Genomic DNA, 127,356 nt, shown 5'->3' on the forward strand with positions numbered 1-127,356 from the left:
GTCAGAAGGTACATTTCCTGGCTGCAGTCACGCAAGGAGACATGAGGCTAGTATCAGACCATCACCACTGATGTGACTCCGCACGCACATAAGGCCAGAGAGCTGATATCCTTACCATCCAGTGTGTTTTGCGTGGCTCAGATATGCTCAGATCCCACCTACACTGCTTCATCACTCACTCCAGTGAGGGTCTCCATCACCACCTTCAACAGCAGCAGGAAGTCTTTGCAAGAACCCAGCATCAGATTACATTAATGTAATTAAATACATTAATGCACATGCTGATCAAGCAAAGAGAATGGCATCTTACTCTGAAACAAAGCAAAATTCAGGCATTCAGCTGCTGCGCTGGTGTAAATGGATGGAGTACAGCAGGCACCAAAGACAACAACTTAGTTTGTACCACTTGAGGAGCTGGCATGACCATGGTGACACAAAGCCACAGCCTTGCTGCAAGTCACAACTTTTCACTGAGCTGGTGGAGCCCCCCTCTAAGAACACATCTTATCTATTAATTAGACCTGGAACAGCTCAATAGGTGCTTCCCACTCTTGTGGATGCAGCCAGGTGGTGGGGCAGTGATGTCTTCAGCCTTCATCACTCACTATACCCCAGCCATCCAGCAGTGCTCCAGGCCATGGCTCCAAAGCCATCTTAATCTTCCTTCATCCTCACCCAGCACATCCCAAAGTCCCACAGACGGCTCCATCAGCACAACTGCAGGACAGCAAGTAGTCCAGAAATAGCAGAGGGCAGCAGAAGGAAGGACGTGGCCATCAAGACGAACGTCCCTTGCAAGTGTGGGCAAGGAGTAGCCCTGCCCTTGCATATCGTTCTCTGGCACTGAGACAAGCTCTCCAGGCACACACCCTCTGCTTTGGCTCCACTGATCTCACAGCTGCGATAGCGCTATAATCCAACACTCCACCTTGAGAAGGAGGACACCCCACTTCTCAGCTCAGCATCCAGGGCTCACACTAGGAGTGACCACCAGCTACCAACTGCAGACTAAACAAGGGTATTTTTTGGTGGTGGTTTTACACCGCCCCCAGTCCGGACACCTAATTGAAGACTCCCCCAGCATGAAATCTCCTACTCCCCTTTCCTTCATACTCTGCTCTGCCTCCATCAGTGCTGATGCTGGGTAGATATTGCACCTTGATGGTAGGAAGGAATAAAATGCAATGTTTCGTTAGCAGCATTCTAAATAGAAAAAGAAATAAACAAGGTTTTAAAGCCCCCTTGCCTCTTGCTGGCCTTCCAACTTCCCCCACCTCCTGTAACCACACACAACGTGCTGGGAGGCGTGCCCAAGAAATGAACTGCCAAATGCATGAGCAGGAAGCAAGGCAAACTGCGATTGCAGCAAACCACTTCAGAAAGGCTTTGGTTTTGCTCAGAATCGCTTGAAAGGAAACTTGCCACTCACGGATATTCATCTTTCATCTCTTACCCATTTTAGAAGAAATACTAGTCTGATTGCCTCCATTTTTCTTGGACAAAAAGGTTTTCTGGAAGACAGGGTCTAAAACCAAAACACAAATAGGAAATATAAATGCTTCCTTAGAACCATATTTGGTTTCTTTGTGAAAACACCCAGCAGCTTTCACAGCCTCCCAACAGCAATTGATAGATTCTAGAGGAAAATTAAGACATTAGTAGCACCAAAACTATTTTGCAGAAGAACATGGAAGGGGAAATCCAAAATAACTAAATGTGCAATGCTGAAGACCTAGAGAGAGGTTTGCTTGAGGCAAACATCTCCTAACTGCTGTAATTACCATGAAAGGTCATCAAGGACACCTCCCTGTGCAAGCTAGAAAAATTCATGTAAGCATTTCACATGGTTAGTGCAGCTTTTTTAGGAAATGTAGCAAAGCTCTGACATCGCGCCATACAAGATGATATCAGTAAACAGGCATTTTCTTCAGAAATCGCATGCGTAAGAAAGCTGAAGACACTAAGCCCATTCCAACTCCTTGCTATCTTGCTTTAAAACACGGCTGTTAAAAAGAAAGTTCAAACCAACTAAAACACTGGGTAAAAAGGAAAGGCTGCACACGCAGGACTTTGCAGTGACACAGCCACATCCTGAAGGGACCATAAAAGAGTTCAGTCCGCAGATATAATTGGATTTAAGAGACAAATTCATCCCGGGTGCTGGCTGTTGAGAGGTTATCGTGTCCCATCTCCAGCCTAGGAGGGTCCCTGTGCATCCTGTGCTCCTGCAAAGGCCAGCTCACGCCAGCTCCCTTGCCCATGGTGCCTATGGGTTGGCACCCTACCACAGCTAGATAACGACATGCACGCTACACGCTGCCTGCTCCACAGTCCAGAGACAGCATGTGTTCCTCTCGCATGCAGACATCAACACACGCCAACACGCCGCTCTGCATTTTTTTGCGTGTGGCTTAATTAAAGGCAGATGGAAAGGGCGGTTTGCACAAATGTTTATCCGTAGGTACTTCCCTCCCTAGGACCCCACTTGCAGGCTGGGGGCTGAGGAGTGACAGCAGGACGGGACCCCTCCTCAACAGCCTATGGGTCCCTCCACAGCTTCACCCCACAAGTAGAGCAGTGTCCTCTCTCCTAGGACATCCCTAACAGCCCAGGGAGTGCAGGAGGACATGTGGGATGCCCTGAGCACAGAGTCCTTCGAACTCTGCACAACATCGGGTGCTGCCAAAGGGCTGACCACATCTGTTCCAGCAGGATGAAGCCATGGCACATGCAGGTCTGGCCACCTGATTTCACCTGTCTCCAGCAAAATTATTATTTTGGGGCTGGACTGCTTCCTTTACAGTCCCAGATCTCATTTTCAGAGGAGGGAGGAGAAAGCCTTTGACCCAGTACGCGCCTTTGTAAGGGACTCACTGTTATCCTCTAACTGTCTCGGAAAGATAAATAGACAGCATTTTAGGCTGGAAGGGACCTTTGGAGGCCATCTGGTCCAATCCCATGCTCAGAACAGCAGTACCTAAAATCACAGCACATCTCCTCTGCTTGTGCAGCCAAAGGCATAGGTAGGGGAGGCATGAGGAGCAGGGAAGCATGCAAGAGACCTCAACACAAGAAAAAAGTCTCTCCTGCTCTGAAGACCACCATGGAAAACAAGGATCCTACCTGAGAAGAGGCTGCTAAACCACACATTGCCCTGACTGACCAGCTCATCTCTCTGACCTCTCACTCCAGAGCCTGGGAGGGTCTCCTCTCCTCAAAGAGACCTTCCCAAAAAGCACATTTTAGCCCTCAAGTACCAACCAAAGAAACATTCGGGTGCCTAGAAGGTGCATAACTGACCTGTACCTGCAGAAACAGGTGTACTTGGTGCCTTTGGTCTAACTTTTACCCCCTGTCTTCCAAGGGATGGTGTTATTACCGTGCACCTTGTAAAGCTGTCCTGTCCCAGCTAGGGTCTACCTGACTTCATTTACCCTACGTGGCCAGCCTGGGAAGAGCTGTAACTACACTCTCAAAGGTGTTACACCACCCTATGCTAGTGTCAGACAAAGAAAAAGCTGCAAAGCCTCTATTTAACTGAGCAAATTCACCTGCTTTGTGCTTTGATCTTGATGCAGAAAACAGAAAAACCCCATGCTACCCTTCTCCAACTCAGACAAAACCTTACCCTGCGCTCACTCCCAACAATAGTTGCAAGCTGTTTCTATGACTCTTTTTATTTCGTCTCACCATACCAAAAGCAGAGACAGGCCTGGAAACTGAATTGCAGCCACAAGTTTCATTCATAAATTTGGCTGCATCCTTGTAAAGTGAGCTATTGTTGTTATTTCTCACCATTTACCACCTTGAAGCCAGAAAGTATTGTTTTTATTGCTATTGTGAGAACAAGAGCGGGGGGGGGAGGGGGGGAAATAATCTTGAGCTTCCCTTCCCCTCCCAATCAAATATAATGGAGGAAAAAAAAAACCAAAACAAAACAAACCAGGACGGATGTCAGATCCCCAAGGTTTTTTTTATTTTTTTTTAGCTATCTACAGGAGCTCAGCCTGGTGATGCAGGTTTCTGAGTCTGAATTTTATCAATGGGCTGCGCTGGGTCCATTTGAAAGGACAGCAGGTGTTCGAACAATGAACCCAGGCTGCCTCTCTACATCTGGGCTACAAAAGCAATCACCGTGTTTACAAGAAACAGGATAATCAAGAAAACATCCTGCCACAGGCACCTAAAAAACTACAGCCCCTTGTTATTCATTTTTCTCCCACACTGTGCCGTTTATTTATAGCGCAAGAAGTAGAACTGGGAGAAGGAAAAATAAGAAGTTTCACACTCATTTCCATGCAGAAGTGACGCACGTGCAACGTAGAAGGGAGTGACGGCAAGGCACTTGGCTTGTATTGTCCTTTCAGCTCTAGGTGAAACATCATTAACCCCTGAGCTCTCACTGTAACTCATGAATTAACCAGGCATAAGTTGTTGGTTCTGCTTCATTCATGCAATCACATCAGTTGAACCTAACTCATCCTGGGACACTCCAGATGGAAACTAGAGTCCCCACATACTGCATATAATGGCCTTAGAGCCTAAACACAAAGAGATGCACAATTATGGGTGAGGGATCGTGGACACTGCAAATGCACCTTAGCCATCAGCACTTCAGCTTAGATCCTGATGGCCAGCGGAGTGAGAGAGGCTCTTCCAGAGCTCAGAGAAGACATAAAGGGTCCTCTCCTCAGATACCCTCTGGAGGAACCTCTTTCCCTCCATAGGCAGTACTGGCTGCCCAGCCTTTGGGGTCAGAAAAGTGACCACACAATGCATCAAGCACATTTGCAGAACCGAAGGTTGCCACCAAATTTAAGCTGCTGATGGCTTGTGGCTCCCCACAAAATCACTGTATTTTGGGGTTACTTTCTGCTGACATTTTGTTCTGCTGACTTTCACTTTTCAGCACAAACAAAGCAGGGTAGATCCAATTTAGTAAGAAGCTTTTTTTTTTTAAATCAAATTAGTTTCATTGAATATGCACCAAAATGGAACCTCTAGAACATTTCTCACCATCCTCAAGAACAGCTTGGGAAGCTCCAAGGTAACTCCCCCTTCCAGACTAACGTTTCATGACTCAGGTCATCATTATGTCCAGCAAAATTAAGTGTTGCCTCCCCTCATATCCTCCCTTCCCTGCTTTAATAGTTTTGCTTCTAGAAGCCTTCAAAACACACCAGCTAGAGCCCCAGCACAGCAACCTGGGGAAATGAGAGCAGAGCTGCACAGCCTCTCAAGGAGTTTGACTTCCTTGCTTTTGAGTTGAATCAAAGAGGATTAAGTCAACAAGTGCTTTACTGGAGAGCGGGAGGGAAAACAAAACACACAATGAAACAACAGCACGAATAACAGATGAACTTTTCTTCTGGGCAATAAACTGCTAAAGCAGATGGCTAGCATCCCTTCTCCTTTAGACCCGAGTCACTCTCAGCTGCTACCTTTAAAGACATCAAGTCCTGGAGCTAAAACGTTTCCCTTCAATCAGACAGTCGGTCTGGAAGGGGATCTTCCTGATCCAGGCTTGACCCCTGAAGGGTTGAGTTGCCTGCCTCCCTTACCCCTTACTCATGGTCTTCTCTACCCTGATCATCCTCAGAAACACCAGCTCCCCAGCTTTAGAGCAAAGGACTTTCCAACAGCCTCTCCATCTCATGCATTGAGTATGATGGCTGAAGCCACAACTGCTGCCCCATAAGTTCATGAGAACAGCTATTTTTTCCATTAACAGAAAGACCAGCAAACAGCCCACATCAGAGACCAGCATCTTCATCCCCCTCCTGCCATGGCAAGCAAGTGGCACTTTGCTGTTCTGAGTTCTTACCATACCAGGGCTCCCCAGGAGGCTGGTCCCACCAAACCTGCTGCCCATTTACCACAGCATGAGACAGCAGGGCTTAGGTCAGCTATAATCCCACTCTAATCCAAAGGAGCAGATAGTGGCTTATGCTGTGTAGCACTTTATCCTCATTTGCTTAAAAACATGAGAATTTTTAAAGTTTTCAATAATTAACGTCCACATATACCCAATATTAGCAGTCAAACTTTTTGTCATTTTACCATGAAAATCATAAGGGAGAAACATACACAACATTTTAAATTGCTGACTAGTGAGCTATAAAGTGAGTAAATAGCTAGAGGACCTATATAACTTAACTGAAATGGGTCTGTCAAGTAGTGCCATTTCACATGTGATATTGAATACATCTTCACATTATGCAAACAAAAGAAATGCTACTTATTTTCAATATTTGTTTTGCAGAATAATAGGAGGGCAAAGGTCGCTTCTAGAAGTGACTAAAGCTTGACACGGTGTTTGTGTTAATTTATTAAAAATTTTCTTGCTGAAACCAAATGTTCAAGCCAACCAGTTTTCTACAGCCTCTGCTAACAAATTACTTGGATAATTGCCAGAATCCAGAGTCCAATCCCTTTTCCTATTTCCTTCTCACAAAATAAAAAGAAAAACCCAAAGCAAACACCCAAACATCTGGTGCATGTTAATTGTCAATCTGTATCAAATGCAAGATTTATGCTGTTAGGCATCTTTAAGAACAACTTCCTAGATAATTAAATAGCCGAACGCTGGTGAACAACTGTCAATACAGAATAAAATCAATGCATTCCCTGATGTTTCCTAATGATAGAGAGCTGATGCTATTCAGAACCAGGTTCTTCTGAAAGCTTTAATATTATTGAACAACATTATTTCAGGAGAGATGATTTGGGGTTTTACTTTTTAACAAAGAGAGAAGTGAAGTGTGGCATGGCATTTAATATCTAGCTGAGATTTAAAACACACGCTCCTTATGAAGTATGACATTTTATACCTGAAACCACAGGAACATTTCCCACATATAAGTGATAGAGGGAAAATTCTTCAATTTAGATTTGAACTTTATACCTTCTAATTCTGCTCCAATCCTCCTCCTCCATGTACCACGCTCAGGCCTGACGAACACGCTGGTGCTATATCAAAGTCTAACAGCCCGACTGCCAACAAATCCCCTTCACTTAGCCTTGAAGTAAGCAGCAAACCTCCTATAGACCTAATAGTTAACGTTAACTGGCAAAATAGCTCAGAAACTGATCGTAAGGCTTAATGAACTGGTCAGTGCAGCCCAGCTGGCAGAGGCAGCCCTCCTGGGTGTCAGTGTGAGCTGGAAGCCAGCACTAAAGCCACAAGGCAGACCTAAGTCCCCAGGCTTGCAGCAATGAGCCATCCAGCATCCCTTTACACACTTTAATCCAAGCCTAAAGGAAAACCAAACACCCATCTGCAAGGAAGCCCTGAGCAACATCTCCCCAGACTTGCCCAACACAGGTCCTACTTCCCACTTTCCTGAACTCGCATATCTGCTGTGCAACTCAGTTGCAACCAGGTCCCCATTTGGGAACAGTTGCCCTGGTGTAAGTGCTGTCACAGCCACTGTCCCTTGCAGGAGAGCTCCTCTGTCAAGCCCTCCAAGATGAGAGGGACACCGGCACTCTGGGGTAGGGCTATGGAGCAAAGTGGTTTTTCAGTGAAAGACATCCAGCAAAATCCACCCTCCTGGCACTGCTTCACAACCCCAGCTTCATCCAGCTCATTAATAGCATGCAAACCACCGCCTTCAATGATCCCTCATGTCAGCAAGAGACACCTCATAGAGCACATCACGTCCTACACCCCAGACAGGCACAGCACAGATATCTCATGCCTGTCCCCATGGCCAAACAAGCAACAGGATCCTGGACTCCCAAGCAGTGGCCCAAAGCCTCAACTCATCCGTCCTGCCTGAGGGAGAAAGCCCTGACCCACAGCCTCTTCCTTTGCGTGCTCTTTGGGCAAGCAACACGCAAAAATAATAAAAAAAAACCAACCCACTCCGCCTTCTGTCCTATGCCTTGGGGGACAACCCAGACTTTTGTAAGTGCTTTGAAATACGAGTTACAAAGGCAGAACGTTTTTCCTATTATGTTCCTTACTTTACTTAAGCCCCTACTCAATAAGAGACAGGTGCATTAAGCTCTTTACCAGGACCTGTATCTAGAGGAACAAGGCCCTCCAGTTTTATATGTTACCCCCTTGTAAGCTCACTAGTCGCCTCTTAAGCTCATAATAAAAGACTTCTTTGAAAAATGATGACACCTAGTTTCCAAGGCAGCAGAACTTTTAAGCTCGTGTTTGCAAGAGCCTAAGGAATTATGGATGCCAAAAAGAACATGCTGTATAAAACCCCATCACCTATTCCTACTGGATAGATTAAATAACGCTGTTTTATTTTTTTAAGGCAACGTGATCTGGATGAGGAAGTTGCTATCAATGCTATACAAAAAACATACAATAATTAGAATAAGAGGTACAAATCCCTTTAATCTCTAGTAGCACCTAGAGATGTCGGATGGTTGGGTACCCGTAAGGATTATCAGACACATGTGATCCTGGACTGGAAAGACCGAGATACTTCATGGTGTTTACTGTCAACGGTCTGCTGGACCTCAGCTGCAATTCAGGCTGTGGTGCTCCAGGGGAAGAGACGAGAAGGGAGATAAAGGAAAGAAAAGAAGAAAGCTGGAGGTGGGGATGGAGAACAGCTGTGATGAACCCAAAGCGTAGATGCAGCCACAGCAGAAAATATATCACAGGGCAGTCCTTTGATTTAGCACTATCTGTTCAACAGCTCAGGCAAACCCGCATTCTCTCACTTCGAATTACTTGAAAGCTCAAGGATTCGACTGGAAACCTACAGCAAACAGGAACATCTCACACTCCCCAGTTTCTGTTTATAAATGTCTATTTTCTTAGGCTAAACCAGTTACCTATTCTCAGTCAGATGCTACTCCCATTTCAGCTACAAAACAAGCTCCTTTCCTATTAAAAAAATTAATGCTGCTTATTTCATAATTAATTTTACTGCATGACTTTCCCCAGTAACGTGATTATTTTTTTCAAGTTCCCTACAAACTGATGAAAATAAAAAGCCCCTCAGCTCGTGCACAGGCTCCCTGCACACTCTCATGCACATCACTCTTTTGAGGCTTAATTTCTCATTTTAAAAAGGAAGATGTTTGCTTTCTTCCAACTTTTTTTTCAGGGGTATGGAGAAGGAGGGGGCAAAGTGAGCAACGGGCATTACTTCATCTTTAATAAGCTTCTAGCACAATAAGGACCATCCTTTGCACTGTAGCACTAAGGTGCTATCAGAAGCCAATAGATTCAGGTTAATAATTAACATCCACATCACATCAAACAATTGTGTTGCCCTTATTTCAATTGCTTTCAAAATCTTCCAACTTTTCTGTCTCAAACACGTGCAATGGGTTGCTTAGCTATTAATTTTAGAAGCTGTTTTTGAATGATACATTACAGAATAAAAAAAACAAAAGTAATTTTCCACTCTGACTCCAATTCCTGAATTTACTTATTGAATTGCAAATGTTACTCCCTTTCTCTTGGAGCAGGGGAACAGTATCTTGGGGTCTATGGGAAAAAGTATATTGCTTAGGGATTACGGCCAAATTGGTCCTTAAAACCACAAGCGCTGATGAAGACAGTACTTCTGGGACTCTGCGGGTAAAACTCTTGGCTGAAAAGAAATAGTTCAGCAAAAAAAGCAATCCACAGATACCCCCATTAATAGAAATAAAAATGTGAGGTTCCCATCTAGGCCACAAAGACTCAGTAAAGGTATTATGTAAGAACAAAACACAAGTTACTGCTTTTGAGACCCTCCCCACTCCCACCCTGCAGATGGAGGAGAATCAGGGACTGAAAAGAAGCAGACAAACTTCTGATGTAAGCCAAACAAGGACGAAGAACCACTTCCATATTAACACAGCTAATTACAAGCTGATATTATGCCATATTCCAACGCACCCACCACCCCCAAAGAAAAAGCAACAGGTACTCAAGCTCGCTTACTCCTAAAAAAACCTCACCAAACCAATGCACCAAAACAAAACATGTAATAGGCATAGCTATTGTACAGCTCAAAAAAATAATATGCCTTTGATGCTTTTTATTATATCCTTGATCCTTCAAGGTTCACATTTTTAAGCTTTTCTTCTAAAACCACTGAGGCTAGGAACTTTATTTCAAAAAATCAATAGCCAAGACTGTCACCTAATTATACGAGCTAGGGCTTCAAGTCGGTGGGGAAGCAAAGGAACACAGACACCCAGAGATTTATGGCAAAAAACGCAATTGTTGGCAAAACACTCATTGTCCTGAACTTCTTGTTTTATCCCTTCCCTTCCCACTCTGCGAAGGAGTGCATTTTTTCCCCCAAAAAAAAGTGATGCGCTATAATCCTGTCTCACTGGCTTTGATTTTTCCCCTTCTAAAAAAATTAGTCTTTTAATGTTCTGCAGTGGATGTTTCCCACTTTGTACACAGGCAATAAATTAAAACAACGATTTTTAAAAACTCTACATTCGCTGCCAGCTAGACATCATTTACAAGGAGGCACAACAGCTGCATCGCCCTCAAAGCCAGACTCCTGCCAAACCAGGGCTCAGAAAGCACAGGTATGATTTTGCAGGCTATGTCACAACATGCTTGTGTTTCCCGTTACTGTTGTTTTGGTTTGTTTTTTGGGTTTGGTTTTGTTTAAAAAAAAAAAAAAGAGAAGCAAAAGACCAAATTATCAAACTCTGCTAGGAATGATGAAGCTCCAGTGGGTGGGAGGGAAACAGGTGTTCCCAGCACCCTCAGTGTACACATGTGCTCAGTTTGGGGATGCAATTGATGGGGGAAATACAATGTGTGAGGCAGGTATCCAGCTGTTGTGAGGGGAAAAAATAATAATAAAGTCGTTTTTAAGTGGTGAGGGAATGGAAGACCGTTAGAAACTTGCCTCAATAGGTACTTGGGGCAAGCAAAAAGGAAAAAATAAGTAGAGGAAAAACACGAATGCAACTGGGACAGCCCCTTAGGAGCAGCCCTGAAGGAGCACCAGGGAGGAGATTCCACACCCCTCCCCGAGACCCCGTTTCTGCGGTAACGGCGGGGCAGGCGCAGGGCGCCCGGTTGCCGGGGCCGCGGACAGGCCGCCGCCAGCCGGGGCAGGGCCGGGCCGGCTCCGTGAAGGCCTGGGGTCGGTGTAGGTGCGCCGAGCCGGGCTGGGCGAGCCCCCCGGTGGAGGAAGGAGCAGCCCCACCGCGCCTCGCCATGTCTCAGGCGTGAGTAACGCGGGAGCCAGGCGGGGCGAGGGGCCGCGGGCGCCCGGGAGAAAACCCTCTTTAAAGGGGTGAAAAAAGCCACACACACCCTCCACGTACCTCCGTAGGGAAACACCTGCCGATACAAACGCAGTGCGACCGGTTCCGCCGGGCCGTGTTCGCTGGCGCAAGGCCCCGGCGGCCCTTCCCGCCGCGCCGGGCCTCCCCTGAGGGGAACTTCGGGGAGGGCGGGAATCAGCCCCGCAGAGTAACCGCACCACCTCATCAGTGTTTAGGCCAATAGTAATATTATTCGTACTCTGTAATATTATTCGTACTCAGGCACTAGGCCCCTTTTCTGCTTGCAAAAAATACTTTTCCCTCTCTTACAGACCAAAATTTGCACATACTGTGGGTTGTGGTGGGGTTTTTTTTTTCTGTAATGAACTCATGCTCTCAGCACAATACAAAGCTTTAAAAGATTATTTGCAATAACCAGACACTGATGATGGCACTGTATCAAAGTGCCTGCAAGGAGCCATACTTGTTTCTCCCCAGAAATATTACTAAGATACCAAACTCCTATAATTAAGAAAGCACTACAAAACTGGAAACCTAACTGTGAGCGTCTCTCATGACATTATCCCTCAGTATGTTGCTGTTTGCTGCTTCCAGGTTCAGCAGTACAGTTGGGCACAGCCAACCCAGTTTGGGGCAGCTCTTCTTTCCAGTTCTGAGCTGGATGGGGCTTGCTCAAGTTCAATAATTAATCATACATTGAGGGGGAATGACCCTCAGGCAGTAGTTACTGCCTTCTGCAGCTCCTCCTCTGCAGAGTCAAGCTCTGACCTGGTCAAACTGACCCTACCCAAACCGCTGGCCCCAGCAGGTTGTAAGCACAAGCATCTCCTGGCTTTTTACCCATAGTCTTCTCCTCTGGCATCTGTGGTACCAGTCTCAAAGCCTCTTCTTTCTTTTGCTCAGCGTCCTCTTTCCAAACTCCAACTCTTTGCCAGGTGAAATCCCTCAGACTCTAAACCATCCCTCCAGCCTCAGAACTAGAGCAGCTCTCATTGTCAACTCTATATTGGGTCTGCACTAGCCTCCCTTCCAACCACCTGCCTCAATGCATTTGCAGTCCCAGCCAGGTACCACCACCACCGCCACTGTTTTCCAGCCAGGCAGCTTCCTTTTCCTTGCTCCTTGGCTCAGGAAAGAATGGTAAGCTGAGGAGGAAAAGAAAAACATCAAGGGCACAGCCTCCAGCAGCCTTAAGTTTGAGGAAAGCTTGGTTAGGTCCCTGGCTAATCCAGTACAGGGCTCAGCTTGTAACAGCACCAATCATGCCTTGTATCAGTATGGTGACTTAGTTAAGGGAAGTTCAGAAAGGAATGGATAGTTATCTAAATCGCATTGTTTAAAAGAAAAAAACAAAACAAAACAAAACAAAACCCAAATCCACGAAAGTAGTGTTTGACCTCCTCCTGAGAGAGTTATCTCAGAATCTGTCATTCCCAGTGAGTGCCTGCATTGGGGCTGCTCTTATTTGAGCTAGATTAACACAACAGGAATTAAGCTGAGTATAGTTAGAAAATACTTGTGCTTCAATTGTTTGCCTTAACTCAGTTTAATTTTAATAGCGACAGGGCTCTTTAGCATTTCCTGTAGCACTAAACAGCAAATACATATAAACATGAGACCCATCTCCGCACCACATGACAAAAATATATGCAGTTCTGTTTCCAAAGAAAGTAGTGGTGCTGGTAAGGGACTCCAGTCTAATATTCATGGTACTTGGCTCACTTATCTATAATCACTCTATAGCTGTGCACAGCACAGCATTTATAGCTTGGTTAATCCAGTGCTTTGTAAACACAAGTCTGAATAGACACCAGATCATCACCCACTGTATCTACTGAGCTTGAGTTAAGCAAGAGGCTGGACAGTTTTATTTACCCGATTCTACACCTCAGCCAGTGTACCAAGCTTTTCATACAGAGTGTGCTCTTCTTTATTGCCCCAGCAACCAGATTCAGGTTATCACCTGAGATTCTCAGCACTCCTTTTAAAAAATAGTTTTTTTAAAAGAGTTAATCAGAAATGCTCCCAAACCATCAGGAAAATAAGTACTAAATTATTATCTAAATGTACGTGGCCTTAAAGGTTTAATTTCATTATTTTTAAGTGGCTGGGGCTGACAGTGCTGGCAAGTCCATAAACATTATATCTTAATGTTTACTGTATGCAGCCTTGTGTGTCCTCAGCAAAGTTGCAGTCAGTGCCAGTGGTCATGATATAGCCTAAGACAAAAGGACAAAAGGAACGCATGCAAGGTACAGCTCAGTTGGTTCTCAAGCAAGGTACCGAGGCTGCTGTTACATGATTATATGTAGTGAGGTTATCCTGGCTGCGTACCATAAATCAGGCTAAATTAAAAGTATTTTAAAAGCTATGTGACAAAAACATAACAGACTGCCTTACTTGTAGGCAGTGAAGAAAAGAGCTAATAATGCATGGGGTTTATGAGAAAGAACTTTGATATTTTGGGCAAAAATATTTTAGGGGACACCACCTTATTTGGCTGGGAATGAGGATGGCTGCTTATCTTGCCAAGTCACGTGGAAGACATACTCCATCCTACAACAGGGTAGGCACATCAGTAAGTCACAGCCAAGTCTATAATACTGATTTTTCGATGCCGTACAAGTCACATCCTGTGTACTGTATAGAAATGCTACACAGCACAGGTTTTTTTGAGCTTGAGGCAAACAGCTGCTTTTTAGACATCTGGAAGAACAGCTGCTAAACACAGAGAAATTGCATGCATCTTGTGCAGCCAGTTGGACGTGCTGGCCGTACTAAGCGTGTGTACAGGGCAGCTGTCTTGCATGCACCGCAAGTCCGAGCAGTCAGACTGGCAACTTTTGCAGCACAGAGTCATACTACACACAATTTACATGGCTGGGATTTCAGTATTTCCAGTCAGTTTATGAGGCGTGTTTCACCATCCTCACTGCCCTATGATTTTAACAGTGTGTAAAGCTCACAGAAGCGTGTTATTCCACTGCTTTAGTAAGCTTTGTGTCAAGATAGAGACAGGACACTCAGGAAGTACTCAGCTCTGTTCTCTTAGGGTCAGTAAGTTCCAGCAGCCAGCCAAAAGAAAAGTCAGCACGTCCAGACATGCTTGACATTTTCTAAGGACAGGCGCAGTGCTCACAAGAGAGCATGCCCATTACATTTGCTGAAGGGTTGATTAAGAAGTGCTGGGCGTATCGCACTTCCTAAAGTACTCAAACCCCAGCATTTGCATACAGATGTACATTTTGTTCCAGGCATTGAACAGGAGATTTACATAGCTGTTTTTGCATTTATGTTTTCCTGCTGCGTTTCCTCCTTTTTTATGAATGTGTTTACCATTTACTCGACCTGTAGGATCTTGACCAGTAATTTCTTAACTTGCCCTAGCAGCCCTAGTCCAGACACATTCAAAGCTGAGTCTTGGCACTGCTACCATTTGTAACAGGTTTTAATCAGCTACAAGACATTTGCCACTGCCACCAAGGAGCTTTAAACAATCAAAAAAGCTTTAAAATTTAATTTTATGTCACAAATAGAACTTATTATAAGTCAGTGGTTAAATATTAATCTAAGACAAGATCTTTAGGATCTCCCCGTCTGCTTCCGACAGAAGCAACCAAAGGAGAGCGATGTATTTAATATTACATCCCCAAAGCTCAGTTAAAGAAAATCAAGGTTGCAAAACCGAAATGTAAGAAAATGTTAGTGCAACTTTTAATCCCCTCTTCTCTCCACCCCACCCCCACTTCGCGTGGCTGCATTACGATGCAGTTTCTTATGTTGCGATCACATCCTATTTTCTTCCCACGGGGCCCCAGCCTCATTCAGCGATTGGGCTGTTGTTGAATATTTCTTTTTATCCCCTCATTCAGTGTGTGGCCCCAGGCCATATTCTTCAAATTCCATCCAAACGCCACAATTATTAGCTTCCTCCTGGGCATTCCTAGCATGTTCCTCTAATACATCTCCTAAGCATTCACGGATTCATCTTTGCCCCTCTTTCCACCCCTGGTAAGCATTAGCATGTCATCCTGCTTATGTCAAAGCAGGAAAACAGAGACAGATTCAAAATTGTCGACATTAAGGCTCAAAACTGCAACTCCCTCCTGTGCCTCCCTTCAATCCTTAATGGGCAGGGAAAGATCTTGTGTGTTACTCATATGTTGTCTCCTTTGGGAAAAAGCATTGTCAGTGGAAATATCCCAGCAGCACTTGTGCTAGAAAGCAGTGAGAGAATAGGCTACAGTTTTTGAGAAACTGAGTAGACCGTGTTAACTTTGAGCTTAAAGACTCCTGATCTTGGCAGAGGCAGAGCAGCACCCAGACTCAGCATTTGCCCTTTATGCATGCAACTGTAGGCAGCTGGATGGGCAATTGCTCCTTCCTTTTCTAAGGGAAGAAAAAGAAAAGTATGCACATAAGGTGGTTAATGCTGAAATAAACTTCATTAACATACCCAGTAAAATGCGGTATAGGCAAATGCTGCCTGGAGCTTGAGTAGGTAATGTCCCTTCAGCTCTGATCTATTTCTGATTATCCATCTCTCAACAAAGAACTCACTACAATATCTGCTGCAGCAATGCTACATGGTAATTGGATATAAGTTACCAAAGCTCTCCTTCACCATCCTTTCATGCTTCCTTGACCAGGAGAAATACTGGATACAAAACAGAGGAAGCTGCTGTTTTCTTCCTTACCGCAAAGGAAAGGGCAGGCTCCAGCCCAGGCAGGAGCTGTAGCCTGACAGACAGAAGGGTGGCCCTTGGAGCATGCTACAGGAAAGTTCAGCCTAGGACAATGTCTCCTCCACCTCAGTCGCTTCACAATGTCCTCCTGTAAGAAAACAGCCATTTCTCCAGTCAGTCTGTGAGTTTGGCTAGAGCAGGTGCTTGACACCTGCTGGGTGCAGTGTTGCCACTGCTGCTCAGTGAAACAGGCTTCCTCACCTTCCCTGCAGTTTCCCATTACATTTATGCCAGCAAAATAATAATAATAAAAAAACCAAACAACTAAAACCCCAACAAAAGACAAACCACTTTTATCCCCTATTCACTTTCTGTAGCAGTACCAAAGAAGGCATTTAGACATGACAGAAGCATGGAGCTGTTCACATTAACGATGGCAGCAGGCTGCATGTTTTCTTCCCCAGCCACGACCCAAGCCTACTGAGGTTTATCCTTTATTTTCTCCATACGCTTCAAACTCTGTAAAACATCATCATGGCTAGAGCAAGCATACTTAAGGGGGGTCGTCTGGCAGCATTACCACCAGCTAAAAAGTTTGGCATAATTGTAAGGCTAATCTTATTTTAGGAGCAAGGCAGGCCTGACCAAGTTCAGACCCATGAGTCAGTACTGCTCCAGACTGCAGGCTAAAGGCTTTTAAAACAGGAATTTATTCAGACAGCCTTACAGTCAATTCAGTTGTGTCATAAGGCCACACTGATCTCTGTTCCTGTCTGCAAAAAGTTCTCTCTATAATAAGGCAAAACAAAAAAAGAAAAGAGAGGGCTACTCATGTAATATATTTAGCTCAGCAATCACCACACAATACCTGAGCAGGCTGTAGTGGGGGAACAGGTAACTGCTGACCTGAATAAACCAGCAGTCATTTTAAGTGTGGTGATTTGTAGAGAGAGAAGAAAATAAAAAAATTAAAACAGCAGCATTTGCACAAGCCCCTTTTCCTCTCTGGGCCTCACTTTCCCCTCCCAACCTTTGTCTCTCGTTTCTTTATTTTACAGAGGCAGCAGGGCAGGGTTTCCCTCCCCCTGTTTGCCCAGGTCTTAGCACAATGGCTGACCTGTTAAGCCCCAAGTATCTAGAGGAGACCCCGAGGACTGGCCCCTGCACGCACTTCCTTGTCACCAGACCCAAGTGTCAGCTGCCTCTGCTCTGCTCCATGATTGTTGGCTTGATCTGCATGGTTATGAATACGTGCTGGGCTCCTCATGCCCAAAAGAGCCCTGCTCCATCGCACAGGTCCCTGCTGCAGCCCAGCTCCAAACTCCCTTGCTGTTACAAGTGCTGCCGGTGCTTTCTCCGTCTCCTGTTAGATAGCCCAACACAGTGCAGTCTCGTTTTCTGAGAAAGGTGGTTTGCAGTGGCAGCATAGATGCTTCAGAAATGTTTGAAAAAACACACACGATATAGTGCTCATTTAATCAAACAGGAGTTTCCTGGGTCAAGTCAGTCAGATTTTTTCCCTCCCGTCTCTTTGCATGTGCCCATCCATCAGAAAAATCAGAAGGGCCCATGCAGTGCTACACTCTGCATTTACATGATCAGTGTGTGAAAGCATGAGATATTTCTCTTTCTCCTAGGAGAGACAGCCCAGAAAAAACAGGCAAAGAAGCCTAGGTTCAGCCCATATACAAATCTGGAGACAGACACAGCTTGGACAGCAGGCTGTGCCATGTCCTGGAATAACAGATATAGTGTTCCCTTTAGCAGCTGAGTGAAAAACACCAAGACACTTCAGAGGGGGAGAAGAAAACCACACAAAGGTAACCCCACTGATGCCAGATTCCACTACTGGCTCAAGAGTGGGCTGAGGGACAGTTTGCACAGTCAGCACAAATCTTTTGTAAGAAGGACATGCTTAAGTCTCAAAACTAATTCAACACAAGTAAGCAAGCTAACCTTAGCTGCACTCCAAACCGACATATTTTAAGTGTAAGAAGAGATGGGTCAAACAAACATTCAGAGTTAGAGGGCCCTGGAATATTAAAATGAGGTGATGCATAATTTGGCAGGATTTTAAATATCTCTTTCTAACTTGAGCAGAAAACCATATTTTTAAACTTAGCTTTAAATAAGCAGATCAAGCTTTATTTTGAACAATACAAGTGAGATGCAAACTACAAGTCGTGCTATGGCAAGAGAGTCTTCTTAAGCCCTTTTTTTAAACTCTGTTTCTGCTTTGTGGGAGTGAAGAGAAGGGACATCAGTTAGGAGGTAAAGCCTTGACGTTCCCTCCAAGCTGTAAGCTGCCAGAAAGCACTCTGAGGGCTCTGGAATTAAGTCACTTTATGTGTTTTTTCCTCATCCCATTACCTCGGTGCTTATTTTCCCTATAACACACCTATTTTGTAGTTGCTATGACAATTTGCAGCATTACTTACAGCGCTATACACATGCGGAGATCAACAGGCAGACTTCTTTCTTTGCCAGGATTTAATAATCTTATGCCTTGAATAGGAAAATTGTGTTCAGTCCTGCTGGTTACCTGCGCTAGTAGGCTAGTCAGACGCTCTAATTCAACTTAATTCTGATGCAGTATCATCCTCAGGCATGGATACAGCCCACGACCTACCTGTTACAGAATGGGAACAACCCATGAGATGAACCAGTAACACTCAATAAAAAGCCAGCGCACTGAAGGATGTGTTGTACTCCCCTTCAGTGCATAGAAGCAATTTTGAGGGGGTTTACAACTTAATGCAGAGAGAGACTGAGCAAATAGGCAAAATTCAAATGGGTGTTAAGGGGTTGCATGCTGCCTGATTAATGCGCAAGGAGAGTCTGTCTTGTCCTTTGCTCTTAATGCGTAACTTTGAGGACATAGACTACTCCTTCTAACTACCCTTGAACGGTTTGTTGCCAAAGCTGAAGGGCTCCCCAGGAATACAGCAACTCTGCCAAGTCCCCCAGAAAGGGCTATGAACACCGAGCACATCTAATCTTTCGAACTAGTCCAGAAGGGCTCCCCTTTGGACACTAGTAAAATCTGAAATAATTATTTTAATCCTGTTTTGGGGAGGGGAAACAGATAGCTATGCATGTATGTGTCCTCTAGTTTTTAGTCAGGGTGAACCAAAAAACACACTCAAATCACATTTCTGCTTGCACTGTCCAATTATCAAGCACCTGCTGCTCCCTGTCACATGCCTAACAAAGAGAAGCATTAGGGATAGCCACCCCCCCCACCCCCACACACACCCACACCCCCCCGCCAAGATGTCAGTCACCCTGACTGGAACAGGTACACAGGAGTTATCAGCTTATCACAGCTGAAAATTTAGCAGTTTCCACTGGAAAATGAAGTATTGAATGAAAAGATTGATGTGGCCTGTCCCTTCTTTTGCCTTCATTTGGACAGAGCATCACTGCTGCAAAAGCTACAAAAATACTATAATAACCATTGTCTCAATATCTGACCCACAGCAACATGCTTGCAATCATCATAATGCTTATCTGATAAACTAATGCTTTATGGAAACAATTATGTTCCATCTATATTGCCTTATGTTAACATACTCTGAAGGGCTAGAGCACTCCATTCCCCTCCTCCCTCAAGAAGTCATTCAAAATATAAAAAGAAAATGGATATTAGCTGGCTCAGCAGGAGGAACCACTTGACATTCCTCAGTCAGAAGAAGCAGAAAGGGAGATTATTGTAAATTGGAGTGGACAATCGTGGAGTCAGTTCTTGTTGCGGTAAAATCTGTTGTCTCCATGCAATAACCTGCATTTGAAACGCTCTAGCCCAAGGATACCCACTGTTCATAAATCAGCTGTATGGTTGTGGGGACAACCTCCAGGGCCAGCCTTTCTCAAAGATTTATAACCTCCCCGCTATCAAATGGTCTGTGAGTAGGCACAGCTAAGTAAGTACAATACCACGTTGTTTCCTTCTGTGCTGGAAAACCCCATGAACCTCACACCAGTGTACGTTTTTCCATGTCCTGCCTTCAGAGGAAGCATACAAAACTCCCATTGATCAACGGGCAGGGCTGTTAGGTCAAAGCTAATGCTGGTCTTGTTTGTGCCAATCTCCTCCACTCTGCTGGTTTTATTTTGTTTATCTCCTGTACCTGGGTTAATTGCTGCAATTGAGTGATTTGGATGGTGCAATGGGATGTAAATGAAGTTGGAAAAAAAGGAAGGGGAAAGACCTGGGTGGGCTGCAGAGATATTAGGAAAAGCAAGACCAGCTGCATCCTGCAGAACCCCAGGTCAGCTGAAAAATATAATATGCACTTAAAAAAGCTAATAGTGCAAATTCAATAGCAGCATTCAGATTGTTGGTGTTTTTGCTGACTGCTGCAGGGAGTCCCAGCAGCATCCTGGACGTGAAGCACACACCCCACACTTGGGGTACTTGTGGACTGGAGTTTGTCCTGTCCACCCCACCGGTCACTCTTGTGGCACAACCCTTGGGTCATTCTGTACTCCGAGGTCGGGAGTGATAAGATCAGCTGACAGAGCTCCAACCTAGACATTTATTATCAAGCACGAGCAATGTTAACAGCTGCCCAGCTTTCTTGTCAGTATTAACATACAAGCACTCCCTCAATGTTGCTCAAACCAGCAAGAAGTCTGCTTGGAAAGCTCATCTAGTGGAGACAAGGCCTTTTACTGTCTTCATCCTTCTTTGAGAGGCTCTAGAAACAGCAAGCAATAGCTAGATTAAGCAAGTGGATGGGTCTAGATTGCACCATTGAAGCTAATGACCTTTATTTCTAGGTGTAAGAACCAAGAGTCAGCTTTCCCTGTTACCTTAGCCCAGTTTTCCCCTCCTCCTGCAAACGTGGTGACATGAATCAACTGTTTTTCTCCCAGCATAACTGAGTCTCAGTACATAAGACATTTCCTACCTCTGCTAGTAAAGAAGCACTTTCAAAGACAAAATTTTTTTATGCCTGTCACTCCCAAGAGAGTCTCCACTTGGCAAAGAGAGGTTATGAAGTAAACAGGACCTAAAAGGGTCTTTAACTACCATGCATGTTAGCACCTTTCAGTGACAAACCTGGTGTTTGAGCTCTTCTCTGAATAAAACTCTCATAGCCCAGAGTACGTTTCTTGCCCCTTTAGGATGATTTCCCACAATATTCTGCACTGATCTGCTTTTAGCCACTAAAAGCCAGTCCATACTCGCATCAGAGCTCCACCTATTCCTACCAGAACTACCAAGTAAAAAGCATTTTCACTTCTGGAAGTATAGCTGGCCTTAGGTGCCATCTTCCATATCACATAATCTCTAGCCGCTGGACCAGACATTTAGCAACTGCTTGGAATGCAACACTTGCTACGATAGAAAGAAATTATTTTCCTCACTTCACATTTGAAATGGTGCCCACAGCTACACTCTACCATTAGCACCAACACAGCCCTTACCCTACAATTAGTTCCAACCAACCACTTTAGAAAGGCAGAAAAGCAACACACACTTTAGAAACATCAGTTAGTTTTCATCCCAAACATGGAAAGACCTAAGAGACCTTCCCCCGTCATAAGAGCTTTGCAGAGGAAACACCGTTTCTATTAAATCATCATCTCAGCATAATTGAATGAAACTCATGACCCTATCAGGGATGCAGCTTCAAGCATATGTTGAGGATGAAGTCAAAAAGTTTTTAACTTTTAAGCTTTCATTAATAAAACCACATTTTAAGATTCCTATTTTTAAAACAATCAAAAAAGATAAACTTTTGCAAATGTTTTTTAAAATGCATTGTAGTTAAAAATCTCTTTATAAATATAATGTCTCACATTTCCAGGCTTGCTTTTTTGAGAAATCCACACACATAGAGCCCTGACATCATTGTGCGCTAACTCTTACTTTCATGTCGTGTTAACATAGTCTCCTCTTTTTCAATTAGCACTTACAATAAAATGTGGACAGATGCCCAGAAAGACCTTGACATCCAGCTCCAGAGAGAAAGAGAAGAGTTCCTCCAGCCAGAGAAGGACCGCGTGAAAGCATTCAAGATGTTAGCCACTTCCTATATCAAATACATGCAAATCTTCCGTAACTTGGAGACAGCCCATGACCAACTCATTCACCAGCAGAAACGGACACTGATTCGGCAAGTGCTAGATGGTGTGATTGGCCGAATCCTGGAGATGAAAAAAGAGATGGTGGAGCTGGAGAACTCAGAGTTTCATTACATTGATAATATCCTAGAAGATCTAAAGCTTCTCCCGGTAGGTCTACCTCTATTATGAACATATTCACAGGAACTTTGCCTATCCTATATTTTAAGGACAGTCACATGTACTTGCAGTCTATGAAGTTCCACCAAGTCATTTAGCTTCCTGTATGTTCACTAGTGTACTGGGTGATCAGTAATTATGGCATTTTTATTAAATATCAGAGTATATTTGATCTGTGATGAGCATTACATATTGGAGCAAGATTTTAAAAGCTGATCTGCTTGATCAATATGTTGTATTTCTGCTTCTCCATAGCAGCACAAGCTCTATGGATTTTTCACTTGCAGATGTCCTAACCTAAAGTCATATTAGCTTAGACAGCTTTGCTCTTAATGTCAGCAGCTTGATGCTGCCTGATTTTAATGTGGTATTAGATAGAAGATAAGCAACCAAGGCACTTAAGTCTGCCCGTTGCATCACTGTGAATCACCCTGGCCTCAGGCCTCTCCCAGAGATTGCAGGTAATGCTACAAGTTGCACGGCCTGGTCTACTAGCTCATAGTACAACAAATTACTAAAGTGAGAAATCTGAGACAAATCTCTTATTGTAAAGGAGGCAGGCACCGGGAACATATTCAACATCCAGGGTTCAGGACTGCCTGCTGTAAAAGCAGCCCCCTAACAGACAGCCCACTAAACCAGATGAATACAAAAACAATAAGGCAAAGTCTTGAAGCTGTTCTGTAAAAGCAGTGTGAAAAGTTAGTGGCCAAAAGCTGCTTACTTCTCTCTCAGACAGCTCCACCTATTGTCAAATTCAGGTACCGCTGCTAACAGCTTTTCTAAAGCAAGAGTCGGAGCTTAAATTACTGCTTTTTTCGGGATCCTAGTTAAAACATAAGTTACCTGGTATCATTATAGCATTATTTACAAACATGTCTCTGTTGCAATTGCACGTGTATGTCACTCTGCAAATTTAGGGTAGCAATTACTATGCATTTTCACCAGCTCTTTACCTTACAACATTAGTTATAGCAGCGGACCATTTTAAACTATGAGAAAGTATACTGGAGAACATAAACACATCTCCAGAGGAACTGATCCCTCAAATCATAAGATCAATAAGCACTGCTGTTTTCATGACTTACCAGTAAATCCACTTGCAGCAAAAATTTAGCAAGTCTGAAAAGTCATGCTTGACATCTATTTTAAAAAAAAAAAGCATAAATTCAAATTCCTGCACCACATCTTAGTTTAAGAAGGCATGACATACCTACCAAGAAAAAACCAAAACAAAACAAAAACACCAAGCCCCAAACCAAACACACACAAAAAAACACACTGAAGAAATTTCAGGCTTTTCCAGAGAAAACATTATTTTCCACAGTAGATAGGATTACAGATTTGTGGGATTTGTGGGTTTTTTTTTTTATAAACTAGTCACATATTCTTGGTTCCAAAACAAAATTACTGGCTGCTACCTGACAAATAACTGCTATTTCATAAAGAATCTGCCCAAAAAGGAGATCTCTAGCCCTTTTTTTCACTGTATCATCATAGGCTAAAATCCAGCATGACTGTAGGCAGAGAGCACAGAGTAATCTCATATCTGACACAGTGATATTGCATACTTCTTACTCTGTCACTGTAAAGCCAAGCTTCATCTTCCTATAGTTCTGCGCTTCACTTTTTTGTACAGTTGGCTTCCAACACTCAGTCACTCAATATCCTGGGGTAACAGTAAAAGTATTTGGATACACAAATCCCACATGGAGCCAGGAGTGGCTAAAAGGCTGCAAATTTGACTTGAAGATAAACATCACAAACCTAACTTTTCAATGCTGGGCCACAAAAAGAGATTATGAAAAGAAGTAGTCTCCCTGCTCCCCACGCCTTCCAGCACTAGCACTAGCATTATAGCTTTGATCTCATCTTTACAGTCAGTAAAAGTCACAGTCCAGATCACTTGTAATTAAAGCCCAGATTAGACATCAGAGATACTCATCACCCCTACACTGACCAACTTGCACTACTGACAGCATAAAAGCCCTCTCATCCTATGTGAAGGTGTCCAGACAAACTGCTTGATTTCTTAACCTAAAGACAGCCAGATTTGTAATTCATCCTGGAGCAATTTACACTCTTAAAGTACAATGTATAATCATTTCCACCGCCAGTCAAGCATGTCAGAAGGTGCAAACAGGGAGCTCAACAAGACAATTATTTAGAAACTTCAGCAGACCAGACCTGCATTGATAAAACCAATAGAAATAAACACAGTCCTACTTAGATGCTTTCTTATGCTGCTGTAACAAGTATGTCCCAGTCTGCAACTGAGGCAATGTGTAATGAAATCTTTAAGTTTGCAGTTCATAGGGGCTGTTTTCATTGGCCACAGTCTTTGCTGAAAATTCTTGCTCTAGGAATTGGAAGGCCTTAGGGTTCACAAGCAGCGCATTTACCATGCACTTATGTCAAGGCAGGAGCGGTGCTTGTTCTTTACAGCCAGCATTTTCCTCCTCTTTATCTGTCCATACCAGAGGTAGCATTAATGCTGCCAAGGATCAAGTGTAAGGTCTCCCTGAGCAGGTCAAAGCCCACCAAGTTTACATATCAGACAGAACAGAGAGTACTGATAGCACAGCATCAAGTCTTGTACCTATCTTATGTAACTTGACTGTGCAACAACTCATGAGTGGCACAACAGGGTAACTGTATTGCCTGTTTCACCCTGTCCCTCTGGGAGAATCGTTTACTTGAGGAAATATTCTGCATGCTCCTGAAGCATCTAGAAGGTGCATTCTCCTCGCCCCCCCCCCCCCGCCCAACCCCACCCAAAAAAAAGATACTTGCCAGTAAATATTCTTGAAGAATTGTCTCCAGTCTTCAGCACAATACAAAGAACAGGTTATGCAACTCCAAGCATCTTAACTTTTGGGGTGCTTTTTGTCTGCCTCTCTGCCTTTTTCATTTCATAAGAGTGAAACTCTACAGGAGAAGAATTGGTAGAAATGTGTATCAGTTACATCTTTTCAATGATAGAAACAAGAAAGGACAGCCACTTCTAATCATGCCTGATTTTGAGAAGTGACTGAGATATCACAGTCACAGACAGTGACAGTTTGTCTACAGGTAGAAATACCCATAGATTAAGAGAATTGTGCTTTGGCTCCTTGTAATGGTTAAAAAAAATGCAACAGAACAGACCTATTTTTCACGTTGATTAAAAAGAAGTGGGATGATCATACAACCAGAGGTATTCAATTCAGTGGAAATCATGTTTAGGTTTCTGGCAACCCTGCCAAATATTTTAACAGTTTGATAATATAATTGAGCCATTATAAAAAGAAAGATTTCTAGGCTGCCATGGTTCAGAAACTGGGTTGATTTATTTGTTTTTGTTGAATTAGGCCTTAAGTAATTGCAAAGTAACAGCTCAGCAGCTGTTACAGAGGTCAAATTCCCCAACACTCCAAATATTCAACAATCTCAGTCCAATTTAATTGCTTTGTAAAGGTGTTCAATTAATAACTAATGAGATTTTAATGCAGTTCTAAAAAGCATCTCATGACTATTTCTTCCTCTAGGAAGACATAGAAGTACCTATCCCAAGGTATTTCATTAAAGAAAAGCTGGAAGTCCTGCAGCAGAGGGAGAAAGTCCTTGATCAGATTTTGCTTAATGCTGGATTGCAAACACAGGTAAGAATACCACCTACCTACCCAAAGCATGCTTAACTTCTTTGTTTGTAGCCACAAATGTCTGAACACATGAGCCACTAATTTTACAGATAAGGTGCAAATAAAAAATAACATCAGGAATTTTCCTAACAACATCCAGTCACATCTTGAGTCTGGTTAGCAGTGAAATGAATCAAGACTGCTTTATGCATCTGAGAGTGTGTCAGAGAAAGGGCAGCACTTTGGCCAAGTTTAGTAGGTGCTTTATTTGTCTAGCTAACTCTTATCACATAATTAGTCCTACTGAAATCAAGTTGGCTTAAGTTTTACTGAACCAGGATTCCTAACTGGAATGGGCGAAACTCAGAGTTCAGGTCAGCACAACTGTTAGTATTCAGTTGTTTATAACCTCTGAACAATGACTGTAGTCTCTTCTACAGCTATAGAGCTGCAGCTGCTAGGAGGAATAGAAAATTGAGTTTTGGCAGAGCAAAAGTCATTACAGAGAAGTACGAGTGCTCCAGTGAAGACTGTTCTGGATTTGATATACTTTTGACCTTTTCAAAATGGCGCATTGCCTACAAGCAGTCGTTGCTAACCTCCTGAAATAAAAAAACTGCCTACATATCTGGATGACTTAGATTCGTAGATGTTATAGCCATAAGAGACAGTCCTGATCAGACCACTTAGTCAAACTGCTGCACTGCCCCAGCCATTGAATTCTCCACCCGTAATTGTGCTGGTGGAGGAAGTCTGCGAGTTGATCCCAGAAAGCAACAGAGGGGAGGTTTCCCAGGGAAGGAAACGGCACTAGACAGAGGCAGTCTGCAGAGACAGAGCACAGGCTTTCTGCTAGATTACTTTAATGGGCAGCTGCAGTCGTCTTGGCCTCCACAGTAAATCTCTGGGTAAATTCTCTGCCCTTCTAGTGGTCTAATATTGGTCTGTGGAGAGCCTCTGTTTCAGTACATTACATCTCAAAGCCTTTTCATTTCCCACAGTTTTGCTCCCACCCCCTTTCAGCATGGCATCCATTTCAGATGAGACTATCTGGTGTGCAGCCAGCTCACCTGGGAGCACCAAGCTCTTGCACTTTGGACACTGGCATGGTCCAGGTCTCCCTTGCCAGGATGCCACAAGAGAGTCACAGGATTCAATAAATGTGAAATAAATAATCTCACACAGTATGAGTCCAGTGTCCTGTGCTGCACTTCCAGTTCAATCGCCACTGGGATTGCTAGAGGGTTGTCAGCACTTCTGCATGCATTGTAGCAAGTCATGTACACTCAGGAAATCCTAACTGCTGTGTAACAGACCACTGTATTCTTCAGTGTCCATGGCAGTGCTGTTATAAGCAGCCTAACATACATCAAAAACAGTGGAGCTCATCAGAGGAGTCTGCTCTGCAGATCATTTGTCCTTCTGTGTAATTCTGTTATAGAAAGCCCTGCTGAAAACATAGTATAGTGAGCTCCACACTATATATAAGCATCAAATGTGAACCGTCTCCAACAGAGGGATTAACATCAAGAAAGGACAATAATTCAGCTTTTCCATGGGGAGCATGAGGGGTTAACAAGAGTTCTCAGGAGTGAGAAGGGGGGGAGTCCCTCTCTCCAGCTGTGCTGTTCTAATATGTTTTTCCCCAAGCCTCTTCTATTTGGGCTGCTCAGGCCTGGGCTGGCTCAGAACAGCCTATCCTTCCATTCAGCAGGAGAGCTGGGGTCCCAGCAGCACATCCAGAAACCCATCCCTTCAGAAAAGTAAAAGGAAGACATTCCATAGCCTAAGAAATTATCCTTTTAATTGGACAAAGCCCTGTGTTTCTTTATGTCTTTTTTCTCAAATGGGTAAAGTTCAGAGCAATGCATAAGCCACATAGAGCTGTTCTTGCTTCCCACTATAGCATCAGGCTTTCCTTGTCACGCATCAACATGTCAGGTTCACTTTCTCTTAAAGGTCCTCAGGAAAACACATCTCTCAAGATATCAGACTTCCAAGATATCGCAAGATAGTACTGAGAAAGGAGTCTCTGCTCTTTGTGACAGGGATTTTTTTGTCTTAGAAAGTTTTCACAAGAAGTTCATTGGTTGTTTCATTTGCTGAGGTAAGCAGTTAACAAAACATCACTAATACTTTGCTTTGTCCATTCCTTTTTCATTGTGCTGTTGAAGAAACCTGTCAAGACCATGACGTTTGAAGAAGCCATTAAAATGATCCAGGTTGCAGAACGGGCTCGCCAAGGCTGTCGTCGAGCAGCGTTCATGAAGCAAATTTACCTTGAAGAGAAGAGAGAAAGACAAACTAAACTTCAGGTGCAGATGGGTCCAAATCCAGATGATGCTGCCACTTGCATTCAAAAGGTGAAATACCTGATTTAACAACAGTTCTGGCAGAACCAAATGTCAATGTTTTGTCCAGAAGAACAGCAGTAGACAGAAATACAACTCATAGGATTGGAAGTGTTCTGACATGACAGCATTCAAGGTGTCTAGCAAGGTGAAATACATCAGTTAAACCACTTGAAATGAGACAGAACCCTAGATGTGAGATCAGTGGAAACAGTCCTGCACTGGCAATGCAGGATGACTTCGACATGTCGGTTTTTTCCATTCTGATTTTTATGACCTCAGTTGCTCTTTCTGGCATCCCCTTGGAATCCAGTGCATCTCAGAGAATTGATGCCTTTTCCTGTGATCTCTGGGGAAAGAATTAATTCCATATCTTGCAAAGACAAGAAAGGGAGATCACTGTTAAATTCCAGAAAAAGTCTTTGCACATGTATAATTCAGACAATTCGGCCTGATAAGATTTAGACTGAGCTCCTGTTCTCAAGTCTAAACACTTTATGAAAACCTGATAGTGTTATGTTTAGAAGATAGCTGTACCAGTGTGAGGGGATAACCAACCTCAGAACTTGTATTTTAAAAAAATAGCAGATGACAACCTGTTAAAGAGTAATAGTTTCAATTGTATATTGTGCCTTTCCTTCCTCTATTTGTTTTTTCCTGTGTCTGCCACAGTAAAGGGAACTGTAACAAGGCCCATTTATCTCATTAGAGTTTTGTTTACAATTCAAGGTTTGGCATGGATACATCCAGCGCAAGAAAACAGAGAAAATGAGAGAAGAGGAAATGATATTCCTGGGGATGGTAAGTAGTGCTGCCTAGAGAATATAAAATGCCACACTCTGTCTGTTCTTCAGACTTTTGTAATTTAGCAGAAGATGAGAAATTAATTTCTAAGATTCTTTCTATTTCAAAAGGAGCCTCTAAGGAATACAGAGCTAAACTGAAATGATAGATGGCACAGAAGTAGCATAATTTGTCTTATGCTGCATGCTTTTGTGCTATATATACACATAGTCCAATGTATATGGCAGATGTGGAAACAGGCAGTGTAGAATTTGTCCCAGGTTCTAAGGAATTTGCCCCAGGCAGGACAGAGCAAGCAAATTTTGTTAATCCATTTTTAACTCATAATTCCAAGACACTCGAGCTGCCTTATTCCTGAAGTAGAATTAAAGCACCAACATCGTCTTCTCCCACCCCTTTGCAAGCCAGTATATATATATATATATATATATCAAGAGTAGGAAAAAAGGAACATTAAAACTGTGGTATTAGTATCTCAATATTTCCATAAGTCCCCATGGAAATAAGAAAAATATTCCTCACATCATACTGCAAAAGTACAGGGAAGTGAACAGCTGTCCATGGTCAGTTAGGCTGTGTGGGGTGAAAATAAAAAATGAAAGCACCCCTTCCAGAAGAAGGAACCTCTTCCTCCCACAGTCAGAGAAAGTACATCTCCTCCTCCCACCAACATCACCTTTCCTAGCAAGTACCTGAGAAAGAGCATAAACTTTTTACAGTTGACATTTTCTTTGGGTGTCACCAAATCCCTTGGGCACCTTCATTAGGCACTAATGGCTGTCAAGCCTCACAGCTGTATTCAACTCCAGCTACAGTAGCAGCCCTTGTACGAAGTCCTAGTAAAGCTGCTGCACAGCACCACATTACAGAAACATTAATCCCTGCTCTACGTTTGGTAGATTTATTTATACCTCCATGTTCTCCAGTTCTTGTTTTCTTACCCAGCAGTAGACTTGTCCTTAGCTACATTACAGGTTTATGAAAACGAATTGTGCCTGTACACCTGACAAACATGTATCATCAGTTAAGAACAACCATTAAAAAAAAAACCCTTATCTTTAGGAAGTAACATGTACATTTACCGAAGTTTTGCCATGTTAAATACAGATAACACCTTATGGACTATTGTCTTCAATATCTGCTGGTCATTAACGGTTCAGTGTGGCCAGCACAGCTAAACAGAACTTTGGGTGCCAATTCTTCCTCTGTTTAAGACAAAGAAAATTCCCAGAGATTTTAACTAGTGCAGACCTAAAATGGTGAATATTTGGAATGCACTGAAAATGAACCTTTTGCAAAACAAGGGATCATTTCCTATCAAATCCCATGACAGTTTCTGTCAAGTCTTAAAACTAGAGCCTTAGGAAAGAAATCTAAGTCTGGTGTCAGTTATTGGAGGGTTCACAGCCAAGCACTCTTTTCATGGTGGCCAATGGTGGGAGTAACTGATAACTAGGATGTAAATAGCCTAGTTTACAGGGAGGAAATCTATATGATCATTGGGATGAAGGGAATTAAAAACAAACACATACGGTGTATTTGTTTCCTAACCTCCATGTAGGAGCAAGAAAATTGATATTTGCCACTCTGCATTCAGATCCATTACTCTTTATCAAGTATATAATCAAAGGATGTAAGTTAAAAATGGATACCTCTAAATAAAATTTTTTTAAAAATCTGTTCACCATTCCGGTACTTTTTTTATATTCCCCATTTGTGTTTCCCTTCTACTTTTCATGCTGCATTCCCTTCCATGGTCTCCAAAGGAACTGAGTGGCAAACAGGCATTGGTTCACACTGATAGATAGGCAGTGAGTTCCAAAGGTCAAGTCCCTTTGATGTATGATCACGTCAGCCCTTTAAAAAATGACCACAGATCTTCATGTGTAAATATGTTGAATTTGCTTTTCTAATGCTGCACGACTTAGATAAATTAGAAGGCCTAGCCATCCATTACTCCCAAGTCCATCCCAAAGGAGACTTGACTATTACTGCAATAAATATAATTTCTCTTATAATTATAGCTATTTTTAAAGTGTCTATGTTATTTTCATATAAAGACTGCTTTGCAAAAAGAGCTAGTCCATTTAAAGCTCTGAATAATGATTTTTTTAAAAAAATTCAGATGTGTTGGCCAAAAAAATATGGAAATATGTGCAAAGACCAAGAATTGTCTAGTCTTTTACTTAATTCAGTATTATGTTCTTTACTGTCTACTTCAGAAAAATTTATGTACCTTTTCTGGAATTTGATTCTGTTTCATCTTTTGCTTGATGACGAATTAGAAGACTATGTTTCAGAGATTTTTCTTGGCTCAAAAGTAAAGGCTCATTATTATTATTATTACTATTATTTAAAGCTTAATTGCAGAAACAGCATGATTACCTCAGCACATGTTTTTCTAAATTTCTGATAAATCACAACTTGCAATACCAGTTTAATTTATAACAAGAAGCAAGCCTCACTAAGAGCACATCTATCTTGATAACTGTATCCTGACCTGTTTCCTGATCTTCCTCACATTGCTGCCACAATGCTGTTTACTACCAGCTCCAGTATGACCACCATAACTGATGTTCCAGGCATAGGCCTGTGTTTAAGCCACACCAACCACGCTGATGTTGGAAAAAAAAAATCAAAAACCAAAACACACAACACAACAACAAAAAAAATCCCAAACCCACGTTGTCTTGAAATCATGCATGTGCTATCTAAACATACCTGTATTTCCTTGCTCTATTTTACTGTTAAAGCCCAATTATAACATACCATTTTTCCAGTTTTTAAACTAGTGTGTAATTCCACTTGTCTGTTTCTGGCATTTTTAAGTTCCCGGTCATTAAACACCACAGTTAGAGGTTGCTGTGATCGTTTCATTTTGCTGCAGCGCAACTAGCTATCAGCCTAGTGTAACTGGATGCATGAACTGGTTTTTGTCAACTGCTTTGTCTCAGGGTGGTGCAAGACAGCCCAAGCATAATAATGGATCTACACTCAGCGCTCTCACTAAGAGACTCTCCTAACAGAGTAGACCCTGCAGGAAGTTATACTTACAATCTCAGAACACAGGCTACTGGAAAGAGGAAAAGCTGTTTTTAACATAAAATGTTAGGATAAACAGTTGTTTCCAGTCAGACTGATTTATGGAAGGGTAGGAGGAGCCTATGAACAAGGAATACAAAAAGACAAGACAAAATCCATCCCAATTTAGGGGCTTAGCCTCTGTTGCAACTTTGAGGCAGGAGTACTCCGGAGGCCTGGACATTCCCTTGCTCATGTTTTTACTTAACAAGCACAAGTAATCAATCCCATTGGAGCCAAGTGCTCTGTATGCTTAAACAATTTATAGGACTGAGCCCTGCATGCTTTGGACATGGATACACATATACACCTTCTCGTCTCACAGATAGGTCTATTGATTTACAGTTACACAGCTCTCACACTGCCCTATTCCGTAATTTCAGCCCTTACCAAAGGGTTAGTGGCACAATATGTGCTGATCTCTGATTTTCTCACAGAGTATTTCCACCATTCTTCTTTCTTCTATATCCTTTTCACATGAAAGGATCTATGCGGTCTTAAATAAAAAAAACTTTTCTTTCCTTCTTACCTCTTTTAAACATACCCTAATTTAGGCATTTTTGTCTTGGATAATGCTTTTATTTATATCTGAGAAAACAGTTTGCCAAACATTCCTTGTTCTTTGAATTCCTGGTAAATATAATTCATTTCATCCAGTCAAAAAAAAAAGCGCAAGCATTTCCCAGAATAGCCTTCTTTGTAAACATTGGACTGTGACTAAATAAATATTTTATGGGATTTAACAAACTGCAAATTCAGTAAGTAAGTGAAATGTAAAATATTTCTTCAGCTCTTGAAAGTGGGCAGTAACAGTAGTGGTACACACCAGGCCTGGTTTTAATTGAGCATAAGACGATAATAACTTTTGTTTTACTTGCAACCTAGATGACATTTAGATGCCAGCAGTGTTATATGTTAATTCACCAGTCACACATGTACACCTAAACGGTGATAACTAATCTGTCCCATTTTCAATAGCAATTTTAAACCTGCTTATTTTTGAAATAGAAAGACACTGGGAAGCAAGAAGCGTGCTAAATAATTTGGCTTTCATTGGCTGCAGTCACACTAACAATGAAATTACTGCCTTTCACAGTCCAAAACATACTTGCCATTTTTAGTAGAAGTTTGACAGCATGCCCAGGTATAATACCGGAAATAAACATAACAAAAATTATATAAACTTATATGGGCATGAATATAAATGTTTTCTCCGCTCTACATTTCCTTTCATCTTTTTAAAAAGTGTTGCATGCCAATACTTTTATATCTACATAATATAAATCTATAAAACAGCCATTTTCAATATTTTTCTAACAAGGCCTCTTACTACAAATGCTCTCTTTGAATGGATATGACAATTACTTTAATTGGCAAAGCCACTGAAGTGAATCATATAGTAGGGAAGCTTTAATGAATGCAATATATTTTGCTTAGTTGTCCCTTTTTGTGCCTAATTTAGGAATTCAGCCACATAATTGATGTGGCTATCACCATTTGTGTGCTATGGAACCTATGTGAATGCAATCTTCATGAGACAAGAGAGACATCTTTAAAATACAGTCTTCCTGCAGCCAGACAAAATCATTGAGGAAATGAGAAAGCAAGAGCATAGCTAACTCTGATATCAAACTCTTCAAAAGAATTTGGATCACCATTGAAAATTCCGTATGATAACAGTCATGAGTAAAGAACAGGACCTCACTTGCTTAGGTGGTAAATTCCTTCAGTCTACTAGTAAGGAGTTACTTGTCTATGTAGTCCAAATATTAAAAAAAAACCAAAACAAAACACCAGTCACTTTCACTACTGGTGAAAATAAATGCCCATTAAAAATACTTACTTTGCTTAGGAAATAAAGCCTGCAGAGAAGCAAACTATGCTACTTCTGAAAATGAGAAATCTACAGCAAAATACTACGCAGCTACTACATCTGTCAAAAGATTACAATTATGGACAATACTGTCCGTACAGAACTTTTACTGAAGAAGCGCCATAAAACCAGTCAGTGTGTGTTTGAGCTGTGCTGTTTCAGGTCTAAGAAAACAAGCTGTCCTAAATTAAGTACCCAGTAATAAAAGCTGCAGTAAATCTACCTTTCAGGCATAATATGAATGTTAGCCTTAAAACGTGAAGTAAAATGAAACTTATTTATTTCATTGAAATGAAGACTATCTTTCCTTGTAAATATAGTCATAATCGAACAATTGAAGAGCAGTTAGTTCCACAGCATGGGGCCTCCTATACATAGAACTGTAGCCTTAAGCATGTTCAGCCAGCCTGCACACCTCTAAGTGTTTTATAATGAACAATAAAGCAGTCAGTGTTGGAAAGAGTTGTTGAGCTGACTAAGCAGAAAGGCAGGCTTTTCGAGCTAAGAAAGAGTGATCTGTGCAATTGAGTTCCTAAGTCGCAAAAGGAAAATGTAGAGAGACTTTCATCACATAAGCTTACCTGGGAGGTGTAGGGAACTTCTTCCTTCCTTCCTTCTATTGGTGGGTCTTCCACTGTCACAAAACCTCAGTTCTCTTTGGGGAGGATAGGCGGAGGAGGAGTACAGGACAGAAGGATCAAACAGCGCTCTCATCAGCATACTCGTGACTGATGAGTTGGAATAAAATTCTCTTTTAGACAAATGTCCATTTTGCCATATTAATTTAAACAAGGATTTTAAAGACAAAGCCCATCAAACATTAGATAAGCATTTTAAGTTAATGGACCATGTAGTCCTATTTTCCCCACAAACTCAGGAATCTTCATCTTATGGCCTATTTTTACAGCAACATCAATTATTAATATGTATACTTTTGCTGACAGAAGACCACACTAAAAATGTGAGCTTTGTTATCCAGTTCTGGGTCATTAACTGTGAAAAGCTTGTAAATATAATGGTTTATTCACATGGGAAGCCTTCATTAAGATGCATTATTCTACAACTGATGTGGCAGCATTACATTATCAAGTTCACTGTCTCCATCTAATATTTGTAATTTGTTTCTAAATGAGTTGCTCTTTGTAGGGCAAGTTAACAAATTTGAATTTCACGTGGCCAAAGAAATTTCTTAAAGATGGGAAAATGCTTCTTCCCCCAAGGAAAAGCTATTTATTAGTGTCTAACTGTAGCATGCCTCCCTTTGATTCAGAAGCAGAAACATTAGAGGCACTGAGAGAAGCGATGTTAGAAATAAATTGGCTTTTGTCTTCCTTCACATGCACGTTAAGTAGAGAGGGCTATAAAAGCAGCACTCATCACATTGTCTCAGTATAACTTTTAGCGCTCCAGAATAAGCACATGGAAGGTTGATCTGCAGTACTGGAAAGGCACAGCTCAAAGAGTGGTCAGCAGGGAGGCATTCCTGCTGGAGCTGTTTGAAACCATCCCCTCTCACTGACCATCTGCCTTGGCACTCTTTCTGCCATTTCAGTACCTATTTTCTCTTGCATCCTCTGATGGCCAAAGTTTTTTCAGACATACTTTCTTCTGAATTCTGCTCCTTGACAAGAGAACATAAACTCCACCAGGGCTGTTCTATAGACTCTGTCTCATTTGAAGACCCAAGACTGCTTCTGTACTCAACTTATATCTACTAGTTAATCTTCTCACTTTCTACCTACAGTCTACCAACTGACTCCTGTTCTTGATCATTCAAACACTTAAGTACATTTAGATCAGTTTCTTATATGCCAGGAAAGCAGTTTTAAGATAGGCTAACGAGTAAATCAGAGACTACGTACACAGAAGTTCTTTTGACATTTCCTTATCCTTATTTTCCTCAAGTCCAATTCTTTTTTTGTTGACCTAACTGCATTGATTTCAAAGTAACAGAATGGAAAGTCAGGCCAGTTGTACTTTCACCTGTAATGTTTTACTTAAAGATCAAATAACCGTGGCATGATTTCCTCACTGTTGCTCAGCGCTTGCTGCCTCCTCCTCCCCCAGAACAGAAGCCAGCTGTCAGTTCCCGACATGCATCGGCCTCCTGGTTTTCACTCAAACAGGGCACACTGCGTATGTTCCACATTAGACAGTCATGAATCCTTCAGGACTCATTTATCACAGCCAGCTCTGCTCTTCATTTCATACTCTCCCTTGCACATCTGAGCTGGAGTGTGTTATTGCCAAAGCTTTTGTACCACAGGAGGAGCCCCTGGTTTGGCAACTGTCTGTCCACCGCTCGGCAAGCTTCAAAGGGTGTCATTTGTTGTTAACGGATCTCCCTACTACTCATCGCAACAGCTTGCCTGGCGGTGCTGACTCCCACTCGGATAGAGTGTCTTTTTGTACCTGCCATGTCATCCTATCTTGTTGGCTCCTCTCCAGCACCTACCCTCCTTCCCAGCTTATCTGGCTGTCTAGGTCTGAGCCAGCTCTGCTTTCCCAGCGATGGAAGCAATCAAGCAACAGCACGTTTCCCATCAGCAATAGCCTTGTCCTCCATGTAAATAAACCCATTTCCATAATGTCACACATTTACATGGTGTGAATTTCAGGGTTGTCCTATGCAGGGACAGGAGTTGGACTCGATGATCCTTGCAGGTCCCCTCCAACTTAGGACATTCTATAACTGTATGGTACCTTAATTCAGAAAAAAAATTAATAACAATAAATCAATAGGATTGGAAAGAGACAGTCAAATGAACATACAACCTTACCAGCTTTCCCTTTCTTTTTCATTCCTTTTAGTGGGTTACTGAACATGGGTGGCTGGACTCTTGTTGGTAGAAGTGGTTCCCATTTCTTTTGTTTTCTTGTAGTAAAACAATCTTTGGAAAAGAAAATGAAAATAATATGGAAGACAAAATACAACAGAGCTTTTCATAAGCTGTTCTACAAGGTTATGTCTGTACTTCAGCCTTAGGGCTTTGAGTGCAGCTCATAAACTAGTACCAGCAGATATATGGATAACTGTAAGGTGCTCAGACAGGTAGCTCCCCAAATATCTACTCGGGGCTTGGCAGAGTTTTGCAGAGCAGAGCATGTTCTGTAGCCCTGTTGCCATCAGCATCTGAGCCAGCTGGTTTAGAGCTACCTGGACCACATCTACACCAGCTTCATGACTCTGGACTCAGGTGTAGATATTGTCTGTATTAATTCACTTAGAGAATCTCCTACTTCTGGTGTTGCTCACACAGGCACGTTCTTGCCAGTTCAAACAGTTCTTACTTTGTCTGGCTTTGGTACTGGTGAAAGATATGCCGATAGTAAATTTGCATTGACAAGTAGCTGGTCATCAAAGGCTCCCTCAGGACTTGGAGTGCAGGGCAGAGAAGAAGCTAAATACAGGAAGGGTTCCGAGATGGTGAAGAGGAGTTCTCCTATCTGTGCTGCTGCACAGGCCATCCAGCTCTCTACATTTTTCTGGTCCTGCGCTCACCCACCACTTCCCTTGCTACAGCTCTGGCCCTCAGCTGCCTCCTTCATCTCATTATACCAGGAAACAATTAACCTCAGGGGGTGGGAGTGGGAGTGGGAGAAAAGATAAAAAGGGGTTATTTCCCACTTCTTGGAGAGCTGAACTGGTTCACCACAGGATCAGGTGAGTGCCAGAGCCTGTGCAGGAGAAGGGAGGACCACACATCCAGCGGTTAGGGTGGAGGGGTAACTGCCCCTTCCCAGCACCGATAAGCTGCTCATCTGCTGAGCCATCTCACAATATTTAGCCCTTAAATGTTCAGATGCACCCTATAGAGGAGCCTGTCTTTCTGCATAAGCTGCAGATCAGGCTCACTAAAGCTGGAGGTATCCTTGTGTCCCTCAGTGAGTTGCCTAGGCTTGAATATGAAATCTGTGGCTTCCCAAAGGAGATAAGAGGGGAGGCCTTCTGCCCACCCAGCAGGGCATCTTCAGCATTCACAATTGAGTCTTTCCACGAACAAAGGTATTCAGTCCCTTTTTTGTGCTCCCAAATTTCTTTCCCTATCCCTTTTCTTCTCACATATCTTCAGCTGGAAAACGTATTTCTAAATGAAACAGCCCTTCCCCAGCTTCCCCTGGTGAGCATCTAGTTAAGAAATCCAGTCAATTGTCCTCTGCGTAATGCAGCGTCTGTTTGGACTGTGCTACAGCAGCATACAAAGCCATGGAAGAGTCACATTGGCTCTAGCTGGCTCATCTCTCCAGTAGCAGCCCTGCTACCAGTACCTCTAGGCAGCAGTACTCTGATGGGAACATCTCAGAAAAGCAGTCCCCTGAGCATTGCTGCGGTGAAGCGAAAGTGGAAAACAGCCTGAGGGAACTGGATCTTGTTTCTAGGTCTCAATCTGGGAAGCAAGCCTTGTGGGTCCTTCTCTGGTTTCCAAATGAGCTCTGAGAAAGCATCATCCCATCTGGCTATTCTGAGGTTCATTTAATATTAGTAAGGCAGACAATGGTGAAATACAGATAACTAGTGTTAATATTAGCTGTGCCATACTTAGAAATAGGTGCCAGTGAAGGTGAAGATTGGAAACACCTGACTTCTACAGAAACTGAAACATGAGTGAAGGTGACATCTCAGGGTGAAAGGCAGCGTTTTGGGTCATATATTCAGGAAAAGAGCATGTGCAGCCGCCTTTCAAAAGCATGCTGCTTTTCTTGTTTCCTCCTGAACATTTTCTCACTGGTGGCCTTGACCAATTCCTTTTGCATAGTGCGAGTCACACATTGCAGATGCAGGGAAGGCAGTAAATTGCTTTCCTGAATGGGGCCTCTGCGCTTACTTTGGATAGAGTGCAATCCCGCTGTGTACTTTCTGAAACTGACTTTGCTTGGCACTTGTTAGTGATTTTTGGAATGTGGTTGAAGCATGGAGAAACACCAAATAACGCATCTCAGATATAAGCTGGCCAAACCTTTGTAGAAGCTTTCTTGTCTTTGCAGGAAACCTCTGGAATTAGGACTTGGAGCACACTAGAAAATACATCACTAGAGCAAGGAGAATATATTACTAAATTAGTCTGAGATGTGCTGATTTAAAGACAACTTCTATACATTATGAAGGTGGAAGGCCAGAGCAGAATAGCATTGGGTTTCTTCATGCAAACCAACAGTCCTAGGCTTTTTTTCACGTATGCTGCCACCTATACGTCAGAGTCACTAATTTTGAAGCGTAAAACACACCATGTTACAAAAACATATTTTATTTTCTCCTCTTTTCTATACTTAAATTTGACATACACTATCAGACAATATGATTACTACTTCCCAAGTACATGGAAGATATTTTGTTCTAGAATGGCAAAAAAAAGCAGCTAATTTAAAAGTTAAGTTTTAAAATATACTTTTTCTCTACACTTAAAAGGTAGCAGTAGCTTGTAAAAAACTGGGAACATCTTAACTTTATCAACCATTACAAACTAAAAAATGCGAAGTTTCAGACCACACACACAGATGGTATTTTTCATGCTTCTGTATTTGCATACCAGAAAGACTTTCATTTTTCTCTCTCAAAGTACACATGTAAAATCAATCACAAAGCAGAAATTACTGTACAACTTTAAACTGGCTTAGAAGTCCTTCTTGCCAACGTTATCAAATCATGGGAAACTTGGGGAGCTATGATTTTTATTACAGCATTTGGGGGTTTGTTTATTCTTTTGGTGGTTGTGTTGTTCCTCAAGGGAAGTTGATTTCCTAAAGGAACATGACCAGCTGCAACAAAATACCAGGAAACCTCTGACCAAACAGTGCATATAAAAATTTAAGTGAACAAATTAAAAACAATACTGGCTAATCAAAAAGTACCAATGGGAAGTCCAAACATTTGAAAATTCAATTAAAAAAAATCTCTGGCACCCTTCTGACATGGATAAAGTCAGCATTTGCAGAACAGCAGCTTTCTCACCTGTCTCATAGAGATTCCAGGATCCCACGGTGGAAGGGTTGTTTTTGTACATTGCAGTGTTGTTAATTAATGCTGAAACACTAACAATAGACCATTGTGTGCATCCAGACGCTTTTTATGAGCACAGGGTTTTTTTCCTGGCTCCCTGCAAATAAATTAAGGCTTAAGCTTGGATTCACTGTCAACCTGGCATTCCAGTTTATGTTGAGTTTCTTTTAATTTGTACCTTTTGTTTTCTCCTCATGTCATTTTCAGAGCCTACCTCCTCACTTGAAGGCAACTAGTATTTCACAGACGTATGCTGGGCAAATAAACGCCCTGCAAGGTGAGGTCCTGGAGAGAGAGGAGGAGGTATTCATCAAGGACAAGCTCAGAGAAACAGAGGGGCTTGACATCAAGGAAACTCTCCAGAGTCAGATTGGCCAGTGTTTCGTCGAGTGCCGGTGAGCAGAGAGAAACAATTGCCTCATAAGTAGCCCATTTGCTCCAAGGAGCCCAATTTTGCAGTTCCTACAAATTGCAAAATCCATCTCACAGTGGTGATCCCAGTGCAGTTGCAGAACTAAGTTCCTGAATGGCAGGACTCCTAATTGGGGAAACCAGAATAGTGCATCACTCCTTGCACAGTCCAGCAGGGATCAGAGGCGCACCTTGCAGGAGTGACCACAGGATCAGGTCCACAGAGATTAAAATGGGGACACGTTCAGATTGCATATTAGTTTGGGGTCTTGCTTTGTAATTATAAGGAGTGTACTTAGAGTATAGGCACACTAACTTTTTCCCCCATCTGAATAACATAAGTTTTAAAAGAGAGCGCAGTCTTCCATGAGATAGAAGTATAATTATTTGCTATAGCAAATCATATCACGTCACTAGTACTGCAGTCCAGGTGCCTGCTGCAGCCAATATGAATCTGAAGTACTTTCGTACTTGAGGCCTGACCTTCAAGACACTCCTCCAGAAGTAACTTTACTTAAGCAGTGCTGCTGATCTCAGTGAAACTTCACGTCTCAGTAGAGTTAAGCACATACTTACACATTTTTAAACTGAGTGCTGACACCTATAGTTCTCTCAGGAAGTTTACTTTAGCTGAAGAAGTTTTGAGACTGGCAATTTTAACATGGCAATACTGTAAAGCCTTCTACTAAGGAATATAGGCTGGTTTTGTAATATAGGTAATTTTTTTCCAGAATTTACCCCATCCAGTGGGTTAGTACATAAAAGCAAATTGGGAAGCAGCACCCAGAATTTCCAGGATTTGGCAGCAAGGTTTCAACTGCAAAAACACTTCCCAGTGTTTCTGTGTCTTCAGCTGCTTGGTTTACAGGGCTCGTATTTGTCTTGCAGACTAGTGTCATGTCCATTAATCATTCAGCCTTTTTTTCAGTGTACTGGACCTGCCTTCAGCGTGCAGTTTCCAGTTGGAAACATAAATGCGTTTTGAAGAAATCCTGCTCTATTTATTCCTTGACTACTTTAATCAGGTTTTGGAAGCTATATAAGAGTGTAGTGTTTGTTAAAAAAAAAAAAAAGAGGGGGGGGACAGGGGGGCCCACAGTTAAGAGTAGCACTCTCACAGGTCTACCACAATCTATTGCTGCTCTTTCACGTACTTTGCCTCTTACAGACGCTCAAGACTCTAGTATATTTTTACCCTATTTGGCTCTCCTGTAGAAAGAGCAGCTGGTTTTACAAACCTCAGTTATTACAAAGCACATCCCCATTCCCTAAGTCAACCCTGTTCCTAGGGCCCGGTCTGCACACTTGAGCTGTCATTTCCTGTTGCTCCCCACAACTCCCAGCATGTTCTGAGGTACAGAAAGATCTTATTTCCTTCACTTAATGTTACTCATCTAATAGTAATTCCCTAACATAGGTCAACTGTGTCCAATTAACTTGACACTAGAGCTTGAGGAAAACTAACTGAAATACTGTTTGAACCAATAACAATGTTTCTATAAGAGATTAGCAGAGAACAGCCAAATCTCCCAGAGAATAAGGCTGAGCCATAAACCTCTTTAAAGACAGTTATGAGACATTATTAAAAGTAAAATCCATTCCATGGAGACACTTGACAGCAGAGCCAGCCAAGAGCCTAACCAATCCAAAGGATCATTTGGAGGAAGCCAAAGACATTGTTCAATCAAGGGACATGGAGAGAAATGGCTGAATGAGCAATTAATCAAAACCCTTGCTACCTACTGTATAAGCAACCTCAATCTCATGTATCTATGAAATATTCTGAAGATATAAGGTGGAGCGTAAATGCTGCACTTTCTTATTCAGTAGCCCTTACAAGTGAAATAGGACCTCATTGCTACATTTTTATCTCGGATGTGCCCAGGGGCCCAACTTTAGGTGAGACTCCAAGGCTATAGGCAGACACAGTCAGTATCCCAGCATATAAATGTGTGATTAAACAAGTTATAAGGAGTTCTTTAGCTAACCTTTAAGTTGTCTGGTCTAGTCAGGTTCAGTAGTCTTGAATCTCATCTAGAATTGAAAATTAACAAAGATTAAAGCATATGTTTCAATATAAGCACCACATTAACTGATCTTGGATAGCTTTATGGATATGCTTTTCCCAAGGAAGTATTATATTAAATAGGAGTAAGATATACCCACACACAGAGTTAATTCATGACACCACTGCTTATAGATAAGCCTTTAGTCAGAGATGTTGCTCTGCTGAAGCAGAGACTAAGAAAACAGGTCACCTCCAACCTTGTAGAATAACCACAGAGCTGCTTCTCTACTCACCTTCTCTTATCTGAAACAATCTGATATTTAAAAAAAAAAATCATCAGCCAAAAATCAGTTTTAAGCTAAATCAGATCATTTTGATAGAGCACAGTTAAGTGCTGCATGTGCAGTTATGTGATGTCCCTGAGCACAGGGTCACCTCTGATGGCAGAGGGGCAGTGACAGACTTGGTGCAGGCAGAGCAGTATTTCTGATCATGCTCCCTGTTACTCTCTTAAATTAACTGTCCTGCATCATCTCTAAAAATCAGCAAGTCACATTTCAGCCAAGACTCAACAGATCTCATTGACAAAAGCTATTCTGGTGATTTAGCAGCATAGCAGATAAAATCCTACCCCCAGTAAAGCCAGTGGAAGAGGTGCCATCAGCTTCAGCAAAGGCTGGACATCACCCAATATTTTAGCTCATTTGCATCTGGCTGAGTGATGCAGTGATTTATGGGACTGAGAGGGGTCAGAGTGAGCTGCCTGCCATCCTGCTCTTCACAGGAGGCCTCTATTTAAGTGACCAAAATTCTCTCTGCAGACATATTCACCTGCATCCAAAATAGGTTAAAAAAAATCAGCAAATTTCTATGCATAGGAAACATGCGTGTCACACAGAGCCAGCCTTTCCGTGTGGTGCATGCCAAGGATGCTGCAGAACTAGCAGGAGTTGTGTCCTGCTTCTGCTTGGCCTGCTGACGCAGTGGCCAGATCTGAAGCGTCAAGGTTTTCCATAATTATGGCCTGCCAAGGTATATTTTGGCTCTCCACTAAGGCAGTCTACAAGATCAACAGCTAAATGTAGCTTATAAATTATTCTTTAATTAAGCTTTTTGACAGAGTTTACGATTTTCTATAGTCTATTAAATAAACAGATAGCTAAAGGGGAACAAAGATTCTTTTGAATAAATTTTGCTGTATGTACTAAAAAAATAAACCCAAACTTCCATATTTTATCCTTCAATTGGAAATAGATGTGATAGGAAATACAATTAGCAGGTATTGTCTTTCAGCACAGCTGCAAAATCACAAAAGCAATGCGCACATATTAAATTCTTCCACTTGTAAGAGCTGCTATAAATATTTACCACTTTCTTTGCACAAGGGAACAAGCATAGCATCAGTCATTTCAAGATCCAAAACAGCTTCTTACAAAGATAAGTTCTAAAAAAGCAAAACAGAGCAAAACCCAAAGGAATAGATTAAATGAAAACGTTCCAGGTGCTTATAGCTATCCCACTGCAGAGAAGACAAAATATTTTTGATATAACACTGTGCGTTTTGCAGCCTTACCATTCATTGTTCTGTTTATCTGTATTGACTTCTGTGGAGCTGTTCTTACTTGGCTTACGAATTATTCACATAAAGCTTTCTAGATTTCTATTTGGCCTTGTCCCTACGCACCATACTAGAAATGAAAAATAATTTTTTTTTAAGCTTTTTTAAAAAAAGCATCATACAGTATATCTACAGGCCTCCCTTTATTTTCAAGATAGCTATATGATTCATAGAGTAGGAGTACAAATGCTCCAAAATTAACAGTTGCTATTAATTCTCTACATTGAGTCTGGATTTTAATCACTTGACTCACACAGAATCCAGCCATTACATTAATAACAGAATTTCATATTAAAATATAGCAGTTGCATAGCTGGGGTTCTAGTTTCAATTTCCATACTATTCCAGACCAGAAACCTTTTTCTCTGATTTCAGATTTGGGGTTTTGCACTGGGTGTACAAAAACTGTCATCATTGTCTTCTCCACTCTTTACCCACTCTACATACCAACGGTTCCCAAATTGCAAGTCTTCCTTGGAAGATAAATAAAAAAGGGGTGGGGAGAAGAAGGATTCCCTTATTATACAGAGGAAGATAGTAGTATCTTTGTTTAACGAAAGTCTTCTCTGACAGAAATCAATACAAAGGATAAGAAATCAAGATGAGGCTTTTATTACCAGAGATAGCCTCAAGAATCACAGGGGAGAGCCTAACACACAGGCTTTGCTGTAATGTGTCTTATGCCCTCTAGCTGTAACAAATTACGCTGTGAATTTCTTGGAGGATTTATATGCTGCTGCTCAGTGCTCTGGGGAACATTTAATCAGTGGCATTGCTGACCTAATAACAGGGGATCTAAGTAATAGCAACTTTTATGTACGTTATGTGTTATTCCCACAGATTTGGGGATTGGTTTTCTGGAGGAAGGAGGAGGCGAGGGGTAAATGTGCTTTCATAATAGGTTTACACTGTACTGATTAGCTTTGAATGATCTTCTTGCTCTGCCTGCTGACTTGAGTACTGTCAGAAAAAGAATTGGCCAAGCTTCATGGTGAGTGAATGAGACTCCTTCTGAATCAGGGGGTTCCTGCGCTTATTTATTCATTTTGAACATTCCTGACAGCCAGCCCAGGCTTTGATGCAGAGGAAAGGAGAAAGAAATAGGAAGTGATCATGTTATATTTCTCTTTTTCACAAGACTGTTTTGTGGAGCTGAGTTTACTGCCAATATGCCTGTTCACGGGGCTCCCTAGATAGCAGGGGGTGGGGAAGGGGGAGGCAGGAGGAAGATGAATGGAGAGAGAGCTTTTGCACTGAAACTCCATAGAACAGGGAAAGTATTCATTTGTGTCAGGCACTGCCCATATCACATTTCACACTTTGTACACCCTGCTTTTTATGAAGTTAATGTTAACATGCGTGAAAGCTGCCAGGCAATCCATCAGCAACTGGAGTCTTGCCAACAGGACAGAGACAGATGACACCTCGCCAGTGCCAAGCAGTGGCATCCTCTCCTCATACCGCCTCAGCTCTGGTTTGGAGTAATTGTTGCTTTAAGTCCATCAGGACCTAAGTTGTTTTTTCAGTCCCATCTGGCTCATCACACATGCCCTCAGCCTGCCAGAAGTGCTTTCCAAGTAACCAAGGAGTATGGAGTGCAGTTTTTAGACAATGTGGCAACAGTTCACCTAACAGCTGATAGGAAGATTGCTTAATAACCAGTTTTAGTGCAATGAACCTCTATGGCAGATAGTTCTCTTAAAGAGCAAGCTCCAGTCTGGAAACCCTTGCAACACAACCAACCAGAGACATCACCAGCTCTTCAGTCACAGTTCTCTTGCCATACAATGCCCCATTACTCTAGAAAATGCATTCCCTTCTTCTCTGCCACCCCTGCAAGGGCATGTCTTCTGTAGTAACCTACTAAAAAAATGCCTTTGTGGTGTCTGGTACTTTATATTCAGCACAGATAGGAGTTACTGACCGCAGGAGCCATTTATAGATGGGTGATGAACCATTCTTTCACCTAATCTATATTATCATTACTCGTTTTCTCTATCATCATTAAAGGACTGTCACACACACAAGCCACTTGTATGCAACATTCCACTCAAGAGCAAAAACTACTGGCCAGAAGCAGCTGTGATCAAAACAGAATTCAGGATATTCTGCAAATGGGAATTGTCTGCTAATTCCACCAGATGAGGATGAGCTGAACTCAATTAGCACCACAGTTTTCTCCTGTCCTTTCTTGTTAACTGGAGTTGAATATATCTTCTTCTACTCTCTTGTACTTTGTGCACTGAAAGCCCACACAAACTGAATTCTTTAGGGAATAGCACAAAACAAGTTGAAGCTCCTTCTGAAGCACTCTGCAGCCAGTCTGGGTTGTATCTCTTCTCCAAGTCTTCTCGTTTTCCTCAGGAGAGTGAAGACAAGCTCTGAATTGTGGAATTGAAGCTCAGAAAGAGGATGGCACAGGTTTGAGTGTTCTCTGCCCAGATACTGTCTCTTCCTGCAGAACTACAGTAACATTGATAGAGACAATGGCCATTTTCTCTACCAATATCTTTACCTCTGTTTTCTGACAGAGCTAATAACTTCAGATTTTGCAAAGGCAGTAATCCCTGTATCATAACAATTAGTGCTGGTACAAAGTGCTCTCTGAATGCCTTCCTCCCATACCAAAAGGACATTCTGCAGGAACAGCTTACATTTGACATCAGTCTTCCTGAACATGGCTCAGCCTGCTTGTGCATGTTTGACGGTACCTCATGTAGACAGACAAAGCTAGCTTCAAAATCCAACAGGAACAACACATCTGTGATAGCACATAGGTCTGACAGCAAAATCTGTCCAGGGCCCTGCATAAATATTCTGGCAGCTAGACCATGCTGAGCTCGACACTGCAAGCAGCCATGCCACCGAGTTGAAGTGCATCTGTGGGAACTAAAATCCTGCCTTTGGGCTCCCGGGTGAGACAACCTCTAAGACTGATTAATTAACATAATTAGGAGCTGTAAACATTAATGGGTAATGTTCAAGCCCTTCCTAACACATTCTTAAAGCCGAGTAGTTATCTATTGACTAATTTTGGCAGACATCTTTAGGGCTGGAGGGAACAAGGGAATGGAATGCAAATGCATCACTGGCTTACTGGAGGAGTACCAGAGCAAATAGCCCACCGGGTTTCTTTGAACAGAGGGAAGATAAGTTATCATAAACAAGAGGATTGTTTGCATATGGCAGAAGAGAGTGGAGCCCATGATTCTGCAACCTGTTTTCCCATTGATTGGAATCAACTATTATCTATCTTTGACAGCCATTTAAAAAAAAAAAACAAAAAACTTCAGTTCTTTCTTTCATATGGGAACATCACATTGTCCTTTTTTTAAGGAGTATGAACCCTTCTAATTCCAAAGGAGGGACAACTGTTATTAAGTCCATCTGCAGTTAATCTACTTTATTGGGTGTCCATGGATTTACAGGAGGCAGGGGACACCTCTGGAAGCTTCTGTGCAGTGGCAGAAGTTGCCTACTTCAGTGCATGCTAAAAATTTATGAGTGTGCTGACATTAATGGAGGTGGCTTGATGGCTCTTGGGGGGGAATCAGCCGGAAGCCCCTGGATTTATATATTTCTCATACTTGGTGAAACACAGATAAATCTTGATGGCAGGTATCTGAAACAGTAAGACCAGTTGAACCCTGGTGTCATGCCTCCAGAGAGGCACTGATAACATCACTAGTTCTGCTTTCTAAATCACCACAAACTCTGAAATATGTTGCCTTTCCAGTTCTGTAAGGCTCCTTAAATTTATACTTCAGTTTATGATTGCTGCCTCTGTACACTGATTAAAGACATATGCAAAGGACTCTGCTGCTGATCCTTAATTTTGCTCAGTGAACTATCAAAAGTTTGAAATAATTGAGGAACAAAAAGAAGATTCTTAAAATCTCTCAGGGGCAAATCAAGATTCCCAAGGGGTTTTCAACATAAGTCATCCTCATGAACCATGATTTCATCAACAAGTGCACCAACGCTACATATAAGCACATATTCACCAGCTTTGCAAACGCTACTATTCCTTTCTAGATTGTGATTTAAGATACCTGAATGTCTAAGTTGTTAGTGATCTTCCCTGAACAATCTCCCTTTACCTGATAGGAAGTCAGTAAGCAAACTGTTACTGAAAATAGGGTCAGGTCCTGATACTATCTGACACAGCTAAGTCCTTATTCTAAGCAGACTCACATCAATTATTTCCAGGGGGGTTCATGGAATAAGACACTGGGGTTTTTTTTCTGAGCAGGTTTGTCAACATCAGGGCTTTTCCAATGGTGTTACAGGCAGGCAGAAGCACATACTCTTGCTCCCCAAGGACTTCCTCTCCGAACAGTTCACCACCAGTGCAAGATCAGGTAAAACTATTTCAGTGCCATGGCACTTCAGGCTTTTCTGCTGAAAAGCTCAATCACAGGCTTTCTGCCTGTGATGGGGCTTTTCCTCAGCACCTTACAGGAATGCTCAGAACTTCAAGTATCCACAAGCATATATTCATCTTTTCATCAGGCGTGATTTGCATTGCACACTTCTTGCCATGCTTGCATATAAATTTATGCACTATCAACATTAAAAGCTCATTCAGATCTGAACAGTCACACATTAGCAAAGCCATAATAAGCATGGTGGTTCTTCAGACCAGTCTCACCTTCTCCACTTTTCTCCTCAACCTGCTTACTTCTAAACCACTTTGCCCAGAAAGACTTAACCTTTTCCCCATCCCGTTCTACAGTCCCAGTTTCTGTCTGCAGTTTTCAACTGTAAAGCTCTAACTGGTCCAGTGACCATAGACCAAAGGCAAGTTGCAACTCCTTGTTCTAAGCCTTGGGAGCAAGAAGATGGGTCCAGTTAGACATTCTTATTTATTTAGCATAAGCAAAATTATGCCTTTAACTAGTCTCCATCTTGGAAAAACCTGAATCACATGGGCCAGTATTTTCAGACCTAGATAATAAGTTGAATGCTCAACATCTAAACTTTCAGTCCAAATGGTTAATAGTCTGACAATCCATGACCAACGGAGAAACAGAGCTTTGTAATGGGTAGTATCAAGCCATGGCACTGGGAAAGTGCTAAAACCAGAACTGGTAGATTAGTACAGCTGTTTTGGTGCTGTCAGTCGTCGCCCAGTGCACTGCAGATTGGGCACAGTTGTTCATGCAAGACAAGAGCTAGCATAAGGTTAATCAACAGAGGTCAGAACACAAGAGGAACAACAGCAAGCAGATACTTGAGCACACAAGAGAAACATCCCCCATGAAGACCCACATAAGGCAGCAATAGATGAACAGAAGCAGGTCTTGCACCACCCTAGTGCTGCCAATGACCAGGCTTTAAGTCCCATTTTTGGTGCATAACTTTTCCAAATATTTTATAGGAATCCATAACTTTCCCATTACAGGCCCAATTCCAGCAAGTTAGGCAGTGTGGTGTGGAGACAGCCATATGTGTAGTTGTGCACATACAAACAGGATGGCTCTATTCTCACTCTCTAAGAGCACAGCATAACATAGGAATAAAGTGGATGCAATGAGGAAGGCCAAAGCAATCATAGAATCATTTAGGTTAGAAAAGACCTTTAAGGTCATCAAGTCCAACCATAATAAGCCTCAGAATGCATATTTGGTGGTACACAGCTACTGTTCAGCAACGAAAGCTTAGGGGACCAAAAATAGTCTTAGTACAAGGGCAAGATGCTCTGTCCTATCTTGCTAGTCATTTCTAGCCCTCTCCTTACAGGCATACTTATCCTGAGCACAATTCGATAGAATTAATTTCTAGCTTCATTTGCTTTCTACTGTTTGATTTGCAGCACTACAGAAGCAACACCAACAAGTTTAGGTTAGATACCCTTTTCTACCTGCCTGAAGTGGCTGAAAGTGACCCACAGTCCATTGACCTTGAGTCTAAGCCTCCCACTTAGCATTAAAGCTCCTAGAAATATTCACTCCTTTATACGTCTAGAAGTCTGGAATCAGCTAAAGTAAATAGCATTACTCTGGTCCCATTTGCAAACAAGAAAAAAAAGTCTTGTAACTAATTAGTTCGTTTTCCTAAAGTACTCACACTCATCTATAGTAACACTTAGAAATTAAAAGTCTGAAAATGCTAAGTGTTACCGACATAATACAACCACCCCCCCACCGATATTCTCAAGAACACTTCCCAAACATTATTTGTTGTCATAGATACTCACATAGACACAAACATCAGTTACATTCAGGGCCTCACCCTTGCCAGCAGCTTATTATAATACAGTTCTACATGTTTTACAGACTGAATTGAGCTTTTTCTGGGAAATGCTGCAGTAGTGAGCCCTGTTCAATGGACATGTTAGGTTGCTGTTCTCCCACACTGTGCTTTCTTTATTCCTTTTTCAAGCACAGTCCTAACACAGCAGACAGGATTTCTGAAGGTAGAAACAGACAAATGGGATGTTTAACATTGATAACTGGGGCCTGATTTTCACCTCAGAGATGGTTTGTTCCAGTAATCCAGCTAGATACCTACTATGCTTGGCCCAGAGGGGCCTGCTCACCATCTGATCTATTCTTGGTTTGACCAACATAGCATAGTCCTAATCAATGAGAAGGGAAGAAGGGAAAGAATCCCAAGGGGAAGAGGAAGAGACCCAGCCCAGCTACTTTTTCACTCCACTGTGATAGGGAAAGGTATCTTCTCCGGCAAGTTAATACAGAGCAGGTGGAAGAACCAATTTTCCCCACTTCCCCATTACCAACAAGTAAAGTGAATGAAGATCTGCTAGGAGAGAGGAACAAGAAACAGGCAGAGAAAAAAAGAATCAAGAGTCCTACTGGTGTCTGGCAGGGGACAGAGAGGCACTGAAGAGCCAGTGGCTGGCAGAGGAGAGGTGTTTGAGGAATATTCTGGGAAGAGAAAGGCTAAGGAAAAGCTTAGAAGTAAGGAGAATAAAAATGAACATGAAGCACAGAGCAGTGGCTCCCAAGCTACACCCCTTGCTCCACAGAATGATCTCTTTGGAGAAGCAAGCAGAGGAGGTGGAAAAGACATTTTCAGCCCTAGCTCTGTAGAATGCAAAGAAAAAGAGGCAAGTGGGGGAAAAAAGAAACGTGGCCTGGACTGACACGGGCAGAGCAAAGGGGTAGCAGAAACAGTCACAAGGAGCTGGAGAGGGAGGATCAGAAGAGGAGGGATGAAAGAGACGTAACTGGAAAAAAAACCTAAACCTGTAAGTTGCCAATTTGAAAAATAGGGACAGTTAGATCTAAAGACTGATACAAAATATCAAGTGTGTCCAAGGCAAAGACAAAAAAGCAGCCCCAAACATGTATGCCAGCAAGCAAGCTCAGGTTGGTGTATATTAAAAATAAATAAACCACCACACCCAAACTTGATTGTCAGGAAGTCAGACATGACTATGGAGAGGATGAAGGCGTGCAAGTTATGGCTGGGAATGTGGCTGTGAAAGCCTGTTATTCTTTCTCACAAGAGAAGAATTATTTAATTCTGAAATACAGTTGTTTCACTCTTCACTGGCAGTAGAAGTTTATATACTGGGGACCATAGCAGCAGAGTATCTGATAGAATATAAGGCTGCTTCAGGGCATTACAGCTTCAGGATGCCAACACGTTTATTTATCAAACTGTTGACAAGTTACTTAAGTACTGAATTTCAAGTGAATTCCACACCAAGGAGACTTGCATCATCTAGCACAGAAAATCCAGGCTTACACTGGAAATTGGTGTAATATCTACCACGCCCCTGAGAGCACTTCCCCTCCACTCATTTCTTCTTGCCCTCTGTCACCTGTACCTTGGACAAAACAGCTCAACTCCTTTTGCGTCAAATGTTATACATGCAATTGGGCTCAAACTCGGCTGCTGTGAGGTACCACTAAAGTTGAGAGCACAACTTCAGTGAAAGTAGGGTCTCGGGTGGTTAATAAAAACATCCAGAAGCATTTAAATAGAATGAGCTTACACCCTTCAATGTGGGGCGTAAGTCAAATTCCAGTAGAGTTAAGCGGAAACCATGGAGGGGGGAAAAGGACACAAGCAGCAGAAGCCAGTTATCCCATCAGCCTCTAGATCTCCATAGTGGACTAGGTGGTACAGGCTCCAGGTGACAGCAGTACACTGACTGCAGTCCCAGGGTTGGCAAGCATGTCAAGGGCACGTGAGGCAAGGCATATCTTTTTCTGTTAGTCAATTATTTCCCTCAAGAGCACCAGACCACCCTTTTGTTAGGTGGGCAGTGTGCTGCATGGTTTGGTAAACATCTAAGTAAACTCTTCCCAATGCAAAGTTAGCATTAAAGTTGGTCCATCCAAATCCTATACTTGGCTTGAATCTTGACTTAACACTGAAAAGGTTTGAAGATAATATTTCTGTGGGCAGAACAAGAACTTGCCTGAAACCTGAGTCTCATCCATTCCTTCCAGAGTCAATATGTTTCAGTTTTACTGAGGAAAATTTCAGCACAAGGGAGATTAGTCAGACTCCATCAAGCAGGTTGCTTTTATTATCCAGGTCAGAGTCAGGGGCTTTTAAGCCATGCTGCATTTTAGTCATGTGCAGATACAACAGAAAATCTAATTATTTATAGTAATTTACTTGAAACACACCCAGCTATTAGCATCACAAGCTAGCTATGTTTTGTCTGCTGTCAGGCATCCTTAGGATCTATATGAGATCGCTATTAAGAGTTACCATCCTAGGCTGAATAAGAGACATTTAACAGTGCATATAAGGGGGGTTGCTGGTTCTCCTTAGGCTCTACTTGTACAAAATAACTATATCAACATAGTACCATTCAGTAAGATATCGTACCAAATATAACATCGTTTGACTTGGACAAAGAGCATAGAACCATAAAAGCTGGTTCAGTATTTACTGAGATATTTATGTAATACTGGGAAACTGCATTACCCTCCACTAAAATCTCTTCAGATCATCCTTAGGGCATCTTACTGTCTCAGTAATCCTTTGGTGATTTGGAAAGGAAGTTTGCTCTCTTGTTTTGTATTCCCCATCACACAGCAGAGACTGGGTCTTTCCTGCAGATCTTTCTGGAAAGCATCTAATCTAGCAACCAATTTTGAAGATACTGGTTTAAAGCATGGCTATAAGTTAAAGGCTGCAGTCTGTGTAGCTGCAGGAGTCCTCAAAGTATTCAAGTCAAAATACAATTGCTCTGAGGGAGCAAATTCCAGAGCCAGAGCTCTGCCATCTTTCATATTACATACATGTGCTTCCCATCATTGGCTCAGCTCTCATAGCTGCTACAGAGAGGGTAACACTATGCCCAAAATATCGTTTCACCTTCATCCTCTTCTGGGAAATCACGTATAACGCATGGTTTTATTAATTACGTATTGCAAGGTTTGCAATTGCGGGAGGCCTGGGAACTAGTGGGAGTGAAGGTGGGAGCAGCCGATTGCAGCCTCTCCCACATACATGCCTGTATTTCATTCCTGCCCAAGTCTAATCTTTACATTCTTTGCCCAGGGGTGCTCTGCTATCCTATAAGGCCATTCCAGACAACTGATCCTCTATACAGGCCTGTGAAGGAATACATTTAGATCTCCAGTACTGCAAAAAAATACAAAAGAGTCCTAAGAATTAGCAAGTGAGTAAACCTGCCCTTCAAGTCTCAACCTTCAGATTGCACTTCCCACACCGCCTTACCTGTTATGCCACTTTGGTAGAAAGAAACTACTGATGTTTAGGAACTTTGCTTCTACCAAGAGCGGGGCTGCAGGTCCAACTCCAAATTCCCAAGAGGACTTCCCCATGCCTGTCCCTGGGTCTCCAGTCAGCTGCCTGCCACGTTGTGAGTAACTCTCTGCAGCACTGGTCCTGTCAACCAAAGAGAGGCTTAAAAAGCACATTATTAAGCCATCATGTAATCAAACAATTATTTTTATTTTTTAAAAAAAAAAAGCTCCATTTTGTGCTTATAATTGATTTAATTTTGGCACATCCCACTGAGTGGCACATGCATAAGTCAGTCATTTAGAGAGGCAATGCCAGAGTCCTGCAACAGGCATTCAATTCTTTATCGGTCTCCAAGATTGTCCATGTTTTCAGCCAATTTAAGGAAACTATAGATCAAACAGCAGAGGTGCACCAAACAAGTACAGAAATACAGAACAATTTTTCTTTCACAAAACTAGAAGGTGAGGGTTAATGAACTTGGCATCTGAAGGCATTACAATGTGTTTCTTGGACTGCAGAGATGACTGGGTTTTTCAATTAATACTGTTGATAAATGGATGCTCTTAATACCAGCCTGACACTGGCTTCTAATTGAGCTCTCCTTGTCTTTTCTCACACTTTTTAAAATTACAAAAGTAGAGATTCTGAATTATTTTTTTCTTGCTACTGAGCTATTTGGTTATTAGCATTGACCAGGAGTCTGTAAACACCTCTAACTTTATACAGATTCTCTGCAACATTCTTCAGTTATCAGTCTCAGTTTTTTCCTGGTTTTACACTCTGTGTACACCTGATTGTGATTTATTTAAATAAGGCTGCACAAGCCAATTTGGATGAACATTGGAAAATCAGGCACTGTGACTGCTTTCACATGCATGAAATTGCCTCAGATTTATCATTAAATAGTTAATTTAAACACTCATGCAAACCATATGAGAAGTGGATCTCTTGAAGTGGACAAGAACGTTAGCAGCAGTGAAACAGAGAGCGGCATGTTTTGTTCCTTTTTTTCAAACTTCAGAACACACTATGTGCCATTTATCAGCTTCTCAGTCCCCACTGAAGTTTTTCTTCCTCATCACAAGTGCTTTTAAAGGAAGTGCAGTCTTAGCTACAAGTAGTGCCATTAGCACAGCACTATGGTATTAGTCTTAAATGAAGAAGCAAGCCGCTCTCCCAGGCGATACTATGATGCCTGACAGGTGCTGATTACACATTGTCCTTTTCAAATGCTTAAAGTCAAATCTCAGGCAGGCAGCGGGTCAGAGTCATAGTGATCCATGAATGGGACAGCCATGATATAGTGGTTGAAGAGGACAGTATGCACATACAGATCATTTTAATCCAGGGAGGCAAAAAACAAGGCAAGTTGAAGTTATGCCAGACTGGACTGTCTGTCTTTCTATGTTGACACTACGGACATAAGGCAGACAGAGTTCTAGCTGCTGAAATGTATCTGATGCCACTTTCAATATCACCTCAGATTTACCCATCTTCACCACACTGTGAAAGAATGCAAGGAGTTGCAAACCAGAATCACATCATTTTACAGCACTTGCATCAGGTAGGCTAGGTTGTTTTGTGTCAGTGGTTAAAAGACTCCATATTACTCTTACATGCTGTGCTGTATTTATTCCAGTATTTAAATAAGGGTAGATCAAAGCACAAAGCTTCTCTGTTCATTTTCAGGCTCTTAGTCCCCAGTTTTCTGGACAGATACAGAGGGTGCATATACTGCATAGCAGGCACAGGGAGTTTGACATGCCCCAAGTGCACTGAATTTATTAGCATGCACACAACTATCCATCCAGCATACAAGCAATATGTTCAGGGAGAGCACAGTTATTTCAGAGAGATTTTAATATAATACCCTTCAAATACTTCAAGTACCTTTCGCAATCAGGTGGTGGCAGAAGAAATACAGCATAGGCAAAACCAATTTAGAACAAGGAGGAGGGCAAAGTCCTGAGGCAGCTGACAGAGCTTGGGTGCAAGTGGCACTTTTCCAGGTGGGTGACCTGTCGAGGGCACCATGTCTCAGCTCTCTCCAAAGCATTATCTTGAGGTCTGATTTAAAAGCAGCCATGCCCAGTTTCAGCCTGCTTTTCCTTCCATAGAGGTGCATTTTGTTTCACTAACACCTTGACTTTTAGGAGCAAAAGCAATTGCTTGAATTTCTCATAAACAAATCCAGTAAGACAAAATGCTCTCTATGCTCCATTTCACTCCAAATCCCAAAGAAACTTGTGATATTGGAGGGCAAGTTATTTCTTTTGGCTGGCCTTGCTACAAAAATCACATGCTTTATTTTCCTCTTTACAAAATTCATATTGTGTTAATAAAGCACTGTTGATTCCCTCTGGCTGACTCTGCAGGAAAGCTATTCTCGCAAAGCTTCTAGTCTGGGTTAAAGTAATCTTGGTTAAAACCGGCCATAATTGTTTCAGTCTCTTAACTTTAATACTAAGCACAGGTAATATTGAGCCAATTTGAATCAGGATTCATCATTCTGTGAAGCCAGGATAAGCTGACCAAAGGTAAGGAATTCAGTAAATGCAAGGGGAATTTGACCTGGTGTTTGAGCCAGCTTCTGTATTTTTGACCTCACTCTAAAGAGAATGGAAAGATACAAGAAAATCAAAACAGATGAGTTTAATGAGAGTTGTGTGCTTCAGAGTACTCCTTAATCCATCAGCCAAGTCCCCCAGACATGGTGCTGAGCCCTAAGGGGAGTTCTTCCTCTGCAGTAAGGATTGCTCAACCCACTCTCCTTACAGCTGGGTTGACAGGATCACATTCCTCAAAAGGCTGTAGACAGTCAACAGGAAGCTGACACTGGAAATAAGCTTAGGGACGGTCTGTGTGTCATCTGATGATGAACAAGGCCAAAATACAAGGACAGGCACTAAAAGAAGTGTAGACCTAGGAAGCAAAACATGGGTGCAGTGTTGGATGTATCTGTTCCGTAGCTTTCAGAGAAGCAAGAAGGCAGGATTTCTGGTTCTCCCAAACCTGTTTCTGGTAAGAAAGATTTTACCCCAACAAAAGTACATACAGTCAGTTTGATGAATTCCTCACTAACAAGGCAGTTGCCAGTAGGCCTGGCAAGGACAGCAGCAGTAGAAAAACCGTGGACTAGAGACTGCTGTGTGACACCATGACGTGCCCTGCTCCTTGCTCAGAAACTATTCCCTCTAAGGGCAGAGACGGGGGACATCCAGGTGTCCTTGGGTCCACCAGGAGGTGCTTTCACTGTTACTGCAGAGCGCCTTACACTAGGCTTACCAGCAGCTCTGCCCAAGACTGTTCTGCACTGCAGGAGTCAAGCCAAAAAAACCTAAATAGCCTTATAGGAATCTGCTTCCCAGTCCCTTTAACCTTACTTCCATTCCCGTGCCATGGTGGGTGAATTTAGCACTCATCTTGTCTAGGTTTGCCTAAGCTTTCAGTATGGGTTGGATGTTATTAGCTCTTGCAAAGGAGTTCAGTTACATAGGTCAGAATGTAATTTCTTCCCGTCGTGAATTAATTCAGGTTTGAGCTCTGAGAAAAATTTTAGCAGTATTTTTTGAGGGTAGGGATGGATATACAAAATCAGAGCACCTGAACATTTTGTGAGTGTTGATATTGCCAAATTTTTGAATTTTTGTTCGGATTTTTCCTTTTTTTTTTTCCAAGTTAATATTGGAACTGTAAAGTAAATCTTTTTTTTTTCCCCTTGGCATTATTCGTGTGCTCATTGCCCTTTATTTTCATTCAAAAGCTTAGCAGTAATTCACAGTGCTGCCTTCCCATGTGTCTGATTCATTTTGAGAAGAAAAACACGTATTTCCATTTTAAACAAAAAATAACTTTTAGCAGAATTTTTAAGTTACCAATAGGTCAAAAAAATCTTTTTCCCTCCTTTTCACCTATGGTTTACAGCAGGAAGCTGGGTAACCAGGAGTCCTGACAGAGAAAGCTCGTGCCCAAATCTGTGTGAGGGGTAACAGAGATTCCCTTTTTTCCAGTACACTAATTACCTATTGCTATCCTTAAAAGGCCAGGAGGATCCTTTAAAAGGTAAAATAACTTTACGACAAAGCAGAACAAACTATTTAACTGGAAGGACTCAAGAAGCTTAAGAACTGTACAGGTCAGCCAAAGGTCTACCTTTCCTGGCCAATAATACTACATGTAATAAAGCTATCAGAGATAATTACCACATTCCACATTTAGGTCTGTCCCTCCAAGAACTGTTCCCAACTATTACTTGGCTTTGAAGCTCACTTCTGCCATTTCAGATCTAAGGCAGGCAATGGATACCCAAAAGAGTATCTATTGTTTCTAATTATCCCTTATTACATTAACTATCATATCACCTTTCCCCACAAACCTTTCACAGTCATTCCTCCATGGAAATGTTTCTTCTTGCACATCCTTGGTCTCACAACACTTGATCTTAAATTTTTAAAGCTGAATATTTATCCAGAACAATAAGGTTTCCAATTCTCCAAACACTTCTCCTTACAAGTCACTCCACTGAATTACTTCCGTGCATAATGTTCACACATACAAGCAAATGCTTGAAGGATCAGGACCTTAGATAAAACATAAGTTGTAATATGTCTGTGCCCAAACCCATTAAAGATGACAGGGCAGCTGTGGAAATTAGTCTTGCTCTATAAGTAATTCTGTATTTGTATAGGTTATTTTTTCCTGGAAGTGATTTTCAAAGAGCTAAAGAAAGCACACACAAAAGGGAAGAAAATGCTGCAGCAAAGACACCTAAAATAGTTTGAGAGAACCCAAATCAGGCAGGATTACGGAAACAGACAAGAACTACAAAACAACGGGGGGTTATTTCTTTAAAGTGTTTCCCCCTCTTTGTTTTTATTGCTTTTCTGCACAGAACACTCTGCTGTCCCTCCGCCTAGAGCATACAGCCATCATTCATGCCTTTTCTTCTGCACACAGCCCACATCCTTTCTTACCCTGAAAAGAGTTAAACCCTCTTTTTCCTCCAAAGAACAATTTTTTATTTTTCCTGACAAGGCCTTTTATGCAATTAGCTAGAGAAGCCATGGCCAAAAAGAAAGAATAACACATGTGAAGTCATGCCAGAGAACAGAGTAGGTAGTAACTTGTTGAGTCTGTTACCAGACAAAATGTTTAAATCAATGGTGCATTCTCATAAATCAGCAGCCATATTTAGCCTTAACTATAACCATCCCTGAGCAATGTGGAGTAGAGAGAAAACACTTAAGAAAAAAATGGTGATGCTCCTGAAATGAGGAGGGGAGGAAGGAACAGACGAGACAAGCACAGTGTAGGGTCATCACACAGACAAGGAATATATTTTATAGGTCAGAATTGAGGTGCTGCAGCATTTGGTGCTGAGCAGCAACTTCAGAGACTGCCAATCACACTGACTCGTATCAAGTCTGGTGGTGATTTGGAGATGTTCAAGAACCATTCGAACCTAGTTAAGGTCTGGACATTTATCTAAGTTGTGTGTTAAAACAAAAATTGAGCCCAGAAGAGCCAGAACTCTATGCTACATGAACGGAGACAAAAGGGTTTGCATTGCATACCATAAAAGATCATTCTTTTTCAATTACACTTGACAGATCTAAGTTATTAGAAGAGGAATAAGTTTGGAAAAGGGGAGAGCAGTAACAGTGAACCAGAGAACAGAATGTAACTCAAGAAACAGTGGAAGAATCTTATTAGATCCTTTTCTTACTTTGCTAGGAGTGGAAGAACATCTCTTTTCACTCCTCCATCTTTGTTCACTCCCTTACTCTTCCGGTTGAGCTGGTTTGATTCAGATTTAGGGCCCCCATTCATTCCACTTAGATGGCTTTTCTGTAAAGCTGTTTACCAAACCCATGCTATGTTCCCACTGACAGGATTTCACTGCTTTCCAGAAAAGTAACAGATACCACAATTTCTAAAGGCCTGTTCTTCAGCAAAGTCCTCTGCAGCATAGAAGCATTTAGTAGTTCTGTTAAAGCAGTGGCTCTCACCCAAAGAAAAAGATATTTTGCCTACTGTGAACTCTGTTTGACGCTCATCAGTTCAATTTGCAGCAGCGCAAGCAAGGCTCCTAAACACAAGTTTCTGTTCCATGGCCTGTGAATATACAACAGGGAGCAGGTCACGCACAAAAACGATCCTCAGTTCCTCACCTGCAGATTGGGAAGCAGCAGGCTTCGGGGTCTTCAGTCTATGAGGGCTTCCCTAGGATACTGCTGAAGCTTCTCACAGGTGGATATTTCTTCCTAGCCCTACCCTTCTGGATCCCCTTATTTGATTTCTGTGCAGCCACTGAGTCCAGTCCTACCAAGCAGCCACACTTTTGACACATTTCATTTGTTAAATTTAGGCAAACAGTTTACTGGAACCACATCCTCCATATGTAACCTGATGGTTACGATAGAATTTGCTTCTGCTTTTGCTTGCAGTCCTTAACACATTGTCAACACTCCCACTGAAGCAATGGTGTTGAAAGTAAGAGTTGCTTCTTCCAGTTCTGGCATTTGCACATTTTTATGAGATGCTGGAAAAGCACAATTGGATTTTTTTCTCCCCCTGCAAATGTTGAGACAATAATAAGTAACAGATTCATTGAGTTTTGACTTGCCTGAAAACCAGGTGTTTCCGACATGTACCATGTCTCTCAAATATATTACACACTCCAATACTCTTCTTACCAAGAGCCTAAGCTTTTTACAGTCTCCTCTCCCCATCAACATGCAACAAGACTTTCAGACTTTCCTGACCACCAGTTTAGTTTTTGCTTAGTGCTGCATTTTCAGTGACATGCAGAGAAAGCATCAGGGCTTTTGAACTTTGTGGGTAATCTTCCAGCTAGATATAGTGACTGATCCGCGAAGAAAGTGTCAGAATACTATGAATATCGAAAATAAATGCTGGGCAGATTAGAGGAAATGCAGACCAAGTAGGTTTATTTTCCTGCTCAACCAAGAGAGCAATCTAACAAACACCAGTCTAAAATTCACACTCAGTGATCTCTGCTGGGCTAAAGCCTTACAGTTACTGTAGTTGCAACTCAACTTTTGGAGTCAGCAAACAATGCAGGTGCAGGTACAATGCTCTTCTCCCTGGTTCAGTTTTCAGCCTAGTAGCTGACTGTGGGAACCTCTACAGCTCCACCTTCTGTAAGTCTTCGTTTACAGCATGCTTGTGCCATTAATGCCACATAGGTGGAACCAAGGATTTCCACTGTAAAGCTCTCCTCTACACTTCCAGCAAAACAAAGCAGCATGCTAGGCTGGAGTCTAGAGCAAGTTCTTACATCATGTAGATTAATTTTCTTCCAGTATTATTGCCTTAGAACTGGTTATAATAACGAATACTTCATTGTTTCTAGGAAGTTTCAAAAGGGGAGAGCAGTTAAAAATTATTTGAACCATTATTATTGTAAAGCAAGCCCAAAATCATTCTACATGTTTGGAAGATCCTCCTAATTCAAGAGCTGTTCACTGTTCAATGTGGGACATGCCTGGTGGGACCCTCTTGAGCTACAGATGACGTGTAGCTTATCTGATGGAACGAAGATATAGGAATATCCTTGGCTGTTTGTGGAGAGCATACTGGCTGCTCATTTTATCCTGGTGTTTTGTTATTATCAACCACTATAAAAACAGGCTTGTACAAAATAGTTTAGGTCCAGCTGAAACCAAATTAGCATCTTATGACAAATGCATGAGACAACCCATTGTGATGGTTCTGAGAAGAATGCTGCTAAAAAGTGAAGGGGGAGTGAAAATTGAGATTTATTGCATTTAAAATGGACTTTTGACCAGGAAGATCAATGACTGCATTTTTCTGTGCAGATTTACAGGCCAAATGAATCCCTGGTTTAACCTCTGAACTCAGAGGGTTTCATAAAGAGAGGAATTTGTCTATGCGGGTCATGCATGTGCATGCTATCCAGGCATTACAAGATTGAAGTTGTAGTCATTTAAACCTTGAAGAGAAAGACGAAAACCTGCCAGAGGTCGGATAGGGGAATAAGACTTAAGAATACTGCTCCCTGACCATCAGACAGTGATTAATATGCTTAACAACAGTACACAGGAAAGGATGAAGTCCAGAAAGAAAAAGCAGATGTCCCTGAAGAATTAGCACAACAAACGTGTGGTAGCTGCGTTCTCTCAGGTCACTGATGACCATGGGAAATCACATTCTACATTGCCCTCAACAGATGACCCAGTCCCTGGACTGCTGGCTGGTTAGTAAGTGGCTGACACTTCTTCCACTTGGGTGGAAAGCTTGGCATTACCTTCCCTTCACCTCAAGTTATTTTTCAACATAAGCACTTACTGTAGCTGCCACAAAAAGATGAGGTGAGCCACATCATCCCAAACATCTGCACCAGCTGTGAGAAGAATCACACAAAATACAAATTAAACAAACTGGAACCCACTTCCAAATCTGATCATTTGTCAGAATTTCTACAGCACTCAGAAATACACTCATCATACATATCTGAAGGGTAAATATTTCTATCTCCAAGAGCTGTAAATGATTTAGAAGTGAAAAACTAATACAAATACCAAACATAACACTAATAAATATTGAAAGCTGGCACTGATACCGCATTCAGCTGGCAGTGGACTCCAAACTGACTCTCACCTGCAGTGCATATTGCCTTTCTTTCCTCCCAGCTGACATTAGTAAAGTAGCAACATCATTAATATCAGATTGAGAAATCTGTTGCTGTAAGCCAGACCTGTAGCAGCATTTAACAAGACTGCACTTAACATAAATTCGAGCTATTTTCTGGCTATTTGTAAAAAATGAAGCGTGGTCTAACATTGAATAAGCTAGATGATGCAGGTTTTTGAGGTAAAATCCAATTCTTCATAGAGTAAAAGAAATATATCTATACATGCACACACTAACAATGACATCCCTTTGTTCATACAGACTGATTTCTGGGAACCCAGTGACCAAAGTTTTGCATCTGTTTGCGTATAGAACTAGTAATTGTTGAACATGCAAGTCAGAGCTTACAATCACAGACAAATGTTTGCTTATTCTTTTGTAATTTGTATTACATCAGTACTAGCTAGGGATGCAAACCATACACATGGTACTACAGAAACATAACTGATGCTCTGTTCTAAGGTTCTCGATTTAAAATTCAGTCTGCTGCTTAACAGTAGACTAGGAAAGTCCCTTAAGGTACCAGTTGTCTTTAAAAAAATGAAAGCCATTTTTATGAATCACATTGACCTTTCTGAGCTATTTTCTTCTCAAGGGAAATTTTATTTCATTTAGAGGAAACGTTACCATTCTATTGGAAGTAGCACAAGGATTTTTCTGAAGTGTCAGAATTTTCTTTGGAACACAAAATCTTCCTGATACTACCAGAAGGTCTTACTGATGTAATCCAAAATGCTACAAAAGTGAAAGAAGTGAAACATTCTTATCAGTATAAATGGCCTTTAGATTGTCATTATTATTTATATCTTCTAATCTCTTTCTAAAAGGTCTGGAAGTACCCTATGTAACCCATGCCATCCACAAAACCTTACCCCAAAGCCCCTCATTGCCCCCTCCCCAGCTTTCATCACCTCCTAATTGGGCAACTACATGGAAAATTTTTTAAGGGCGAGATCCTTACACTAAAATACAATCTGGAATTTGTAGAACAAAAACTGATTTAAATAAAATAAATATTTTTAAAAAGCTAGATATTGAAAGTAGAGACCAGATCTATAAATATTAAGCTAAGTTTCTCAGCTGTGAAGAGACATGCAGTCCTAAGAAATTCTCTAAGAACTTTCAGTGTTTGGTGGGCCACAGGACAAGAGACATGGGTTAGTAACTGTTTTAATGAATTTACTGGACAAGAAGCCACTGTCATAGGAGGGACTACAGCATTCTGGTTTTGAATAGGAGGTGAAGGAGGGTACGCTTGCCTACCATCTAATATCTTTGTCAACGAGATGAAAAATTACAGATTTTAATTCCTTTTCCATCTTTTGTTTCTCACACAGGCATATCATAGGCAAGTTTCCCGACTATCCCACTGAAGAGGCAGGAGGTTCAACAGCTATTCTTTCTCAAAAAACTCCAGAGCAGGTACTGTCACTCCTCTAATGCAAAAGGTTAATGGGATCATGGAATCACCACAAAACACATCTGTTTACTTAAGTAATTTTTCATAATAATGGCCTCTAGCACTCTAGAAACCTTATTGTTAAAGAGCTTTTTGCTGCAAGTGAAAGGATTGTTTTCTTCCAAGGTAAACCACAAAAATCACATACCAAAATTTATTCCCTTTCAGGATGTGCAGCCACTTAGTCATGGCGGAAGGTGCTCAGGCAGGCAAGTTACACATAGATAAATGTCTGAGGGAGCTAAGAGGAAAGAGCTCAGATACAAAAAGTTGCTTTCCTGCTGCAAAATCCATGTAGGTAGACTGGTGCTAGCTATTAGTAGAAACATATTAAACAGAGCCTTTGTTTAAAATAGGCATCTAAAGCTACCCCAGGGGCTGAAATTGGTTCCAGCATGTTTGCATTCGGTACCAGCACAGTCTAGCAATTATTAGTTTAGTTTAAGCAGAGAAGAGTTTCTTATGCAGGCAGGCCTAAGCTTTGATTTGCCGCCAAGGATCCATTAAGTGAGCTTGAACAAGGGGCACATTCAAGTGAAGGAAGTAACTTAGTTTATTCTTAGGTATTCTTGTAGTGAACTCAGATGTTTTCCCTGGTAAAATCCCTCTTCTGACTTCTGTGGCTAATAATGTCTTCCTCTGATCACCTGGTGTTACACAAAGTCATTAAGGCCAGTTGAAGCAGTGAAGGCAGTCTTTGGCACTCTGAGCCAGTTCCACCCTCCACAACGATCTTAGTAGGATGATGAGTCTGTCGAGGGAAATTACAAACAGGAAGCCCCACACACAGGGGCAGGATTTGGCCCGAGTGAACCAGGCACGGTGGCTACTAGCAGGCTAAAAAAACTAAACTGTCAAAAACTGACCTCTGTGGTCATTAAAGCTCCCCAGTTCAGACAGGCTGTTGTGTTCATTAACTGCCTTCAATTCATGCTCTAACATGGGTATGGTAAAACAATATTTTGGATTCAGTTCTTCCTGGAATTAGAGGGAAAAGCATGGGGCATGCTAGCAGCATCCATGTGGTTTGAGGGGATATGAATAGAGACTAGCCCAGCATAAAGCACAATACTCTAACCATTACTTTGTTTACAAAAATATGCAAGAGAACAGCTACAAACAGCTCTCTGTGCCTCACTAAAACTGAGCTCAGAGTATGCTCCTGGTTTTAGCCAAGTTCAGAGTACACTAAGGTCAACGCTTGTAGCCTCTCTGCCTAAGCCACTCTGTTGTTCAGTCCCAGACAGAGTGAAGGAGACCCCTCAGTTAAGTTTTCAGCTTCTAAAGTAAAAACACATGCTAGAGTCAAGAAGGCTTTGTTGGCTGCCCTGAGCAGCGAGGGAGCCACCCAGCAAGGCTTATTGCTGGAGAAGGTTTCAGGGGACCTTAGGCTAATTAGACCTGCTACCAACAAGAATAAACACAATTCCAAAAGAAAACGTTACAAGAAATTATACTGAGAAAAAACTAGATATGGTAGTAGATTCTGGAAGAAAATATATTCTTCCTGTCCTACTCCCAGTTTGAATTCACACCTTCAGCTAAATTGCTCTCTTTCCTGGACATCTGCTTTCTCTTTGCATAAAAAAAAAAGAATAAAGACAGACAAAAGTCTAGAGAGACTGTTTTATTGCCTGTTTTCCCCTGCATAAAAGAAAAATACCTGAAAGAAAAAAAAGCAACTGTTTTCCCAGAATATTTCACTAGGAATTATCTGATTTTCAAAGATTTTTGGGGCCTGTTTTTTCTCCCTTTCTAGCCAGCACAAGCAAGAGCAGAGTGTCTATCACATAACCTTAACAGATATCCAGAATACAGTTAGCAAAATAAAGTTCAATACATTTGTGATTTCAACTGAATGTCAGACAAGTGAAACATTTTTGTTCAACTGAGTCAGCCACTTATTAAAAATCCCCAAGGCAACTGGGTTTTGTTCCACACTGGTCTACTGGGCAACATAGTAAGTGAAATCCTGGCCCCATTGAAGTTAATGGGATTTTTGTCCTTGACTTCAGGGGAGACAAGATTTCACCTCTTTTATATATTAGCTTCTGTGAATGGGTTGGTTACTCCTGAGTTACACTCCGTGAAAAATCTGGACTGAACTGTATTTAAAAAGCAAGCATTTTATAAGACTTAGGTAAAGACACTTTGGGGAAAATAAAATACAAATTAATCACTTCATGAACCATTGCTGCATTATTATATATTCTATATTTCTTTATCCTTTGACAACTCTGACCTTACTTGACTTTGTAATGTAACTGGCCTTCTGCACAAACTGCTTGCATGACATTTGTCGTGGTTCAGCCTCAGTCAGCAACTAAACACCACGCAGCTGCTCGCTCACTCCCCCACCCCTGTGGGACAGGGGAGAGGATTGGAAGAGCAAAATCAACTTGTTGGTTGAGATAAGAACAATTTAATAATTAGAATAAAATAATAATGATAATAATATTGATCAAGACAATAACAACAATAACAAAAATACAACAAAAAGGAAAAAGGGAAAAAACCCAGAAACATGAACGACAACTGCCCACCACCCGCCGACCGACGCTGCCCGTCCCTGAGCCACGACCGCCCCCCTCCCTCCCCCAGCCAGCTCCTCCCAGTTAATATACTGGGCATGACGTTACAGGATATGGAATAACCCAGTTTGAATCCGCTCTCTTAGCTGTGCCCCCTCCCCTCACAGCTTCTTGTGCATCCACCAGAGCATGGGAAGCTAGAAAAGTCCTTGACTAGTAAGAGCATTACCCAGCAACAACTAAAACGTCGGTGTGTTATCAACATTGTTTTCATACTAAGTCCAAATCACAGCACTATGCCAGGTACAGTGAAGAAAATTAACTCTATCCTAGCTAAAACCATGACACATTTTACAAATACCTTTCAAAAAATATGCGCCAAAGAGATCCCCATGCAAATTACTTGGTGGTTTAGTCAGAAGAATATGTACGGTCTCTTGACTGAAAAGAAGCTTTTCTCTACTTCATATGCTCTTCAAGAGCAATTTAAGATTCTGAGACATCAGTGTAATCTTTCTGCATCTGTTCCAGATATCTATCCCTAATGGTTTTTAATGTTTTGTTCCAAAGATGATCATCAGATGTGACAATTTTCAGCTTTGCCGTCATACTGCTGCCAACAAAATTATGATCCCTTCCTGTAGTTCATTAAGTCTCATCACCATGAAAATAAGCCAAGAGAGTTGCCATTTAGCAGATGCATTCCCCCTCTCCCAACTCCCCCTCGTATCCAATATTAAATAGCCTATCAGAAAGAGACACTTATTTACCAAGATTTTGGTTGTACATTCAATTGCTGCATGGAGAACAATGTCATTTCCACATTACTGTAATCACAGTATCTGATCCAGCAGCATCTAGAGAAAAAGTATGCATTATCTGTTGTGCAAACATATGTTCCTGATCATCACTTGGCACTCTCTGCAATACTATGCTGCTAATTAGTATTTACTATTACCAACAGCTAAAGATCCCCATGAATCCCAAGTAATCAGTTTGATTGTGAATGGCAGTGCAAGAGATCCCCAGTAGTTAGTTAATATTTAATGAATATCCCTGACTATTTCCCAGGTAGGGACAGCAAAATGCAATCAAGTACTGCAATATTCACACACGCACCCTCACATGTAATATCTTATTCACTTTTACCAAAAGAATAGATTACAAATAGCTTTAAAGCATCAGAAGAGGATTCAAGAGGCTGTGTAGAGTTGTACTTTCTAGTATCCAACATTTTACTAATATGCTTTTATCTTGACAGAAAATACACCAACTCTATTTTTAAGTAATAGAAGTAGATACCTACAGTTATGCTCACCTTTATTTCCTCTGTTCCACACTATTCTGGATGCTTGCTTTAGAAATTATCAGGCTGGATTTCACAAGCGCTAAACACACAGTGCCATCAGCTGGAGCTAAGCACCTCAAAGACATAAAATATTCTGATTATTTCAAGTTAACTGTACAGGAGGACAGAAATGGTACCCTCTCTCTGCTAAGCCACACAACAGACAGATGTATTCCTCCAGCGGCTCTCCACTGCCTATAAACATGGTCTCTGTTGGCTGAAGCCAATAGTCTAGGTTGTATGCCTAAAACCAGGCAGTATCAACAACCCCTTTTCACCTCTACCACCCACCTTCCCTAAAAAAACCTGCACCAAGCAAAGCTAACAGATTTTTTATAAACACGTTCAGCAGAGACTAACGTCTTGAAGTGTTTGCCAAAAAAACAAAGAATGAGTTTAACCAGTGAGTTAACCTACACGTGGACAACATCTGCCAGATGGGAAAAGGCTAGAGCATTTATCAATCATGGACTGAAACGCATAACTATTAAAGCCAACTGCAAGATTTTGCAAGATCTCATAAAACTATGAAAACTCATGCAACGTTTAGAATTCATTCCTACAAGAAATAAGTAACTGGGTTTGTTTTTAACAGCTTAAGCTTTGCTTGCAGGTGCACACCCAAAAGTAAGCAACGCTGAGAAGTACCTTGCCAAGAGAATGTTACATTATTAAAAGCTACACAAATGGATTTGCCTGTGAGAGGGAACCAATCCAGAACACTGGCCCTCAGCTAGCTTGCTGGGACAGAGTCCCAGGCCCACCACGATGAACATCGCAACTGATTTAAAAAAAAAAAAAAAATCACCTTACAGAAATAATCAGCCTATAGAAGGAGTTGTAATTAAATGCCCTCAAGCTAGGGAGGCAGGATAGGGGCAAGCACATTTACAGCACAGTGCACATTACATATAAGCGATGCAAGTGGGCAGTCTGATGTTTGGCACGCTACTCTGGGACACAGGGATGGCATCTTTTCCCATCTCAAGCAGTCTTGTTTTCTTGAAGAAACTTTTTTTTTGTCTTAGATTTCAAAATAGCTTCTGCCTGTAGAGCTAATACTCAGAGAGCACATTTTTCTCTCCAGAAACACTAGACTATATGCATATAAAGTGTTTCTCTTAAAAAAAGGGTTTAGAGCCAGAATTGCAGGGCGCTCAGACTCTCACCTGCCACAGCTGGAGATCCAGAATTCCCACACTCACTCTATCCCTGCATTTCATTTATGCCCACAACACTAATAAAGAAAAGAAGTTCAATTAAAGTCATCTTTCAAGAGTTGAGGGAAGGGCTTATTCTTGAGGAAGAGCATTTACCTCAAGTATCAGCTTGCCTGAGCCAACACCAAGCTTTCTATGGCTGAGGAACATAGACTGCAAGTGAGTTCTACTGGCAGCTGGGGGGTTTCCTTATACTTGGCTCATAAACCAACATCAGGCATTTCGATTCATAGGCCACGCTCTGTTTTAGTGCTCCTCTCTTTCCCAAAATAAGGGGATTTGCACTGGATGAGTTTGGAAACACAAACTGATGCGTGAACAGAAAAGTCAAATTGACATTTGTGGATACCAGTTATGGGAAAAAATGTCTTTTCTTCTGAGGCTGAAAACATTACTGGAGAAGAATCAGCACTGACACAACAGGAGTCCTCCAGCAAGACTAGGAAAAAATAAAAAAGGATACTGAAATTCATCTGTTCTTACTGATGCACATTCTCTTCCCCAATATTAAGTTTTCTAAGTGCTTTCAGCATCATTTCAAAAGGAGGCAACCTAGCAAAGAGAAGGGCAGTCTAAAATAATTTAGGAAGACATCTGCTTTTATTTCCACTATGAAATTTTCTTCAGGGGAAAAAACTGTATTATAATGTGGGTGAATTGCTTAGTATCTCAAACTAACCTTTGCTTGCCCTTCTCTTTCTTTCCTCTTCTTTTGTCAGATTCTTCAGGCATCTTCTTGTAGCTGGAGGGGAAATTGTTCTGTATAGAAGAGTACAAACCATTTAAGGTTAGATACACAGCCAGCTTCACCCCAGCTCCCAGTCCTCTGCAATTATGGAGCTGCTTAGAGCAGAGGTGAAAACAGAGCTGGAAAAGCTGCACCAAAGGAGTATAGAGAAGGTACATCTGACATAGAAAAGGAAAAAAGTTACATTTGCTCTGTAATTCTCTTTTGGGAAGCAGAGAGCCACTTATGAAAAGTCAGGCTCCGCGTGCCGATGGCATTGCCAGCTGTATGGCTTTGGAGTATTTCACCAAAATTACCTTCAGACTCTCAGACTACAGATATGTTGCCAAGGTATCCAGGAGACAGCCTGTACAGGTGTTATTTGCATAACCTCTACCTGCAGTCACTATGCACGTTTCTAGGCTTGGCTTCTTGCATTTCTGTACATTTCACTCAGTGCTAACTGCAAGGACTATTTTTCTCCATTCCCTATGCAAGTGGTTAGTTCAAGGCTTAGCACCGTAGCTCATACTGCAGTTCTTAGAAGAATAAACAAATGTTTTTTTCTTGCCACCTTACAGAACTGATAAAGGCAAAACAGAAAGATAAGGATAATTCAACAATTCAGTCCCATTTTAGCAGGTTCATGAGAACAGAAACTCTGTACAACCCCTTTCAGTGTCATTCATCTGTATAAAAACATGAAAGTATCTCATTCCAATTGGAGTCTGGATATACTTAAACTATCACCAGTAGAACTGAAAAACACTGCTTAAAATTAAAAACTTTTGTCAATCGCATGTGTGCTTACAGGTATTCTGCTGGATAAATCCACCCCTGAGATTCTGGAAACTGTTATCCTTTGGTAGGCAGTCAGAGCAGAGGGTGGAGGTGGCAAGGTTGGATTTCTGGCAGGGCACTAGCGCTACAGTAAAGGATATGCTTTGAGTAGCTCTGTTGGTTTTGGATACAAGAGGCCTGCTGGGACACTAAAAACCTATTTTGAACTCTAGTCAATCTGTTAATCTATCCCAGGGAATGAAATGCTTCACTGCTTATCACCGCAAGATATGACTGAACGGTGCTTGGGGTTTAAATTACCATATTTAATTAAATGTACGATAGTGAAATGCTTGGGGAAATCCACTAATGAAATTTCACTGGCTGCAAAGTATAGCCCTTTTCATCATTCTCCTCCCACTGTCCAATCTTCAGTGCATTAAAAGGCATTCTTTAGAAAGCAAATATTTTTACTGTTACAGGAAATATCTTACAATTGAAATTTTTTTATTTTCTACTCTTCATGGTACTGCTGATATTAGTCGTCCATTATTATACGTCAATGGCCACAGATTTTCTGATTTACATTCATCAGTATATGATCTTACAAAAGAACACTATGAAAAGTGCCTGGGAACAAGAGAACACTAGAAGCAGCAAATTTCACCCTCCACCTTTTTCAGAAAATAAAGCATAAATGGTCAGGAACTAAAGTTATGGAACATTATGTAGCTGTACCCAGTTATCAGCTGATACTAGCTTGCAGGGATAAAGATGCTGGGCTATCCATGTATATCTGTCAGAGTTTGTCACAATATCTCTATCCAATCTCACTCACTAGAACAATTTCAGTCTTCAGCCACATATTGAAATTAGACATACCTCAGGGCAATCTTTCAACATCCATCTCCATAAAATCAATCTGCCGTAGAAATGCTGAGACAAATTCCTAATCCGAGTCCAAGTCCAGAGGGAACTTTAAGTTGTATGTCATGAGGATATTGTGCTACTAGATGGTTTCAGGAATTGGTTTTACTCCATAAAAGTCCTTGGAGTTTGGGACATAGAAATCCACTCTTTCCCAATAATATGCCAGGATGGTCAGCACCTATGCTAGAGTTTGTGGGTGGGAGTGCCCTCAACATAAATTAAAAGGGTTTCTCTAATGGTCAGCCACTCTGTAATTCACAGAGGGCTACCAAACAATGTGCATTGGCAATCATGTTTCCTCAATACTGGAAAGCTGAAAGCTAGGGAGGAACACACTAGTTCATAACTCTCACACCACATGTCTAACACACCTTCACATGAAAATACTCTCTTAACATTGTCTCTTTCAGGTTGCTGCAGAACTGGCTGCCAAAAAGGAGATGGCTTTGCAGAAAAAAGCCCAAAAGGGGAAAAAAGAAAAAGAAGAAAGGAAAGAAAAAGTGAAAGGAAAAAAGACCCCAATAACTGGAAAGAAAGTAAGTCTTCCTGCAGTAAAACCAGTTAGTTTTATGAAAACAGAGCCAAAGTCTAGCCTATTCAGCTGTGTGTGGGCAGAGAGTATTAATTTACATTAGACTGATCATCAAGGCTTCAGGCCTGTGTTCAGAAGCAGAGGAACAGGCCAGTCCCTCTCAGCCTTTCAATCACCTTGATGATTCTCAGCAACTGAATTTTACCTCCTATATTTTAGGAATGGCCACTTGGATGGCCATGACTCAGATCAGTGGGAAGAGCTGATGTATACACAGACTGCCAGAGACATAGATGAGGGGCAAATCCACCTTATGGCTTTGACATTGTTGCCAAGACAGGACATGTGTACTTTTCAAAGCACTGTTGCTATTTTTTCCTTGTGTGCAGATAACAAAATGGTACCCAAATATCTAAACCAGGCATTTCCACCTTTAGTGCTGGGCACAGAAAAGTTAGCTACTGCCACCCCTTCACACAAAAATTTAGTCTTGGTCAGATCAGGACTTATATGTATTTCAAACTAATTTATAAGTACAGTTCCCTATGAGCCGGCTGCATCTTTTGTCTTGCAAGCCAGTATCTTATAGCCTGTAAATAGCAGTCATACATTTTCAGTCCACATTCTTAGGGTATGAACTCTTTTTTTACTTCAAGTCACAGTGTACACCTGTTAATGTATGATATACTCCCTGAAATCTTTGATATACAAAGGTCTGGTTTCACAGAAGGTATGCTTTCAAATAATTTCAGGAAAAACTTCAGTGAGGAAAACACCTGTGAAACTGTGCAGTGACCAGAGGGCATCTTCAAAAGTGAGCTATGCAGCAAAAATTGTAGGCTTTTGCTGAAGCAGCAAATTTTGTTTCTCATTTACTTCATCATATAAACAAAGTTGAAACAATTTTTTTTTTTAATAAGGGTCATTAATCTCTCACCAAGTATGTGGAGGAGAAGGGTGAGTTTTCTGGGGCAAAGCTTACTCTTCACTGCAAGTTTTACACAAATTAATTTTACGTCCTAACCCTAGAACAACCATATAGCAAAGATGCTGCTTTTCTTGGACAACATCCATTACTCTGGACAAAGCTCTCAGAACAGCTAGCCAGGAACCTAAACCACAAGAACTTAGGAAGCATCAGCCTATCTAGTTGGGAGGTAGATACCTATGTGTTAACTTGTAATTTAGATAGCATCTTCACTGGTTGAAAAAAAACTATTTGGGTCGTGCAAAACAAAGTTTGGGGGTTTTTTTAACCCCCTTTGTAAATGAAGATGCACAGCAGGTTGAAGGCGCAGCATACATAAATGTTTTCTCCAAGGACTTTAAGCCTGATCTTGCATTGCCAACTGGGAAGGGTATTGGCTGCTCCTGTGCAAACAGGAAGTTTTTCTAAGTTCCAGTCACACGTGCCTTCAGGCAGTCATTTGCTACCAGGGTGACACTATCACAGGGTGCACTATAACAGCAATAGGGAAGACATAACGCTGCAAGCAGCAGAAGGTGATTACTGGTACCACCTCATTGTATCTTTGTGGCAGAGCAGAGCCAACCTGGGGGAGCAACACAGAACAAATTGTAGTGCCTGCAGCCCTAAGCCAAATACTAAGTTGTTTGTTGTCCATAAGACTTCTGGTGCTGAGTTCAGCTCTGTAGAACCACTTCATGGTGTAACCCCTTAAATCAGCACATGCGCTGCAGAATTCAATGGGAAAGATCAGATAAAAGTACATGTACAAAGACAATAGCTTAGAAAAGCTTTTGAAATTAGTGACTTCAAAGACCATTTTCATCACAGTTATAGAACCCTGTAGCACCCCAGACAGACAAGTTCCTTTGGGGAGCTTTTACAAGGATGCCCTCTAATGGCTTTACCCTTGTCGTTACTCCTTCCCAACTCAGCTGGCCCAGAACAAATCCCTGTGATGCCTCTGGTCTTGCACAGGCAATGAAAAAGGCTGACTTATATTGAAGTGTCTGGAACAAAGGAAGACATTAGTGTTCAGGCATGCTGAAAATGCCAAACCCAGCCCAAACTTTCGAAACTGGATAGCAACTCACTCATCTGCTTAAAAAGCTGACTTTCACAGGATAAATCTGATTCCTTGTTGGTTTTGCGCATTTCACTAGATAAGAACGAACAATACCAACAAATATTCTGATTCCCCTCACAGCCTCTGCAAGGTTGTTTTGAAATGGGGTAAAATAACAATATAGAGCTCTGGGGCTTTATAGCTTGATGTCATTCTCATCTCTTCAGCCATCACAAGTCCTGTCAAGTAAAATTCTGAGCCATTATATCAGGTTCACTATGGTTCACTGAGAAAGAACAAAGGGAACATTCTCTCCAGGGTTATAATACCGACGGGGTGGGGGGGGGGGAAATAATATCTAAGACCAGTTGAGAAGTATTTGGAAAAGTTCTAACAGAAAGACTCTTATTAAAATAAGTATAGGCTATAAGTCATAGTGATGCAGGCAGAAAAAAGCCCTGCTCCTAACTTCAGTTCTTTAAGAAAACAAGAGTTTGATCCCAGAAGGAAATTTAAATATTTTTGAAAAGCCTGATACCAATCTTTAAAAACGCATATTTGATATCAAAGTAACTTTGGGGTTTTTTTTCCCTGTAAGGTGCCGATTTGATTTCCCATTGGACACCTAACGAAAAAAATAAATACATATATATAACTTCAGCACTGTGTGTTCCCTCTTTTCAACAGCAGAACACGTTAGACCAGTCTGGACTGCTTCACCCAATAATGTGCTGCAACCTATCTCACTGAACATGAGCAAGGATGTGCATCCCCAGATACCATCCAGAAACATTTAACAGTGAAGACACATTTTGTCCTTGGTGAAACCCATTAGCAAAATCTCCATAGCAAAAGTGCACAACAGAGTCAGTTCAAAGTTTTCCCTGCTGTTGAATGAGAATCACCTAGTACAGTCTTGGCTTTGGAGAGCTTCAGGAGTATATTGAAACTGTTATTTCCATATATCTGCTTAGACTGAAATGTATACTCTTGGTTCAAGGTGCCTTAGCACACTTAACACAGCACAAGCATGGAATCAATCAGCTGAACATGGAAAAATACATCAACTGACTTCAAAGGAAGAAAGTTTTATATTACATTGAACTCTTACACTGTGAGAGGCAAGAAGGGATACAGAACAGCATTCTGCAACTCTCCTTTAGACACACAGTGGTTTTGATTAAAATCAATGAAACTGACACAACAATATTATTTACATCAGTGTATAAAATCATTGAAGATGGTAATTAAAATTATTGGCTTATTTGTAACAATAAAAGAAATAATGTGCCTCTATTAAGAGGCTAAAAATGAATAGCCCATTTTTAAGGCTGTTCTGGGGTGGGGGTTTGGGTTTTGTTTTGGGTTGGGGTTCCCCCCCCCCCCCCCCCATTTTTTTTATTCAATAGTTAGCAATTACTAGTATTTCCTCTTAGACCATCATGATTTAATAATTTTCTATAAAACGTCATGGAAGAATGTTAAAAAGAATGTATTTTGCCTACTGCAAAAGATCCAGGAAGGAATCTCAAAATGTCACACCCTGCAAAAATTGAGAGTATATTAGAGCAGCTGGGAATTTGACCTCTGGGTGTCAAAATCCTCAAGCTCTTTCTTATACAAGAACCCAAACAGTTCTCGATGTTTAGTCAAGAAACTCCTGAATCTCTTTCAAATGTATCTATAGAGCTTAGGGTAGAAGCGATCAATAGAAGCGATAAACGTATTTAGGTTTTGTATGTCCTTCTGGGCCCAAACTTTAATTGCTGTAATAACACATTAATTAAAAACAGATATTTAATAATTCAAATGTCATGGCTGCAACTGTATCTGCTGATAGCAGGTATGCAATGGCACTTAATTACAGAGGCATATTTAGGGATTTTGTTTCATTCTAGTTGTACCAGGAGCTGCACTTTTTATCTTACTCATAACCAGTGGGTTACTGCACATGGCTTAGCAAAGCCTGGCAAAATTTGTGTTTTCTTGTGTAAATCCACATTCACCTCCTCCCCAAACAGTGATCTGGTTTCCCCACTAATAACTACTACCTTATAACATTTTGAGGACTTATGACTGATACAGCATGAAGAAACTTCCATAATTTTCTGAAGAGTTTTTCTGTCAGAAATACTAGTTCAATTAAATTATTTGAAGAACATGTCAATGTCATTTACTTTAGACAAGAAAATGTCAAAACATTTTGATGAAGTTGAAACAAAATCTTTTGTTTTGTAAGGTACGCAGAGATCACGCTTTTTCTGATTGCTGATTAAAATGAGGTTTCAACAGTTTGGAATTACCCACAAGCTGGGAATTCCTATTCCTGGGAAGGGAGCAGCCCTGCAATAAGAATAACCAAAAAACCAGCAAAGTAAATTCATTTACATGTTGCAAGTCTCCTACCTATATTATGTGTTCAAACAAGCCTAAGTTTAATTCTTGTAACCTCAATAGGTCAACTGATGAACACACACTCCTCTTCACTCAAGGGAATAAAATTTCCTTATAGCCTGCTAGGAAGATTTTTTGTTGATGAGACAAGAGCATCCTAACTCTCAAATTAAAACAAATTTTTGAAGTCCAATTAAAGTTACATTTTTTCATACTCGGCAAAGTTTCTACATATTAATAATCTGCTTTTTCTTTTCACCCCACTCAATCTAGGAAGAAGAGGGCTGGAAAATGGCTCCCAGTAATTTTCTGTCAATAATGGAGGAAGGAAACAGTCAATACAAAGGTCAGTGGAAAAAGATAACAATTGCAGCTGGAACATTTTCTAATTCAGATTAATCTGAATGTCATTCCTATAAGGACAAACAGTTCAGCTGCCCAAACTATGGAACACTATAGAAATGAGGACATTAGATAATGTTTTTTAAGAAGGAAGTCTCAGTACCTCAAGTCTTCTTAGGAGTCTCTCAAAATCATCAAGATAATCATACAGAAAGGCACATTTCTATATGAGTGAAAGTAGCCAAACTAGAACCAAAGTGCTTTGATATATATGCAGGGGCTTTCTTGTTTTTTCTGAGAACAACAAATATGACATCTGAATAGTGAATAATTCAAAAGCACTACACTGTAAATCAGGCTTCAACATCAACGTTTTCATGTTCCTGTAACTCTTTATCCTGTATTCCTCTCGTTCATGGAAAATGTCCATAGATTCATTCACCTACACAGTCTACAGCTAATCAAATTATTTTTCATTACATGTTTTGATAGAAGTATCATCTTTTCAAGGAAGGGCATGAGAAATGCTGCTGTACTATGAATATACTTGCTTCATTCAAAGTGTGTGCAACGTAAACTACTCCTGTAATAGCTAGGGGACTGGCTGATTTTTCACTTTGAGAAAGCATCCAAAAATAGGGGGTTTCAAATTTTTTTCTATCCTCTCCTCTGCACTTGATGCCTTCATTTCTCTTAAACACTAGTCTTCAGTGTGCGCCCTAGATACCAAAATGAGTTAGCAATGACTTGTGCTGGGCCTGGAAGTGAACACAGACGTCATGCTCTTGTCTAAAATGGAAAGGAGCATCTGCCCCATGAACTATAAGTGAACAACAGCACGATAGGACTTCAAAAGGTCAGACGAGCCAAACTGAAGTCCTTGGTTGCAGAAGTGTGCCTGGTGAAAGCTTTCAGGGGCTATTTTTGCTATATTTCATGCAGATTCTGTTCTCAAACAACTATTAAAAATTTCTTTTCTGCAGAGCCTTACTCTGCAGAGTTAGTGGCTTGCTAAAATTCCTCGTATGAAAAAATCTCAATTATTCCCTACTGTTGACAAATTACTTAGATCAAGTTGTCTGTCTGATTTGGGTTGGCCAGAGAAAAAGATGCGTACAACTTACTTGCTAAGTATACCTCAGTACAGTTTTGCCTGACCTCTGACTTCTAACAAGTAGGGTTTTCTTACACGTTATTAATCATAAAGCAATTTATGGCTAAAGAGGAGTTTGTCCCAGACTCTACTCTTGAATGCTACAGGAGAACCCCATTGAAGTCAGAAGGAGTTTTAGATAAGGATCAAATTAATCTGTGCTTCTTTCCTTAACTAGCCAAGAACATTACTTGTGCTTTTCTATGCTCTGAGAACAAAATGACACTTTGCAACCCAAACCCAGCAATAGCCAGACCAGTGTTTCCAATCCAGCAAGTCCCAAGAGCAATGAAGGAGCAGTGTAGAGGCCCTCCCTGTTGCAAAGTAGCAAAAAGAGGGCAGGAGGGTTTGCATTGCTACACAGGCTTAGCAACGTGCTTATCCAGCACTCTACTAATGAGCAGGTGATCTAGTAGTTATGCTTTCCAGTGCTCCCACTGTGCCTCTTGGATCCCCTGCTGAGGCTTTGCAGTCAAACAGGCTTCAATACAACCCTGAACTGCAAATTCACAGACTCCTTGTATTTGTGCAAATAGCTCTCCTCCAGGCTGTAGAAAACATGTTTGGCCATAACTTCAATGCAGGGGCTTTAAACAGTGCTTCCCAACATAGCAGTGGATGCCAGTGGTAGGAATAAACACACCACAGAAGACAATAGGTTAGTTTAATAGAAAGAGACACTCCCATATTTCGTAACTACCTCAAGTAATGACAAGTCAGGGAGATTGTGAGAAAATGGGGGATACATTTGTCACCTGAATTGTATCTGAACACCAGTACTGCCGCTCCTAAGATACCTGCTTTGGGCTCTGCAAGTATAAAATATTTTGGTGTTACTCATGCTAACTTCATGAAAGTGAGTGCTGAATTAGGGGTGTTGTGAGTGCTGAATTAGGGGTGTTATGCTCCTGTATGTCTCACAAGGCCTCCCAAGGGCAACTCAGCAGCCTCTTAACTGTCTGTGGAGCTTCTGTTCCTATTCAGGCACCTGAATTGGGTGCCTAAAGCCAGTCAGTGTGAGTACCTCCATCTCCCCATTATGTACTGACAGCACTTACAGGTACACTGCAATAATATGCTGTGGTAGGTCAGGCACAGGCAGCACCCTTTTGTGGTAAAGACTCCAGCCTGGCATTCAGAGCTAAACATCGGTGCTGATCTCCAGCCCATCCCTCCAGAGCCAACAGCTACTCCCTTTGCTCTAAAGGCACATAAGAAGGGACCATTTTCTGCACAGAGCAAAACCAGAAATTCTCAGAGTGGAAAGAGTTGTCTTACAAGCTTCAAAGACCAGCTGTAGTTCTGCCTATGCACAATAAGAGTCTATAGCTGTGTTGTTAAACTTCAGGTGGAGTTTTGGTTTTGTTTTTTTTTTCCCTCCTAGTGAACCAAGTCTATTCGACACCATATTTATTTTTAGTAAACAGCTGTTAATTCCTCCATGCAGCACAATCCCCTGCCTCATTCACGGGCACTTAGTGCTTTTTATTGCAGGACACTCACTATTACAATGCTACCTGGTGGTTGTTCAGAATAATTCTACCTTTAAGCTGGCCATGGATAAGGTTCCTTTTTTCAAGGCCTCCAGAATCAAATCTAAAACAGCTTCTGAACAGAACAGTGTCAACAATTCCTTGTATTTTTAATTTCAGCCTGCTTTCATTTCAGTAGCAGAATTGTTGCAGGGGGTAGAGTTTTGAGTTTGGTCTTTCTACGCTGGGAATTTTTTTCTGTTCTTATGTAGAAATAGCTCAGTTACTATCACAATTTGCACAGAAGTTCAAATTCATTAGTGCATAAATCTTGAAAACATCGTTGAAATAAGGGAGCTTGATTAAGAAAGGTTTATATCAAATGGCTACAATAGAATCATTTAAAGACCCTTATGGGTCCATCTAAAGTTTACCTAAATGATAGCTGACCAAACAAACATTTTTGTTTTGTCTCACACACACATATATCCCCCTCAACACTTAAAATTAAGAAAGTCTTCCTGTCCCCTGAAACTAGTTGCTTTGTTCTTAGGTTACTTAAATATTTAAAAATATGTAGATCAGTTTTCAGAGAGACCTAAGCATTTCAGCTGCAGATTTTCCACCCCAATTTTCCCCCTGCTTCTCCCAAGCTAGAACTACTACCTAAACTTCACTGGAATTCATGAAGACTTCTATTCTTCTAGAACTGTATTTGGCAGTTTTGCCTGTTACTACCTACCTTTGCCAAGCCCTATCCAAAACACTTATTTTTATACTGTTGTTGGAAACACCCAGTTTTTGTGTGACATCTACTTTTACATTGCAATAGCAAGAATTTACATTGAGTGGTCTGAGTCATTACCTCTGTCTTCCGGGTTTTGTTTTTGCAGTACCTTGTGCTGTGAGGCAACAATGTCTTATTTCCCCCATTATGCAGATGGCCAGCTGATATTTGACTTGCTCGGTGTTGCAGAGGATATTTAAGTTCAACCCAAATACCCCATGGCCCAACCTTTAAGGTGTGTTAATACTGTGTATTGTTACCCAGGCATCAAAAGATTCAAATCCTTTTGCAAGGAGGTGTAAAGTAGTAATTTTAAGAAAAGCTTCAAGCTTCAGATAATTATATTTCAATTATTAGTCACAAGCTGTTCTCTGAAATTCAGAGATATTGGAATTACCTACTGGTCTGCAGAGTGAAAACTAATACTGCTGAGATGGTGATGTTAATAGTCATGTTAGTAGACTGGGCTATCTTTTGACTCCTGAGCTAGAGAGGTATGCATATAAAATAATCCAAAGATAAGCATGAGCTGTTTTAGGAGAGGTAATATAAATTGCACTGCATACACACATGCACAAAAATAGCTCCCATAGCTAGATGACCCTGTCTGTAACAAAATACCGAGCTCTTTTAACCAGCCAGTAAAAACACAACATCCTTAGCCTCCTGACCTTACTTCAAAAATAAATTTGAAACATTTTGTTGATCTATAAAAGAACAACATAGCATCTAACACCTATGAGTTATTGATCCCTTTTCTAAAATTAGGGACCTCTAACCTAGTGGCTAATATAGCACTGGGAAAACAAGTTGCCAGGTAACATCAAAGGCAGCTGCCTAAGCTGTGGGGACTGTCACTGGTTTGCCTGCAATGGGTATTAACCACTAATCAATTTATAAATTACAATAAACAATTATGAAAAAAAGCAGCACAAAAACCTATGGATCCCTCTATGAAAAATAAATATCTAAAGCCTTGTGAAAACGTAGAACTGGCAACCTGTTGACCCAATCAGGAAAGTGTCTTAAAATTCACGTAACTCCCACGTAATATCCCCTTTTCCCCAAGGCTGAAATTCCAGGCCAGCAACCCTGGAAGAGTTACCTGTTAACTAAGGCAAGTCAGCTTTTCCTCTTGAAATACTACACATCTGTCATGCCATCTGATGACTGCAAGTATTTTGACGAAATTAGTGTCTATACACCTTTGAGTTTCCTTCCTCATTACCAAAAAAATCCACTGTCTTCTCTATCTCTACCATTTTCAGTTATGAAATTAAGACTACTCACCTGCAAGAACTATACCCTATGTGTAAAGGCACAAATACTCTGCACATAATTGGACACTCAAAATTCGTGGAGGATGGAAATAGCAGCCAGTGTTATGGTAACTGGACTAAAACTTGAATCATCTCCTATGGGTACTGTGAAAACCTTCCTGAATTTATAGTGGCTTAGAAATGGCAGTGGGCACAGGAAAAGAGTACCTTGTACAAAACAGATTCATAAAGAAGCCTATGTCTTTAAGTGGAAAGCTGTCATTTTAAATCATCTGGAAATTAAATTAGCACATACTGCTGGAGATTAGCTGTCGTTTATAAAGATAGTATCAGAGCTTAAAATGCAAGGAAGTGAAAGATATTAATTAGCTCAAAAAAAAACCAAAGAACAAAGGTGTTGCTATTACAGAAGAAAAAAAGTACCTTTTGCTAATAGCAGAGAATTCAGATATGTACTAAGCTTTCCAGACTTCATTTAGTTTTCTTTTTAAAGAGCCAATTGCAGTTTGCCTCACGAAAAATGAAAAAATGAAGAGCTGTACCTCAGGACCATTAGCTACTTCATCATAAACAGGGATTTTATTTTTTTTTTTTTAATCAGTTTACATAAGCTTGCTTTCTTCCTGGAGTTCGGTCTCCTTATTACTTATCTTTCACACAACACTAAGAAATAAAGGTGCTGTATCAGGTAGGCCTTCTCTCTTGTTGGAGAAGACTTCAACTGCCTCTCAGTTACTGCATCAAGCTTAAAACTCCCCAGAATTAAAACTCTGTGTGGCTGTACATCACTTATGGATTGGATGCAGGTTACTGTTGTCAGACTCACTGTCCCCTCACACTCCCATTTCCATGTTCTCTGTGCAGGCTTTTATGCATAATTCTAGTGCTCCTGGCCCGTATTTCAGCCTCATATGAATTACTACAAAGGCTAAACTTGCAAGGTTGCAGCAGTTTTCACTTAGCATTAGATAACTGAGATAGAGGCAACAAGGAAAACTTCCTGGTTTAAATCAAACACCTTCCTTTGGTGCCCAAGCCTGCATTATGCAAGCCAAGAGACATGCATAGAGAGCATATTCCTCGGGACAAGAGTCATCTTTTTGGCTTCTTCATGGTAAAGATTTAAGCGTGACACTTAAGTGGTGAGAAAAAGAATGCCAGCATTAGGCACGATACGGTTCGGCCGATACTGTACTACCTGCACTAAAAGATGAACAGCACTCCAGGCGTTCAACTTTACAACTAGAAAATGGCAACCTCCATAGCCCATTATCCTCCTGCAATCTGATACCAATTTACAAAAAACAGTTAACCTCAAGATTTACAGATCTGAACACAACATGGCTCTGAACTTGGTAAGGGTCTCTAGAGTCTGTTACTTTCATACAGCAAAGAATTTAATAAAAGCTGCCTACAACTACCTATTTTATGCCTCTAGAAGCAGTTGGAGAAACCAGTGGCTTCTAACTTTTTTCCCCTTTTTTTCTTTCTTTTGGATAACAGCCGTTTGGCAGAACAGAGACGAGGGATGGGATTTTCTCCAGGATCATGACCCCGAGCTGATCAAAGAAGAGAAACGGGAAGAAGTAGAGGCAGAGATCAGAGTGCAGGTGTGCTTACAATAGTAAAAGGACACTAATAATGTGCATTGCCTGTGTATATCACTCTAAGATCACAGCTGTAAGAGCCAATCCTGGCATAGACCCTACCTCCTTCCAGAGTCCCTACTGTCTGTTCTTTACTTTAACACTTGTTTAGCTGAACATTTGCCTGAGGTGTGGTGGCCAAACAGAAGACTTAGAAAGATTCAGCTGTGTTTTTCTGCATAGGTTGGTGAATTGATGCAACAGAAACTCGAGAATCTCAAACTGGCCGTGGATGGAGAGAAGAGTAACAAACAGGAAAAAGGAAGTAAAAAGGTAAGAGCAGCCAGTTGTGAGCATTCAGGGTAAACAGCAGTTCTCTGCTCAGATATAGTGGTATTCAGTGCAAACCCTATTCTCACAGATACCAATATCAAAACATGTACTTTAAAAGTTTACTGAATCTTAAGTCAGAAGCCTTTAAAAATCTGTTCACCTGTGGCTTTTTTCAGGGCCTTTGCCTTTAGCTATTTTTATTATTCAACGTTTATAAATATTGCTTAGGACAAGTTGAACTATTCCAGAGATAAATCATTACAAGATAGATCAGATTTTCGAGAGGGATACACACCCTCTTGAAATCCTCTGATCCAGTCAAATAGAAAAATCCAAATAGACCCTTCTCTTCAGGGTGACAGGTTCAGATTAGTCTTCCATGGAAGGTGTGGACCTGCGTGCCAGTAAGTTTTCCAACCGCTGGCTCTTGTTCTTCTAAATGAGAACTGGTTAATGGGTTTCAAAACTGTACACCAAAAAAATTCACCCTTCGTTTATCTGTCACAACACATAGATCACATACAGCCAGGTACACATTGTTCAACAGTAAGCAGTGCTTACTGTTGAAGGGTTTGGGGACTTGCAATTAAGCCAAGTTTATTTAAGCATATAAAATAGGTTAAACATGTACATTATTTTAGTGTGTGTTACCCACTGAAACACAGCACACATCATGTTCACATCTAGTTTCACAGCATTACCATATGCAGAATTCTACAGCTCGCGGTTCCCTGAATTCCTTACCCAAGCATTTAAACTATAGATCATGTCAGTGCAAAATAACTCAAAGCTTACAGACCCTACCATTCAATCAACAGATCCACTTAAAATCCTCAGGGCAAATAGCCAACTCTAATTTCATGTTGTATTTCATTTCTATAATCCCTTTACCATGCAAATACTTGCTGTTGCAGTACTTCTACTCCAGTTGTCTTTAAAAATGCTTTTTCACCTGTCAAAGGTGCAGAGCCAATTTAATAATGCAAGACTGGAGCGACTCTGAAAACTGATATCAATTAGATTGCTAAATCTGTTTCAAAAATAGGGAGGCTTAAGGTAACAGACAAAATATTGCAACAGTCTTCCCAAAGTTGTCACGGGCAGATGCATTTAGATCAGCTGTCAAAACGGCTTCAAAATGTTACATTGGAATTACAAAGTTTTATGTTAGGGTTGGTTTTTTCCCTTCAGTGTAGTATTGGAATAGGTTTGGGCAAAGGGAGTTAACTTTTTCCCATGTTGTGCCAGTAGCCTGAGAGAATGAGGGAGGGCGGAAGAGGGGAAAGAGTACTAATTAAATAATACTAAGGATTTTCTCTAGGGAGAAAAAAAAATGTCCTATTTTAGGGATGGGGAATGGAAAGAAGTATCCAGTTTTAGTCAAAACACATCTTCCCTATGAAAAATTATTTGAAATGTCCAATCAGCATTGGCAAAGGCTTTTTCTGATTAGTATTTGCATAAATATCTCAGGCCATAAATCAACAGTGTGTGCATACCTGTGTACATAGACCAGATTTTCATAAAGGAAATCTGAAGTGTATATAACAATAATATGAGCTGGAAAGTTTTGGAAGCAGCTTATTAAATTTGTTATTCAGCAAAAATCCTCTAGTTTTTCAAGGCATGTGTTACCACATTCTGAGTCCCATACGTCTGCCCCCCCTCCAACTATGCAATGTGAAATAACAGTGGGTTTGGATTCACATTGTAGCCATGAACATGCATGGATCAGTGTAAAACATTTTTGCCTTCTCCCAAAAGAGATATTCTGCAAAGAAAAGCATTCTCAGGAAGATTCAATATTCTTCAGAGAATTCAAATCTTTTCCTGCACTCTTTCAGTGGGGAGTGGGCAGCAAGGGTAATTTCTTTAAGTAAACTCCTTAAAGTGGAGTTTTCTGTGTAGGGGTGGTTACCCCCAATCCATGGTGCCACATTTGGCCATCCCCTCTGTTGTAAGAGGAGATTTCTTCTACTTTCTTTACAGGAAGACACCACAGAAGAACTAAGACTTTTTTTTGTTGTCAGGGAACAGTTGATACCCAGTAGTGTACAGGACAGATGCCTTCTTCCTTTTCAAGCACACCTTAGGATAAATAGTTTACAACCAAAAAAAAGTCCATATTAAAAAAAAAATCTGCCTGATCCACAAGAAATAATTTGAGTTTGAAATTCTGTTTGAAAATCCCTTTTGTGGTGAATTCAGTGAGGATATTTTGGAATTGAACTCTAAAAAGGAAAGCTAATTGCTCCTTCCCACTCGGTGTTCCAGATGGCTCAGGTCTTACATAAACAATATTTAACAGCTCAGGCATATGTGTAGGCCACTCCTTTATTTCCATGCACCATGCTTTCTAGGCTGAACGTTATCACTGGTTCCCAAACCTTCAAATACCAATTAATACTAAAAGCTAACCCTTAACCCTATCAAGAATTGCTCTTACTGCCGCTGAGATAAAAAGGCCATTTACCACCTTCACAGGAGAATCATTTTGGGTGGAAGGACAAATTGCTTTTCTCATTACAAAGAAGGGTCTCCAGACCATTAGGCCAGTCTGCAAATACCTCAACTAATTAGATTGCACCTACCATGCAACAAGCCACACCACTACCATTTGAGGCACAGATCCCATATGCCTGTATCCATGTGGGAAGCATCTCACCCACAGACTGTCCCACTATTATTTGCTCATTGGGTCCAGCATTGATGGCATATAGAGAACTAGTGTCCTTGTTGAGAGTCACACTGTGCTGGACTCTTGATTGCTCCAGACGGCTCCTGATCTGATGAGTGTCACAGAAGACAGGATGAGGGTACAACAGAAACAAAGGAACGTAGTTCAGCTCTGCTGCAAATAGCTTTTTTCTTCACTGTGCACAGTGGCAGCTTGTCATCTGCCCAGCCGTCTTTCAGCAAGCTGTGATTGTAAGCACCTGTGTAAAGTCACGTTGAGGAAAGATTTGAAGGGAGACTGCCTCCTAGCGAGGGGTATGGCATTGATGTCTAGGAAGGCGGGCAAAGAAATGCCAGAAGGTCAAAGTCCTGACCCTGTATAGCTAGATGAGCCTGTTATAAAGCACCTGAAGTGATAGAGGAAAAGGCTAGCACTTTCTGAAGTAATTGATTTCTAAAAAAATTGGTGGCATCCTCATGCCAGCGCAAACTTTTCTTGGTGAACTGTTGTTCTTCCGAGTCCACCCCTTTCTGCTGGCAATCCAAGCTTCTCATATGGGTGGCTCAGCACAACCCACCAGCTTTACAAGTGTTTCTTCTAGATGGTTTCCATGTACCCAGCTGTGGTACACAGAGGGCTGAGCACCGAAAGGTGTTTTTGTTGGTAACCTGCAACTACACCACTGCAGACCTGGCTTCTATAAATGGACTTTGCACCCAAAGAGCTGACAGATGAACTCTACGGTTACTGACCTGGAAGTTACACTAGTGCTTATCAGAGTGCTTTTTATCAAGCCTATTGTACTGCTTTTCCTGCTCTGCTCTCCTAAGGATTTGCTTCTGATCCAACTGCAGGTAAAACAATCCCTTTTAAGTGAACATACCCACACATACACAAAAAGCATGGCAATTCAGAAAAAACAGAAAGAGGAGGCATGGGAACCTAAGTGTGTAAAACTTGGCCTTGCTGCCATCTCAGCCCAGCTTTGTATATCCCTTTTTCATGCAGTCAGGCAGAAGCAAACAAAACCACAAGAAGTTAACTATAGCAATGGCTACAACAAGAATATTGACATCAGTCCAAAGACTTGATAAGGGCAAAGCCATAGTGAATAAGGCCAGAAGGCAGGCTGGCTCAGAACTGAGGAAAGGCTATGTGCAAGGACAGTGATTCACAATCCCTGTTAGGTTTTCTGTAGCTGATGGAGATTAGCATCCAGAGCTCTCAGCCAGCTGTGGGGGCTGTAACATCTTTGGACACTGTAGCTAAATCCAACAGGGACCACAAATCAGAGCCCCTCATTTAGCAAGGGCTTAATCATCACGGGAACATCTTTGTCTAAGGACTTTTTCAGTACAAGTATCAGAAGCTGCCCTCTAGATCTTGGCACTGCCAGAAAAGATGTCTCAATCCAGAGCAGATACAGACACAGTACAAATCTGCAACTACTCAGCCTCCCATCCAAGCATCACACATGACCTAAGGAATCCACTCAATTCACAGGCTGCTGCTTATACACTGTTATTCCCCTTAAACCACAGGAGTACTTTCCTCTTGTTACTGCTCCACATACTTGGTGGTAGTAGCTGCAGACAGCTGATGGCAGCAGGACTTGTATAATCACAGCCAAAGGGTGACACAGGGTGAACACAAACTGTTCCAATGTGGAACAGTTCTCTCAATGCAACATTTTGACTACCCTCTCCCTTCTGGTGCCAGAGACACTCCGCTTTGGGATCTGGTCTGAAATCAGGTCTGTGTTTGCTCATAGCAACCTCTGAGCTATTCAAAACATTTTCATGAGCCCACACAGTAAGACAAGATACCACACTGAGCATAGAAGACAGCCTTCTGTCATCTGCCAGCTAATAAACTAATGCAGTTCACTACATGTGGCTTATCAAAGCAGAAAATAACCAAGTAAAATGATGGCTACACAGAACCTAGACTGACATTTCAAGGATAGAAACAAGGAGATTTCCATTGCAAATTATGGGTATGTTCACATTCATTAAACATTATCATTTTCTAAATAAAAGCAGTTCCCAATAAGACTTTTTGGGGGAAAGCCATTGTCTACAATTCTTATTTCCCCTTATCACATCTCAGTGTTTGCCAAATTTCCCATAAACGCTAATGGTAATTAGGAAAACACATTTTTCCCCTGCATAGTTCATTTTTGTTTTGCTCTTGGGTTACTTTATTGGTGAAGCTGCCTTGAGGACAACACCAGTTGGCCAATAAATTCAACATATGCTTAGTGTCTTTACATAGGTAGAAATGAGCTTTTCTTCCCAGTCAGACCCCATGATATGTAATTTCTAGCTTGTTGGAAGAAATGTTGAAGAGACAAAGCTGGAGGAACACCAGAAATAAACCGCTGACAGTCTCAATATTTCCTCAGTTGTTAAAACAGCATGGCATATGCTTTGTCCTTCCTGTTCCTTTTATTTAAGACAAAGCCTCACTGCCACTTTCTAATGAGTATTTGCTGCCAAGCTTATTTAGGTAAAGAAACCAGAAGTGTAGTTCTGCAGATAACGAGTTGCTTGCATTATTCTAATGCAAAAATTAAAAACATGACCTTTTCCCAGTTAGCGTATCCATATAGTTCTGGGTTTAATTTACATTTTCATCTAGATTATCTTTGTTGCGTTGTAAACAGTAACAGATGATTGAACCATAGATTATTTACATTGCAACTGTCCTTGAAAAGTTACAACTGATATATTTCTGAAGATTGCTGATCCATTCTAAGAAAAAAAACAAACCCGAACAACATACCAACACAAAACACAACATACAAACAACTCATGTTTTCCAGATAACTGGATAGGATTTTTTTTTTTAAACTCAACATCATCACTTGTAGAGCTCTGCTGAAGTATTCACTATTAAAAAAAAATAAGCCACTGTATTCCCAGGAAAGCGAACATGAACTTTTGGAAAGAATATGCTGTCTTGATCAACTAAGCATTTAAGCACATGCTTAAGTTTAAGCCATTGAAGAAATCCCATGGCACACAGATGTCACTGTGTAAGCAGTTCCACTGAAGTAATTCTGAAGTGCTTTGCAGAACTTAAACATGGATACCAGTGGTGGGCACTAACATGAATTAATGATGCCCTCTCCACTACTAATTATCACTAACCGTATTTATGGCTTGTGAGCTGTAATTAATGGAGGCCCTTGACATTACCGATTCACATCTCTTATTTATGTTTTCCATGCATTTTTTGCAGCATGTAAAGAAACTAGTCACACAAGTCAAAATCTTCCCATAGTGAAAGTGTGGTGAAAATATCAAGAGAAGAACGGGTCATGTTTTTCTGACCTCTTCAAGTTTCTTCCCTGAGGCATTAGGAAAGAGAAGGCAGAAGGATATCTAATGGGTAGGAAGCTTTCCAGAGACTCAAGAGGGTTGGTTTGAGGTCCCAGTCCAGCTGTAAGTACCCGGCATGACTCTCAGGGAAGCTGCTTATGTATTCTACACCAAAGTGTAAAACAAAAAAAAAAAAAACACACAAGCCAACACAGCAACAGTCTCAGCTACTTGGACCCCACACCCTTTTCCTTCCTGCTTCCCTCTGATGTAAGGGCCATACCCACTCAACCACAGTCATGCTCCAAAAAGGAAGGAGAGAAGAGTCTTCTCTTGGGGCAAATGACCCTGCGATTCTTTTGTACGCAGCCTCTACTGGAAAGGGTGGGACTGATTGCTTTGAGGTAATGATGCTCTAGGCTGTCGTTGAGGAGGTGGCAGATGCAGGGGAGGTATACAGGCTCCCCAAGCAGCTATTCTAGTAGCAAGCAACAGCTCCCAGGTTACTTCATGTAGAGTCCAGTCCCAGAGCACCTGCCACAGGGTCTGTGAGAGATTCATAGGTTGGACACAGCTCTTCAGCCTGGGGTGCTTCACCTCTCCTGTGCCTTGGTGAGGCACTTATAATGGGAGCACCTGCTGTGCTTTTATAAATGGAGGCATGACTTTCTTCCCTCAGGATATTCAAGGATAGGATTTTTCCCTTTGGGTTCCTTCAGTAACAAGGGCCACATCCAAACACTAAAACATTTGCTCTTCTAGCCCTCACTTTTCTTCAGTACATTCAAACGTATATACATATATATCTGTGTTAATGTCACTGATTCCCACCTGTTTTTGTGGTTCTCAGAAAAAAAAGATGACCATGAGAAAAAAGATATCTGAGATGGAAGAAGATCTAACTCCTGACAGGTAAAGAGAGGAGCTGTTTACCCGAGATTCAGACAATGAGAGACTACATTCTCTTTGCATTATATATGCTGTGAACCCTTTTAATTACACAAGGAGCATCTCAACATGGCTATGCTTACCAGCATCAGGAGCCCTACAATAAATAAAACCTCTTTATTAACAAGCTATAAACATCCATAAAAAGCCTGGGTGATAGAAGAAAAATCTTCCACAAACCTGAAGCACATACACTTTCGCTAAAACCTTTTTTGCATTCACAGTGAACACTACAACCTTCCAACTGCCCCTCCCAACTGATGGCTTTGCAGCACCACAAATGACAGGACAACAAAACACCGCTTTAACAGTACACAGCACAGACCTTGTTTTCCCCCCACCCCATCTTCAAAAACATACAAATTAAGATCCCCATTCTTCAGCAACACACCACTAGATCCAGCCTCCATTAACTTCAGTTAGGTTAATTCCAGTATGCAAAGCTAAGCACATGTAACATTTAGGCAGGATATTGGCTCTGGGTGCCCCTTTCCCATCCTCTCTGAAGGTGAAGAAGTACCTGGCAGTTTTGTTGACTGTCAGATTTTCCAACCCAGCTAAAGGCTGATAAGGGAGGCTGCAGACAGACCCCTGTGCACTATAAATCATCCTTCATGTCTTAGGTAAAATGTACATGTCAAATAAATCAGTCTTATTTATCAATAACAGTTCTGGCAGACCTGGCAATTTATGTATCCTTACTCTTTCAAGCAACCTTATTTTACTTCGAGGATTTGAGAGGATTTCTCCTTTTGACATTACATTTTCAGTGAGCTCGTGATGCATTCACTGATAATCTGGCTGGTTTTCACCTGTACACATAATACAGACACCTACGCAGAGATATCACCGCTGGGACCTGCTGACCCAGCAGAAGTGCTGGGCAGAAACAGACCCAGCTCCCAAGAGAGCAGAGCTGGAGAACAGCATGAAGACACACACACTCAATCACTGCAGGAAGAAGCACATGGGATTCACCCCACAAATCCATTTGTACAAGACATGGACAGCAAGACCTGGACTAGATCATTTGGGCACTAGCACTACACAATCAGTCAATGATCTCTTTACCTGATTTAAAATAAAAAACCTCTCCAAGGCAAATATTTAAAGTAAATGTGTCATGGATTATAACAGAGTATGACCTCTGTCATAAGAGCAGTGCCAAAGTTTAACATATGCATATATTCTGTGCTTTTAAAATTACTCTTGTGCATACCTGCTTCTTGTAAACAAACTTAATACAACATACTGCCATTGAGGAACACAGGCTTTTTAGCAGCTGGCTTTTAATCAGAGTTTATGAGGCATTTTGGCTCCAATGCTTTGCTCTTCCCTGCTGAATGGAGGAGGAGGAAGGATTTCAGAAATAACCAAGAAAAGCTCAGATTCATCTCATTTTTGACATGGTGGAGAGGGCACAGAGGCCTTTAGTCAACAGAGACTGATCACATCACACTAACTTGGAGAAGACTCAGGCATGCATCATTAAGCATGCACAGTAAAAATAATGAGACAGGAAAAGTAGAAGTCATGCTCCCAACAGAACTGTCAGGTTAGTCCCGTGCTACCTTCTGCTTATTTTATGATGCATACTCCCAACATAAAACCACTGAGAATGAAAGCAAGAGTCAGAGTGGCAAAATCAATGTTGTTGAAGGTGCGTTAAACTTTGTATTTCCTTATTATGACTCCTATATTAATTGTACCACTAACACTGCATAAACATAAAGCTTCCCAGCTGAAATGCAACAGGTCTGCAGACCTCAAATTGTATATATGGTTTTATTAGCCAGCTGAGAGTTACTGTTAAATATTTTTAGTGTAGCAATACCAGAATGTCCCAATTAAGATAAGCAACAAAGACAAAAAAGCTCAGATATTGAAGGGAAAGGCTGTGAAAAATACACAGTGAAGGACCTAGAGAGGTTCAAATCAATATTGTTTACACTAACAATATAAGAATTTCCAGCGGGCTTATTCACTTTATGTACCTCTTGAAGCAGTATCAAATCTGTGGAACCCAGTGCCAGAAATGTCATTGAAATTAATATTTATATAGAACCCCAAAAGAGACACTAAGGAGAACATCCACACCAGCTGAAAACTGGATACAAATGTGTGTTCAGTCCTCAGTTACTGGGAGCTATTCCCAACCACTAATGGAGATAGGAAGAAACCATTCCACTGAAGTTATGCCACAGTTTCCACTGTATGTTTTTGCTCCAACCCTCTTTTGGCCGGCATCACCCTAGCACTGCAGTAGATGCACCACTGGTTGCACCAATGGAGTCATTCCCAGTATGTTCTTGATGAGGTGAGGCTGTCTATTACAAACAGAATAAATCCCAGGAAGAATTAATGAATTACTACTAATTGGATAGCTAAGCGAATAGGCATAGTAGTGTTAGGATTGCTATTACTATGTAATTTAAAAATAATTTCCCAGTAATTGATATTAATGAATGAGTCTATTACACAAGTCATAACTGATCTTGCATCACCTGGAAATGGGTAGTGGATTTGGTAGGAGAGGAAGCCATGCAGTGTGTGAGGTAATAAAAGAGATTCCTTGCCATAATGCAGAAAACTGTACTTATTGATTTCATCTTGATGGAGCTAATCACCTTTACTTCTGGGCTACAAAATACATGTATAAAGCTGAGGAATCATAAATAACTCTGAAGCTAGCTCAGTTATTGAAGGACTAAGCTTTTATTTACAGTTCCCTAGAATTTCTGAGTCATGTCTCTTGTCCATAGGACCATCGATTCTCTGTACAGACAACTCGTAGAAGAAGGATTACTAATGAAAGCCAAGACTGTGAATCTCTCTGATTATGTTGGTAAAGTACACGCTTTACAACTAATATGGTTTTTAGCCTAACCAAACCTCCAGCTATTCAATGTTCACTGACCCCTATTTCCAGTCAAGTTCAAGAGTAACTACACTTTCAGGACTTTCCAACATTAATATCTAGAGCAATGTATGCAAATCAAGTCTGTTTCTGCAGGGTGTCTGGTGCCTTTCACTTCTGCTGCTGAAACCAGGACCTGTTTTTAGAGCTTGTGCTTAGCTCCAGGCACTAACACCCAGAAGCCTTAAGTGTTTTTGGATGTTACAAACCACTCTGAGGTGGAACCAGGACATCCTTTAAGGAGCACTGGCCAGGCATCGGCAAGACAGTGCAAGTCTGTCACACTACGGGTCATAATCCATCCAGAATACTTCCCAGAGAACAGCAAAAAAAAAATTATACCTTGAACATTTGTTCATTCAGCAGAGAAGACTCACCCCCTTACCTCCACATCCCTGACTGCCCCTGAACTTTGAGCAGGGCTTTGAGGCATATCTGGCCCTTGACTTGAGTACGATGTGTGTCTGCCTAGTTCTGCATTTTATAGTCCTCTTGCCCAATTTCTGTTACCTGCAGCTGCAGTCAGACATGCTTGCCCATGCTCTACACAGAAGGGAAAAAAAAAAATTCCACTTGCAGTCTGCACAGGGGTCTGACACCATCTCCCAAAGCATTTGATGATGGAAAGTCACAGCAATCTTTGCAGCAAAAACACCAAAATTCAGTTGTTTCAAGGGCCACCATTATATTAATTTGCAGAAATCCAGAAGCCACAGTGTCACTTACTGTTAGTATTGTACATATCCAAGCCAGAATAGCTGGCTTCTCATACATCACCTCTAAACACCACATTTATATAAACTCTTAGAAGAGCCAATTACTGACTTCAGAGTATTTGCCCACTCTGTTGAAGGCTGAATTAACAAGTAATCCATCCATTTTATGCTCATTAAAGATAAAGTATGTAATAGATGATTTTTATTATTCCTTCATTCACCAAACCAGTACCATCAAGGTCACTTTTGTCCAACAAACATTCCCTACCACAGATGTTTTGAAAGCATATCTTAGCTAGTAGATAATAATTAACAGCTGATAACATCAAACTTGGAAGCAGGCTGGGATTGCTTTGGACCATCTTCCCTTGACTCTGAGGTTTGAAGCATTGGCTCCTCTGCAGCCTAGAGCAACACGAGGGCTGTCCCAGTTTATGCTGGGAATATTCACTTCCCAGCAACAGAAAGCATTGGGCACAGAAGCACAGAGTCTAGTGGTATTCACCTGGCTGCTTACACCTGTGCCAGGTCCCCCATGTTTTTCCAGTGCAGAAGCTGGCCCATGCAGAGCAGGCAGCAAGGAGGTGGCCCAGACTGTCAAAGCCAGCTCTTCCCCACTCAGAACTCAGTCATGCTTCTTGAGCTGCCAGAACAAGATACAGAAGGCATTTAAAATTGGCCTAGGATTTGGACCTAACTTTTTTTTGTTTTTAATATCAAAAACCTTCCCCTTTAAGGTTCCAAGGACACAGGCAAACCTGCAGAAAAATAAGTCCTCATCCGCTCTGCTCTTACAGGGCAGAAGTCTAAGGAAGGTCACTCACTCCCAGTTCCTGGGGAAAGGACAAAGAGTGGAATTGCACTACACAGCAAGTAAAGGCACCAAAATGTCCCCCCCCATGACAAACTGACATCACTGAACTAATTTTCTTGGTGACCTTATCTAAATTAGTCAGAGAATATCCACTGTGATTTATGTTCAGTTGCAATTAAACCCTTTGATGCCTTCTAATTAAATCTGTGAAGATTAATTCCTATCCAGTTCTTTTGATTTCTCCTTAAATAAAAGATAAAACCTGAAATGAATTTTATTCTTCAGAGGGGATGTGGAAGTTGCATCAGGGCTTCTCTGCCTTTTTGCCCCCAAATTACAACTCCATATTCTCTCTTAACCATCACTAATTTACCTCTGCTCCAGAGCTCTAGTGCTCTCCCTTTTTATCTCCAATAAAACATAATATACTATTATTTTTAAATAATATTCACCATAATGACATATATTTTATGCTAAAAAACAATCACTGACTACATTGTCCTAACCAGTTTTCTTGCCTGTGGCCCATCTTTCTGGATCTTTGTTCTCTAACATGTCTCATGTATGAACTTTGACAGGGCAAGCAATGTGATTATGGCTCTGTAACAACAGCTGAGGCAAGATTAGATCATTTAGGCTCATGTCAGGGATTTTTAGTTTTCTTGGGCTGTTTTGTGGAGGGTTTTTTGGACAAAAGGTGAAGTGCAAAGCAAAGAGCCCCGCCAAATTAGGTGAAACACTTAAATATCTAACATAGTGAGAAGCTGAGATGTGATGCAGCCAGGGGAAACACTTATCTTTTCCCCCTTTTTTAAATCCTTTTGATAGAGCATGGTTCAATGGGATTCCAGCTCTAAAATCCCAAATCTAGAAATCCTTTGCCAGCAGTGTGATTTATGGTGCTACTAATGATTCTTTCTCCACAAAGTTTCTTTAAAAGGTTACTCAAGACAGACTGCTCTGGTGAACACCTTCCACAGTCTGGAAGGGAAAGTCTACAGTGTGTTTAACTTCATTTTCCTTTGCAGTTCACCTTTCCAATTTCTCATGGCCACATTCCACAACAATATTGCCCTGTGAGTCCCTGTCCCTTGATAGTACTGGGTTTTCTGAGAGCATGTTATATCGATATTCTATAGTAGTTTTTCATTACTCGAGTTATGCATTTTATAACAATGCAGTGTCACATTTATTAAGCCCATGCTTCCTCCCTACAGGCGAGTACAGCTATCTGGGGACCACACTTCGTCAGGTAGATGTAGAGCCAATGCCCTCTCTCGCAGATGTCAGACAGCTAATAGCACTGTATGGAATATTGCCATTAGGTAAGAGCACAGCAAAAATTACTAGAGGGCAGAATACAATGGCTTTGCTTCCTGTCAGTAACATGCATTTTTACTGGCTTTGACAGGGCTTGATTAATTGTAATCTAAAGCATTTCGCAGTATAATTGTTTTTCAATTAAGCCTTCTGAGTGAAGACCATATCATTTTAATAGTGCATAAAGGAGCTTGCACATGCTATTGTCAGGTATTGCATTTCCATACCATCTCTGTTTGCATGTTAACAGTTTGTGAATGGCAGCACATAAAAGGAAATCACTTGGGAAAGATAATAGCTAAAACAAGCTCCAGTGATCAAAATTAATCAAGTTAAGGGAAGGGCTAAGGTTGCAATTTACCTTTTACAAGCTGGCTAATGTTACTCAGTACTAAACAATGCAATCATTTAAGGAATTAGTCTGAATACATTTTGTACAGAGAGAACACTTTTTAAATGCCCTTGCAGTTTTAATGCCAGATTTAGCCAATTTTTAACAAGGCTTTGCTGGGTCAGGTTGTTTGCTTAATACAAAATCTATCCCATATTTTACTTGGGAATAGCATGAGGCCAAACTCTAGTGATTGCAAGAAGTGCCTGTCTCAAAGGCTTCTACTCATACTTTGCTTGCATCCTGTTCCGTTCCTGATTGGATTTCAGGGAGGTTTTAACTAGGCATGTCCTCACACAGGCTGTGTCTTTGTCTGTTCATCCCCTTTCTAGGGCAAAATAGCTGATGTCTCCCTACCTCCCATGCTGGCAAATGGAGCAGAGACGACACAGAGCTGCTGCTTTCCCCCCGCTTCACATACCTTCCAGAAAGGCTGGTGCTTAGGCTATTCTGTATGTGCATGCTCTGTGGCCCATCTCAGGCATTTCCTGGCTGCCCCTGTCCCCAGAGTGAGCTCAATGTGTTGTAGAAAGCTTGGTGCAATAGCGCACAAGTCCGCTTCATTCGGGTTTCAAGAAGAGAAGAGTATTCATTCTGCCCAAAAGCTCAATCTGAAGAGTCAGGTTAACAAAGAGGGTGCTAGTAGCACCCCTGCCTTCAACCTAAATGGGGCTCTTCCCATCTAAAACATGATCAGTGTGTTTTGGGTAAACCCTCAGTTGTTGGCTGCAAGTTTGACCACAATCAGCTGAGAGAGCTCAGCAGTTATCCCTGTCTGCGCTGACTGCAGTGTGGTATTTCACATACAACTCCTCCAAAGTTATGTTTTAACAGCATCTAATCTAGAGAAATCAAGCCCCAAGACACCCCCAAGGCAAGAGGAAAGAGAACCCATAAATTTTCTGCCATTTACACAAATTGGTTAAAAATCTAGGGAGAAGAGACCCTGGACTAGTTAAACAAACAATGTATTTGCAATAGCAGTTTGAAAAATGCCCGGGGAGGGGGGAAACACACCAACAAAACCACCAGATATCTTGCATGAGCCAAAAAAAGGCATAGGAATGGTTTCACTTTTTGGGTCATATGTTATGGATGACATTTTACTTAATTGGTCTCAGAACTAGTTAATCATTATATAATTGTGTATGTGTAGAAGTGAAAATTTTTCTCAAAATAGTCACCTGATGGCAAGGAAAGCTCCAGCTTAAATGGCATTGAGGAAATTATAAGCAGCTGAAAGGAGAAATAATAGTAGAAGATATACTTCATCTTTAACCACAGAGGAGTCTACAGCTCCCCTCATAATAAATCTATGTGTAATAGTAATAGATTGGAATGGAATGACCAAATATTAATAAAGCCTGGGTGGCTGACAACTTCACTACATCCTGCACAGTGCTGAAATAATGGCATTCATCTTAGCACTCAGCTCATTGTCATTTATTTAGGACAGTAAACCATTAGGACACAGATATGCAGCCTGATTGGATTTGTGTTTAAATACCATTCTTACCTAGTTGTCGCCTTTTAACCCAGAGAACTTTTCCAGGCTAAGCCATAAGCTCCCTCCACAGCACATCACTTTTGGGGCTGGTTTCCCCCACAAGTCCCACAGTCCAATAGACACCAGTCTCAAAGACCTTCAAAGTAGCGGATGCTCACACAGATTTTTCAAATCTGACTTTGTAACAACCACCTCTACTGACACAGGATGTTTTTAGGCATCAAAGCAGTGATGTTACTGGACTACCAGTGAGTATGGATAAAGCATTTGACATTTCCTGCTACTTCCATCTCTGGGGGTTCACCTGTACCTAATTTATTCTGTGAAAGAGCTGCAGGGAAGGCAAGTTCTGTTACCATCAACCACACAAATCTCTCTCTGTGGTTCTGTTTTCACAACGCAGGCATTTCTGCTAGGCTTTCCCAAGTGAGTGAGCATATTTCTTGCAGCCCAGAATGAATTTACCTGGAGCAACCAGAGAGACAGATTTAGAAATGCTGAGCAGTCATCACTGCTGGCAGAGCAAGCGAAGCATAGCAACCCTAGCATTTGCATTTGCTCACCTGAATAAAATGAAGGGAACAGAAAAGGATGCAAATATCCCAGCAGATATATCATACCTGCTCTGCAACATGCATCTGCCATGTTCCAGACTGGGGAATAACATCAGCTCCACTACAGATAAGCTAACACTGCACACAGTACACACACATAGAGGGGATAACAGCAGTCAAGGGTTTTGGAGCAGAGATAGCCTAAAGTGACCAACAGTCAGGTCTGCATGCAGAAGTTAAAGGCTGTCTCAACAGATAGTTCCATTAGTTTGTTTTCTTTAAAGGTGGAGAAGCTGGAAAGTCTCCATTCACTTATGACACAACAGCAGGAGGAAAGAATTGCTAGTCCTATGTGCAACATGAATCTATACCCTTGTTGAATTGCAGAAAGTGAGGACCTGCTCTAACAAATGCAAAGCTTAAAGCCACAGGTACATCTGTAACTCTACCTCCACCTGACAACTGAGGGAAGGCAGTTGTCCCTGTGCAGGGCACCAGGCTTGTCTGTACACATAGCCACCATCAGCAGTTCCAATTCGGTGCTCTTTTGTGTCCATCCTCAAAAATTTCCTGATTAATTACCAGTCTTTTAGCTCTTGTAGATTTAGAGCTGAAGTTTGCCCATCAGAAGGTACAAATAAGGGTGGTTGAGTTTTGCTACAAACAGGGGTGTTAACTCAAATGCGCTGCAGTCACAGCTCTGGTTATACAGAGTTGAACTCAAGAGCACTTGTGCCATATTAAGGAAACAATGAATTCACATTATAATTTATTTACAGCAAGGAAAAAAGGAAGAATCATTCCATTACCTTTATGGCAGACTTAAATGAAAGCAACAATAGTGCGGTATAACTTTTTACAGGTTCCCAAACAGTCCACGAGAAGGCTCCTTTGGTGAAAGCCTTGTTACTAGCTGGACCCACCGGTGTTGGAAAGAAAATGTTGGTCCATGCCATCTGCACAGAAACAGGAGCCAACCTCTTCAACTTATCTACTTCCAACATTGCTGGGAAATATCCAGGCAAGAATGGCCTGCAAATGATGCTTCACATGGTTCTCAAGGTACTGTGCTTTATGTGCTTGCATACAAAGTTGGTTCAGTTCATCACACCTTTTGTAGAACAAACTGGGAACTGAATTGTGGTTCCTCCATACTGAGGAACATACACACCATCCATACAAGGGCAAAGCTGCCTGAGGCCCAAAGGACTGCCAACCCAATTTGAAATTCTGCCCCTGCTTTCAAGTTTTCAAAACCACTTGTTGACAGCCAGTGTGTGCACCGCTGTAGAGGATTTAATGCCACTTGAGAAATCACTTGTAATAGTCATATTTTTCACATTAACATTTGTGCAAGCTTTGTGTTACCTTAAATACGAAAAGCATCATAGATAAAGAAAATTCTGTTCTCTGTTTATACGCACATCAGTCAGGAATGCTTGCCATGCAGCATTTAATCAGATACTAGACTGGGGGTGGTCAAAAATTTCCTCTCTGGGACTCTTGCTGTAAAATAGTTTTCCCCTATACTGTTCTCTGTTTACCTATCAGCAAGCTTTTCAAAAGAGGGAATCCTAGTTCAGGATTACATTAACAGAAATGTATGAGAAGTCTGGAAATGAAAGAAGGCATATGAACTGTGAAGAACATATCCCAAATCCTCTTCAGAAAAAAACCACAATCCTGGCAGGGTTTTGTCCACGTTTTAAGTCCTCAGCGTTTCTGCTAAGGAAGGAAGCTGGTAAACATTTCCAGACAAAATACTCTTAGAAAGAAAAAAAAAACCACACAGCACATACACTAGAATAAGGCAAATACAATATTTTTTCCAGTGCCAGAGGCCTACTAAAAGACTAAATCCAAATTGGCTTTCCCAGGTATTTATCAGATGTATTTTATTAAATCCAGTATTATAGTAGGTTTTGTGACAGGTGTCTCCATTCCCAGAAAAGACGGGTTTCGCAGTTAAAAGCAAAACAATCCCCAAGGACCCCACTTCTTACTGGTCAGAGCAGTGCCGAAGGAAAAATGACAGTGCTGCGATCGTGCACCTTTGATGCTGTAACACTGGGTCTAGCACTCCCTGACACAAGTTAGTGCCATTAGACTGAGCTAATACTCCCTCTGCTCTGCACATTTCACTCTTCTGCACTTAGTTTCTCTGCCCTCATCAATAGCAAAGCACATGTCTGGCTGCAGGTGCATCACACACACCATCCTTTCCATCGTCTAGTCCCTGCTAGAGCACAAGGCCTTTAAACACAGGAGAAAAGGAGGGCGAGCTTTTTACTCCTGTAGAAAGTTCCAGCTGAAGATGTTAAGGGGCTTTTGTATACATGCATATATAATATATACAGTAACTAGAGCATACATAAAATGCATCTGTATATGTATCCACAATAGATAAGTATATACACACATTCTTTATACATGCGCATAGATCTACATATGGATATATAAAAACCCATACATCTTTCCACATTACGTAAATGGAAACATTATCCAACACCTCCCCCAAAATGATGGGGAGCAGTCCAAACTTACTTCTATACTGTTGCTCTTACAAAAGAAGCAATGACACTTGAGTGAACCTCCACAAATTACCAGGATGGAAGTTGCTCGCAGTCAGTCACATGGAATAAGGGCCGTCCAGACACTGGCTTATCAAAAGGTGACTTGTTCCAACTACAGCAGCAGTACTGCTCCAAACTCTGCTCCTCTTATAACAGACTGAATGGCACAGCACAGCATCTCTCTTTCCAAGGGATACTTCATCTGCATGCTCATTTCCCTGCAAACTCATACTGACATAGTACCAGCCTGTCTTAGCATCGTTCAGATCAACCATGTTCAATTTCCATTCCTAATTTCTTCAGTTGTTTCACCTCTCTCCCTGACATCTTGTGTCCCCGTGGCCAAGTCACTGATTTGTCCAATCTGCTGGTGATTTCGACTCAGATTCTGTAGGTTCTCAGAGCAAGGCTGGAAGCAATCCTCCATCCACACAGCATTTCACCTCTGCAGTTACAATCTCTCTTTGGTCTTAACATTGCCAATTGTGTAATTTTCCCTGTCACTGGGAACTCTTAAGGCCCTGCGACAGCCAGCCACTCCATTTGTCCTGCCATCAGTTGCTGCTTCTTTATAACACCCAATACTCCCAATCCAGTGTCATAATCCTCCACCTGAGATGGAGTAACTCCATGCACCAGCACAAAGACGTCCAGGCTGTAGCCCACCAACTAGACAGCAGCTTTGTCAGAAAGGACTGGTTGTTCTTAAAGACAGCAAGCTGAATGTGAGTCAAGAGCATGTCTATGCAGCGAAGAGTCAGCTCCGTACTGGCCTGTATCAGCAACAATATAGCCAACCACTTAAAGCAATTAATTATTCCACTCTGTCTGGCACTTACAGACCATAGCTGGATACTGTGTCCAGTATTGGACTACCCTGTTACAAGACAGGCATTGACAAGCCTGATACAGAGGGCAGGGCCAGTCTTTTCGCAGAGGTGCACAGCGATAGGACAAGAGGCAACAGACACAAGTAGCAACAAGGGAAATTGTTTTTACATTAGAAAAACAGCTTCAGAAGGAACCAAAGGTTAAGGAATCTTTCATATCCCAATTTGCAGGAATCTACTGTTACCCAAGCTGAAACAAACACAAGGGCAACACACATTGCAAACAAATTCTTGACAGGAAGAAGCTGAACACTGATATTTGTCCAAAAAAGTTTATTTTTCCACCATTGCAAAAAAAATCTGGTGTAAACAAATGTGGATTATTCTAAGACTACAATACTGAGTGGCACATACAAGCCATGAAAGCAAATGGTGTCCTGCAGCTGGCAAGCAGTATTTAATATCCACGACTCTCAGTCTGCTATCTGACACACCGTAGTACACCTAGTTAAAGTGCCTTGTGTGCAGATGATCACCAAAAGATTCACCACTTCTCCATAATCAGGCACTTCTGATCATGTTTTTTGCAAACCACATCCATGACTGTTGTCAAGCAAGCTTTCTACTCCAACTTTCCAGAAGTGCCTTTATATAGAGTTAGTCAAGCAGAATACAGACCTTCCACTTCGAGTTGAAAGTGAATGACAGGAAACATGACAGTTCTTTTTCTGTTATCTTATGATCTGTGTAACCATTGTTAAACACAAAGATTTAGTACATAAGAATTAATGGTGCTCTCTGATAAAGGTGAAGTAACCCCACATTTTCAATTACCTATCACATCTGCAAACAACAGCGTTTCTGTAATGAAAGGAAACCCTGGAGAGCATAAAACGACCATTAAGAAACCTTCCGTCCTTAACTGAGTGTTGGCTGCTGGCAGTTCTTTCGTGGGAGACACCCTAAACAAGTGAATAGCATTGGAAGAAATGAAACTTTAATTTGTTTCAGATGCAGGAGCCAAATTCTTTTTTTCCCCTCCCTTCTTTCAGGGAGGAGACTTGCAAAAGACATACCAGCCCTGATCCAAAAGAGAGAGGCTTGTGTGTTACTCAAAGCAGGCACTTCAGATGTCATATGGAGGAAATGACTTCTCATACCAGAACAGGAAAACACCAACATTTCAATCCGCCTAGTCAAAGGAAATATAAAGATGATTAATATTGAATAGGAAAACTATTGAAAGAAGCTACAAACACCAAGCCTGAGCACTTATGTTCTCCATAAAGACACAGCAAAGCCTGCCAGGTCAGCTCTGCTTCGAGTAAAGAGGATCTGTCTCTAATATAGAAGTGCTTCCCAGCAGTCCCAAAAACAAAACTCATCCTTCAAGCGTGAACCAGAACATGCTGGAATATTTCAGTTAAGCCACATTTTCCATGTATTGAGCCAGCCTGAATCCAGTGGAGCTCTCTGCCAGCTTGCACCAACCAATGGTTTGGCTCTCCCATGTTCCCATCAAGGCACAAAACACTGCTGCAGTACAACAGCTTATACAAAAGATGCTAAGAAGGATAGTGAAGGATGCATAGAAACAAAACCAAATCTAGAAAGGATTGAGGAGAGATGATAGAATGCATGACTCCACGACACAAAGGTGTAAAATGCAGGTAGTTCATAAGGCTTAACTCCAAGGCAATAAAAGTGACAGGCACTGGCCTTCCATTAGCAACCATAAGGCAACCATCAGTTTAATCACTACCAGAGTGAGACGACCCCTCTCTGGTCCTTTACCAGGGCCACAGCAGCACACAGAAAGCACATTGTACAAAAAGTCACACATGGGAAAATGTTATTAGTGCAACACTGACCAGGCTAAAAGGTTGGGAAAGATATGGCCAGGAGGAAATACCAGCGGAGAAGTCATGTGCATGTATCAACAGCTCAGTGCGTGCTGTGCAGCCGTCTCTGCTGAACAAGGAGTTCTACAGAGCAGCAAGCTGCAGAAGTATTTCAACACCATCACTGTTATGGGACTCTTATTGGGCTGCTATAGTTGATTATACTATTTAGCAAGTCAGAGGTGACTATAAAAGTGTTATACCAAAAAGGAATACGACAGCATTTAGGGTTAAATTATATAATCCCAGCATTAGAGGCAAAATAATTTTGAAGTCTGCAATCAATCTCCCCCCCCCCCCCCCCCCACTGAATCAAGTTCATTTATTTGTAACTACTGCTCTATTGTCCATTCGAATGGGCCATTTTTCTGGCAGTCTGAAGAACCAGGTACAGTTTACCCCAGTACACTGACAGAAGTCTCTCTGTATTTAGCATTTCCATGCCACACAAGACCTCTTCATTACAGCTGAAATTTGGGATCAGTACAATGAGCCTTTCTTCCAGGCATCCCAGAGCAATTCTTTTAACTTGGTGCAGTGCAGCCTGCTAGAAGCCTAGACCCTGGAAGTATTAACTATCACCAGTACTCAAATACTCAAAATGTTATTTCTGTGACAAAGCAGCTTTACACTGCATTACTCTAATATAAAAAAATGAAATGCATCCTGTTAGATTACAGAATTATAGTTATTTTCCATCAAACCAGAATACAGTGGCATCATGACTGTAGCACTGGAATATTTACCCAGTGAGGCTCCCACATATAAGGTCTAATCACAGGTTTCAGCATCTTGCTCTTTAGCAGCTTTGAAGCATTTCTGTGAATATAAACTAGAGAGTATTGAGAAGTTTTCAGCAATAACTTAAGATTCCAGAAAATCTTGGTCTTGTGCCTTTAAAAAAAAAATCAAAGCCTTCAAGTTTGGAGGAGCCTTGTGTATGCGTGCCCTGCAAGAATCAAGTTTCTGTATTTTCAAGTGTAGCAATTTGACTGTTAAACTCTGGTTGTCAGGTTTGAAAAGTTTAACCCAAGGCATTCAAAAATGCTGTTTGGTCTTTGATGAATGTTGACAGACAGCAGGACGAGAAGGCTTTCTTCGTAATAATTTTCCTGAAGAGCAAATCAAGCCTCTGTGACCCATCAGAGAGCAGTTTCCAGCACAAGCAACTGCTGGCTTGGTGCGGTATTAGAAGGGTTAAGGAGCCATCTACTGGCAGCTCCGACAAATTGTTGAATGCAGCAAAGCTAATAAAATTTCAATTACAAATTAATTATGTACAGTGCATTTAATTATCCATGGATTCAAACTGTCTATGGATAATTCAAATGCAGTACTTTCACAGGGGACATACAGTCTGCCACATATCTGCCAACAATTTAAATTAGATGCCGATGGATTCTGGGTGTCTGATCTGTCTTTAAAAAAAAACCAAACAGCTGGCCCAAACAGAGTGTGTTGTATTTGGTCACATTAATGTATATCAACACCAGAAAAAAACATATGCAGGCCACTTTATACATTTAGATCATTGCCACAGGAAATTATCTCTAAGAAGCAGACAGAACGGAGCTTATACATTTTATTTCTGCTTACTGGGTGGGGAAATAAAGGATGCAAAAAAAGACAACTACAGGTGTGAAAACACCAAGCACTCCTCCTTAAGAGTTAAAATGAAACTACAGTCTGAATAAAGACTTAAGTCTCCATTTTAGAGCGCTGCTAACCACAGAAGCTGTCCCTGAGCCAAATGGGAAAGATTTGCACATCCCCAACGGCAGTGGCCCCATTGAAGGGACAACATGGTTCCCTTTGAAGTACACAAGCAGGGTGCCAACAGCCTCTGTACCTACCCACCCCAGCCCTTATTCCCCAGTCTTATCGCACTGCACCATCAGACACACGGATATGGAGAATATATTGCAAAACAGCTACACAGCTCCCCAGGCTTCATACAGCTGCATTACCTCACAAAGCAAAAATACCAGACAACGACTCTTCTCCTTACAAAGCAAATGCATAGCACTTTTTTTAGTCATAAAGATGAGTGAAGCAGGGAGAAAGCACCACAACAACAGCAGATCCTACAGCAACAGTCTGTCAGGGTGGTAATTCGTGCACACGCACAGCCCGTAAACTTGAGTAGACAGCATGCCACCAGCCCAGTCTTCACTCGGGAAAGGCAGGCTTCAATGGGAATGGTCTCCCACTGCCTCATCTCCTGACATCCTCTCCAGACACGCACAGAGCATGAGCAAAAAAATGATTATCTTATGTTTCAGAAGGTAAAAGTCATGATCAGAAAGCCCCAGCTGATAATCCATTCATTAGCAGTGCTGAGTTCAGTAAGGGTCTCTGAGTCAGAGTTTCCACACATCACAATAGATTTCACAGTGGGTGCATGAAATGCAAATGCAGTTCTTTAAGAAGCTGTAGGTTTCTTTTAGCAACTTAAACTAGACCTTTATTTTTCTTTCCAAGTCTTAATTTTACAGAGAATGTCAGGTGTCCCATCTCTGCTATATGATCATGCTACCACATTACTCTTCTTTCACCACTTGCCTCCAAACATGTTTACAGACAGCTAGGAGCTAACTGAATTCACCTGCAAGTGTGAATCAGTAGGACTGACTTGCATTTTCTGCAGGTGTCTGAGCCACTGACTAGCAGGATACTCAGCAGAAAAACCCTGAATCTAGGGCTGCTGCCCAGCTCAGTTCAGTGAAAGCCACAAGTTTGTTCTCACAAATGGACCTTGCAGAGTGTGTACAGGCTTAGGAATATGTCAAACATACCTCCAAAAATAAATAGGAGAAAGATAAATAAAAGCACCTGGCCTTAAAATGGCAGATATTGTACAATTTTAATCTGTCACTTCATTCCAGCTTATATACTCAATACCCTGCTGGACTGAGAAGTTACCCCTTAAGTTGTACACTCAGGTAACAGTCACACAACTGCCTAGGTTCACACATCAGTTTCTGCGGCATTTTCATTATCTTTCATGATATTGTTTTTCTTTTTTAAATCCTCATTATTAATGCTAAGCATTTGAGCTCTTGCCTTCCAACAAAGGAAGAAGCTCAGTTCTCCTCAATGAAACTGTTCTGAACTGTGGTGCAGTCAACTGGAGGGAAGGGATGGCATCCAGAGGGACCTTGCCAGGCTTGGGAGATGGGCCCATGTGAACCTCATGAAGTTCAACAAGGCCAAGTGCAAGGTCCTGCACATGGGTCAGGGCAACCCTAAGCATAAATACAGGCTGGGCAGAGGATAGGCTGAGAGCAGCCCTGATGAGGACATGGGGGTGTTAGCTGATGAGAAGCTCAACATGACCCAGCAACGTGTGCTTGCAGCCCAGAAGGCCAACTGTGTCCTGGGCTGCACCAAAAGAAGTGTGGCCAGCAGGTCGAGGGAGGTGACTCTGCCCCTCTATTCTCATGAAAACCCACCTGGAGTACTGCATCCAACTCTGGGGCCCCCAACATAAGAAGGACATGAACCTGTTGGAGCAAGTCCAGGAGGGCCACAAAGATGATCAGAGGGCTGGAGCACCTCTCCTTTGAAGACAGGCTGAGAGAGCAGGGGTTGTTCAGCCTGGAGAGGGCTCCAGGGAGACCTTATAGCAGCCTTCCAGTACCTGAAGGGGGCCTACAGGAAAGCTGGAGGGGGACTTTTTACAAGGGCTCGTAGTGATGGGACAAGGGATAATGGCTTTAAACTGAAAGAGGGTAGATTTAGTTTAGATATTAAGAAGAATTTCTTCACTATGAGGGTGGCAAGGCACTGGAACAGGTTGCCCAGAGAAGTAGTGGACACCCCATCCCTGGAAGTGTTCAAGGCCAGGTTGGACAGAGTAACCTGGTCTAGTGAAAGGTGTCCCTGTCCATGGCAGGGGGCTTGGAACTAGGTGACCTTTAAGGTCCCTTCCAACCCAAACCAGTCTGTGATTCTAACTTGGAGGTACCACTTGACATAGTCTCATACTGATGAGTTACTGCAAATAAAGTGTCACATGCTGAAGACTGCATTGTTTCCACTTCACCCCATCAGCAGCACAGCAGAGCAAACAAGTTTAACAGCCCTCATCTACTATTCTTTTCTCCTAATCCTCAATCCATTTTTACTGTACAGACACATGCACACGCTCGGTGCTTTTGAAATGCGTCCATAAAAATGAACTGCGGTGCTTTGAAGAAAGATGTTCATGACTTTATTCTTCCTGCACTGGCTGTCAGTCAGACACTGAGCTTATGATGTATACAACCTATCGATTTTGTAAGCTTCCTTCCTGGATGCAGCTGTTTCAGCTTGGGGGGGGGAAGCAGGACAGAAGAATGCTGTGTCTCTCTCTCTCGTTACCCATTGACTCAGAACCATCACTTTTGTTGCTGAGCAAACTAACACAGCTCCAAGAGCCACTGGAAAGCGATTAAAATTTGGCAGCAGAATGTCTAAACCACTGGCGTTTCTATAGCAATAGGGAGAGTGCAAGATGTGAAAAAGCCTGTAGCATTGCTGCCATCCTGCTGTGAACCAGAGGTATAGTGCCTCTGACTTTGGAGCCAGAAAGCCCATTCGTATAGACCCCCACCTTCAAATTTAACAGGTTCCATTTTAATTCTTGGGCTAACTGAAAATTAAATGCTATTTTCTAAGCCAGAAGATTGCATATCAGCCTACTTTGCTTAAAGATTAGTACCCTCATTTCTCATGCAATAGCCACGTCTTGCCTCTCTCTCCGTCTGTATTGCCCTCGGAAAACCAGGGAGGGATCCTATGAGCAGGGCAGCCAGTCTAAAGCTGCCAGTGGTCTGTTGTTTGCCATTGAACTTCAAATCCAGGCCTTCTTTTGCAGAGCTGCAACTAAATTTGGGCTGTGAAATGAAAGATACGCATAGCAGTTAAAATGATCCAATTTGGGTTGTGTTCTTTATGTTAGATTCCTAACTAGAAACAGTTTGATTTGCCAAGATTGCTGAACAGAGCCAGTGCTATCTGTGAATGCTGAACATTCCTTGGAAAAAAAAAACAAACCAGGCTAATTTTAACTGCTGAAATATGGATTCAAAATCATAACTCTAAGCACCCAGGTATGAAATTGTAGCCATTTTAATCAACTTCTTGCCTTCTCTCTCCCATTTTCTCTTAGGTGGCTAAGCAATTGCAGCCTTCAGTTGTGTGGATTGGAGACACAGAAAAAATATTTTCTAAAGCAGTGCCAAAGGCTGAAGAAGAGGTGAGTTGCTCCCTTTTTATTCCAGTGCAGATAATTTCTCCTGTTGCGTTACAGCCGACACAAAGGAGCAAGTGTATTTCCTAGCTTAGCACATACCAGTATGACCAGACCTGCCAAGGCTTGCTTGATAATAGCTTGTCTCCCTAACATTTTTTTTCTTTTAAGAGAGTCGTGTGACTTCTTAAAAGCCCCCAAGAGGTCACATTTCACTCCTACACACCTATACTTGCTTTATTTAAAAATAGTCCAGTCACTGCTCATTGGTGCACTGAAAAGAGAATAATAGAGAATTTCAACATATGAGGCAAGAAACTAAAAGTTAAGGTGAGCTTAAATTGTTCAGTTCTATTAATTTGAGAAATTGGATGGAGCCAAAGTGAACAATAAAGCAACAAGGAAATTTCCACTGTGAAAACAAAAAGTCTATGTTAAATAGTTATGTTTACAGATTATTTTCTTTGGGCTCCCAGGAGTCCTATTGCCATTGCTTCCATTCCTTCTCCTGTGTAGCTTCCCCACTAGAAAGAAAATTAAAACACTGTCCAATAGGTACAGCAACTCAACCACCGCAGCAGAGAGCAATTCACCTGAAATCCTGATTAGATTCATGCTGCTTGCAAAATATTTTACTTTTAGAGCTCCATGTGAAAAATGAAACCTTTTTTCTTAAAGTGAGCCCAGTGCATTCAGGCTGTGGGATGGACACTGGCCTGTATTTTAGAAGACCAATGAAGCATCAGCTTGGATGAGGGCTGTATAAGCTCATGGGCATGCAGTGGTTGTGCCCTCTAGTGGTCCCCACACCAAAAGGGAACCTTTCTCTTAGGCTGAAACCTTAACAGTAAGTGGAGATGGGAATTAAAAATAAGACTAGGGGCCAAAGATTACCTGGAGCAACCACAATCTTTGTCTGCTTTGATAACCACCAGCGTGGAAAAAATTCTTACCCTGCCCAGCTCAGAGTTGGGGGTACCGCCTCTGCCCCACTAACGCATCCCGAGACCAGCAGGTATTTAACAAAAGACCTCTTGTGCTCTTGGTGGGAGTGGATGGCTCCAGGCTTGAAATCATTCATGTCCAAAATAGTTCATAGCATAACCAGCATTTGGAGCCAGAGAGCATGGAACAGGAGGGACAGGCAGTGGTAATTGGTAGTGTGCTTCTTTAGGAGCACTAGAATTTTGGAGAAGATGAGCTAAGGTCAGCCCTCAGAAGCCAGTGAGTAGAAGTCATTTTGCTCATCCAGTGTGACATTTCTGGCACCATGACTGAGAACCTGGTAAAAAAAAAAGTCTTAAATTCTTCAAAAACCCACTAGAAAAGTAGTCTCTCTCCAGTTCTCCCCAAAGCAGTCGAACAACAAACGTGTTATGTATGGTAAACCCAGTTGCCACAGATGTGAAGCAGTTCAGCCACTCACAGATAAACAAATAGGAGCCACCTTCACAATTCACCTGACTTTTCTCCCACTCGGGTCCACATGATGGCCGAAATCATAGCTTGCCTCTTCAACAGCCTTTCTTGCTACTGACACACTTCTTTCAAAGCAGAGGATATATTATTAAATTTAAGGGCATATCCCCAAAATGCATGCATTATGGAGGCACATTAGTTTCACAAGCATCACAGGAGCTGCTGACACATAAACGCCACTCTGGCTTACTAGGCTTAACATGAGAGTGGAGTGTTTAGCTTGGCCTCTGATACTAGTACAATCATTTAGAATCTTAATTTTAAGATTCCTGCAAGCTGAGAAATGTGCACTTGTAACCAACTCTAGATCAATGGGAATCCATTAATATAATTTGGCACCCAAAAAATTTATATTTTAAATGCTGGGAATAAGTTAAGACTTACTTTCACAAGAGGTGAAACAGGTATCAGACAATTGTTTTTAAAATTCTCTGCAGCTCCCAAGAGTCCGGTTTTCCAGTAGAAGACATACTGCAAGCCCAGAAAATACCATGTCTCACTTGAAGCAACCATTATCTTCTGTCAGTTGTTGCAGTGAGATAGGATTCCTCTACCCCCCCAAACCTAGAATAATTTGCTAATTCTCACTTTTCTAGCAATATTGATATCTCAAAACACCTTCACCTTAGAGAACATTTGTACTTCCTTCCAGTACACATTAAAAGAAGGAAAGCTTGAAGCCTATGAATAGCAGCAGATTCAAAGAGTAATTTAGTCAGCATAAAATGTGTTTAAAACGAAGTAAATCCACATTTCATTCATTGCTGTGACCAGATCTCCCTGACAGAGCAAAGGTGACAAGGTTGGCTAAAACTTCCAAGGTAGATACGAAACAGCAGCTTGTTTAATCAGAGAAGTCAAGTTCATTACCAAAAGTTTCCCAACAAGGGAGTGGCAAAGTTTGGGTAAAAGTCTGTGATTTGAAGTTGTGCCCTCAGACAGCAAACATACCATTTGAGCATGAACAGAGTGACATCCTTTCTTTCAGAGCAAGAGAAAAGCCAACACTTCTCCTTCACTCCAGGGCAGACCTACTGTGCTTACAAGGCACATTCTCCTGGCATCATTGGGTGCATAGGCACAATAAGGAGGAGGTTAAAAGATGGCAGCTGGCATTGACTGGTGGCCATAGGAATAGTTCATTCAAGAGCAAAAATATGAGCTGGATGTGTCATCCTCGCAAGCAACCTGTCCGTGCTCCGAAGTGGGACCTAAGCTCTAGTGCTAAGACACACTTGACTCCTTATCATGATTAAGCAATTGGCAAACTTGGGAAGATGCATAGTGTGACCATGAGAACAAAAATTAAGACAAGTTTAGCTAGGAAATAACTGTGTGACCCTACCCCAAGACTTCAGGGTTTTCTTATTGATTCCCCAATTTTCCCTCCTCTGTAGCTTTGACTCCAAAGAACAGAATTTTGCCTCCTTTCTGTCAGCTGTCTGCTACTACATACAACATAAAAACTGGATCACAAAGATTGTACATGCAATGTAGATTCATAAGTGTTTATTATTGCCTTTCAACTGAGGTGGTTTGCAGGACACGGTTTCTTCCTCACTGATGTTAAGGAAGACTGGAATAATTAAGAAATTGATGCTCAAGTTTCTTAGGGAGCTGCCTACTACATAGTAATAAAAAAAAAAAATCACAAGGTGATCTAGAGTAAGATTTTTCAAATGAGTGTAGGCAACTTGGATGTTAAGTCTCAATCATTTCTGAGAAGAGGCTTCCAAGTCAAACTTCCCTGAATGCAATACACTATCCTAACCCAGTTATTCACTTGTAGAGTGACACCACAGCAATTTGATTAAGCTTCTCCAACCAGTATTCACTTGAACGTTATCAAATGTAATTATCTAATAACAGGTTTTGCTCAACACTCATCCGTTCCATAAATAGTAAATAATTATCATAAAGTCAAATAGTAAATCATTGCAAAGAAATGAATCCTGAGTTCAAAGAGCTTGCATTCTCTGGCTTTAGCCTCAGCAAGCTAGAAACCACAGCAAAAATGAGGGAGTGTATTTTTCACATTTAAACCATGGGTAGGAGTGGTAGGTCATAATCTCCAAGAGCTGGGAGGATTCCATGGCAAGTTTGTTACCGTGGCAATTTTCTATCTGTTAAGGTTCATCAGGTACACAGCTCCAAGCAATATTTCTCCTTGAACTGGAAATCAGGATTTCCTTCTTTAAATGAGTTGCTTCCTTCCTGCTTTTCAATAACAGGGCCAGCAAATTCAACAGTGAAAGGTGCTAGCACAAAACCTATAAATATATAAGCAGAAATCAAGTGTTTACCTGACTTTCAGGAGACAGAGGCTTTCTGCTTAGGTTGACCATCTAGTCTGCTTATACTAAATGCACAAAATCCTATTGCATATAGTATGGCTACAACATCACCTCACTAACTCTGTCAGCATTGGTGACAACTCTTCCATAATGTATTTACATGTACATGCTGAAGATGAGCCCGAAGCGACTGGAAAAGATGCTCCCCAAATTCCTTAAGGCTTTGAAAGCACAGGACAGAGTGCTGCTAGTAGGAACCACCGATCGTCCCTTCGATGCGAATCTTAAACCTTTCTGCAAAGTCTACCAAAAAATTATTCTGATTCCTAGGCCTGACTATGCTTCAAGATTTGGCAAGTATTTCACATGATCCTGTTGATTACTACTGTTAAAAATCCATGCTTATTGTCTGTTATTCTCAGAACTGACTTTAACCTCAATTCATACCCCAGGTATGAATTTTCAGTTCATTTCAGTATTGCCTAAATTTTTATTTCCTGAAAGTTTAGGTAGTACTGGTGCAGGCTACCCCAAAGATCAGATAATAAACACTTCTCCTAGCTTCCACTTTTAAAATACTGTTCTATGGTGATAAGCATTTCTTCGTGAGTTGTTTAGCATGCACTGAGTTCAACCCAAGCTGTTTTTTCACTGTAGGAAAGATAAGATCCTATTTCAGTACACACTTTCTATTTTAAGATTTTCTTTTACACAAGGATTCCGAATTTCCATTACTCCTCTCTAGTTTCCATATGCTAAACAATATGCTTCAGGGCCTCTCCACAGACAGAACCACATCTGGATAATTCAGTTTTGTCACTATCAAGTTCCACTTTTGTACCTAGAGATCATGAGAGAAATTGTAGAAGCATCCATGATTTTGCATGTCTAGTCTAGTAAGTGGTGATAGACAGGCCCTCCCAAAGTCTGACAAATTCACTGAGGACCCCTGATGCTGAGAGACAAAGCTTGTAACAAAAAACTTATCTTTTATTAGGCCAACTTACACAGGTAGAAAAAAGAAACTTTAAAGAACGCAAGTTTGTTTTCAGGTTTGAATCACCTTAAAGTCTGCGATAGCTCAGCATTGACTAGGAAGAAATGCTCCAAATAAAGCATAATAATGTGAATCAGGTACTGCAAGAAAAATGGTGATTCGACAAGATCCTTCAGAATTGGCTGGTAGAAGGACTTTTGTTCCCAGAAGTAGAATTTTTTTCCTGCGGTTTAATCACAGGCATCATGTGGTTTAATACACTTTTCTGGGTACTAAGGCATCTGATGTGGTGACTCATAAGCAGAAGAGCTATTTAGGTTCAGTCTAAATATATTGTGGAAAAAAGGTTTGGGGCTATTCAGAATGGCACCAAACACTTCGATTTAGGACTCTCAAGGGTGTGTTTCTTCTACCAGCAGCTCCTAGCATGAATATCCCTAATGATCACCATATCAAGCAAAACAGACTCCCTTCAAGCTGCTAATCTCTGATGGATCATGTCCCAGAATAATACAGTAGTAAAGGAAACTACATTCAGTTCAGGGACCTCGCTACACAATTCTACCTTGAATACAATATTGCTCCATATAGTCACCTTATTGCAAAAGTCATGCATCTGTATCGTGAAGTCCAGTTTATACTGCCTTTCATGGAGGCAGCCAAGGTATGGAGAAGATGCATGTTTGGGCAAGCTCAAGACAGGTTTTGACTGCCTAGCACATTGTAAATCTCTCCCACATTCAATAATTTTCATAGTGTGGATGGGAAATGGTCTCTAAGCAAGCTAACATGTGTTTCATGTTATGTTACAGCTCTGATAAATTGCTAACAGATAAGGGACATGAATAAGACATAGAGAAAGGAGGTGATAGCAGCTGAATTTAGCTGTGTTCGCTTCTGGGGATTGAACCGTCATATTCTGGGATTCTCACCACTAGTTTGGAGTCAAAAAAAGGGCCAGCCAAAGGGATTTCAACTGCAAATTTAAGAATGCCTCAGAAAGCTAATTCTTGGCATTTTAAAGCAGATTAAACTTGTAGCTTTACTTCTTTGACATTGTCCCATTTAAGACAGCGCCAGGCTTATTCTTTAGCTCCAAACTTCCCTCAGGTTCAATGGAAATATGATCTTTACAGTACAGAGCACTCATCTTCCAATCTTGACAATTATCAGTGCCTGGCACCCAACTTGACACCTAAAGAAACTTGTTTTGACAGAAAAGACATGACATAACAAATATTCATAGCCACTGCTCACAAGCTACCTGCCCACTAAAATCCTCCTTTTTGTTATAAACCAAAATATTCCAATCTATGCACGATGGAAACGACAAACACACAGTGGAAGTCATTAAAATGGGAGATTCATGATCTTATACTGGTTTCTTGCTGTTAATCACCTAGCAACAGAGTAACTCATATTATGCATGATCCTACCTGCAACAGAAGCTGTGGCACACAGTATATGGCTGTGCAGAAGTAGTGCTCACTGTTGTATGCATCAGTTCCCCTTTTATGAATTAGTGATTCAGCCAATAATTATTGAGCATAGTTACAATTCAAGTGGAAGATCACAATTTGCCAGAGTGAAAAAGGTAGTACAAAGTTGTCAAGAGTTAAGGGCACAAGTCCATAGTATCGACCTCACAATCAAAGCAAGAGTAAGGCAGGTTTTCTCCATAACTGCCCCAACATCCAGTACTATTAACTGTCCACCCAACGTTTCCACACTACACATGAGCGTTCAAACACAGGATACTCAAACCACAGATTGTCTCATTCAAGAACCTTTTTAATCTCTATGTGTAAAACTTGTAATTTTTTTTCCAAATGTTCTCACATACGGCTTTAAATGGTGAGATGGCATGAAATTATTACTAAGTTTCTCCGAGACAGACTGTTGCTTTACAGAGGATAAACCAAAAACGTTTATACTCCTATTAATTTGGGGTGTTTGGAAGCAAAATCTCAGGCACCTCACAAACATTAAGAAACCTTCGTGTCAAAGAGGTTCACAGCTAAAAGACACAAACAGGTTCACCATTTAACTAAGAGCAAAATGCCAATCACAGAAATGTACACCTGGCCTTCACAACATGTGCCTGCATAGCTGGGAGCCTTTGGCTTCCAGACCAGACACCGAGTCCCCATAGCAGCCCTCAGTTGAGCAGGAGTAACCTGTAATCAGGGTCACAGAAATAAAAACAGGCTGTTAATATAGGTACTTAACTCTACACACCCAAATGGGAACATTCTGGACAGGTTCTCTTTCTGTATATACACACAGGCATATTTAAGTAGTTCTTTCTATTTTTACACACATATCCAGCTCACATTATGGGCCCTTAATGACTTTCTGAAAGTACTGACTGGTAGCCAACAAATGATCACTAATGGTTTAAGAACAGATGTGCCTAAAGGCCTCTATGCTACAAATCTGTAGATGAAAGAAACAGCAAACAAAAAATTTGAATCTTGGCCTTCCTGACTGATATCCCTATTTTTCCATTTCAATTTCAAAATGCAAAAATATTTCTTCCATTTCCTTTATTGTATGTCTTTGGCATTCTTTCTTTTTCTGGGTCCTGATGAACAGTGTTATGGAAACACATCATCCTTCAGAATGGTGGAACCATCACCAACTTGCTGAACATAAGCTGCCTAGCAAAGGTGTCCGATGGTTTCACCCAGGGACACATTGTCCATGCAGTGCAAGCAGTTCTAAGTGAGCTACGCCTCCTACAGATGACCAGGAAGCCACTGAGGACCGCCGAGTTCGTGACATCTCTGGCCAGACAGGACCCAGTGTACAAAGAAGAGGAAGAAACATTTAAGGTGACAGTAAAAGCTATGTTAACTGGCTGCCTTTCATCATCCTCTGCTGTGCCCTTGTCCAGGCACATTTGATCTAGAGACCTGCTAATTCTGCTGATGGGTTGGCACATCACTATTTGGGTGGTGATGTATGGCTCAACAGCACCAAACACCCATTTCCCCTATTTTGGGATGTTTGGCAGCCTGGGCAGCTGGGTATGCCAGACAAACAGCCATTACTGCAGGCATCAACTCTGCACAGGCAATATGCCTGGCACACTGCTTTGCTGAACCTACTGCCTGCACCCAGCTCATATTGAACAGAGTGGCCTCCACATGCATGGATAAATTACGCAGCTGCAATTAGTACAATGCATTGGACCTTTCTCTTTCAGAGCTGACATGTCAGCAAGCCTGGCTATGTTATCTTGAGAAGGTAGAAAACTTGGAAATGTGGGGTCTACAGGGTGCTCCACATAGGGATCAAGTTTTAAATCCTTATTTAAAGCGATTTCAAACAAGATTTTTCTTCATTTCATGGTTTAAAGAAATTAGTTTCTGCCTCAAACTCCATCCCTCTCCCCACCCTCAGGGCCATAAAATCCTTAAGGCAAAACCTAGTGCATCTGAGGGGCATTACATATACTTCAAATATACACGGATCATCCTGCAAACAACTAATTTTTCCACATGTAACTCAGTAATAATTTATCTTTCTTTCCCTAGACTAGGATTATCTTTATATATTGTGGTTAATTTTGCTTTCACTGTATTGCGTTTGGTTTTCCTAATGATGGGAACAGTTTATCAGGCTTAAGTATGAATCCACAATTTATTTATTGTGGTGACTTCAGTGTAGCTTAGGGACAGCTGAACCAGGCCTGAGCTAGCTAGCTGAGTGCAACACTACAGCTTAGCAGCACTGACACCCCAGAAAAATAGCACAACGCTTGATGGAGGCACTTCAAGCCTACTAAACACTAGTAAAAGCCTCTGCCACTGAATGGGGCAGCACTGCTATGTACCAAGGATTGCTGCAGGCAGCCCAAACCAGGGGCTCCTAATGGGATAGGACTTCTTTACTGAAGCCAAGAGACCCTGAAAGAGCTTTCTCAGTCCCATACTCCCCCCAGCTTCTCCCCAGAGGTGCTTATAAACCATGGAGGAGTTCTGGCTAAAAGGTTTCCTCTTCGCTCTGCTCTTTGAATCCCCTCTGGTTTTGAATCCCCACAGTGCCTCACACAATAAACAGGATGCAGTTTCTAACAACTTTGTCCAAGTCTTCTTCCAGTGCTAACCTAATGATAGCGCATATTTCTCCCAGCCCTGTTGAATACTTTCCAATTTCCATTTAGAGCCATTTGGCTCACTCAACATAGGCAGCATTTGTGATATTTGGCAAATTATTCTTTCTTTCCTCATGCTTCCTATCTAAACCAATATCTATCCTCAGGGAAAGGCTAATGGTTCAGTGTTGCAAAGAAAAAAATCCTTATCATTCCCAGCTCCAAGTAGTAATTCATTTGTACCCTGAAACACAAGGGCTAGTATTTACTGCGAGTTTAACTTGAAAATATTATTCCACTTACTATAAATGTGCTGTACAAAACAGGTACAAAGTCTGCAGGCAGCACTTCATTCTGAACATGGCTAGAATTATACTGTCCTCAGCATCCCATGGCAATAATTGCCTTGCATTAATTACAGCCCTTAAGAAAGTATTTTGTTTTATCGGTTTTAAATTTGTTTCCCTTAAATGTCATGGAACCTTGCCCCAGCACCTGTAATATGGCACAGGGAAAGACAATTGTCAAAATGGCCTCATGCGTTAATTAAGTCCAGTATCTTCATCTCTTCTCTCCCAGAAGCCCCTCTTCCTGAGCCTCTAATCATTGCTGTCACTGGACCTTTTCTGTTGCTTTGCTTTGTCCCTTTTGAAATGGGGCAGCTAAAACGCAGTATTCAAAGTGAAGATTAGCGCTGTGATGAATCTTTGATTTCTATTCACTGGAAACATGAATCTCCCTGTTTGACATTTATATTCTGCCAGTGTTCCAAAATGAATATAAATAATGCAAAATTTGTGATAATGTGATTTCTTCAATTTACTCAAATTTCTGCCCCAGTTATACATCCACATTTTTGAAGTTATAAATTATTGCACCAGTGTGATTGATACAAATCGTTACACAAAAATAACGGTAGCCCTAAAGGAGCAAAGGACAGTCTAACTAGCACACTAGTTCTGCCTGGCAGTGACCGGTACAATATAGTATGTAAGAAAACCAGTACTAAAGACAGTGGATGTCATTCCTCCGCCAAGCAAACGTTTTAACTCTGATCAGTCACTTACTGTCAGTCAGTTACATCCCCAGTTCAGATGCTAGTGCATTAGTGATAAATCTACTTTTATTTTAACCGTATCTGAGCAGGTGGCTTCATTAATCTCACATAGCAGTTCTGCTAGCTAAAGAGTCAAAAGCAGCCATCATCGCATGCCAACAGGCAGGTAGATTTACTGCATTGAAATATATGCACAAAGAAATGGGAAGGGAACAAGAGAAGACATCACGAGTCACTCGGCTCCTCCTGCCACATGCAGAGTCCTTTATCAGCAACTCAGAGCGGGCAGTGAGATGACCTCCCCAGTCTGCATCTACCAGACAGCGCTTTCCATCCTACCAAGCTCCCAGCAAGCTGTTGGCAGGGGTCTGTTATTCTTTCCATCCCCCACCTAAGGTCTGGAGAACATCATACCCAGAACAATAAACCTGGCTGGGGAAACAATTTCTATGGCCTGTCACACATGGAAGGCCAGAGACACTGCTTCATTGCTAGCTACTGCTGGAGAAGTTAACTCCTCCCCAGGCCAAAAGTCACAGCCACCATCTTGCCTTTCTCATCCCACTCATGTGAAGGGCCATAAACTGCCATCTCCAGGCCTCTCCCTGTCCCACATTGTCCCAGCTGTGTCTGTTCTCCTCGACACAGGAATTGCTTGTCCCAAGACCATCTTTAGGACAGCAAAATTCAGTTGCCCAGTCCACCACACTGAGAGCCCAGGGGTTCCTCCCAAACGCCTCCCATGACTCCATCGAGATGTGGATATGTGAGAGGTTGCATGATGTTTTACCCAGCGGAATCAGGGTTCTTGGAGGAGGGGTGCTCAGCTAATTTGGGCAATTAGAGCAGAAATCACAGTGTTAGGGCCGCTCAGCAGCCAGCTGGACATTTGACAGCTGTCAGACCTCATTTACCTGCTGACAGTATTTAATCTGCAAGACAAGAGATCCAGATAGGGTGCCTGTCGTCAGCCCCTTTCTGGGACAAAAAGGAAGCCTTTAAGAAGCATGACATCAAGAAGGACCATCTGGGGCCAGGCATCAAGGGTTTTTCTTCCCTATATACTCCCACTACCTCTTCTCCCAGCTCCTTCTCTTGCTGCTGCCTGTTTGTAGCACATACTGGGAAACTGGACAAGGCAAATTGCTAGGGGTAGCCTTACCAGGCTCAAGCTGGAGGCAGCATTTTGGATTAATCATATGGAAAGGCAGACTTTACAGGATGCTGCATTGGTGGGAAGGTTGAAGGCTATCCAAGTGAAGGGCAGAGGAGACACAGTTGTGGCATTAAATAGTGGTCTGTGGTCAGAGGAAAGACATTCATTCCCGGGGTAGTGCATGGATGAACACAGTCAAGGGGGAAGGCGTTTTATCAATCACATCAACACCTAGTGGCATTTTAATCTCTGGTGTAGGCCAGACTCTGTTGATAAGGGTTCCCGTACATACGTATGAGGAAAGACTAATTCCTACACACTACTAACTTTCAAGCACTACCCTCTCCTTCATTTTACATTATTTTCACATGGCCTAGAACTGCCGTGTTGACATTACAGTCCAGGAGCTTGGCAAGTTTGCAGAGTGACTATACCAAAATCATTTACAAGTCACAGGACTGTGAACAGGCATCTGAAAGCAATAAACAGGTTTTTAATGTTCAGGGTTTGTTTTGCTTCTTAAGCTCTCTCGTTGAAATAAAAACTGTCTGGATTGATTTGCAGAGCCATGAGAAGCATACGCTTTGTCTGTTGCCAAGTTTCAGACCAGAGGGAGTTTTGACAAGAGCTATATAGCTCGGAAATAGGGTTGATCATAGAAGTTCTAACATTTCCATAACTATAGCAACACAAATGGCCCAGCTAAGTATTCCTGTTAATGAGACACACTTCAAGCAAGCAATTGCTATACTTCTTGTTATAATCATGTTCAAGAGATCTGAGGATTTCATTTCTGCTCTTCCAAAAGCCAGCCAGGATTTTAAGATTTTTTTTTTTTAAAGGACTGCTCCATTGTACTAGTAAAAAGTTTAAGTGTTGTGGGCGTTTTTTTGGTTGGGGCTATTCTTTGAGTTTTATTAAAACATACACATTTTTTGATTCTCCAGGTTTGGTATGCCAAGACACCACTGGGTAAAGCACGAATCAGAGCACTGGCAGACAGCGAGAAAGCAGGAAAAGAAGAAACAAAAGATAAAGGAAAAGGGAAAAACTAACTTCCTCGAGAATTTTGCATCTGGTAATACCAGTCGTAGCTCTGCTTCACTGAGAGGGGGAGGTGATAGGAAAGCAGACACTTCAGAATAATGCACCCCCCCTTATAGCTATTCCACGAGAGAGACTTCCTTTCTGAATGGATTTTAAAAAGTTAAAAAACTCAGATGAAGCATCAATGTGACATGTAGCTCTCGGAGGATAAAGAGTTAATGACCACTGACTTGCTTAAGCACTATTGTTTCTACGAGGTTTTCGGGGGCAGAGAGGTTCATTACTCAGGACTGTAACATGCCATCAACTTTTAGGCTATACTCATTTATTTCAGCAAGTAACTCTCCTTAAAAATTGATGTCACGTTAATGTCTTTCATTACTTTAATATCCTATATGCTTTATAAAACTAACTGCTTTATATATCTGTAGGTCTAATGTGTTACAGTTCTCAATAAAACTATTACAGCTATAAAGACTGCTTTTTAATTGGGATGGATTATAAGACACTTAATGCAATCTACCACAAGCTGAATATTTACATAGCCACATGAGGACCGGCACCATTTCACCTTCTGATGCCTCATCGCGGACAAATTCATATACGTGAATGTTAGCAGAAAACATTAATAAGCAGGGCAAAAGCAAAGCGGTCAGGTGGTATTTGGTTTGGTGGGTATCCCGTGAATCTATTTTGCAATAGAAAACAATGCCCAGTTACATTGTTTGCACAAATAGCTATATACCTGTTGCTTAAAAACCATATGTAGCAGAACAGCAGCTCTAATGGCTGTTCTAGAACGGCCTGTTGAGCTTTCTAAGAGGTTGTTTCATGCTATGTTAAACCCAATCCACCTAGACCTGCTTCAGCTTCTTCTCATTCTGGTCCTACAAGCTCTGTTTAAGTAGCCCACTGGTGAAAGTCTGCCCCATCACATTCAGGCCCCATGCATGAAGCTGCGTACAGATGTAGCCTGTGGGATCACAGTGGCTATTTCTGTGTGCTTGAGCAGCAGAACGGGAAGCTCTGCAGCACTAATGTCCTCTGCACTGAAGGACCTAAGACACCTGGAGGCAGAGATTCCCTGGTCTTGTGCTTTGATATAGCGTCTCCTACTCAGAGTACATTAGGCCTAATTTCCAAATATCACAAATAGCAAGTGCAGGACCTTCTCAGAAACACAGTGCACCAAATAGGCCATGACAGCATTTGATAGTGTTTCGGCTGATAGGCAATCAGCCTTGTTTGCTCACAAGTCAGCATCTTTGGGGGCAAGGCATTTATAAACAGTGGTTAGAACACCCTAAAGCTTTGCGACTTCCTGCGTGACACTGACGGACCCAGCACTGCCTTTATGTCAAGCACAGGACCTCATGCACCAGGGTCTTCTACAAATAAAAGCCACAAAATTTCACCTCTAACTGTGCCATGCCTACAAGTAACTTGCAATACCTGTTTAACTGGAAACACAAGGCACGCTGTCCCCAGGGAGTCAAAGGACCTCTCTGTACCAGGACCATAGACAGGCTGGGAGGTACAAGGAGGGTGGTGTTGCTGCAGGAGCTGCTGAGGTTTCCTTTGGAGGTGGACTCGCTGAGGACGCCGCATCACACATACAGGTACAATTCACTGAGAACAGCACTGCTCGCTGCTTATTAAGATCTTATTGATGTCTTCTACATAAAAGGGAACAATCACATTTTTTAAATTTCTGCGTCTTTGTACAACCTCAACCCCTTACTCCTCCGCTTCCCCTACTAGAACAGAGTTATTTCATTAAAAATAGAGGCAAGCAGCTTGTAAAAAAAATGCACTTTTTCCTGGATAGTCGGTACACAATATGCTTTAGGACAGAAACTCTGCAGAAAGACAAAAGCCCACCCAAAAACCTGCTTGAGAAGCTGCTTTAACAAATCTTGCTGGGAAGGGGATAGTATTGACTGCCTCCTGCTCCTAAAAAGAAAATCACTGGAAAAAGGTGCTCCTGGAAACAGCAAAGTCCAAACAAAAGCCCAGAAAGATTCCTACAGGCAACTAACTGCACAGAAAACAATTCCAGTAATCATATCATTAAGCACAGCAGAGGGAACTGGATGGCCCTGGTTAATAAAGTGGTTTTTCTCCCCGAGGGAGGAATAGGCTCCCATGCTAGCAAAGCCCCATCTCAGGCTTTTTGTGGTTGGTCCTTTTTGGCTTCCAGCTGTCCAGTACAGGGCACCCCTGGATTTCAGCCTTCCAACCTGGAGGCTGCATCTCCAGCTGTGTCAAGGGAACCCAAGTGACAGGAGAGAAAACGCTCACTGGACCTCACCTGTGCAACCCCTCAGGATGTTTCTGGTGCACACAAGTCCTTCCCTCAGCCATCCCAGCAGTAATCTGGCTGCTGGAGCCTCATCACGACCCACATAAGGGACCCTGTGAGTGTGAGCTGCCAGGCCCTGCATATGATCACTTGCAACAGAGCAGCCACAAACTTTGACTTTCCTTTCTTTATTCTTTCTTTGCAGGGGCTTGCTTGCAGCAGGCTGCTGGCTTCACAAATTTGGCAGCACATCCCAATTAAAAAAAAGGTACTCTTCAACTTGATCCTCGGTGAGAAGAGCCAGACTCTCCAAAGAGATGGCAGGTTTTGTGTTAAAAACCTCATCTCTGCTCTCATCTGCAAGGAAACTAATTTGGATAATTCTGTCCTCAATCTTGCCGACAGTGGAATACTCCTCTCCACAACAGGTTTGACAGCAGAATGTGATGTGATGAAAAGACCACATTTAGGTTGGACGTAAGCAAGCCCATTAACTAATATTTCAGCTGGTTCAGTGCAATCTCAACAGCGAAGTAACACACTGACTGGCAACATCCATCTCCAGGGCATGACTCTGACCCCATGCAAAACGGATGCATGAACCTCTCACCTTCCCAGATGTGCTTGGCAGGGCAGAAGCCTGTGGTTTTTTCCTCCAGTATTCACCATTTTATGGGGGGGAAAAAAAAGCACTGGGGCAATTTAACCTCTAGATGTAGCTTGCAAGGGCAGGCGCTTTCAGTGTAAACTGCATTTCTTTCCCGCCGCAAACCATAGGGACCTGGAAGCCACAGCTGGTGTATCAAACAGCTCTGTGGGTGCAGGGGCTGACAAAGAAGCAATAAAGCACACAAACTCTGCCATACATAGCTGGTAAGCCCTCACTCTCCTTTAGAGAGTCCTTTTGGGGGGATGGGGAGGGAAGAATGAGGAGCACATTTAATGCTATTTATAATTATTATTACAGAAAGTGCAGCTACTTGAAAATGAAGCTGTTGCATCAAGCAGAGCCAACACACAGTAATTTAAGTGCCAACGGCTGAACTATTCAATTAAGTGGCCCTGGCTGGATCTCCAACACCCTTCCTGCTGTGAGGCTAATAGTGCTCTCAAGGAACGCCACTAGAGATGCTCTACCAGGTCTGGGTAGGCATTTCTACCCAGAGATCTTTCACCACAGGGGAAAAAAAAAAAAAGAAAAAAAAAAGGATTGTGGCTTTGCTAAGCCCAGCCACAGGGCAATTGCGCTCTGCTTTCCAGCCGCAGCCTCCTGGCACAACAGTCCCAAACTCTGATGAGGGAGGAAAATCCCCTTTGATACACCCTATATCCTACTTAAGTTTCCAGCAAGAAGTGAGTTTTGGGAGGCAGCGGAGAGGGGCACCAGATCGCTTTGCCTCCTGGTGTGGCAGCGGGAGGTAATCCAGCAGCACTAGCAAAGCTGAGAAAAGAAGCTGTCATGCTCATTTATATATGTAAGTGATCTAGAGAATTATCGGCTAAATTATTTAAATGTCCCATTACTATTAAATTACTGGGCATTCATTGTAAGAACAGTCATAATACAGTAACTAATTCGGTATTAATGTGAATGTCAGCATTTCATTGCAGTTATTTTGTACTTCATCATAAGATAATTTACCAATAAATTAATTGGCTTAATTGCTTCCTCCAAACCCAGGAGATCTACATATGACATGACTTTTTAAAAGTGTTCGTGCTCACTCCCCATCTTTCTGCTTTAACACACCAAGCAGGGACCCCCCCTTTGAAACACTCCAGAACAGGAACAGCCAAGAAAGAGGGAGCAAAGCGTGACTTCACTCCCCCAGAGGCAATAAAGCCTTGGCATAACCCTGCCCTGTGGATTTTAATGTGCTTTAAACATAGCCCCCAAGGCCATGCTTGGAACAGGAGCCCAGGTTTCAGTGCCAGCTTTGCAGGGTGGTGGGCACAGAGCACAGCTCCAGCACTCAGCCTCCACCTGAGGCAGGGAAAGCACTTGGGAGCCATTCATGCCCACCTCTCTGCTGTACAAATTCCCCACATCACTTCTGTCTCCCCAAAACACCAATAACCCCCAATTCCCATCGCCCTGGCATCAGCCAAACCAGCCAGAGCAGAGGCTCAACACTGCAGCTGACAAACCTTCTGCTCCAGCTGGAAATAAGTTGCTTCCAATTTCCCACAAGGCTGTCTGCAAAGAAGTGCAATAATCAGGATTTCAGGTGTGTAGTGGATACCCTGCCTCAGGTGAGCTGTCTGCCACTGACAGAATTTAAACACTGTCAATAAACCTGAGAACCACAAGCAGTTTACCATAGTGCTTGGAATAGGATAAGAGACCAAACCCAAATGGAGCCTTAAGTGACGAGGCATCACCTCCATGCTGCTCTACAGCACCCAACAAGCACCCCAGGGAAGAGCTCCTGGTCCCTTTGGAGAGCCCAGGCACCACCCCTCTTGGCATCTGAGCAGGAGATGCATCTACCTCCCGGTAGTGAGCTCTCGGGGATGCAGGCGACTGAAGGCCGCAAGGGTACCAGGCAGCCAGGCAGGAGGGCTGCATCCTCAGTGAGGAGGGAGGAAAAACAGCCCTCACTAGGTAGAAGGCAGCAGCCACCATGAAGTAATGCTTTTGCAATGTGCCTCGGGTATTATTAGGTCCCTGGCTTATGTCAAGCACTTGGGTTATGCTGCTGTGGCCAAGCCCCTGTGGCCAAAGCCCTTTAATCAGACACTAACTCCTGTTAAAAGCAGTGCCAGCCCTTGTCTCTGATCCCTGCCAATTTTGCATGAGCTATTTTGCCTTTCTAGCCTGGATTGATATAGAGATAGGGTTACTGGGAGTGCCGCTGCCTTCCCAGAAGCAGGCTCCTCCAGCACCAGGATTTCACCACCACCCGCCCCCCAATCCTCAACCAGCGCTGAAACTCTGGCAGCCACAGCAAGTCTCCAAGAGCTCCCACCCCTCCATTCCCCGAGAGTGGGAATAAACTTAGGAAAAGTTTATTGCTGTTTTCTTTTCCAGGAGATGGAAAAAAGCTCCATTGAGAGCTTGTGGGTAAGAACAGTGGGTAAGAACAGCTATTTTCTCCAGTTTCTTGGTTTAAATGCTTTTTAATAAATTAACAGGGCTCTTTTGCAAAGCACTGGGAACAGATTGCACCAGACTTGGTGCTTTGGCCCATGTTCCTCCACCATCAGGGAGGGATCAGGCCAACTGCAAAATGCTGCTAAGTCTTTATGATGGCTTGCCCTGGCCCTGGGCAGTCCCCATCAGACCAGGCCGGCACACAGTCCAACTCCAGGCAGGAACAGCCCAAAAGAATACATCTTCTTCCAGCACACTCTGGCCAGAGGCAAGTCCCAGCCATGGGGCGCCTGTTGTAGCTTATTGTTTAAGCTGCCATTGAAATTAAGGAAGAAAAAAAAAAAAAAAGAAACCCTGACTTTTCTCAGCAAACCCCCCCCAAATCCAGTAATACAGAGTGATGCTGACTGTTCTATTACCTCCCATCCTGCATCAGCAATTTTCTAAAGTGTGGAAACGTTATAATTGACTTTTCTGCTAGTAGCAAAATGTCATTTTTTCTTAATACTTCCTAAGTCAGTAATGCATTTCAAAAGCCTCTGATGCCACTTCCACAACAGGACTTACAAATTAGCACATTTTTAGCTTTTCATTAAACACAATACCAAAAAAAGTCTCATCATATTAGGGTTTCTCTCCTCATTATTGAAAGTACTGCGACTTTGGAACTTCGCGCAGCAAATTATAATGCGCTCAGCCTGGGTCCATTGTAAATCAGGGCTTCAAAAAAGGTGTCACATAGTCGGGCCCTCTTTAAGCACTGAAAATATTGGAGTCTATTTGAAAACGCCTTATGTAGTCTCTCACTAGCCTTGCAAATCATCACAGCACCGGGTAGAGCTTCCTTTTATTTTTTGCCTGGTGGCATCAAGCCATTTCTATTCCAAGCAGAAAAAGAGGATTATTTCTTGCTGGGAT

The 127,356-nt window shown here is 41.7% G+C and overlaps 1 protein-coding gene across 2 annotated transcripts; it reads left to right on the plus strand.

Moving 5' to 3' along the window:
- The first annotated feature begins 10,975 nt into the window (after nucleotides 1-10,975).
- DRC11 (dynein regulatory complex subunit 11) lies at nucleotides 10,976-121,514 on the plus strand. 2 transcript variants are annotated; one of them, XM_075094132.1, is made up of 19 exons: nucleotides 10,976-11,163; nucleotides 21,827-22,151; nucleotides 25,688-25,801; nucleotides 27,955-28,143; nucleotides 28,861-28,932; nucleotides 40,095-40,282; nucleotides 63,640-63,724; nucleotides 71,708-71,833; nucleotides 76,530-76,602; nucleotides 82,794-82,900; nucleotides 83,120-83,209; nucleotides 90,060-90,121; nucleotides 92,920-93,002; nucleotides 95,822-95,929; nucleotides 99,239-99,438; nucleotides 108,833-108,919; nucleotides 112,862-113,039; nucleotides 116,279-116,517; nucleotides 120,943-121,514. In XM_075094132.1, exons 1-19 carry the CDS (start codon nucleotides 11,153-11,155, stop codon nucleotides 121,048-121,050), a joined length of 2,445 nt encoding a protein of 814 aa, XP_074950233.1. In that variant the 5' UTR covers nucleotides 10,976-11,152; the 3' UTR covers nucleotides 121,051-121,514. The 2 variants fall into 2 exon arrangements, with proteins under 2 accessions (XP_074950233.1, XP_074950232.1); XM_075094131.1 differs by lacking the exon at nucleotides 95,822-95,929 and having other exon boundaries at nucleotides 11,029-11,163.
- The last annotated feature ends 5,842 nt before the right edge of the window (nucleotides 121,515-127,356 follow it).

This window comes from Phalacrocorax aristotelis, chromosome 5, assembly GCF_949628215.1.
Source record: "Phalacrocorax aristotelis chromosome 5, bGulAri2.1, whole genome shotgun sequence".
Classification (NCBI taxonomy): Eukaryota; Metazoa; Chordata; class Aves; order Suliformes; family Phalacrocoracidae; genus Phalacrocorax; species Phalacrocorax aristotelis.

Excerpts from the sequence above, each read along its gene's own strand:
- DRC11 (XM_075094132.1), top strand. Across the intron at positions 90,122-92,919 it reads GAAGATCTAACTCCTGACAG|GACCATCGATTCTCTGTACA; the intron begins GTAAAGAGAGGA and ends TCTTGTCCATAG. Across the intron at positions 113,040-116,278 it reads TGACTATGCTTCAAGATTTG|TGTTATGGAAACACATCATC; the intron begins GCAAGTATTTCA and ends CCTGATGAACAG.